The sequence below is a fragment of the Muntiacus reevesi genome, chromosome 1 (assembly GCF_963930625.1).
Source record: "Muntiacus reevesi chromosome 1, mMunRee1.1, whole genome shotgun sequence".
NCBI classification, from domain to species: Eukaryota; Metazoa; Chordata; class Mammalia; order Artiodactyla; family Cervidae; genus Muntiacus; species Muntiacus reevesi.
Window position 1 is genome coordinate 36,103,916 of NC_089249.1, and position 123,078 is coordinate 36,226,993.

The 123,078-nt window shown below is 37.8% G+C and overlaps 2 protein-coding genes across 2 annotated transcripts; one reads left to right on the forward strand and one right to left on the reverse strand.

The window, feature by feature from the left end:
- Nucleotides 1-75,294: 75,294 nt before the first annotated feature.
- CAPZA3 (capping actin protein of muscle Z-line subunit alpha 3) lies at nt 75,295-76,194 on the reverse strand. The gene has a single exon (XM_065921974.1). The coding sequence runs from the start codon at nt 76,192-76,194 to the stop codon at nt 75,295-75,297; it is 900 nt and encodes a 299-aa protein (XP_065778046.1).
- A 1,924-nt stretch (nt 76,195-78,118) lies between these two features.
- Nucleotides 78,119-121,485, forward strand: PLCZ1 (phospholipase C zeta 1). Its single transcript, XM_065921985.1, has 12 exons — nt 78,119-78,247; nt 88,706-88,937; nt 93,345-93,546; nt 96,362-96,506; nt 100,795-100,944; nt 101,498-101,740; nt 103,009-103,156; nt 109,016-109,132; nt 110,249-110,421; nt 115,932-116,055; nt 119,920-120,069; nt 121,400-121,485. Exons 1-12 carry the CDS (start codon nt 78,137-78,139, stop codon nt 121,483-121,485), a joined length of 1,881 nt encoding a protein of 626 aa, XP_065778057.1. The 5' UTR covers nt 78,119-78,136.
- Nucleotides 121,486-123,078: the final 1,593 nt, after the last annotated feature.

A 123,078-nucleotide genomic window follows, 5' to 3' on the forward strand; every position in this document is an offset into this window, starting at 1 on the left:
CTAACCTTTTCCAGTCCTGTGGCCACTGCTGAGTTTTCCAAATTTGCTGGCATATTGAGTGCAGCACTTTTACAGCATCATCTTTTAGGATTTGAAATAGCTCAATCCATAGGAATCCATAGGAATTTCATCACCTCCACTAGCTTTGTTCATAGTGATGTTTCCTAAGGCCCATTTGACTTTAGCATTCCAGGATGTCTGGCTCTAGGTGAATGATCACACCATCGTGATTATCTGGGACATGAAGATCTTTTCTGTACAGTTCTTCTGTGTATTCTTGCCACCTCTTAATATCTTCTGCTCCTGTTAGGTCCATACTGTTTCTGTCCTTTATTGAACCCATCTTTGCTTGAAATGTTCCCTTGGTATCTCTGATTTTCTTGAAGAGATCTCTAGTCTTTTCCATTCTGTTGTTTTTCTCTATTTCTTTGTGTTGATTGCAGAGGAAGGCTTTCTTATCTCTCCTTGATCTTCTTTGAAACTCTGCATTCAAATGGGTATATCTTTCCTATTCTCCTTTGCCTTTCGCATCTCTTCTTTTCACAGCTATTTGTAAGGCCTCCTCAGACAGTCATTTTGCCTTTTTGCATTTCTTTTTCTTGGGGATAGTCTTGATCCCTGCCTCCTGTACATCGTCACGAAACCCCATCCATAGTTCTTCAGGTACTCTATCAGATCTAATTCCTTGAATCTATTTGTCACTTCCACTGTATAATTGTAACGGATTTGATTTAGGTCATACCTGAATAGTCTAGTGGTTTTCCCTACTTCCTTCTTTTAAGTCTGAATTTGGCAATAAGGAGTTGATGATCTGAGCCACAGTCAGCTCCTGGTCTTGTTTTTGCTGACTGATAGAGCTTCTCCATCCTTGGCTGCAAAGAATATAATCAATCTGATTTTGGTATTGACCATCTGGTAATGTCCACGTGTAGTCTTCTCTTGTGTTGTTGGAAGAGGGTGTTTGCTATGACCAGTATGTTCTCTTGGCATAACTCTATTAGCCTTTGCCCTGCTTCATTCTGTACTCCAAGGCCAAATTTGCCTGTTACTCCAGGTATCTCCTGACTTCCTACTTTTGCATTCCAGTCCTCTATAATGTAAAGGACATCTTTTTTGGGTGTTAGTTCTAGAAAGTCTTGTAGGTCTTCATAGAACCATTCAACTTCAACTTCTTCAGCATTACTGGTCGGGACACAGACTTGGATTACTCTGATATTAAATGGTTTGCCTTGGAAATGAACAGAGATCCTTCTATCATTTTTGAGATTGCATCCAAGTACTGCATTTTGGACTCTCTTGTTTACTATGGACTATAGGGCACCAACAGAAAAAGAGGAATACCTGTGACAGTGCTTTGTACTTCCACCAAAACATTTAGTGGTTTTCCATTACATTAGATTAGACAAAATTTATTCCTTAGATAACATTATTAGATAAAAATCAAACCACTTGTTTTTGCATTGAAGACTTCCATAACTGATCTCAATCCACATTTTCAGGAATATTTCTTACTTTATGCTCATCTGTGCTTCTGGATATTTATCATTCCCAGCATGAGTTGTAATTTAATACTTCCTCTGCTTCCACCATTAATTTAAATATAATTTAGCTAAGTAAACATTCATTGATTACCTACTATGTATAAGTTGAAATGTTTTGTAGATACTAGTATTCCTTGCTGGTCAAGTCTTATTGGTTATTGAGTTTCTTAGAGCAAATGGTGAGAATTCAGCTAGTGAAAGATACTGACTTCATCTTAAACATTTATTTGTGTATTTATAGAAAAGCTTTTTATTTTGCTTTGGGGTATAGCAGATTAACAATATTGTCATAGTTTCAGGTGCACAACAAAGGGATTCAGGCATACATATACATGTATCCATTGTTTACTAAACTCCACTCCCATCCAGGCTGCCACATTACATTTAGCAGAGTTTCATATGTTTTACAGTAGGACTTGTTGGTTATAAGAGACTCAAGGTTGGAATGTAGAGGATTAACATATGTGGATTTGGTCAGTAATTCCTGTCTTCGTGATGGCAGCAAAAAGCCTATGTGTGATATGCATGAGTGCTAACTCATATGTTATATGACTTCAGTTTGGTCATATTTTATACAGTCATGTGTTATACAGTAGGACTTGTTGGTTATCCATTTAAAATATAGCAGTGTGTACATGTCCATCCCAAACTCCCTAACTATCCTTTACCCCCATCCTTCCCCCCTGACTGCCGGCAACCGTAAGTTTGTTCTCTAAGTCTGTGAATCTCTTTCTATTTTGTAAGTTCATTTTTATCATTTCTTTTTAGATTCCACATGAAAGGAATGTCATACGATACTTCTCCTTCTCTAACTTCACTAGTTCGACAGTCTCTCGGTGCATCTATTTGAGTATTTTTGAGTTCAGATAGTGATAGGAGAGTCTCTAGCCCACAGCAAGTCTCTGTATTCAATGGATGTTTAGTAACTGCTTGTTGAATTAAATATTATTCATGTCAGTGGTATGAGCTTTGGAGCAGATTTCAGGTGAGTAGGGTGAGTTTATTTTTAGACACACTGAGATAGAGGCATCATGAAAACGTGGGATAGGAACTAAAGAGAGATCTCATTTAAAGACATCGCTTGAAGCAGCAGTCACAAAGATGTGGTAGTTGATGCCAAGGGAGTAAGGTCCCTGAGGGAAAAAGCAAAGGAAGAGGAAAGACAGAGCTGAGAAAGCTTTAGGGAATGCAGGCATTTCATGCCTGTTTGCTGGAGTGGGATAATTCAGACGCTGTGGAGTAGACAAGCTTAAGCAGGAAACGGGCAAGGTGGCAGAGAAGGGAGGGCCTGGTGAAAGGCTTGAACATTTATTTAATGACTATTATATGTCCGATAAGGATTAATTGGCAATTTACATAACTTGCCTCATTTAACCATAATAATATTTCTCATGAAATAGTATTATTCTCCTTTTATAGGTGAGCAAGATTACACCCAGACAATTTGGTAGGTTTTCTCATGCTGATATGGCTGGGAAATGGTATAGCTGGGTTAAATATTAAGCAGTGTGAGGGCATGGTGTTTCGTGTCTGTCTTTACCATTGATCTCCCAGAACCTAGTTTAGTCCCTGGCACAGACTGTGTATTCTGTAAACACTTATTGATTGCATTAAATCAAATTTAGGTTCATTTGACTTCAAGGCCCATGGTCTTTGCACAGTACCTCATTGAATGATCACAGAAACCAAGGAAGGTGAAAGTTTGAATATAAAAGCAAACATTAAATCATGTAGAAATGTTGAGTCATCACAAAGACTTAGAAAAATGCATTGAATTTTTCAGCATGGAAAGTAGTCATCAGCAGCTTTTAAAAGAGCATTATTCTATAGAGGAGACCTGGAAACCAGAAGGTAATAGGCTGGAAAATGCCTTGCCCCAGTAAACACTGGGATTTCACACTGATCCCTACACATAGCAGCAGCACGCCAGTGCTCTTAAGATAACTGCAGCTTACCAGCCTATTTCTATCTCCTCATCTTGGTGGGAGTTAGATTCCAGCCAACTGTGCTCCTCCCAGCTTCTGGGCTCACGTGCTGAGTCCCAGGAGCAGACTCACTGATGCTCCCTCATGAGGCCTGAGAGCTTCCCCACCCCCACGGAAGTTGTGACTCCAAGCACAGTCTTAGAAACACTCAGAAAGTCCATCTCCTATCTCTATTTTTCATTTTTTAAAACACTTTTGATGTGGTGGAGGGATTCAGGAATTGTTTCTAATGAGCTATTTTAAAGTTATTTTTAAATTAATTAATTTACTTTTAAGACATTTTATTTTGTGTTGGCATGTAGCCGGTTAAAGGTGCTGTGACAGTTTCAGGTGGACAACACAGTGACTCAGCCCTACATATACGTGATCCATTCTCCCCCAAACCCCCCTTCCATCCAGACTGCTGCATCGCGCTGATCAGAGCTCCCTGTGCTGTATGGTAGGACCTTGTTGGTTATCCATTTTAAATAAATCAGTGTGTACAAGACGATCTCCAGTGAACTATTTTTAAAATTCTGTAAGTGGTCCGGGCTTCCCTGGTGGCTCCGTGGTAAAGAATTCCCCTGCCACTGCAAGACATCAATCCCTGGGTCAGGAAGATCCCCTGGAGGAAGAAATGGCAACCTACTGCAGTATTCTTTGCCTGAGAAATCCCATGGACAGGGGAGCCTGGCAGATGACAGTCCATGGGGTCGCAAAAGTGTTGGACACAATTTAATGACCAAACAACAATAACGACAAATAAATGGTCTAGCACCTCCTTTGGCATGTAACATCTATTGTGTTGGTGTTTCCATTGAAACTTACAACTTAACATCCTGTTATATCAGCAAATATTTGGAATACAGTGTAATGTGTATTATATAAGAGGTATGAAAAGGCATGGGGCAAAGGAAAGAGTGATCAGATCTCCCCTGGCGTTGGGGATATGATCAGGCAGGACTTCACAGGAAATGTGATGTTTGAGTTGGGTTTTGAAGGATGGCTGCATGTGGGTGGCATAGGGCTTTGACAGTGGCTGGCAAATAGTGTTCTTCTTGCATCTTTCCCTCACTGGCCTCCTTCCAAACTCTTTTGGTTCAGGTGATAAACTACATGTGCATAGCATTGCATTTTTTGAGATAACTTTGTCCTTTTCTTCCCCTTTAAGTTTATATAAGAAATGGTTCTGCTGCTGCTGGTATGCTCACATGCAATAGATGGAAAATAAAAAGAAAAATGACTTAAAACACAGAGAAAGCAAAATTAGATTTTGTAAAAAGGCTGGAGAAGCCAGAGAAGAAAGCTTTTTATGAACCAGTTATGGGAAGGGTGACTATTAAAGAAACGGGGTTACTATCTAGAATGTCATTTTGCCTACTGAATTGCTTTATATAGGCAAGTTGAATCATAGACATAATTTAATGTGTTGAAATAAATTCTCACAGATTGAACCAAGTAGATAGGATTAATGTTAACATGGTAATAGAATAATATTTTAAGTCAAATTTCAGACCGTGCAGATAGAAGGAAAGACCTCCCTGGTGACTCAGTGGTAAAGAATCTACCCGCAATGCAGGAGACCATCTGCAATGCTAGAGATGTAGCTTCGATCCCTGGACCAGGAAGATCCCCTGGAGAAGGAAATGGCAAGCCACTCCAGTATTCTTGCCTAGGAAACCTTATGGACAAAGGAACCTGGTGGGCTGCAGTCCACGGGGTCACAGGAGTCAGACACGACTTAGTGACTGAACCACCAGATAGAAGAAAAAGAGTATTGAGGATACTTGTCATTCGGTGATCACAAAGAAGTTCTTTCTGAGGTGATTGAGGGTGGGGAGAGAATCAGGGTCATGGAGTGTAGACCTGCATGCAAAGTCCAGTTGTGCTACTTTCTGTGTCTTGACTTCAGGAAAACTTCTCCTTTGAAACTTCAGTTTTCTCATGTCTAAAATGCAAATGATGACATCTTTGATGTTAGTTATATGAATTACATGAGTTCAGTTACCTGCAGTACCTTACATAGTGTCGGACCAAAGTAGCTGCTCAGTTACTATTGGTTAATTTCTCCCTTTTCTTTTCTTCTCCATCCTTCCCCTGTTTATCTCCTCGTGTTTTCCTTGCCTCTTCTCTTACTATGATAAAATGGGGATGAGAAGCTATGGTATATTTAAGGAAAGTCTTGGTAATTGTTAGAGTCAAGAATTGAGAGTCAGGACTTATATAAAAGAGTGATGACATGGTAGATATCATGTTGAAGATTATCACTCTCATCTTACATATAAGGGAACTAAGCTTTGGGGAGATTAAATAATTTGCCAAGTTTACTCCGCAATACAAGTCAGATCTGGGACTTTATCCTTCCATCTTTTTGACTCTAAAGAGCAAGCCCCTAATCACAGTTCACCCTATTGACTGATGGTAAGCTCGCCGTGAACTTGACTAAATTCCTCAGTTCTCATTTCACCTGCTGCCTTAAGCCGAAACTCCCCCAGCCTGTGCTTGAATAGCAAGGCTCTTTTCTTTTCTTTTTCTTGTTGTTGTTGTATTGACCTTACATTTATCCTTATTAAATTCCATCTTGTCAGGTTTGGCCCATCTCTCTAGCCTGTCAAGATCTCTTTGGCTCACAATACTGGCATACTGTCATCCAACCTATTCCTTATCCTTCCAAGTTTTGTATCCTCTGCAAATATAATACACATATATTTTCTGTCTTCATTCAAGTCATTGATAAAATTGTTGAACAAGACAGGGTGTAGAGGCCACAGACTGTGACATCATTTCATTAATCAGTATCCTCAAGAAATGACTTTCAGTTCGCTTCAAGCCCGTCCAGTGGTATTAGCTTTCAATCATATTGTCTCTTTCACAAGGGTATTAAAGAAGGCTTTCTCAAGCCTTTTGGCCTTGGTAGTGTAGATACATGATGTCTTCTGCGTTTTCCTGATGTGTAAGTGAAGTAACCCTGTCAAAAGGGGAACTCTTCAGTTTTCAACATAGTATGCATTACATATTGTTTGCTAAAATATCTCCTTTCAAAAGAGGATCAAATTCTAATACTTTTTTTTTTTACAGCTGCCTAGTTAAAATAGAACTTAAATCTGCAGCTCCTGATTGTAACTGTCTTTGTACAAAGGTTCTCACTTATGCCTTTTCTAAATACCATAGGCTCATAGTTCATTCTCTTCGGCATGAAGTTAAATATATATACCTTCTATTAATTTTTATAATTCACCTATTCTCAATAGGGTGTGCTTAAAGCTTCTTATTTTCCCTAGATAAAGGATTTGAAGGTCATTCCCAGGAAGCTGACAAAAGTCACAAAATTCTATATTAAAAGTAACTGACACAAAGAATGGTGCAAGGCAAAATAAAAAATATTTAAAATCTGAAGTCTATGTAATTGTGTTTTCATTATAACAGGAATATTAAGAAGTGATGCTGTGATGATGGAGGGGGAGACTGTCCCACAAAGATCAACGTCCCCCCACAAAGCCCAATCATTAGACAGTGATCTGCCAATAAAAACAGCTCTGGGAGATCTCAGGAGTCCACTTATGAAACTTCAAGAGCACAGGAGCACAAAACCGCTGGGAGTAAGAACAAACAAAGGGAAGGAAGAGCAGCTTCAGTTTTGCCTTGCACCATCCCATTCCCCAGACGCCAGTGCTCTGTGCAGAGAGGGAACTTCCAGCTAGAGAGGGTTCCCCTGGCCTGGAGAGAGAGAGTAGGGTGAGCCACTGGCTTCTCCAGCCTTTCAGAGACCACGTGAAAGACCTGCTTGAGTTTCATCTCAGCAGAGACCAGCAGAGCTGGTGACATCTAGGAGCAAGGAAGAAAGGCTGTCAGCCATGCAGCAGGAGTTCTGGGGTTCCCAGTGACCTTTCCTGCAGAGGGAACCCCAGCAGCTTCAGCCGCTAAAGAAACCAGCAACCAGCACAGCCACTGCAGACCCTTTGCAGATTTTCCTGGGCTTTGTCCTACAGCTTTTTTGTGTGTGTTCACAGGTGGCTAGCATAAGGTGTCAGCCTAGACCCCTGCAACTGACCGCCACCCCCACCATGAGATACAACTGACATATAACATTTTGCCATTTTAACGTCTAAAATGTGATGATTTGATAAATGTATATATTGCCAAACAATTACCACAATTATGTTAGTTAACACTTCAGCTCAAATGATTGCCATTTTTTTGGTTGCTGTCATGCGGAGAACATTTAAGGTGTATTCTCTTAGCAACTTTTTTTTTAAAGTTTTTTTTTTTTTAATGTGGACCATTTTTTAAGAAGTCTTAATTGAATTTATTGCAATATTGCTTCTGTTTTAAGTTTTTGTTGATTGCAAGCATCTGGAATCTTACCTCCCTAAACAGGAATTGATCTTGCACCCCCCTGCATTGGAAGGCAAAGTCTTTTTTTTTTTTGACTCCTACAATCTTTATTATTATTAATATTTTTAGTTCTTAACTTTTAAATAATTGTAGATTCAAAGGAAGTTCAAAGATAATACAGAGAGGTCCTGAGTACCCTTCTTGGACATTAGCGGATTCTTATAACCATCACTGCAATCAAGATTCATAACTATTCCAGCACAGCCAGAAGCCCCTCACCTCCATGTACCCCTTTATAGCCACACCCACTCCCTCCTGTCTCAACATTCTTTTTTCTTAAATTTTAATTAGAAGCTAATTACTTTACAATATTGTAGTGGTTTTTGCCATACATTGACATGAATCAGCCATGGATTTACATGTGTTTAAAGAATATTTTTAAAGGAATTTTTATGTGCAATACCTTGCTTGACTTTATCTGTTTCATGAAATATTTTTATAGCATTTTAAAGCAATATTAGCACCCAGGAAAATATGGAATAAGCACTTACAAAATTCTGAAATTTGCTGTAACCTATTGGGACTTCCTGGTGGCTTAGTGGTAGAATCTGCCTGCCAGTGCCGGAGATGTGAGCTCGATCCCTGGGTCAGGAAGATCCCTTGGAGAAGGAAATGGCACTCCAGTATTCCTGCCTGGGAAACCTCATGGACAGAAGAGTCTGGTGGACTACAATCCATGGGGCCATAAAAAAATCATGATTTTTTATGACATGATTTAGTGACTCAAAAACAATAATATATACATTGCACATATGTGTATGTGTATACATCACATTCATTTTATTCATTTAGGTTGTTTCCATGTCTTGGCCATGAGTATGGAGTTCAGATATCTGGCCAACTTTTACTTAGGGAGTAATGTGTGAGGAATCTCTGGCTCATTACATTAGGTAGAATCCTATGAATCTGCCATTTTTAAAGTCAAATAGTTGAATATTGGCAATCTCATATAGTTTTCACTAATAATTATTTGAAATCTGAGAGAGAAAATTTATTGAAGCAATTTCTTTGCAACTGGTTAATAGCAGGAAGCAACTAGTTTGTGGATGGATTTCTGAGGTAACAGAACCGTTACCGTCCTGCAGCTTATTCCTCTAATTGACACAGAATAAATCTCCCATGTTATGAAGAGGAATGAATGCTCATATGATGCCAGAGAAGAAAATATGCAGCATTCGAATGCCAAAATAGAATCTTTATAGTGATGAAACAAACAATAAATGAGGTGCTCGCCAAAGTGAATAATCACTGTTGAAAAAAAAGTGAAGCCAGCGCAGTGTTTTGCTTTTGAAGACAATGAACAGATGGCCTGTTCTCATAATTAGAATGAAGCTGGATCACTTATTTGAGTTAGTGACTGTGATTCATTGGTCTTACATCACATGTTGGGAAACAAGATTAGTTATAGGAATGTTTGGATGGCTTCCTTGTCAGCTTCTTTTGACTACACTTGAAATATTTAAAAACCTGACATAAAACAAGTGAGATGGAAATATTGGATGAGTTATGTTGCATTCATTTATAGAACCTGATATTGATCCCAACCATGATTTTGTAGGCAACATAGAGTGAGACAGGCCACATGGTTGTAAACCTTAGCATAAATTTATATTATAAAAAGTCGATGCCATTTCCAAAATAGCACTTTGTCCTTGAAATATCTTTTTGTACTTTCTTTTTCTTAACCTATTAAGTGGACCCTTTCTTTCAGTTAAATGCATCTTGAAATCTCATCTCTTTCTGTTTGGATCATAATGCTTTGCTCCATCTTTCTTCAGTTTTGAAATTCACTGGATGTATGCCTTGCTTTTCATGTGTGTTTTACTTAGAACTTTTTATTCTGTTGCTATTTATGGACCTTTGTCACTTTATCATCCTATCTCTATATGCGTAACTATAGTAGCGTACATGAACCAAATGAAATATGGTGTGTGAATCACTTTTTGAATTGTGAGATAACATGTAAATGGTTATTGTTAGCCTATGTCTATTGAATTATAAAATCCCACAGGGTGGTGGTAAGCTGTGTTTATGAAATTCTTTATCACTATACAAGGCCAATGATGGTGTTGACATGTGTTAGGATGTATTGATGGTGTTTTGAAAGGAGGAAGAATCAGAACCAGCAAAACTTTTATGTGTTCTTGGTTCAGTCTGAGCTCAAAAGATAAGAAGTATGAGTTATTGTACAGTTCTAAAAATTGTTCAGAATCATTGTGTTAAGAGCTTTGAGTTCTTTGTCAGGGATCTCCCAGTGCTTAGTGCAATAGAAGTTAATGACTTTGTTAATAAATGACTGAAATGTAACTGTTTAGTAGATGAAGGTTATTTCTGAGCATTATCTATTTGTTACTTACCAATAGCTTTTTTCTCTTTCTTTTCTTCCCTGCCCTCCTTCCAAAGACATATCTTGTCTATTTAGAATTTTAGTAGCTATTTAGAACCTTAATTTTTAGTACATTTTATCTTTTGATTTGATCTACTTGAGTTAGTAGTCAATTAACATAGACACATGAGAAGGTAACCATTTACTAAATGAAGAAACATAATGAGTTAACTTACCCCAAATTATAATTAACATCTGTGGCACTGTAAACCTCTCTTTTCTCTCTCTCTCTCCCTATATATATATATACACACATACACACACACACACACACACACACACAATGTGTGTGTGCATGTGCATATACATACACATATATAAGTACATGGTGAAGGAAATGGCAACCCACTCCAGTATTCTTGCCTGGGAAATCCCATGGACAGAAGAGCCTGATGGGCTACAGTCCATGGGTTGCAAAGAGTCAGATACAACTTGGTGACTAAACTACCATATATAAGAATGCTAGAAAATTTTGTTTCTTTATAGTGTTCAAGGTTTACTCATTCTTATTACCTACTGAACCAAACTTTTTCTACATTTGCACTTCTCCAGTATTTAGCCTTTAAAGGAAGACTGTGTTGATGTATTTTTCAAGAATTTAGCTGTGAATATTTGAGAAGATAGACTATATATGTATGTGATCTTCAGTTATAATATTACACATATTTAAGGTAGCGACTAACAATAATAGAGTCAAAATGGTTTTTTAGCTGTCATACCACTGTAAAATGAGAGGCAGTAATTTCTAAAGCAGTTTGAGATGGCTCAGATTGGTAATTTTTCACAGTAGTGCTATCATTTGTATTCTAGGAAGAAATTTAATTTATTTTTATACTAAAGTGTAACAGCCACTTTCCCCTACATTTTATTTTAAAATGCTTTTCTACTATAAATTCTCAGAAATTATAGAAATAAAATGCAAACCAGTATAATCACACACCAAACTAAAATAGCGCATCATGTTTTATTTATAACTAGCTACTAAGTATAATGCAGAGAATAAAAATAAAGGAAAACTCATGTGCACCAAGTTCTGTAGCTAATGTGTGCAAAAGTCCTGTGTCTGTGTCCTGGGAGATGAAAGAGACTTTGAATTTAACTACAACAAACTTAGAGCTTAATTCTTCCTTTCTTCTGCCGAAAACAATTTAGAGATCAAAGAATGTAATGACAAAACAAATGATTTCTCCTGTATCCAGTCCTGAAAACACTTGACCCTGGCCAGTTAGAAATAGGATCATATTTGCTTTAGCCTTAGGAATAAGACCAATTTATCTACATTTTTGCAACTCTAGTCCCTGTCATTAGGAAACTTATGTAGGACATTTGCACATGTTCATCTATCTTTCCTTCTTTTTGTACTTGGGTAATTGCTAGTCATCCTTCTCATTTCAATACAAGAATGAGTTTCTTGGGAAAGCTGTTTCTGAGTATGTCACATTTCCTTGTAAGCTCTTACATTACCATATCCTCATATTATAGCAGTTATCAAAAGTTGATAACTTCTATAACTTCTTTGTGGTTATTTGATTGTCTTTCCTGCCCCCATTCCAACTGTAATCTTTGATATTAAGGAGTGCTTTTGTTTTTGCTAATGATTTCTTTCTGTCCCTGAGTATAGAGGTCAATTCACTTTGGGGCATTAAATACACAGCAGTTGAATGAATGAATGAGTATAATAAATTGTACTCAATAAACTTATAGGAGATAACATAAAAGAAGAAGAGAAAATAAGTGAAATAATGTTCACTTAATAGTAGGGAATGATGGGATGAGTGGTAAAATATTATCCTCAAGTTGAGGGTTAGTGCAAATAAATCTTTATGTCCCAGTGCAGTTCACTACATTGCTTAATTTGAAGTAACCTGAACGATAACTGTAATGAGTATAACCCATTCTAGCAAGGTTTTTTTTTTTTAATAGCCTTTGCAGGCCTAATTACAGCATAAGGTTCTTTGTCATGGTTTTATGGAACCCAATTAAAGAAAGCTATTGGAATGACAACCATTGCTAAGTTTTGTCTACTCTTAATTTCTTTAATCTATTGTTTCTTAGCCGAAGAACATACAGGACATGAAGAAAAGAAACTGTAGAAGAAGCTAGTTATTATACACCTCCACATTACTTTCTTAGATAACTTAGGAAGTGATGGTCTATCATTCTAATGACTTACCCAAAGAATTACTTACTTTATTTTAAAAAATTTTGTTTATTTATTTGGCTAAATCAGATCCTAGTTGCAGCACATGGAATCTTTGTGGCATGCGGGATCTTCCGTGGTGGTGCAAGGGTTTCTCTTGTTGTGGCTCAAGTGTTTAGCAGCCCCACAGCCTGTGGGATCTTAGTTCCCTGACCAGGGGTTGAACCTGTATCCCCTGTATTGAAAGGTGATTCTTAACCTCTGGGCCACGAGGTAACTCCCCAAAGAGTTCTTTGAAATACTCCAGCTAATATGGCAAGAGACTAGAAATAAGAAAGTTCAAATTTGATATCTTAATTCTACTGCATATAAATGGTCTTTGTTTTGGCTGTTTTATTAGAGGTCTTTGACATGGTCAAGCTTGACATAAGGCTGATCCCTGTAATAAGCAAGACATGTTCCTGATTCACCCTTGCTATTTACTTTCATGTATGTTCTATGTGTAGGCAATTCCAACCCTATTACCCCCCCTCCCAGAAGTTATTAGGAAAAATATTTGTATTGATGAATGACACCAGTAATTCTGATGTAAAAATCTATGCTATGAAACACAGAAGTAGCCTCAAACAAATTCTGTTGGTGGTTTGTGCTATTTGTTTTACTGCCTCCTGTGTTTCCATCTTTCAACACTTTTTTTTTTTCTTTCTTCATTAAGCAGGCTCAGAAACCAACTCCCTGGTGTTTTTACAACTATGGATAATGCAGACAGAATGTCTCTCTCCAGAGAACCATCAAAATCTGCTAAGGTGCTGTTGACAGTCTTCTTTATCCGCTGCAACATAATAAGCTTTGTCCTTAAAAAAGGTTCTGCTTAGACCTAGTTAGCTCAGTTGGCTAGGTTACTAATGAGGCCAGGATCAAGGCATAGAACCTTAGCAAAGTTAATCAGCTTTGTATCATTCTGTAGTCATCCACTGTTCCCAAACCTTATACAGTTGTTTTATAAATTTGTGCTGTCATTCACAACAGGAACCTAGCAAGAGAGGAAATGGATCAGGAATAATTTACCACTACTGGTAAATAAACAGCACCCCCCCAGAAAACAAAACAAAACATAACAAAACAGAAAACAAGCAAACAAGCAAAAGTTAACTAATAATGATTTTGTATATGAAGTTCAACATATCATTACTATGGTAAATTATTTTTCTAAAAACTTGTGATTTTTCTCATGGATCATTTGTCTATTGACTTCTCCCACTCTCTGATTCTCTTTTATACACAGATGCTCAAACTTTACTTGGGAATGATTGCCACATTAACAAATGTAGAAGAGTGCTCCACATTCAATAGTCTGTGTTTCCTCAAGTTTCGAGTGCCAGAAAGAACCAAAAGAAATTTGCTTGTTTTTAAACTTGCATTGTCTTCTGATTTTAAAAGCAAATAGTTTCTGGTCTTACATTTAGGTCTTTAACCCATTTTGAGTATATCTCTGTGTATGGTGTTAGGAGGTATTCTAATTTCATTCTTTTACATGTAGCTGTCCAGTTTTCCCAGCACAATTTACTGAAGAGGCTGTTTTTGCCCCATTGTATATTCTTGCCTCCTTTGTCAAAAATAAGGTACCCATAGATGCTTGGGCTTATTTCTGGGCTTTCTATCTTGTTCCATTTGTCTATATTTCTGTTTTTGTACCAGTACCATACTGTCTTGATGACTGTAGCTTTGTAGTATAATCTGAAGTCAGGAAGGTTGATTCCTCCAGTTCCATTCTTCTTTCTCAAGACTGCTTTGGCTATTCTGGTTCTTTTGTGTTTCCATATGAACTGTGAAATTTTTGTTCTAAGTTCTGTGAAAAATGCCATTGGTAATTTGATTGGGATTGCATTGAATTTGTAGACTGTGTTGGTAGTATAGTCATTTTCACTATAGTCATTGATTCTTCCTACCCTGGAACATGGAATATTTCTCCATTTTTTGTGTTGTCTTTGATTTTTTTCATCAGTGTCTTTCTGTGTACAGTTCTTTTGTCTCCTTAGGTAAGTTTATTCCTAGATATTTAATTCTTTTTATTGCAATGGTGAATGGGGTTGATTCCTTAATTTCTCTTTCTGATTTTTCATTGTTAGTATATAGAAATGCAAATGATTTCTGTGTATTGATTTTGTGGCCTGCAACTTTGCTAAATTCACTGATTAGCTCTGGTAATTTTCTTGTTACAATCTTTAGGGTTTTCTATGTACAGTATCATGTCATCTGCAAACAGTGAAAGCTTTACTTCTTCTTTTCCGATCTGGATTCCTTTTACTTCTTTTTCTTCTCTGCTTGCTGAGCTAGGACTTCCAGAACTATGTTGAATAAGAGTGGTGAAAGTGGAAACCCTTGTCTTGTTCCTGATCTTAGGGGGAAAAATGGTACTGAAGAATTTATTTACAGGGTAACAGTGGGGAAACAGACATAGAGAATAGACTTATGGACATGGGGAGAGGGGAGGAGAGGGTGAGATGTGTGGAAAGAGTAACATGGAAACTTACATTACCATATGTAAAATAGATAGCCAACAGGAATTTGCTGTATGGGTCAGGAAACTCAAACAGGGGCTCTGGATCAACCTAGAGGGGTAGGATGGGGAGGGAAATGGGAGGGAGGTTCTGAAAGGGAGGGGATATATGTATACCTATGGTTGATTCATGTTGAAGTTTGACAGAAAACAGCAAAATTTTGTAAAGCAATTGTCCTTCAATAAAAAACAAATAAATTTTAAAAAGCAGATAGTAATTATATTATTGAATTGCAACAGAATACATAGTTCCAGATATTAATTGTGAGTAGACACATAAACATTTTTCTTTGACTTTTGACTTGTCTTCTCAGCATTTCTCTGTGCTTTATTTTCAACTACCTTCTGGCTATTTCCAACTAGATGTCCTAATCATCAGTGAGAAGAATGTTTGAGAAAGATGATGAACACAGAATCACAATGTATAAAAATCCTATCTGGTCACTGCAGTATCTTGTAAAGTCTCCAAGAGAAATATGCACACAAAGAAAATGTATACTCCTATCAGTGACTGGGGATCTGTATGAAACCCCAGTATAGCTCCCTGCTGGAAGTGGAGGATGCCTTTTACTTTTAAAATAGCAGAGTTGGCCAAATCCCTTCATTCTGGCCCAAGGTGTGCATTGGTAGGTAGCCAAAAGTCATTTCCCAATTATATAGAAATATGGAGCTAAGTGAGTATCATAGAAACTGTTCTGAAACCAGTGAAACTTAAAGACTTCAGCAGCAGAAATTATAAAGTTGATCCATATGGGTAAAACTCTATAACCTAGGACACATGTGACTGTATATGAAAATCATCATAAATAATGCAATGAGATAAAGTCAGCAGACCAAACAAATGTGAATATTCATACCTGAGGGGAATAAGACCTATCTAAGAAAAGCTCTGAAAGAAGTATGTCTAAAATGTGCAGTTATCTTTTGAGAAATAAGGTAATTGACAAAATAAGAATACTTCATTGAATAACAACAGGCAGATTGAAAATAACCCTCCAAACATTATAGAAGTAGAAAATGAAGTTATTGAAATAAAATATTTATATATGAATTAGCAGTAGACTCAACAAGATTAAAGAAAGAATTATTTAATTGGACAACAGCTCTGAGGAAATTATCCAGAATATAGTATAGTGAGATAAAAATAGGAAATATTTAAGAGAAATTTAAAGATGTGAAAGATAGATCTAAAAGATTCAACATGTGTACACCCATGGCTGATTCATGTCAATGTATTTATCTAATATAATTAAAAAAAAGAAAAAATATGCAATGCATAAGAGAAAATAAAGAAGTGAATTAAAAGACATAATAGCCAAAAATTCTTAAAATTGAGGAAAGATTTGAGCAGTCAGAAAAAGCACACAATTGTGAGAAAGATAAAATAAATCCAGAGTTAGTTTATTCTTTCATTCATTTAGCAAAAAAAAATTTTTTTTGAATACCTGTTATGTACCAGATACTGTTTGGGGCCCAGTGAATTGATCGCAGCAGGCATACTTTATGCCTTCATGGGGCTGACTCTGTAGTGTGGGGCACTTGTATACAAATCTCAGGTGCAGGAGAGAGGAGGTATCCAGCATAACTGGGAAACAGCAAGGATCCATTGTAGCTGGAATGGAGAAATGTCATTTGGTGAATGAAAAAGCAAGGTGCAGAGTGGAGAACATATTTGCAATATGTTTTTCCAATGAAAAGCCTGTTGTCCTATGTGTGTGTGTGTGTGTGTGTGTGTGTGTGTGTGTGTGTGTGTGTGTAAGCTGGAGAAGGAAATGACAACCTACTTCAGTATTTTTTTGCCTGGGAAATCCCAAGGGCGAAGAGCCTGGTGGGTTTGCAAAGAGTCTGACATGACTGAGTGACCAAACAACAATATATATATAAACACAGTAGTAAGGAAAAGGCAGAAAACAATTGAAAAGGACAAAAATATTTGAACCAGCTTTCAGAAAGTAAACATTCAAAAGGCTTGTGAATGTATGAAAAAATGCTCAACTCTATTAATCATTAGGGATTATATGAATCCTTAATTGCATATGGAATTTGAAACCACATTGTGATGCCATATTACATCTAGAAGATGACAAAAAAAAAAAAGAGATGATACCATTTAGTGGTGAGGATATGGAGCAACAGAATTCTCATACATTGCTGGTGGGAATGCACATTGGTTAAAAACCAGTTTGCAAAGCTGGGAGTACCTAATAAAGTTGTAATCATATTCCATGGCCCTGTAAGTATAGCTGTATAATCAGCTGAAGTCCTTTTTGGCTGCTCTAACACAATACTACAGACTATGTAGTTTGCAAAACAGAGAAATTTGTTTCTTATAGTCCTGGGCATTGAAAGTATGAGATAAGGGTGATAGCATTCCAATATGAGGGCCCTTGTTGGGTCTCAGACTTGTCATTGGATCCCCACGTGGTGAAAGGGGCAAGGGACCTTTCTGGGGTCTTTTATAAAAGCACTGATCCCACTCATGAGAGTTTCACTTTCATGACATAGGCACCACACAAAGGCCTATCTTCTAATATTATCACACTGAAGATTTCAACGTACAAACTGGGAGTAGGGGCACAAAAGTTCAGACCAGAGTGAATGTATACCTTTGATTACCATAGTATATGTATAGGAATGTTCATGGTATCCTATTTGTAGCAGCTAAAATAAAAAACTAACCAAGATGTGGTAGAATTAATAGAAATGTATTCTTTGTTTGTACAGTGGAATACTATGCAGCAGTGGAAATGACTGAACTACTGCTACATGAAATAACACATGTGTATCTCACAACTGTAATGTTGAGTATGCTAAGCCAGATACAAAAGGGTACAATTGATACTACATAGAATATGTTCCTAACTATGTGTAGTTCAGCAAAATACTTCTGTTGTTTAAATCACTCTGTTAAGATTCGTGAAAACTGAAGTATAATACAAGTTCTGGATCTCCTCTGTTTATAACCCAATAAGAAAGGGAACGCTTTTTGTTTTCCATGCTTAGTCTGCTCTAGAGAATTCTCACTTAGCCAAAATGAATTTGAAATTTTAGTTTCTACCAGTACCAAAGCTTGCTTTTTAATCAAGTCTTAAATTTTTCTTGGTTTTACTGGTCATCTTCAGAACTTTCAGGGGAAGTCATAATGCTTGATGTATAAATGTGATGGGCTTGTTTTGAGAGGAGAGGTTTGTTTTCTTTAGACAGTAGAGATGCTTTAAACTGAAGGGAAACTAGTTTTCTTTCCATTTCCTTTCCTATGGTATATGTTTCCCTGGTGGCTCAGCTGGTGAAGAGTCTGCCTGCAATGTGGGAGACCTGGGTTCAATCCCTGGGTTGGGAAGATCCTCTGGAGAAGGGAATAGCTACCCACTCCAGTATTCTGGCCTGAAGAATTCCATGGACTATTCCATGGGGTTACGAAGAGTCAGACAAAAGAGTAGTTTTCTTTCCATTTCCTTTCCTATGGTATATAAGTCAGAGTAGCTTGTTGGCAAAACATGCTGTTCAGTGTGGAGGTAGGGGATGGAGAGTGAGATTTTCAATTTGGTTATGAAAACACTCCCTTCTAAACAAGTTAGGATGTTTTCTTTTATAAGGGGAGGTAAAATTTTTTTTAATTAGCTGGTAAATTACTTCATACAGAACTGAAAACCAAGAAAATCCTTAGGCCAATCCCCGAATACACATGGTGGAGCAGTTATGAAGAGTCTAAGGAGATTTGATGGTACTAATTATTTTTGAAATTTTCAGAGACTTGAGACTCTTTTGATCAGGGTGGGGGGACTTGTCTTAATTTTATAGTATAATAATTTTATTTTATAAAAAATTTAATACCAACCCCCATAAATATAGTTGCATACTTAAAAGTGCTATAAAAACCAACTAAATGATAGTAGTGTTTATTCCTTTTTTTTTTTTTTAACTCTTTCCCCACATATTTCTGCTTGTTTGTGGGAAAGGTCAAGTAGGAGTGAGATTGAAGGGGAGTGTGTGTTTAACCTTGTTTGGTGTCTTGTTTTATTCTTTGCTTTTCTACAACCTGTGATCTGCAAGCTGGATTTTTTAGCCTCCATAAAAGAAGTGGTAGGCTTGGTAGTAATATGACTGGACTATGAAATGAATTAGTGTACTGGAAGCTACCTTAATTTGGTTTATGGTAACAGGGCATTCACTGGCAAAATAATTGGTTTTATTTGCAAGCCTTTAATGAGGGAACTTACAAGAGGAGCAAAGAGACTTTGCTTTTCCCTGAGTCATATAATTTTTAGTCTGTGTCTTCATGACAATCAATGTCGAATTATTTCAGTTTATCTGAGTATAGTGCTTATCAGTTCCAGATCATTAATTCAGTTCCCATTTGGGCCAGTTTGGCTTTGTTCTGTTCCTTGGCTACACGTTAGCTCTGAACTGTCATTTCATAAGTGGGTGCTGTTGATCACTGAAGGCAGAACCAGAGATTATGAATGAATAAACTCAAATCCATCACCATTTTCAGAAAGGAACTCAAAACACAGGTTCACCATGGCAAATTAGTGTCATCTTCTGTATACAAAAGGAAATAATGACTTTTGTTGATATTTAATATCTACACACCATCCAACCCCATGGACTGTAGCCTATCAGGTTCCTCCATCCATGGAATTTTCCAGGCAAGAGTACTGGAGTGGGTTGCCATTTCCTTCTCCAGGGATCTTCCCCACCCAGGGATTGAACCCGGGTCTCCTGCATTGTAGGCAGACGCTTTTAACGTCTGAGCTACCAGGGAGGCCTATCCTGAAATTAAGCTCACAGCAACTCATTGAGGTAGACTTTTATCTCACTTATGGGAAAATGAGACTTAATGAGGTTAAATATGGCCAGAGGGGAGGATGATATGCTTTGAATTCAGATAAAGTTGAGTTTGGGCTTTCCAGGTGGCTCAGTGGTTAATAATCCGCTTCTAACGCAGGAGACGCGGCAGGAGCCATGGGTTTGATCCCTGGGTCAGGAAGATATTCTCGAGGAACAGATGGCAACACACTCCAGTATTCTTGTCTGGGAAATCCTGTAGACGGAAGTGCCTGGTAGGCTACAGTCCTTGGAGTTACAAAGAGTCAGACACAACTTAGTGACTGAACATGCAAAGTTGAGTTTGAAATCTAGCTTTGATAACATATAAATGTGAAGTGGGAAAACTTATCTATTTTCTTACTAAGATAGGATTGAAGTATGTGCCTTGCATTATCAAGGTTAAAAGAGATGATGCATACAAATCACTTACCACTAAGCCTGGCATGTGTTATCTTTATGAAGGGATCTGCCTGGGATTACACAATTCATGGCAGAACTAGGGCTTGCTTGCACATGGATCCTCTGACTCTAAGTTGAGTGCCCTCCCTTCTGTATGACAGCTGAGATTATGTGAAATGAAGGGTAGAGGTGGGAAGTCACTGTCACTTTCCTCTATGTAGCGGTTCCCAAACCTGCCTGTGCATTTAAGAGAGACAGTTGAGGAGTATGATTAAGTGCTTCCTTATGATTTCCATGTCATCCTTGACCCATGACTGTCCAGCTACAGACTGTGTTTCCCAATCAAATGACTAAGTTCTCACTGAGCGGTTGAGAGACAGTGTTATGGGCAACTTCTACCCTGCTGCTGATAAAGAAACCATTTGGCTTGAATGTTTACTCTTCACCTTCCCAAAGCTGAAAAGCGAATATGACAGTGACCTCACTTTGACTCAAGAGTCAAGGCAAGACTTCAGCCATTAAGTTTGCAAAAAGCGTCTTTAATACAGTTAATATTTTATAACTATAAATGGAATGTAGCCTTTAAAAATCTGTGAATCACTGTGTTGTACAACTGGAACTTACAAATATTGTACATCAGCTCTACTTTGATAAAAAAAAAATTGCTTCTTGTTTGTAAGCTGGTTATATGGATAAGCAAGAAGGAAGAAAACTGGGGTCTTTAGTGATTAGATGGAGCCCAGCTACTCTGCCTATCTGGGTGACTCATTGTCAGGACTGTTAAGAAAGAAATACATGTCTATCTTAAATTATGTTGCTGTATTTTGGGGTGGGAGATGCTCTTTGCTTCAGAAGTTTAGTCTTTAAGCTACTTAGGAGGCTTTGAAAATGTAAACAGTCAAACTCTATGAGACTTTATTTATTTATTTTTTCATTTATTTTTATTAGTTGGAGGCTAATTACTTTACAATATTGTAGTGGGTTTTGTCATACATTGACATGAATCAGCCATGGATTTACATGTGTTCCCCATCCCGATCTCCCCTCCCGCCTCCCTCTCTACCCAGTCCCTCTGTGTCTTCCCAGTGCACCAGGCCCGAGCACTTGTCTCATGCATCCAGCCTGGGCTGGTGATCTGTTTCACCCTAGATAATATACATGTTTCAATGCTGTTCTCTCGAAACATCCCACCCTTGCCTTCTCCCACAGAGTCCAAAAGCCTGTTCTGTACATCTGTGTCTCTTTTTCTGTTTTGCGTATAGGGTTATCGTTACCATCTTTCTAAATTCCATATATATGTCTATGAGACTTTAAAAATCACAATCTCTGTGAGTGAGCTCAGGAGTCAATGTTAGTAAACTGTACTGATAGCTAGGCTTGAGAACCACTGTTCTGTGTAACAGAAGACCCTTTCTCTGAAAGTCTTCACTTTTTGTAGAACAAGAAAGATTGGGAGGAAAGGGTGGGAGGAAGGAAACTAGAGAGAAGAATAAGGAACATGAACAGAGAGAAGCTAAGACAAGACTGGAGTTTCCTAATGTTTCTCATGGTTTTCATACTTTTGGATCCAATCCCTTTTCAAGACTGACTTAGCATTCCTTCTTTTGATATGGTTGTGTGTGTATGTTAATTTCCTCAGTTGTGTCTGGCTCCTTATGGCCCCATGGACTGTAGCCCACCAGTCTCCTCTGTCTATGAGATTCTCCAGGGAAGAATACTGGAGTGGGCTGACATGTCCTCCTCCAGGTGATATTCCTGACCCAGGGATCGAACCTGCGTCTCTTGCATCTTGTGTATTGGGTAAGTGGATTCTTTACCGCTAGTGCCATCTGGAAATCCCCCTTGAGAGAGGTGCATATCCTTAAAGCTGTGAAAAGAAAAAATATTTGTTATTTAAGAGTTTTCCCTGCCTTCCAAGGAGGTGGGTACTTCACTGCATTGGTGAAACACAACAGGCTGGGGAGCTAGAGACCTCAGTTGTTCTGCATAAGAACAGGGACTTCAGTTTCAGTCCTAGAGCTGTGCTGGAAATGCTGGGACAGCAGAACTTGTAGTTCAGAAGAGAGAGACTGCTTCATTGGGAGAGAACATTTGGGGAGATGATGGAAGTTTGACCATGCAGTATGGAGTAGAAGCCCTCTTTTCAACCTCCCCACAAAACTTTCAACAACACATCTTTTTGTGTGTGTAGCTAGTATGTTGATGAGCTGGATATATCTTTTTAAAAAAATTATTTATTTCTGATTTTTTTGGGGGGGGCTGCATCAGGTCTTCACTCCTGTGTGCGAGCTTTCCCTAGTAGCAGTGAGCGGGGACTACTTTCTAGTTATGGTGTTTGGGTTTCTCATTGCAGTGGCTTCTCTTGTTGAGGAGCATGGGGTCTGGGCATATGGGCTTCAGTAGTTAAGTTGTGTGGACTCAGCTGTGGCTCATGGGCCCTCGAGTACAGGCTGTGAAGTTGTGGTACATGGGATTCATTGCCCTGCAGCATGTGGGATCTTCCTGGACCAGGGATCGAACCTGTGTCCCTGGCACTGACTGGTAGATTCTTAACCACAGGGCCACTGGGGAAGTCTGAGCTGGATATATCATGATGTCCAGGGTTTTTCCAAGTACTACATTCAGCTTCCAGGTTGATATGAAATGAGATGAATATTCTTTCTATGGGATCTAACCAGTATCACTTAAAATAGTTGATTTTTGTAATTAGCAACCAAAAAAAAAAAAAAAAAGAAAAAACACCCCACCAGTTAGGACTATTTGTTCTATGTAGACGACTTTCCCTGGTGGCTCAGATGGTAAAGCGTCTGCCTCCAGTGCAGGAAACCCGGGTTCAATCCCTGGGTCAGGAAGATCTCCTGGAGAAGGAAATGGCAACCCACTCCAGTACTCTTGCCTGAAAAATCCCATGGACGGAGGAGCCTGGTAGGCTACAGTCCATGGGGTCGCAAAGAGTCAGACATGACTAAGTGACTTGGCTTCACGTTAGAGGGCTTCCCAGGTGGTGCCAGTGGTAAAAGACTCTGCCGGCCGGTGTAGGTGATGCCAGAGACATGGGTTTGACCCCTGAGTCAGGAAGATCCCCTGGAGTGGGAAATGGCAGCCCACTCCAGTGTTCTTGCCTGGAGAATCCCATGGACTGAGGCGCCTGGTGGGCTACAGTCCGGAGGGTTGCAGAGGGTCCGGTATGAGAGCACACGTGCACTGCACTGCACTATTCGGTATAGACACAAACTTAGTCCTTCTGTGTAATCCTCATGCTAACTTCTATATACCTGTTCAGTTTTTGACACCTTGTGCTTTTCAATAATGGCCCTTGAATGTTTATTCCCTCTATACCTGATGCTTATATGTGAGATATCAAATTGAGTTTGGGAAGATGAAAATGATGCCAGCACTGTCAGTAGTCATCTTTATCTTCCTGTTTTCGACTGCTGCTCATATGATGAACAGCCTCGTTTCACTCTGTAACAGCTGCATTTTATTGATGTGGCTTGTTATGTTTGTAAAGAGTCCATAGGTTACAAGTCGGCTTAAGTGCAGAGTGTTCTGATTAATGATCATCTTCAAAATGACAAGTGATAAAGCACTTGAGGATTCTGGGAGTGAAGAGACAACCTTGCAGCATTATTGGAGGCTCCTGAATTTCCAGTGACTGTAAAAATATCTCTTTAGAGATGGGCTAACACCCACATCCTCTAAGAAATTAAAATTTTGGATGCACACCTCTGTCTTTTTGTTGCCAAGTACGCTTTAGTCAGATAAAAGGCAGAGTGTGTGCCTGGTATTTGATCACTTTAGAAGACTTTATAGTGTAACATGGGCTTCTCAGGTGGTGCAGTGGTAAAGAATCTGCCTGCCAATGTAGGAGATGCTGGAGACTTGGGTTCATGCCCTGGGTAGAGAAGATTCCCCTGGAGAAGGAAATGGCAACCCACTACAGTATTTTTGCCTGGAAAAATCCATGGACAGAGGAGCCTGGTGGGCTATAGTCCACGGGATTGCAAAAAGTCAGACATGACTGAACACAACAACAGCAACAACAATAGTGTAACACACTACTGTTTTTATCATTTGCATTTAGATTATAAACTAATAAAATTGAGGATTTCCTTTTGTAATCAAAAGACAGGATGTTCAGAATTTCAGGGCTATCCCAGAAACACCATTAGAGAAACTGTGCTGGGAGGGTTGATTTATTTGTGATCTGTTTCGCTGTTCTTCTTTTGCTTGGCTTTGTTTTTATAACTTTTCAGAATAAGAGAGTGATTGCATCTACTGCTGTAGCATTTTCTCAGAACACCCATATGGGGCATATTTTAGATGAAACAGAGTCTCTGGTTGGCAGTAGCTCCCTTTCATTTCACTCTATTATTAAGAGTCATTTCTCAAACTGTTTTTTAAATTTACATCTGGAATAGAAAAATAGAGGACTCTAAAGATGTCTTTGAAAATTAATTCTTTAGTAAGTCTTCTCACCGTCTAGGGAATTGAAACTTAGCTGCAGATTTTCTTTAAGTGAGCTCTCTGGATGCAGAGCAGGATTCGGTTAGTGGGTAAGAGGAAGGGTGTATTGAAAACAGGGGAATATTAGTGATGGCAATCAGCACGCATTAAATGGTGAATTTTTTTTGTTAAATGAGCTCTGAATCAGAAGTCATAATCACTCAGTCACCTGCTGGGTTCACTTGCCCTTCAGAAATGAGGACATCTCAAAGTGTAGAGCATTTTAATAGAATAGCACCAGAGAAGCTTGTTATATAGAATTTTATTTGACAGGCTGGAACTTGTTTCCAATATTCTTTTTTCCGAATTACATGAAAAACTGTATCCCACGGGTGCATTGTGAAAGGATAAATGGTAGATGACATCAAAATAAAGCAAAGTGACCTTTTTTCCTCCATTTCTTTACAGATATTATCTTCCTGTGGCTGTGACTACCAGATTCCATGATAAGGCAATTAAATAGTTCATGTAATAGTCTTTCTCCAATGACAGCCTAGGACAGTAAAAGGATGCAAATAGATGTACCATTTGAGCATGTAGTTCCATAGAATAAACTTGATAGAGGCATTACAGTGAAAATAGTAAGGCATTGCCACCAGTCTTTTTTCCTTTGTAAAGACCTCCATACAAATTGACTTTCCAATTTTGTCTTCTACCAGCATTAATGTGGCTATTATTCATTTTTATCTTTGTTGAAGATTTTGGACACATTTACTATTTCTGATAAGAGAGAGGGTTCATGATCCTGCTGACTTTAAGTCCATGTTCATGAATATATAAAACTGACCCTTCATACATACACAATTTGACCTACAGTTCACAAAAGCAAAGCAGACTGAATTGGATGGGAAATGATGAGGACCCCTGTTTCACAATCTATTCTTTGTCTAGTTGGTAACAGCATGTATCATGATGATATCCAAATAGTCCATTTTAGGGGCCCCTGTGTCCTCCAAACATTATCCAGCCTTATTTCTCTAGCTGTGTGTTCTCAGCAATATTTCCTCCATCCCTTTCATGAGTCTCATACATCAGATCTTACACTTTCATAATTCTTACTGTATCACTTTGTTAATTGTAGAAAATTTTGAAAAGATGAAAATAAGAATCCCATGACTCTGTATCCAGACATAACTAATATTAACATCTCAGTTTCTTTTCTTTTTTTCTACCTTCCACTCCTCTTTCTGTTGTTTCCCCCCCCTTCCTACTTTCCCTGTCAGATTAAATCAAATTATAAAGAGGACAGTCTTCCTATAATCCTTTAAGGCAGAAGCCCCTAACCTTTTTGTTACCAAGGGCCAGTTTCATGGAAGACAATTTTTCCCTGCTCAGGTGGGAGATGGTTTCAAGATGATTTAAGCACATTGCATTTATTGTGCACTTTATTTCTATTATTATTACCACATTAGCACCCCCTCAGACTCAGGACTTCAGGCATTAAGTCCTGGAGGTTGGGGACCCCTCCTTTAGAGAATTCATCATTTGGAAGTAGAATCTCTACCAGGCTATTTTGGTCCATTAGTTCCTCAGATAGGTAGTGGATGTAGACATACAAAAATATTTCCCCATGTTTAGGATCCTGCTTATGAGCCCTCTCATATAGAGAGAGCCTTTTCATAGAGTCTTATCTGTAACATGTAACATCAGCATTAGAGGCTGTATTGAAGTTGCTGCTGTTATGAGAGAGTATCTTAGCTGGCTTAAGTGAAGGCTCAGCGTATGGAGAGGAGAGTGCCAATGTTTATTTTATTTTTTCATTTCCAGCCTTGTTAAGAGCCACACAAGGGATATGAGCTAATTATGAATAATGTAGTAATAAAATGCCAGGTTCTTAGGTCAGGCAGGCTTGGCCATGATGACCTTAGAGAAATCTTTCATATTATCCAAGCTTCTATGTCCTCATCTAAACAATATAGACAATAATAGGGTCGCTTGTAGGGTTCTTGTGAGCATCCCTCTCTCTCTCATCTGCTCCCCTGTTATAATGTGTGTGTGTGTGTGTGTGTGTGTGTGTGTTCAGTTGTCTGACTCTTTGTGACCCCATGGACTGTGGCCCACCAGGCTTCTCGGTCCATGGGATTTCTCAGGCAATGATACTGGAGTAGGTTGCCATTTCCTCTTCCAGGGATCTTCCTGACCCAAGGATCGAACCCACATCTCTTGAGTTTCCTGCATTGGCAGGCAGATTCTTTACCCCTGTGCCACCTGGCAGTCCTCAGTAATTACAGGCCCCAATATTCATGTCCTTGTGTGATCTCTGCCTGCCCTGATCCTGGACTTGACTCTGTGGTTTTTCTTTGACTATGAAACTTGCTTGGTTAACGGGACATTAGCAATCATGACACAAAGCACCGTCCAGTGGGGCTGGTTTCTTCTGCAAATGGATCACTATGAAGAATCCTGTTACCCTATTGATGACGTGGGGTCCAATCAACAGCCAACACCAACTGTCAGATATATGTGTAAAGACATCTTGGATTATCTAGTCTCAGCTAAATTGTTAATTAAGTCCAGGAAAGATCTGCAGAAGAATCACACCAAATGGTAAATTAAGTGGTAATTGTTTTATGTTACTGAGTTTTGGGGTTGTTTTTAATGGAGTGATAGACAACTGACATAACACCCTTTGTGTATGACTTTGTATTTTCTTTTACTAAAAGGCAGAGCTTATTTTACCATCTCTTGATTCTGAGTTTGGTCGTAGGACTTGCTTTGGGCAATGGGATACTAAGCAGAAATGATGCAGGTAGAAGCTTGTAAAAGCACTTTCCTTTTTGGTTTTCTTGCTTGCTTCTCTGCCTTTGCCTTGAGAAAGCCTGGCTTGGTAGAGAAGAGACTCAGTTCAGAATTGCTCAGTTTTAACTGAGGCTGTTTAAGATCAGTGACTGGGTGGCAACTGTCAGATGTGTGAGTGAGCTCAGCTAAGGCCAGAATTGCTAAGCCCAAATTTCCAGCCTTCATTGATGACTCACAGGCTTGTGACCAAAGGAATGCCTATTGTTTTAAGCTGCTAGTCTTAGGGTAATTTGTTGTGCAGCGTTATTATGAATAGATAACTAATGCATCCCCCTTGCCTAAATGTTGTGCATTCACAGCAGCTGCTAAAACATTGTCTCATCTATCCAGATCTTTCCATGTGATTCTCTCAGTGCCCTAATTTTCTCAGTGTGTATTCTATCCTCTTTCCTCAAGCCCATCTTGTTGACTCAGGTCTGGACTCTATTTTTTGGTCCTGTTCCCAAAAGACCTCTAATATAACCTCAGACCTGATGAGCCTCATAACTCTGAGAATATAATGCAACTTCTACATTTATGATAAAACTCAGGATTTTTGAATAATTGATAGATCAAAATCACATTCGTTGAGACTGACCCAATCAATTCTGATGCTCAAGGCTTAGTTTTACTTTTCCTGGATAGCTGGTTCACTGCAGCTGTCCCTCTAATAGAAACACAAAAATGGAACATTCCTCCCCATTTTGATATTTGGTTATGAATTCTACATGCAAATCCTCACTACTTTTCAATCTGCTATAGAAGCTTTCCAGGGCAGAGAAACAATCTACCAAGGACATGGAAAACCCAGTGCTTTGGACTCCTGGAGTAAACTCAGATGCTGAGTCCTGTGCATGCTCAGGCTTCCCAGGCGGCGTGGTGGTAAAGAATCCACCTGCCAGTGCAGGAGATGCAGGTTTGATCCCTGGGTCAAGAAGATCCACTGGAGAAGGAAATGGAAACCCACTCTGCTATTCTTGCCCAGGAAATCGCATGAACGGAGGAGCCTGGCGGGCTACAGTCCATGGGGTTGGGATAGGCTGAGCACACCTGCACTCATGTGCACAATCACTTAATCCTTCAGCCATATCACTCCCACAGCACTTTCAGGACTCCTGTGGAGATGGTGCTGTCTGGAAATTTCTCTACTCGTGGTGTTGGTGTTGCCTGTATTAGTACAGAGGCCCTTAGACCAATTGGAAGACCCACAGCTCCCTCCAAAGTCTCCAGGTGATCTAGTTATTAAGAAAGACACACAAGTTTGAACTACTCCAAGCATGGCTGATCAGTCTCTTCTAAAAATTAATTCTTGTTTCTAAAATATAATGGATATGCATTGAAATGAGGTTAAACACTAATATCCAGTCTGTAATTTTGTCAGTAAACTCTGTCATTTTAGTAAATTCATATAATGCTATTTGATTCTGGTTTCCACTCAGAACATTCATTCTTGAACCACATTTTCAACTTAAACTGTTGTTTCAATCTCAGCAAGATCTTTCCAATGCACGCTCTGGTTTACCACAGTCATTCTAAGAATCACAATGACTCAGATCTGCTTGAGTGTGAGACCTTTCATATACTTTTTCAGCAGACTATTAGGCATATTGAAAATGAGCTCAGAAAAGTAAGATTTTGAAGTGGCTTCAGCAACCTAGGGAACTTTCCTTAGTCTTAATTTCTTCATCTCTAAAATGGGATTAGTAGTACATTAGGAATACTATTGTAATAGTAATGTACAATCATGATGTTGTTATGAGAATTAGATCATCTCTAAAGCACTTTAGCACCATGACTAGCATGTGATACCTCTATACATGTTCACTGTAATTATTAAATGGAGCTGTGAAAAAGCGTCTATTGTTTTAGCCATAGTTCATAGTTTAGGAGATGATGAACATGACTGAAAGCCATATTTAACCCAAATGACATGACAGATTCTCACTTAATTCATTTCTTGAGTAGGTGTTTATTGCACACATACCATATACTGGGAACACTACATGGATCCTGCCCTCATCAAGCATACATTTAAAGGGATAGATAGGTACTAAACACATATTGTTGTTATCTATTCCATGTTATCATGTCCAACTCTTTTGTAATCCCGTGAACTGTAGCCCACCAGGCTCCTCTGTCCATGGAATTTCCCAAGCAAGAATGCTGGAGTGGGTTGTCATTTCCATCTCCAGGGGATCTTCCCCACTGAGAGATTGAGTCTGCATCCTTAATTCTTTAAGGTACAGGTAACATGTTATTAAAATAGGCCTGATTATTATTCACTTTACAAAGAAATACTCTATTACAATTCTCATAACAAAATGTAAGTTTGGTTTCATCATAAACAGTATTGAAAGGAACTATAAGGTTAAAAGTGTAGGACACTGATACTGCAGTGTCCTCCAGACGTTTTAAAGAATCTTGCTCTGATTCCTGCCAACACAGTATACTTTATGGATGGTGTTTAATGACCCAGAAATAGCAGGATTTAAAAAATATATATATATATATATATTTATTTATTTATATATTGGGCTTCCCTGTGGCTCAGCTGGTAAAGAATCTACCTGCAATGTGGGAGACCTGGGTTCGATCCCTGGGTTGGGAAGGTCCTCTGGAGAAGGGAAAAGCTACCCACTCCAGTACTCTGGCCTGGAGAATCCCATGGACCTTATAGTCCGTGGGGTCACAAAGAGTCGGACACAATTGAGTGACTTTCACTTTCACTTTTCAGCGTGCTGTTCATTATTTAAGGTGAACTGATACGTTAGAAAAGGATATTTTGTTTTGCCTAAACGGTGGGGTTTGTACTAAGTGCAATGTAACTGTAATTTTCTACTGATTATTCCATATTGTACTAACTTCTTTGTCTTTTAGGACTGACCTTAATTTAGCATTGGCTGCTTAAGCCACTTCCCTTACAAGAAGTCTGTGTGTATGTATGTGTGTGTGTGTGTGTGTGTGTGTGTGTGTGTGTGTGTGTGTGTGTTAGTTGCTCAGTCGTGTCTGACTCTTTGCCACCCCACTGACTAGCTCCTCTGTCCATGGAATTCTGGCGAGAATACTGGAGTGGGTTGCCATTGCCTTCTCCAGGGGATCTTCCCAAGCCAGGGATCGAGCCTGGGTCTCTGCATTGTGGGCAAATTCTTTATCCTCTGAGCCACCAGAGTCTGAGGAATCAGTAAATAAACACTTAAATGGACTAAGGGAGTAGCTTCTTTAAAGAAGTCCTTTTGAAATTCAAATAATCATCCCCTAATGTTGTATAAGGGTTTTTCAGAGGGAAGCTGGCTCTTGTGCTAGCTGTATTCTGTTGCATGTGGTAAGATTTCTTCAAAAGATAATGTGAACACATGTTTTAAAGTATACTGCATGGTTTTAAGTAAGTAGTATGTAGAGGGAAAAATAATGAAATCTGAAGAAGTGAACTCAGAGACTTTAATAATGCTGAAGGGTTTCTAATGAGATGTCAATTTATAGCATGTCAGTTTAACAAGAGAGAGAACAAGTCTGCGGGGGAAAAGAAAAAAATCAAATCGACGTAAACAAGAAGAAAGAGCACGAGGTTCCCCAACAGGGTGAGTTGAATATTTTTTAAATGTCGAGTAAAAGCAAGAAGGTAGGTTTTCCTAAGGTATTCTTGAATCTCTTTTCTTAATAACTTTGCCTCTCCTCTCCCAAGGGGGCTGCACCTTATATACTCATATTAAATGTCAAGTATTGCAACAAACGGTGATGTTCTTTCATTACTCTTGTCACCGATTTCTGCTGAGCATATAGAAGGCTCCTCTGATTAGAAATTGACAGAGAAGCTCAACGGGGTTTCTTTTGAACAGAGTAGTTGAAGTAGTTGAAGATTTTTATGCATGACATTATAACTCCTAATAGTTGCCAAGCAGAAAAAACATCCTCTTTTGTAACTTAAAAATGTGTTTGGTCATGTATTCAAATATGACATATATTCAGATTCTGAGTGATCAGACTAAAATCTCTTTAATTAGTATTGCATTTAATATTTAAACCCATTAGAACTTGAGTAGAATTTGTATCCTACTGTTGTATGAAAATTGTGTAAATCTTAATTATGTTGACTTGGTTCATAGTGCTTTTCAGGCCTATTTTATTCTACTTTTCTATATGTTTATTCTATTAATTTTTGAGAGTTTGATGTTGTAACTCTAACTAAAGATCTCAATTGATCTACTTAAAAATAATTGTAATATATAATGGAACTATATGTAACTTTGTTCTGGATTTTCCAAGTCTCCTTAAATGTGTTATCATATTTACATAATTAAAAAATGTTAAAACCTATTAACTCAGATGCTTACAGGATCAAATGTCCTTTCTGGTTATCTTTGGAGGTGCCATTTCTTTCATGTTACTTTAGAAGATTCACAGCATCATAACATCTCACAACTGGAAGGACCTCCAACCCTGTTTTGCTTGGCTCAAATTAGTGGCAGAGCTCCTGCTAGAACTAAGTCTACCACATCCATCTCCCATGATCTTTCTGCAGTAACGCTACTCCATGTCCAACGATACTTAATTTTAATACAAATATCCTCCAGTGGAGATATAGACTATCATTTATCTTATTATTTTCTTAATGGATACAAGGATTGAAGTTTTTTTGGCTCTGCCTTTTACCAGCTGTGAAACTTAATCAAGTTTTTAATCTCCAATCTTTAGTTTTTCTCACTAAAATTATCAAGAAATTAGATTAATTTTTTTAAGGTCTCTTCAAATATCCAGCTTCTGATTTTTTTTTTAATTGAGGATAATTGCTTTACAATGTCATGTTGGTTTCTGCCATATAACAGTGTGAATCTGCCATAATTATATATCCTTCTTGAGTCTCCTTCCCCACTTCCTTCCCACCCATCTAGGTTGTCACAGCGTGCCAGGCTGGCTGTCTGTGTTACATAGCAGTTTCCTACTAGCTATCTATTTTACACATGATAATGTAGATATATCAATGCTACTTCCTCAATTTGTCCTGTCCTCTCCTTCCTCCTCTATGTCCGAAAGTCTGTTCTCTATGTCTGTATTTCCATTCCTTTCCTGCAAATAGGTTTATCAGTATTATTTTTCTAGATTCCATATATATAATATATATATATATATATATTATATATAAGTAAGTAAAAATATATATAAGTAAGTAAAAGTCGCTCAGTTGTGTCCAACTCTTTGTGACTCGAGTCCATGGAATTCTCTAGGCCAGAATTCTGAAGTGGGTTGTCTTTCCGTTCTCCAGGGGGATCTATCTTCCCAGCGCAGGGATCCAACCCAGATCTCCTACATTGCAGGCATATTCTTAACCGGCTGAGCCACAAGGGAAATTGCAATGAACATTGAGATCAGATGCTGATTTTATGCTGTGTTTTCCACTACCAAACATTTCACAGCGAATTTGCTGCAGTCCATGGGGTTGTGAAGAGGTGACTGAACAACATGGATTTATCAGATTTATCAGAGATATCAGTGTGTGATGAAGAAGTCAGTCTTCATAACTCACAGAGTGGGTCAAATCTCTAATGCCAAAATGATCCATAGTGATTCCTTTGGGCAAAAACCCTGGACGTTTATAGATGTTCAGTGTCTTTGGGGACAGTTAGGATAACCTCTTCTACCTATTTGCTGACATGTGACCAGTCTTATCTCTCCTGTTCAGTAGCATTAGGGTTTCTCCTGCTACCTGAGTGTCACAAACACCCTATTGCCCAGTTGACGTCACGACAGTGGGAGGGGAAAGTTTGTAATTCAAATGCATTAAGGAGCCGGGTTGAGTTGGTCCCCAGGCTCTAGTGTGTGCATACTTTGCTTCTCATTCTCTGACATTTATTTTTAATATGTGAGTCTTGATTGTAATTCTGAGTCTGTGGTCTTCCTCCCTGCCCCCAGCCAACATGTGTAAGTGCTTTCAGAAAAGGAAAGGCATGATTTTTGTCTTTGAGAACAGCAAGCCTAAATTGTTATAGCTTGTAGAGAAGTATGATGTTGCAGTTTAACTCTTTTTGTCAAAAGGAGAAGGACATTGACAACATTCAATCCCATAAAGGAAGGAAAGCCACCAAGTTCTGACATTTGGTGAGGACAGGGAGCAGACAAAAGGGAGTGAAATTTTAGGGAGAAATAATATGGGTTTTTTGAACATTTAGAAAAATTTATTTTACTGAGGTACAGTTGATTTAGGGGAAAATAATGTTGAAAAAGTGATTGCCTAAGTAGGCAAGTACCATCCAAACATTTGTAGTGCTAGTTGATTTCTCCATTCTTATAAATGAAGAACCAGGTTCAAGGAAGTTAAGTAATTTATCCCAAGTCACATAATTAGTGATTAGCAGCAGATCCAGGTTTTAAATTCATGTCCACGTAATTTCACAAGATGTTACTTTCTGATTCTTTATCCATATCCCTTGATGCCAGATGTATTTTGAATATAAGAATTTAGAAGGTAATGCAGTGCAAATATCATGTGTTATATAAACAGTCCCAGCAAGGTCTAAGGCTCCCTGTAATCAAAACAGATTCATATGCTGGCAGAAAAGCATGAATATTCACCTACGGTGGGATAAATGAAGTCTATAAATAGCCTCATACCAGTTCAGGTCAGATTTTGCAGCCAGATAATTCAGGTCAGTTCAGTTTTGTGGCCAAAAAAACTGGGCTTTAGAACTTTCTGAATATCACAGCTGGGGACTTAAGGATTGTGGACTTGATTACCAGCCTGCCTGAGTCTATTGAGGGAGTTCTGAGTGGGCCCTGGGTTTTCTGATTGAGGAAATAGTCTTTATGTCAGGCTTCTGAGCAGTCCCATCAGAACTGGTGGTCAGTGATCAGAGTCAGGGGCTGTGACTGTCTCTCTGGGGGGGTGCCAGACCCAGGGGTTCTGACTAAGCAGCCAAATCCAAGGGTAGTTAGCGCCAGGAATTGCACAATACCAGGAGAACCTCTGTTGGCCATGTTTGTGCTGCCCCTTGAGCCTTTCTCCAGGTGGCTCAGTGGTACAGAATTCGCCTCCCAACACAGGAGACTTTGGTTTGATCCCTTTGAGGATCCTTGGAAGATCCCCTGGAGAAGGAAATGGCAACTCCCTCCAGTACTCTTGCCTGGGGAGTCCCATGGACAGAGGACCCTAGTGGGCCATAGCCATGGGGTCTCAAAGAGTCAAACATGACTGAGCATGCACACATGAAACTTTTTCATGCCAGAAGTTTCTAGAGTGAACTTTTTCAGTGATATCACATATTTTATATTTGGGAAGTCATTGAAAAATAGTGGACTTGTTCTGTATAGATTCATATTGCAGTCAAATTCAATGAAGCATAGATTATTTGAAGAGTGATGGATATTCATCATTAATGAGCTAAAGCTGCGTTATGGTAAGGTTATTTGAAAATAAAGGCAGATGAGAAGTGGAAGTGACAGTGTTTTTTTTCCTCCACAGGTTAGGCTTCTGAGACAGGGAAAAGCTAACATGTACCTGAAATCTTTCAAAAACTAATATATAATCATTTTTTTCCCACATAGTATTTAAAATAGAACTGACTTTGTTGTTGTTCTTTAGCCCTCTTGGTTCCACATCTTAACATGAGATAATCATTAATAATTTCAAAATTGTGATTGAATATGAAGTAACTGTTATGAGAACATTAAGAATTCATGCCATGCCAGTAGTCAGCATTGCGGAGGTACATTGTGTTGTATCCAAAATAAATTTGACCTTGGTGCTCCACATGCATTAATCACTTTCTTCTGGGCACAATAGCAGAACACTAACTGGATATGAATAATGGATGCCAAAATTTGAGATTAATTTTTAGCATACTAGGCTTTGTATGAACACAAAATGAGGTTAAATTAGGATTCTGGTTGTATCTCAACTGTTCAAATTGCCAGATATTTTAAATTTATTAGGCTTGGAGGTTTTTCCCCTGCCATTAACTAAGTAACTGCTACAATAAAGATAGACAGTATCCTGTAGATGTAATGTCCTTCCCTTATCTCTATAATCAAATTCATATTGACCAGCTGAGATGATAAAAACTGCGCCAGATTCCAACAAAGCACCAAGGATAAAACAGTACATCCATTCAATGATAGGTGAGAGTAAATTTCTGTAGATAAGAATCATTAAAGACATATCTAACCTGATTGTAAAATTTTAAAATCAAATTAGGCTTTTCCCATAAATTGACTAAAAAGTATTAATGTATGTACTAAGTGTTAGTACTATCTTCTGACTGAAAAAAGGTCTCTAACTTAAAAACTAGAAACCAAGACACTGGTCTTTACCTATATACTTTGATTTAATTTAAACTTAGATGTACTCAAGATTAGTCAATTAATTTTGTTTAATAAACCTGAATAGTCCCAAATATAGAATCTAAACTACCTCAAAGTGAAAGTTGCTCAGTCATGTCCGACTCTTTGCAACCCCGTGGACTATACAGTCTGTGGAATTCTCCAGGCCAGAATACTGGAGTGAGTAGCCTTTCCCTTCTCCAGGGGATCTTCCCAACCCAGGGATCAAACCCAGGTCTCCCACATTGCAGGTGGATTCTTTACCAGCTGAGCCACCAGGGAAGCCCAAAATAATTCCCTTCTCCAGGGAATCTTCCTAACCCAGGGATTGAACCCAGGTCTCCCACATTGCTGGTGGATTCTTTACCAGCTGAGCCACAAGGGAAGCCCAAGAATATCAACTGAGCTATGAGAGAAGCCCAAGTGTTCTATAAATTATCTCCAGCGGTTTTTTCATCTGCCTGAAAATTGTAGAATGAGGTAGTGTTCGCTGCTCAGTCGTGTGACTCTTTGCTACTTCCTGGACTGTAGCCTGGCCAGGCTCTTCTGAGAAGATTCCCTGCTCCAGGAGATCTTCCCAACCTAGGGGTCTAACCTGGGTCTCTTGCCCTGAAGGCAGATCCTCTCCTGTCTGAGCCACCAGGGAAGTCCTGGCAAAGAGATATGAGTATAAATAAGTGAGTAAAAACCAAAGAGCTAAGTCTGTTTCTGTGACTGAAAACAAATGCATCCCTATTTCTTTTGCATTTGGAGTAATATTCAGCAGTTCAGTTATTATTGGGGCACAACTTTTACTACTGAAGAGAAGTTTGATTATGCAGACACACTCAAAGGATGTTTACACATAAATATATTTTGTTCCTGTTACCAAGATATCTATTTTTAAAATCTTCTTAAAGTTCTTTTTGGCTGGATCTTCATTCTTTATGGGAGTTATTTCTGCTAAAATAAAACCATCATGAGATAAATCTTCAATAATAAATAAATAAGCAACTAAATATTGTATTTTGCTTTAAAATTAAAGCCTAGAGATAGCTACAAATTGTTTTTTAATTAGGTGATGTTTCAGTTTTCTCAAATACATTTAATCCTGGAGGAAGAGTATTCCCTGAGGATGGTTTCAGTATGGTGCTGCTAGCTAGTGTTTATGCAAGTCTAAATAGAAGTTGTTTTTTCTTAATCATTGTGGAAAGAGAGTAGTATGTGTTCCAGTGTTGCTTCAAATTTGGGACTACACATCATGATTTTTATGCCACACATTAAATTCCATGTAGTAAGTTAAATATTGACATTTCCTAATTTAATTATTCAAAAATAATAAAGAATTTAGTACCTGATAATATTTCTGGTGAGCACGTTGTTCTTTCTTGGAAGGGAACAGTTGTGGTAAGGGTATTTTATTGGTATCATTAGCAGATGAAACACAATTATAATCCTTTTTTTTGAGATGATATGCTATACAGAATGGGAAAATTAATGTAGCAGCAGAGGCTGAGCTATCAAGCGTACCTGATACATGGCTGTTTTATTTGCTTTTATTAAAATGTAGTTGATATATCTTCTTATGCTAGTTTCAGGTGTACTACAGATGATTTGATATTTGCATACATTATGAAAGGAACACCATGGTAAGTCTAGTACCCGTCTGTCCCTGGACAAAATTATTACAGTATTGTTGCCCATATTCCTTATGCTGGATATTACATCTCCATGGCTTAATCTTCTTCACCTACTTCACACACCCCCTCCCAAATCCCCTTACCCTGTGGTAACTTTATGTTTATTCTCTGTGCTTATGTCTGTTTTCATTTTGTTTTGTTCTTTAGATTCCACGTATAAGTAAAATCATATGGTATTTGTCTTTTTCTGTCTGACTTATTTATCATAATACCCTCTAGTACTAATGCATTCTAACTACCTTGTATTTTTATTCCTCCCTCCAGTATTTTTTTAATGTTATATTTTACATCTTTTTGTTTTGTGTTACTATACATGATTTTACTACATTTGCTTTTTAACTTTCCTTCTAGCTTTCAAAGTGGTTGATCACTACATTTATTATACATTTGCCTTTACATGTGACATTTTTCCTTTTATAATTTTCATATATCTAGTTGTGGCTTTTTCTTTTCCACTTCAAGGAGCCCCTTTAACATTTCTTTGTAAAGCTTGTTTAGTGGTGTTAAGTATAATTTTTAGCTTTTGTTCCTCTGTAAAACTCATGATCTCTCCTTCAAATCTGAATGATAAGCTTGCTGGGTAGAGTGTTTTTGCTTCTACATTTTCCCCTTCCATCAGCTTGCATATACTGTGCCGCTCTCTTCTGACCTGCAGAGTTTCAGCTGAAAAGTCATCTGATAGTTCTGTGGGAGTTCCCCTGTATGTAACTGGTTGCTTATCTCTTGCTGTCTTTGTGATCCTCTCTTTATATTTAATGTTTGCTACTTTAATTTTAATGTGCCTTGGTGTGGACCTCTTTGGATTCATCTTGTTAAGGACTCTCTGTGCTTCTTGGACTTGTATGTCTGTTTCCTTCCCCAGGTTAGGGAAATTTGCAGCTGTTTATTTCTTCAAACAAGTTCATTGACACTTTTTCTGTCTCTTCTTCTTCTGACATCCATATAGTGCAAATGCTTGATGTTGCCCCAGATGTCTCATAAACTGTTGAGAGATTTCCACTTACTCTGCCTTCCAGATCACTGATCAGTTCCTCTGTATCATTAGTAATCTACTGTTGATTCCTTCTAGTGTATCATTTATTTAAGTTATTTTATTATCCACCTCAGTTTAGTTCTTCTTTATATTTTTCTGACTCTGTTGAAATTCTCACTGTGTATATCTATTCTTCTTCTGAGTTCCCTGATCATCTTTAGGATGATTGCCTTGAAACCTTTATCAGGTAGATTACGTATCTTCACTTCTTTTAACTTTTCTTCTCAAGTTTTGTTTTGTTCTACCATTTGGGACATATTCTTCTCTCTCCCAATTTTGTCCAATTCTCTGTGATTATGTCTCTGTATGAGGTAGATTGGCTCCATGTCCTGAGTTTGTCGTCTCCTTTTATAGAAGGTAGCCTCTGGGGCTGAGCAGTATGCTCCCGTCTGGTCACCAGAGCTCCGTGTTCTAGGGGTGCCTATATATGGGCTGTGTGCCCCCTCCCTTATGGTGGAGCTGACTGTTGTGGACAGGCTGATAGATGGGGCTGGGCCCTGGCCAGGTTGGCTGTGACGCTGTGCCTCGTGTGGTGAGTGCAGGCCTACTGGAAGCAGGGTCGGCTTCCCTCATGGCTGCCTGCACGTCCTGGGCTGGTGCTGGCTCACTGGAAGGCGGGAGATCACCTGCTACAAAATAGGATAAAGTACACTCCGGATCCATCCAGATGAGACCAGAATACTGCAGTCCATGAGCGTAAGCAAACTGGTGTTTGCCAGAGTGCAGCATCCACAGTTCTGTCAGGAGAACCAAAGAATCGAAAAAATATTTATTCAGCGTAAGCTTCTCTGTCAGCTGAGCTTAAATAAAAGAATTGTCTGTGTTCAAGTAGAAAGAGATGTGGGGTTGGCTAGATTCAGGGATGTATTCCTTGGGTCATTAAATTGAAAAAATAAATGGGCTCAATTGTGACAATCATGCCATGGGTAAATACATTCCAGAATCTAGTCTCATTCCCAGTTATAACGTTCAAACCCAGACCCTTATAATAGAATGCTAAGAAGGTTGTAGCATGATTTAAATTACATAGAATTTAAGTTACTTTCTGAGTTTTTTTTTCTGATCGCTCCTCATGGCATGCAGGATCTCAGTTTCCTGCCCAGGGATTGAACCTGTGCGCTCTGCAGGGGACGTGTGCAGTCTTAACCACTGGACAGTTTGCTTTCCAATGTTCCTATCCAACTAACACGGTGAACCTCATATGTACTCAAACACATTTATTTTTTCAATCAATACATACTTTTTAAACACAAACTATGTGTTCTGTTCTGTTCTAGAAACAGTTCCCACCCTCAGGGATCTTACATGAGCCATGGGGGAAGGTTATATAAATAAAAAAAGAAGTACATATATAGTATATTAAATTCTATGAAGGAAGTCCATAAGGAATATAAACCAGTTCTATGAAGGAATGTAAAGTAAGTTCTGTGAAAGAATATAAAGCAGTATGGAGGACAGGGAATGGACATAGGCATGGTGATGGTAGAATTTTATACGAAGTGGCCGAGAAGGATCTCTTTCATGGAGTAACCCCTGTGGCTATCTGGGGGAAGGGCAGTCAGCTAGCAGGGACAAGTGTTAAAGTCCCAGGATAGAGGCGTATTTTTAGTGTCTGAAACCAAAGACCAGTGTGGCAGATTGAAAACTGGGGAAGAATAGTAGGGTAAGAGTTCAGAGAGATAACAGAAAGCCAGATTATGTGGTTCATTGTAAGGATTTAGGAAGACATTTTGAATGATTTGGGAAACCACTGGAGGACTTTGGGAAAATGAGTGACCTCATCTAATTTGTGTTTCAGAATGATCAGTTGTATATGTATGAAAAGCCTATAGCTACTATCATATTTAATTGTGAAGACTAAATGCTATCCCCCTAAGCTCAAGAACAAGGCAGAGATGTCTGCTGTAGTCATTTCTAGTTAACATACTGGAAGGCCACACTAATACAGTTAAGTCAAGGAAAAGAAATAGAAGGCTCAAGACTGGAAACAAAGGATCAAAATTATTTATTTTCTGATGACTTTTTTTTTAAATGGAGAAAATCCTAAGGAATCTAACAACTACTAGAATGAATAAGTAAATTTAGCAAAGCTAAATTGACCTAGTTTAACTAGGTCGATATATGTAAATATATTATGTTTTTATATACTAGCAACAGAAAATTGGAAAGTGAAATAAAATATAATTTATAATAATGTAAAATACTTAGTGATAAATATAATAAAAGTTATAAAACCTCTATGCAGAAAATTACAAAATGTTGTTTGAATGACATTAAAGAAGACAAATAAATTGGAGAGGTATATCACATTCAGGGATTATAAGACAATATTAACAAAGCAGGTCTCCATGAAGCAACAGCCAATTTGGTGAAATTAGGACTTGAATTAAAAAAAAAACAAATCCCCATTTAGTAAGCCATGGCACTTGGGAAATGTCCCTGGGATTTACAGATCCCTGGGTAATAGTCCTTAGTTAGATTTTTTCTTTCCAGAATGAAAAACAAAAGGTTTACAATTATTTATAGGAAGTGATAAGTTTTACAAAACTCTGGTCTTTAACAAGCATACAGTATTGAACTCCATTACAAAGACCAGTACCTAGGAAGGTTTTCCTTTTGAAACTCAAATCAATGTATTTGAAGTAGAACCAAAAATAATTTTTTTTCTCTTTTACTGAAGTTGAACTTTAGAGTACCCCATGTTAAAAAGGCAATTTTCTAACTTCTTCAAATTATAGTTCTATTAATCTGTGGCATATTCCTTCTTAGTCTACTACTTGCTTAAAAGTCTGGGATTCTTAGGTCAATACTTAATGTAGCAGTCAGATTTTATGTGTGGCTACTGCACACCTAGTATATCAGGGGCGATAATACACAATTTGTGGGTTTTATTGGTTCTCATTGAGAATCATTGTACATCTGTGGGATTTGAGGGATCAGTAGAGAAGCTAGAAACTGCTAACATGTGGTACCTTTAACCTGCTTCTCATTACTTCTGTGCATCCTCCCTGTTTCAATTTATAGTTTCATCTTCTAGTTCCACTTTTGGATGCGTCTGATGCCTATGCTTGCTAGGGAAGACAAAAAGATAATCTTTTAAAAGTAATTATTTATTCATATTTGGCTATACTGGGTCTTTGCTGCAGCACACGGGGCTCTTCATTGCTGCGTGAGGGCTTTCTCTAGTTGCAGAGAGTGAGGGCTACTCCCTTGTGGTGGCAGGCTTCTGACTGTGGTGTCTTCTCTTGTGAGAAAGCACCAGCTCTAGCGTGCACGGGCTCAGTAGTTGTGCTGCATGGGCTTAGTTACCCTGCGGCATGTGGGATCTTAGTTCCTGGACTAGGACTTGAACCTGTGTCCCCTGCATTGGCAGGTGGATTTGTAACCACTGGGCCACCCGGGAAATTCCCCCCAAAGATAATTTTTGTTTAATGTGCGGACCACATGAGTTTGCTAGTTAATTATTGCCAAAATAAAACTTATTTTCTTTTCTAAAACTAAGATTACTTATTTGTTTGGTATCTATTTCCTAACTTTTAACTGAGCAACAAATAGCAATCCCATGGCTCAGTCAGTAAAGAATCAGCCTGCAATGTGGGAGACCTGGGTTCAATCCCTGGGTTGGGCAGATCTCCTGGAGGAGGGCATGGCAACCCACTCCAGTATTCTTGCCTGGAGAATTCCCAAGGACAGAGGAGTGTGGTGGGCTGCAGATGTGGTTGTAAAGAGTCAGACATGACTGAGCAATTAAGCACACACAGCGTAAAACCAACCGACTGCTTATTTTGTTATATTTTGGCTAGTAGTTTATCCTGGAAGGAATCTGAGGAAACAGCGTCATTCAAATCTAAGCATTCTGAGATCGCATGGTTGTGAGTTTGTTTTGTCAAGGCAGGATTCTGGTTTGAATTGCCTTTGTCATTTTTCTGGCTGAAAGTATCTTGATCATACTCTTTAGAAGAGAACTTTAAAACTTCTTCATTTATTTTTGTCCTGGAGGATATTCAGAGTAATTTTCTGAGAAGAATTCTGGCTCTGCCCAAGGGTGTTCCCTCTGCTCAGAGCAAAGGTAATATAAGTGAGGCTTTTGATTCATATCTTTTTTTTTTTTTTTTTGCAAGGAACAGAAACCCACTCAGATTAGCTATTGTCAAAGGGGTTTATTGTAAAGTTAGGGATGTTATATTAGTTTGCCATGGCTACCATAACAAAGTACCACAAATTGGGAGCTTTCCTGCTGATCCAGTGGTTAAGACTCCACGCTTCCAATGCAGGGGGCACAGGTTTGATTCCTGAATGGGGAATTAAGATCCACATGCCATGTAGCATGACTAAAAATAAAAAAAAAATTAATTAAAATAATTTTTATAAAGGTGCCACAAACTGAGGGCTTCCCTAGTAGCTCAGTGGTAAAGAATCCACTTGCAGTGCAGGAGCTGCAGGTGACATTGGGTCGATCCCTGGGTTGGGAACATCCCCTGGAGGTGAGCATGCTCCAGTACTCTTGCCTGGAGAATCCCATAGACAGAGGAGCCTGGTGGGCTACAATCCATGGAGTCTCAAAGAGTCGGACATGACTGAAGCGACTTAGCACATAACATAAGTTGAATGACTGAAACAGTAAGAATTTGTGGCCGCATGGTTCTGGAAGCTAGAAATCTGAAGACAGGTTCTCTTCATGGTTGGTTCCTTCTGAAGCCTGTGAGGAAGAATCTGTTCCCTGTCTCTTCCCTAATTTCTGGTGGTTTGCTGGCAAGCGTTGGTATTCTTGGTCTGCGGTAGCATCACCTACTGCTTTTATCTTCACATGATATTCTCCCTTTGTGTGTGTGTGTGTGTGTGTGTGTGTGTGTGTCCAGATGCTCTCATTTTATAATGACATGATTATATTGAAATAGGGGCCCACTCTACTTCAGTATGGGCTTTCCTGGTGGCTCAGAGGGTAAAGAATCCGCCTGCAATGCAGGAGACATAGGAGATGAGGTTTCGATCCCTGAGTTGGGAAGATCCCCTGGAGGAGGAAATGGCCACCCACTCCAGTATTCTTGCCTAGAGAATCCCATGGACAGAGAAGCCTGGAGGGCTACAGTCCACTGGGTCGCAAAGACTTGTATGTGACTGAGCGACTAAGAACACACACATACACATGTTGACTATAGACAAATACTTCTTTTATCCTTGATTTCCTTGTCTATAAAGAGATTAGAATAGAATTTATCTCATAGGATTAGCAATTAAGCAGAAACATGAAACAAAAGCCCTTTCCATAATAACCACCACATAGTAAGCAATAAATGCTATTTATTACTTTATTAATTTATTAAATATAATAGCTATGGAGTATTGACATCTTTTCTACATTAACACTCCCAACCAGAATCCTAATATATTGCTACAACTCTTCTTGTCTGTTTCTGTTATGCTATTAAAAAAAAAAACTCTTATGACCTAAATTAAATGAATTGTCTAGTCTTTAAATATGTTGACCTCTATTATCAGTGAAACTGATTCTGTTTCTGAATTATTCTAATCAGGTATCATTTTTGCAAAGAGATGCAATTAAGTTTAGTGGATTTATCGCATAGTTTGGAGCCTTGCTGGGTTATTGTCTCCGGTAATAGCTTGATTCGTTTTTTTCCTTTTGGCTTTCTGGATATGTATTCATGCCATCTGCAGATATGGTTCATTTATATCATCATTTTAAGGTTTGTACACTGATTTCTTTTCCTGCTTGGATAGTAATTGCCAATATTATTAATACATGAATTGCGAGTCTTATTAATATACTCAGTAGAAGTGCTAAAAGAAAGACATTCATTGTCTTTTTTTATTTAAAAAAATAACTCTGATGAATTTGTATTAAATATATAAACACATTACTTGAAATGGACGTACTCTTTGGTGGTTAAGGAATTCCCCATGACTTTAGCCTTAGACTTAAAATTTAGAACAAATATTGGATTTTGTCACATGTATTCTTGGCATTTACTGAGAAGCTTAGAAGATTTTAGTTTTTTCCTGCCTTTGTTAATGTGAAGAGCCATGTTGATTATTTTGTTTGTGGTCCATCAATTTAAAATCCCAGGATAAATCACTGAGAGTTTTTATAATACTTAGATGTTTGTGTATCAATTAAGAGTTGAAATTGGCTTAATAAACCTTTCTTTGGTATTTCCTTTTTAGATTTTGGAATCCAACAGTTTTTACCTGATAGAATTATTTGACCTAGTTTTAATTTTGAATATTTCTGGACAGTTATTGTTATCTGTATTTATAGTTTTGAAAAATTTATATGTTTTGTTAATACAGTGAATCTGTCACTATGGGGTACTCTTATATTTTTGTCCATTGATTATATTAATGTGGGTCTTTATTATGTTTCTCTGAATATGTGCTATTTTTGTAAATAGTTATCAGTGCTATTTGTCTTCTAGTTGAATGTTTTAGTTGAGAATATTTGTCACAGGTTAAATAATCTTTTAATATAGAATTTATTAACATTTTAAAAACGAAGTCCAGTGGTTGATCAGTGTTGTTAGGTTTTATTCTGTTGCTTAATGAGCTATGAACAAACAGGGTAGAATGGAAAAGCCAGACCCACATTGATCAGAAATCTTACATGGTACCAAGCTTCACAAGTTAGATCAAGGCCATAGGCAGTTAAAAGACTCAGATGCAACAGAGAGAGATCCTTCCTGTGTCCAGCGTGCCCCTCTGACCAGGAGCAGATAGGTCTCTTTGTGATGTTGACAGGAGCACATGGTGGAAACATTTCAGTTATGAAGCATCTCTATTTTTATAGCCTGGGTGAATAGCCTACATTGACATTCTCTAAGGAGCCATGCCCCTGTCATCTTTGATTCTATTTACTCTAGGTAATCTTTAGCCAGAGATTTCCTCTTCAAGTCATTTCAGAAATAAGTTGTCTCCTTTCTAGCAATTATCTCTAGTCTTTTTACTGGGAGATCCAGGTTGACAAGGGGGTCACCTGCTTTTTCCCTTGGGGATCTCTTCACCCCATGAAAGAAAGCCAGTTGCCTTATCTACTCTGTCCCAGTTAATTATTGTTTCTAATGATCGATGTTTACTGATTTTTGTCTTATTTTTCCCAAGCACGCTTGTTTCTGATGTTAGTTGCGTCATTTCTCTTTCCCACCTTTATTTGGCTTAATAATCTGTTTCTTTCCCAAGTCTTAGGTGGCTGGTATCCAATAACATTTATATTCAGAAATGTGTATTTCCTTTAAAGTATTAATTTGGTAATGTCTTATGATTTTGAATGTTTTTAACTGTTTTTATCATTCAAGTCTTTTGATATCTTATCTTTCCCTTAAATAAGATTTTGAAATGTTGGATTGACCAGAAAGTTCACTTGAGTTTTTCCTAAAAACCCAAATTAACTTTTTGTCTAACCCAGTAGTATTTTTAATTTCTTTATTATTGGGTAACTTAATTTTTGTCTAATTTTGCTATGAATATTGCAAATGTAACACAAATTTCTGCTTTTTGATATCTTTCATGTAAATACTTGAGCTTCAGAATAGCATGTATTTACAGTGTCTCCAAACATTTACAAGCTCTTCAAATGTGCCAAGTATTGCTAAAATGGGAGCAGTATCCTTGAATGCTATTTTCTTTTATTTTTTAAGGATTTTGCTATTGTATCATTTCTCTGGCATCATCATCTTTGTTTTCTACTACATTTGCATTTCCTTCCTACTAGATTTACAGTATCTCTCATCTTAAAATGGGACAGGGGGAATTTGAGGGACTTGGTATATATGTCTTAATTCCTAAAACCTGTATATCTGTTACCTTACTTGACCAAAGGGACTTTGCAGATACTCATGCGCGCTCAGTCACTCCAGTTGTATCCAACTCTTTGTGACCCCACGGACTGCCCATCAAGTTCCTCTGTCCATGGGATTCTCCAGGCAAGAATACTGGAGTGGGTTGCCCAGCCCTCCTCCAGGGAATCTTTCCTACCCAGGGATCGAACTCAGGTCTCCTGCTTCTCCTGCATCACAGGCAGATTCTTTACCACTGAGCCACCGAGGAAGCCCCTTGCAGGTGTGATTAAGTATCTAAAAGTGGAGAGATTATCCTGGGTTATCTGGTGGGCTCAGTGTAATCATAAGGGTCCTTATAAGAGGGAATTAGGAGGGGTCAAAGCCAGAGGAGATATGATGATGGAGCAATGATATCAATTTGCGAGCCAAGGAAAGCAGGTGGCCTCTGGAAAAGGCTAGGAAATAGGTTCTTTCATAGAGCCTTTAGAAGAAAACTTGTGAGCCTGCTTTAGACATCTGACCTCTAGAATTGTAAGACAATAAGTGTTTGTTGTTTTATGGAAACAGGGTTGTGATAATTCGTTACAGCAGCAATAGGAAACTAATACACTTGGAATATTTTACTCCCAATTAAAGAGTGCTGTTTTATGTCCCATCCTGGTAGCCATCTCTGTGCAATTAAGTTCCAATATCTTTGCCCTTGTAGCCACCTGATGTAAGGCTAACTGCCTTCTGATATCGTTTTATCAATCACCGTTCTGTTGTCATGCGTATGTAGATAAAATGTTAGGAAACTGCTCTGTAGTCATAAAGAAATGATTCAGAGACTATAACCAAACTTTCAGGTTGCTAATATTTTTGAATCTAGGTGTAACTTAGATAAGCAATGGCTTGTTGTCATTTTTAAATTTAAGGTCAGTTTTGCTTTACAGGAAAACAGCTTCCGTATTTATAATTTTTTGCTTCATTCAATTGTGTTTTTCATCGTAAGTATTTAATATGCCATATTTTGACTTCCTCTTTTTATTTACGTGATACCTCAATGCATATTAAGCTTCTCAAACACTGCGTGTTTTACACCATTTTGGGGAGATTTCAGGGTAAAACATTAATTTTAGAATATACATCCTTATTGCCAAAATTCCCACTGCAATGATCATTTAAAAAATTTTCTGATTTCATATAAAGAGATAAAAATCAAATTGTCCTCAGAATTTTTTTCCTATGGAAGTGACTATTATAAGATATTGGAGGAAACTTACAAACTTCTGGGTGAAAACTGTTTGAAATAGATAATATTATAACCAGGCAAATTTTTTTCCATTTATTTTTATTAGTTGGAAGCTAATTACTTTACAATATTGTAGTGGTTTTTGTCATACATTGACATGAATCATCCATGGAGTTACATGTATTCCCCATCCCGATCCCCCCTCCCACCTCCCTCTCCACCCGATTCCTCTGGGTCTTCCCAGTGCACCAGGCCCGAGCACTTGTCTCCTGCATCCCACCTGGACTGGTGATCTGTTTCACCATAGATAATATACATGTTTCGATGCTGTTCTCTCAAAACATCCCACCCTCGCCTTCTCCCACAGAGTTGAAAATTCTGTTCCGTACATCTGTGTCTCTTTTTCTGTTTTGCATATAGGTTATTGTTACCATCTTTCTAAATTCCATATACATGCGTTAGTATACTGTATTGGTCTTTATCTTTCTGGCTTACTTCACTCTGTATAATGGGCTCCAGTTTCATTCATCTCATTAGAACTGATTCAAATGAATTCTTTCTAATGGCTGAGTAATATTCCATGGTGTATATGTACCACAGCTTCCTTATCCATTCGTATGCTGATGGGCATCTAGGTTGCTTCCATGTCCTGGCTATTATAAACAGTGCTGCGATGAACATTGGGGTGCACGTGTCTCTTTCAGATCTGGTTTCCTCGGTGTGTATGCCCAAGAGTGGGATTGCTGGGTCGTATGGCAGTTCTATTTCCAGTTTTTTAAGAAATTGCCACACTGTTCTCCATAGCGGCTGTACTAGTTTGCATTCCCACCAACAGTGTAAGAGGGTTCCCTTTTCTCCACACCCTGTCCAGTATTTATTGCTTGTAGACTTTTGCATAGCAGTCGTGAAGACACAGAAAATCCTTCCTGCACATGCAAGGGAAAATGAAAGATAAGTCAAAGACAAGATCTTTGCTATGATGAAATAGCAATTGAAAAAAACTAGTGGCCACTGAACCCAAATTATTTCTTTGTCTACTCATTCACTTGACAGATATTTACTGAATAATTATTATGTCTTGATTACTGTTCTAGATGCAAGAGACAGTTGTCAGTCAAACATGCCCTGGAGGTAGGACAGGAGTGAAGGGAGTATTATCATTCTAAATATGATAGTTAGAGCTGAGAAGATGATGTTTGAATAAAAGCATGAAGAAGGTGTAGACCAAGATAAGTTTTAATAGTTATTTAAATACAATAAAAATCAGGAAATTCCCTGGCAATCCAGTGGTTAGGACTTCATCTTCCATTGTAGGGTGTGTCGGTTCAACCCTTAATTGGGGAACTAAGATCCCACATGCCTCGAGGCCAAAAAATCAGAACATAGACAACAGAACCAATATTGTAACAAGTTCAATAGAAACTTTAAAAATGGTCCACATCAAAAAAATAATCTTAAAAAAATTAAATCCACTGTTTCTCTTTTTAAGTTATAATTTATACGATTAGACAAAATATTAAGTGTCAGAGAAATTTAGTGTAGTAGCTAGATGTTTAGGCTTTAACTCCAGAGTTTTTGAGTTCAGAGTCCAGATTCACCACACACAAATTCTGTGACCTGTGACCTCCTCAGCCACACAGTTTTTCTACCTGTAATTTTGGAAAGGAGCAATATTCATAGGGTTGGGGTAAGGATGAAATGAATTAATATAAGGGGGACCGGGATGGGGAATACGTGTAACTCTATGGCTGATTCATATCAATGTATGACAAAACCCACTGGAAAAAAAAAAAAAAAGTACGTAAGACACAGGAAAAAAAAAAAGTGCTTAAAATAGACTGGCACATGGTAAGTACTCAGTAAACGTTAGCTATTATTATTGTGATCATTATTATTATCCCATCAAGACTACATGGGTTGGAAAGAGATGTAGATCAAGATTAGGAACCCTTGTTATAATAGCTATAAATGGATTACAACCTTTAAAAATTGTGAGTCACTATGTTGTACCCCTGAAATTTATGTAATACTGTATATCAACTATACCCCAAGTTAGAAAAGAGTAGGAACCCTTGCTGTCCATAAAAGGAAGTAAAATAATATTGCTCTATTATCAAATTTGGTAGGTTATTTAATATGAAAGTAAAAGTGTTAGTCACTCAGTTGTGTCCGACTCTTTGCAATCCCGTGGACTGTAGCCTCAGACTCCTCTGTCCATGGACTTCTCCAGGCAGTAATACTGGAATGGATAGCCTTTCCTCTCTCCAGGAGATCTTCCCAACCCAGGGACCAAATCTGGGTCTCCCACATTGTGAGCAGATTCTTTATCATCTAAGCTACCACGGAAGGTCTAATTTAATATAGATAATTGCAAAACTTCGAGATTCAAAAGTAGAACAAGTAATTCTTTCTCTTTAGAATTTTTTGAGAGAATAAAAACAAATATTAGCAGGATAATGAAGAAAATTATGAATAGAATGGATGGAATAAGTGTACTAAAACCAAAGCAAAGTTAACAATTATGACATTTAATGTAAATAGGTGAGACCTCATATTAATCAATAAATTCCATTAAATTCCATCTGATGGCTTTTTAAAAATTTTTTGCAAAGGGGAAGCTTTACTTTAGAGCATACTATTATAAAATGAAACAGGATCAAAGAGATCTTTATTAGGCAAAAATGTTTAAAATTTTTAAAAGAGAAGGTAGCATTATTCATATCAAACAGAAATAAAGAGAAGAGAGTTTAAACAAGACAATTATTTTTTTAAAAGTCAGCTACTTAATAATGTTCAAAGTTACAATACCAAATTGGGATAAACTTGAAGCAATAACATTTTGCAATTTATAGACCAAGATCTCTTAGAAGTACAAAATGAAATCTACAAAAATACAGTGGAAAATTTTAGTACTTCTTCATATATTTATACTACAGCAAGAAGACAGAAAACACATTATAATACTCGAATAATATGGTTATTAATTTTGAACTAATAGTTTAGTATCCAATTTTATAAGTGACAAACAGAAAATATTTTGAAATTTTCAAATGTCAAGGGAGCATTTATTAACATTAAATCTTAACTAGCTCAATGCCCTGCCCGCTCCTGGAAAAAAACTCAATAAATTTTAAAAGTAGAACATATACAGAGATTGTTGCAATCAATTTGGAACATAATTTAGGATCTCTTTCCAGGTTGAAGATGTGCATAACCCGTCATTAGATGGTTACAGTCTTAAGTACCCTACAAAAATTCTTCCTCATGTGCGCAAAAAGATCCACACAGAAATGTTTCTGATACCAATTTTCATCCTCCCAAAAAACTGGAGTGAATTTAACTGTCCATCTATAGAAGAAAAGATGCATGTGCTATGGATTATACATGCAATATAAAGTTCTATAAAGAGTTCAGATGAATAACCTATGAACCTAAGCAACCATGGGTGGATCTAAGAAATGCAAAATTTAGTAAAAAGGAGCCAGTTTTAAAAGGATACAGTATGATACCTATTTGTATAGACTGCAAACATATAACAATATATTTTGTAAATGTGAACACAGAAAGTACGTCATAAAATTAAAAAAAAAAAGAAACCACAAATATTAAGTGCAATATTAATGGTTACATTCTGTCTGGAAGGTAGGGACTGTGTGGACCACTTTCTTTGGTTACCTAAAATAAAATTTGAATTAATAACAATTTTTATAAAAATTCTTTAATCACTTGAATATTTGAAACATTCTTATAAATTGCCATAGGGTCAAAGAGCAAATTGGCTTCCCAGGTGGCTCAGTGGTAAAGAATCTTCCTGCAATGCAGGAGACACCAGAGATGTGGGTTCAGTCTGGAGAATCCCAGGCAAAAACTCCTCTTCCATACAGAGGAGTCTGGCAGGCTACAGTCTGTAAGGTTGCTAAGAGTCAGACATGACTGAGCAACTGAGCACTCATGCAAAGAACAAATGAAAATTCAGCAGTTTAGCAAAGAAAAAATAAAGTCATAAAAACTTACATGATTTGGCCAAAAATACATTCAGAACTAAACACTTTGACATGTTTTGAAAATTTAAAAAAGGAAAGAAATGAATCAAGCATTCAATTCAAAAAGAGGGGAATAAAATAAAAAATTAATTTAAGGAATCCAAGTGGAAAGAGATTTATATATTTGTTGTTGTTCAGTTGCTCAGTCGTGTCAGACTCTGCAACCCCATGGACTGCAGCACACCAGGCTTCTGTGTCCTTCACTCTCTCTCGGAGTTTGCTCAGACGCATGTCCATTGAGTTGGTGATGCCATCCAACCATCTCACCTTCTATTGTCCCCTTCTCCTCCTGCCTTAAATTTTCCCCAGCATCAGGGTCTTTTCCAGTAAGTTGGCTCTTCACATTAGGTGGCCAAAGTATTGGAGTTTCAGCTTCAGCATTAGTCCTTCCAATGAATATTTAGGGTTGATTTCCTTTAGGATTGACTGGTTTGATCTCCTTGCTGTTCAAGGGACGCTCAAGAGTCTTCTCGAGAACCAGTTTGAAAGCATCAATTCTTCGGCGCTTAGCCTTCTTTATGGTCCCAACTCTCACATCTGTACATTACTAACGGAAAAACAGCAGCTTTGACTATATGAACCTTTGTCAGCAAGGAGATGTCTCTGCTTTTTAATACACTGTCCAGGTTTTTTCTATAAAATACATAATTAAAAATAGGAGAGAAATTGAAAAGGAATGACTACAACTAGGATTTTCAAATAAGTCAAATCGGTGGAAAACCTACAAAAAAATATACAAATTCATTTTGAAATGAGAGGATTTAATTATAAATGAAGAATAGATAAAATTGTAGGAGAATTTATGCTTATTAGAGCTTTTTAAAAGACTATTTAACTCAAGATGTAGAAAACTTTTCTAACATAATCATTAGAAAAAAATTTAGAAACACTCCAGTTATCTAAATTATATACTCCAGAGTCAGAGTCTTTATAAATCATCTATTTAAAATTTCAAGGAAGAGTTCCTTTTAGAAGTCTATTTTTCACTCCAGAGCATTGAAAACCTGTGCTGTGTGTCCTTCATATGCCTCTCTGGGTTACCTCCCCATCTCTACCCTACCCTCTGTAACAGACCGCTTCATCAAAAAACTCCATGTCCTCTGATTTTACCCTGGGCTTAGCCAAATGGGAAACCCAGCAGGAGGCAGGAAGGAGGGAGGAGAGGGAGGGTGTCGTGTTTATTCCCTTGGCTCCCTTCCCAAGTGTTACCTGTTTGAGAACCCAGTTGAAAGTCACAAGGTGAGCATTTTCAAGTTATTCTCTCATTTCAGGTCTGGTATCTACTTCTGCCTGTGAACTAGGTGTGTTAGATCTTTTCCATCAGATCTAAGTGTTAGCAGTCCTAATGAACTGTGGTTTAGTTTATGGTTTCTCTACTTCCTGCTCACCTCTCTGTACATTGTAACTTTATTAATCTTTGGAATTATCTTAATTTCGCCATATGGTATTTGTTTCTTCCTGGTGCTCTGATGGAAACAATAAGTAAATCTTTTAATAAAGTATCACGTATTTTACTAAAACCTGAAATAGATACTGCACAAAAGAATTACAGACTAGTTTCACCCTTCATTAAGAAGGAAATTCTAAATGAGATATTAAATTGAAATGCTCTATCATGGTATAAAACACTTCACCATGAGTAAGTAGTTTGTATTTTAAAAATACAAGGATGGTTTGATATTAATCCATTTATTTCATATCAATGAAATAAATAAGGAAAAATAATATTGACAAATATTCAAAAGGTATTTAATAAAATCTATTGTATTCATAATAAAAGTAATCAAATACTTTAAAATTAATTAATAAAAAATTATCTCAAACTAAGAGTTATGTATAAAAAAAGACCTTTTCTTATTATTAAATTATTTTTTGCACCATATTATTTGACAGTATTAGATGTCAGTGTAGTTAGAAAAGAAACAGTAAATGTCAGAATATTTTGAAAGATTGAGACCAATTTTCATTGTTTACTGATGACATAATTTTTTAAAAGTTACCATCCCAGAATTAAGAAATCTCACTGAAGTGACTGAATTCAAGAACAGTGTACAAAACAATAATTATTAATTATATAATGACCTTTTAAATGAAATAGCAAAGAATTTCATTCACAATTGCAGTATAACAAATTATACTAGTAGGAATTAAGAAATGTAAAGAAATATAAAGAAAACCATAATATTTTACTGCTGTATATGTAAGAATTCTTGAATGGATGGAGGGACATATAACACTCAATGAGAAGAGTATCATTTCAGTTCAGTCACTGTCATGTCCAACTCTTTGAGGCCCCATGGTCTGCAGCACGCCAGGCCTCCCTGTCCATCACCAACTCCCAGAGCTTGTTCAAACTCATGTCCATCAAGTTGGTGATGCCATCCAGCTATCTCATTCTCTGTCGTCCCCTTCTCCTCCTGCCTTCAATCTTTCCCAGCGTCAGTATCTTTTCTAATGAGTCAGTTCTTTGCATCAGGTCACCAAAGTATTGGAGCTTTAGCTTCAGCATCAATCCTTCCACTGAATATTCAGGGCTGATTTCCGATAGGATGGACTGGTTTGATCTCCTTGCTGTCCAAGGGACTCTCAAGAGTCTTCTCCAACACCACATTCAAAAGCATCAGTTCTTCGGTGCTCAGCTTTCTTTATGGTCCAACTCTCACATCCATATATGACTATTGGAAAAACCATAGCTTTGACTAGACAGACCTTTGTTGGCAAAGTAATGTCTCTGCTTTTTAATATGCTGTCTAGGTTTTGTGATAGCTTTTCTTCCAAGGAGCAAGCGTCTTTTAATTTCATGACTGCAGTCCCCATCTGCAGCATTTTTGGAGCCCAAGAAAATAAAGTCTCTCATTGTTTCCATTGTTTCCCCATCTATTTGCCATGAAGTGATGGGACCAGATGCCATGATCTTCGTTTTTTGATTGTTGAGTTTTTAGCCAACTTTTTCATTTTCCTCTTTCATTTTCATCAAGAGGCTCTTCAGTTCCTCCTCACTTTCTGCCATAAGGGTGGTGTCATCTGCGTATCTGAAGTTATTGATATTTCTCCTGGCAATCTTGACTCTAGCTTGTGCTTCATCCAGCCTGGCATTTTGCATGGTGTACTCTGCATATATTGTGATACGATTATTGAGAAGAATGTATTTTGATATAATTAACATCGTGGGTTTGGAGTCAAAGTGGCCCAGGCTTGGATTCTGGTTCCTCCACTTAGTAGCTGCCTAGAATTTCCAAGATCCAGTTACGCTCTCTGTAATTTGGGAATAGCAATGATACTTCCTAGGGTTCTTGTCAGTATGTGCCTTTATGCTCTGTCACTTCAGTTGTGTCTGACTCTGCCACCGTGTGAACTGTAGCCCCAGGCTCCTCTGTCCGTGAGATTCTCAGGGCAAGCACACTGGAGAAGGAGTGCTCCTCCAAGGGTCCTTCCCTACCCAAGGATTGGACCCGCATCTCCTGCGGCTCTTACATTGCTGGTAGTTTCTTTACTGCTGAGCTGCTGGGGAAGCCCAGGTTTAACACACTTACAGTTAAATTAGAGAGTAATTTTTAGGAGCAACTTGACAAAAATTCTGATGCTAATCTAGAGGAAAAGATAATGAGGTAAGAATGGTCAAAACCCTTTTTGACAAAGAAAAGCTATGTCTTAAAGTGACATGTTTAAAAAATATGGAATAAGGACTTAATGGAAGAAAAACAGAAAAATGGAAACATGCACAAATACATGTGAGCATTTACTGTCTCATAAAGGGTGACCACCAGTTAATGGAATAGACAGGAATATTCACCCAAGTGGCATCAGCTGTTGGCAGAGAAAAAAAAAATCATTTTAGTAACAATTTCACACAAATTGGCAAAATAACATCCAGATAGTTTTAAAAGTTTAAAGATGCATCGTCACACCATCAAATCATAGGGGAAAATATGTGTAATTTGAATTTAAATTCTTATTGAAGTGTGTGCTGCTGCATGTTGAATAATAAGTGTACTTTAACTTTATTGGTCGATTATTTAGGTTCTCCAGGTCTTAAGAAAAAACCCTTCTTTATCTTTAGAAAGCAAATTTGTTTGCTTGGGCACTTATTGTAATTCCTTGTTACATTTTTAAATTTAAATTTTAAATTTGGATACATTCCACTCCAAATTTTCTATAATAGCTGCATATTCACATGTAAAGTCACTTTAGTATTTTGTGTTTTAGATCAGGTACCCCCATTTTTCCAGGCAGATAATAAGATTCGACTGTGATTCACATATAAACTGTTTTCATAAGGACTTACAGACTATGTACTCATGTAAAACACAAGTTTGGTTAATTAGAGGATTTTTTCCCATCTCTTTATCTCACAGACTTTAAAATTGGACTTTATAATTGTTTTTCTCCCATTCTTAGACTACTTAGTTAACGATGGTCCTTTTTCTTCCCCATAAAGAGACTCTCTCATAAGCATTAAACAAGAGGGTTTTTCCTCCCTTAAGGAAATGGTCTGCTGTTTCTTTCACACTTTGTAGGTTGGGTGCATTTTCTACAGAGCAATTAGGTCTTCCTACAAAGCTTTGCTAGGATGTAACAGTCCGTTTCTCTATCCAGAATGCTCCATTTCCCTCTCACTAAGGCTTTCATTTTCCTGGTTCTGAGGTGAAGTTCATAGCCTTTGCCCTTTTAATTCTTAAAGTGGCAGAAGCTTAAGGACAGACCAAAGAGTAGCATCTGACACTTTCATTTCTGCCATAAAGTGATTAATGAAATGCTTGACCAAAAATATAACTATAATGCATGGGGCACTATATGGGTCATGGTCCTATTGAACTCGGTACTAGTCAAAATACATCAATTGTGTTTATGTGATATTTGACTTTGGTTACCTTTGGTTTGTAGGAAACTTGAAAAGTTGCAATGTCAGTGGAAGAAATGAGGATAATGAAGTGTTTAAAGAGCATAGAACCCTAAGTAAAAAGGATAAAAACAGAGCTTCTGAGGTTTCAGTTCAGTTGCTCAGTTGTGTCTGACTCTTTGCGGCCCCATGAAACGCAGCATACCAGGCCTCCCTGTCCGTCACCAACTCCCGGAGTTTACCCAAACTCATGTCCATTGAGTCGGTGATGCCACCTAACCATCTCATCCTCTGTCGTCCCCTTTTCCTCCTGCCTTCAATCTTTCCCGACATCAGGGTCTTTTCAAATGAGTCAGTTCTTTGCATCAGGTGGCCAAAATATTGGAGTTTCAGCTTCAGCATCAGTCCTTCCAATGAACACCCAGGACTGATTTCCTTTAGGATGAACTGGTTGGATCTCCTTGCAGTCCAAGGGACCCTCCAGAGTCTTCTCCAACACCACAGTTCAAAAGCATCAATTCTTCTGCACTCAGTTTTCTTTATAGTCCAACTCTCACCTCCATAAATGACTACTGGAAAAACCATAGCCTTGACTAGACGGACCTTGGTTGACAAAGTAATGTCTTTGTTTTTAATATGCTGTCTAGGTTGGTCATAACTTTCCTTCCAAGGAGTAAGTGTCTTTTAATTTCATGGCTGCAATCACCATCTGCAGTGATTTTGGAGCCCCCCAAAATAAAGTCAGTCAGTGTTTCTACTGTTTCCCCATCTATTTGCCATGAAGTGATGGGACCGGATGCCATGATCTTAGTTTTCTGAATGTTGAGCTTTAAGCCAACTTTTTCACTCTCCTCTTTCACTTTTATCAAGAGGCTCTTTAGTTCTTCTTTGCTTTCTGCCATAAGGGTGGTGTCATCTGCATATCTGAGGTTATTGATATTTCTCCCAGCAGTCTTGATTCCAGCTTGTGCTTCATCCAGCCCAGCGTTTCTCATGATGTACTCTGCCTATAAGTTAAATAAGCAGGGTGACAATATACAGCCTTGACGTACTCCTTTCCCTATTTGGAACCAGTCTGTTGTTCCATGTCTAGTTCTAACTGTTGCTTCCTGACCTGCATACAGGTTTCTCAAGAGCCAGGTCAGATGGTCTGGTATTCCCACCTCTTTCAGAATTTTCCACAATTTATTGTGATCCACACAATTTTCTGGGGGTTTAATCAGCAACAAAGTCCTTGGGCCCTATCCACAAGGTTTCCTTCTTCTCCACATGACAAAGTTTCCTCTTGAATAGTAGTGTAGACACTTCAATAGCCCTCCTTTATGGAGAACACAGAGTAAATCCACGGGAAAATTGGATTAAAATGAGCATCAACTTTATAGGCTGAATTACTCGAAATTGCCAATTTTGCACCTCCAAAATGGTCAGAGATCAACAATTTCATGTCGTTCCTCCTGATAGAGAGATTGTGTGGGGTTAGGAGCGTCCTTTTTCTGATCTTTGTGTCTGTCCATTAAACGTTGAGGCCAGCCTAGTTGCTTGTAGGAAAAGGAGAATTGCAAAAACCTCGTATCCTTCATTAAAAAAATCATAGTAGTGAGTCTGCTGTAATGTTCATGAGTATAATAAACTTTCTTTATTTGACTTGTAATAAATTGAGAACTTTTCACAGTAGGAAATATTTTAAACCCTTAGGGAATGTTTTCCATGTGTTTCTGAATACAGAAACAGATCCTAATAATATTCAATACTAAAAAAAAATCTGTATATATGCATTTTACTTTGTATATAATTTAATCAATTTTATAGCAGAACATTTGCAATTAAGAAATATCCAAAGCATCTTCAAAAATACCGATGTTTGTATTAATATCAATGGTTGGGTTCTTTCAAATGTGTCTCTTTAGGAAGATTTTTGTTTTTTCTATTTTACTTTTTTTAAAATTTAAGTATAATTGACTTACAATATTATGTTAGTTTCAGGTATACAACATAGTGATTCAGTATTTTTATACATCTTGAATTGAAATCTGTTTTAAATAGATTAAGTAATGCAAACTAAATTCCACAGGATAAAGTAGCATCTAGTTTCATGAAAAGTCTACAGGTTAGAACAGTTAATGTTGTTGATATGGCTTCAAACCAGCCTTTTGATGAAGAGAAAATTGTTGACAGAAATTGTAATATGCTTAAATGAAAATGAACTTCAAATAGAATCTTAATCATTAAAATAACTGGACTGAAAAAGACTGTTAGCTGAAACAGTAGTTAATTTTTCGGAAAGTACCATGGAATAAATTTACATTCACAAGTTAGGCAGACAAAATAATAGCACCAAATATATGAAGCTCTCTTGGTTTCAATGTATTACTTTCCGAACATGTAGATAGATGAGCAGGAAGGTGACTTTAATATAGATGCACTTGAGGCTTTAATTCATTAGTAATCCAAGAAGGAATAATAAATACTTCAAATAAGCTGCACTTTTCATATCTGCTCTCTAATGAAATTTTAATTAACTATAGAACCAATTATAAGATTTTGTATAAAATGTTGCAAGATTAATTTTTAAAATGGAAATTGAAGCACTCAAGCAGTTTTCCTACTAGGCCTCATTTAGAAAGATGTTCCTTCCGTTTTATCATAATAAATATGAATATGTAAGTATTTAGGTTTGAAACACAAGCCTCTTTTTTATTTGTATGATATATAAATATATAGTCTCGATATATATATATATATGATAATTTGGGAGTACTTCCTTGTTAATTCAGTGGTTGAGACTTTGATGGACCTAGAGATTATGATAGTGAGTAAAATAAGTCAGACAAATGTCTTGTGATATCACTTATATGTGAAATCTGAAAAAATGGTACAAGTGAACCTATTTACAAAACATAGATAGGGTCCCAGATGTAGAAAACAAACATGATTACCAAGGAAGAAAGGGGAGAGGGATAACTTGGGAAATTGGGATTGACATTTGCACACTACTGCATGTAAAATAAATAACCTATAGGAACCTACTGTATAGCACAGGGAAGTCTACTCAGTACTCCATAATGACCTATATGGGAATATAATTGAAAAAACAATGGATTGTATGCATATGTATAATTGATTGACTTTGCTATACATCAGAAAATAATACATTGTAAATCAAGTGTACTCCAATAAAAATTAATTTAAAAAAAGAGAGAGTGAGAGAGAGCACAGTCCCTTTATGAGCAGAGGTCTTGAACTGACAAATCTTTAAAATCCTCAAGATGATTTTGGGAAACTATATATATAATTGTACATTTACAAGTTACCCTTAAGATTTTTCATAAAAAGCTTAAATTGTTCCATATAATTTGATTCACAGATATTTACATCTTGAAATAAAATATTACACACCAAAAAAAAATATTTAAAAAAAGTTTAAAAAGTATAAAATGATGTATCACATAATTTAGATAATTTAGATAAATTTTTAGCCGAAGAGGGACTTTCTTCTGCTTTGAGACCCTAACTGAATTAATGGCTTTGTTTACATGGCAGTCAGTGAAATACTCAAAATTAAGGAAACAGTTTTGTTCAAAAACAGTTTTGTTCAGTCTCTCAGTCATGTCTGACTCTTTGCGACCCCTTGACCTGCAGCACGCGACGCTTCCCTGTCCTTCACCATCTCCCAGAATTCGCTCAAACTCATGTCCATTGAATCGGTGGTGCCGTCCAACCATCTCATCCTGTCATCCCCTTCTTCTCTTGCCTTCAGTCCTTCCCAGCATCAGGGTCATTTCCATTGTGTCGGCTCTTCGAATCAGGTGGTCAAAGTATTGGAGCTTCAGCTTCAGCATCAGTCCTTCCAATGAATATTCAGGGTTGATTTCCTTTGGGATTGACCAGTTTGATCTCCTTGAAGCAGACAGCAATCTAAAGAATTTTCCAATAAAGTGCCTTTTACTCTCCTATCATAAATAGTACGTTTTAAACAGATACTGCTTGTACTGGTTTTTCAGTTCTACAGTGGGACAGTTTACTTTCCTGGAGTTCTCCCAAATGATTGAACAGTGAAGATACTCCCTCTGCTCTGCTCCAGTGGCCTCACCTTTACCCCATCCCCCACTCCATCGCATCCCTATCTTAGGAAGCAAGCTCTGTGAAATGGACTGGTCATTTCTTACCTGGAAGTGAGAGGACCCTTTTTATTTACACCTGAGATGATTGACAGTAATGATGGCCCTCAGTTGCAACTTTTTCTTTTTTGTTTGTGACATAAAGAAGTGAAATCTTTCTATTCTTTCATAGGAATACTATGAAGAAGCAAGTGTGCAGAATCACTTGTGGCATAGAGTAGGGCATGAACCCTTTGCAAGTTATCTCATGCTTTTTTTCATTTCCTTATTATTAGTTTTCTATTTCTAGTAGTCTGAAACTAGATTCCACAAGCTTCAGGACAGTCTTCCAACTGGGCTGTTTGTACCTTTGGGGGTTTGTGAAGAAAGTTAAACAAATTATATTCTGGATTGTCAATTTCCGTAAATACTTTTCCTAAAATGTATCTACTGAGAACTCTCCTGCATGATCAAGCAGATTCTCTGTTGCCACCTGTCTTTTCTTAATAGTTTTACCTCCACTCTGTAAAACAAAGGCACATCCCTGGCTCAAATCTTGCTATGGGACATTTTCCCTGGGTATAAAAAGTTCTAGAGCAATAAGCAGAAAGACATTTGAATATTGCTTGAGGGTTGTTATATTCTGAATTCAGGTAAGTTGTGGAGCTGGATGATGGGAGACTTTGCCTCTTCTGTTGCCTCCAGTGTTGCAGACACATGCATTGATCTGGAGAGAACGTCCTGAGAACAGGTTTTCCACTTAAAGGTAACTGATTCTTTTCAGCCATTTCCGATAGTCATCCTCAAGTCATGCCATTAGCTCAAAATGAAGAACCAAAGGATTAAAATTCTTTCATCTCTAACTGGAAATCATTTTAACATTATCAAATTTCCTAAGATATAGGATGATAACTGTAAATGGACATTTTATATGATTTCTTTCAGATTGGAGTTCATTATTTGCTAATGTAGTTAAACTTACTTTCTCAAGTCATTTCATAAAATATTTATTCTGATTTCAGTCAGCCTAATCTTTCTCGTCTATAAAATATTTAATATTTTCTGCTTTCTGTTAGCAAGAAATACAACTGTGTGCTTTGGACTAGGTAATTTTTAGCACTGCATATCATTTCTTTCATAAAATACATAGGGCATTTTTATTTTGGATTTATTATATCTTAAACACAGTTCTTATTTAATTATATACTAAAAGCTGAACATCAGAGTTTAAAACATACAAGTTACATATCTGCCAAAGCAGTACTGTGCTGATACACTCCACAATTCACAAATAACTTATAATTTTACATACAACAGTCTTGCAAATGAAGAAACAAAGATAGCATTTTATTATGCTTTTGACTTTATTAGAATATGTATAAATTAAATTAAATATGAAAAGTTTTAGTCTTAATGATTGCTTTTAGTAATTTGTGCTACAAGGCCTGGTTTCTAATTTGTTTCACAGTGATTTTTATATTTCTGAAACTATGTATTAACACTTTTTTTGAAAGTAAAAACTCGAAGTTCAGTGTTTTTCTGTTGTGGGTTAGTTTTGCTAATTAGGTTGTATGGTGAAGGTTTTCCACTAATTACAGGCACTAACTCTGAATCTCCTAGACCTTCATAAGATGAAAACTGACAGTTAAAAAGATTTTTACCTTATCAAAGGTGTACTGAATTTAATACTTTGTTTTCCTCCTCCCTGTCTAAGAATATTGGATAAATAAAATGCCTCTAAGTGACAGAGTTGCAGGCACAAGGCAAGTCATTGGCTGAGTCTTGGTAAAGCCTTTGTGCTCTTCCAAGAAACTGAGAGTGTCAGGGCCTAGAATGGTAAAGTGAAAGTGTCAGTCACTCAGTCGTGTCAGACTCTTTGTGATCCCATGGATTGTAGCCTGCAAAGCTCCTCTGTCCATGGGATTCTCTAGGCAAGAATACTGGAGCTGGTTGCCATGCCCTCTTCCAGGGGATCTTCTCAACTCAGGGATTGAACCCAGATCTCCCCCATTGCAAGTCGACTCTTTACCATCTGCACCACCAGGGATACCCATTATAATAAAGCCCTTTGCAAATAAGTTGGTTTCTAATTTTTTGCTTTCAATACAGTAAAAGGGCTACCTAACAAGTTTGTGAATTGATATATCATTAGCAATAATTTTTGATAATAGATTATAGTGTAATTTTTAGTATATAATTCAGAAGAATTTAAAGAACAGTGTGACATTGCTATCAGAAAACTTGTTATTCCTGTCCACTTACTTATCTGATAGTTTGCTCATTTCTTATATCTATGAAATAAGAAGAAAAATATATTTGATGCTGAATCCTTTCTCTCGTTAGCAATTAATAATATTTATTCATAGATATATAAATTCAGTGAAGATCAGTTAGCTTGAGCCATACATTATAGGGTATATCTTCAATAAGTTTTATATTTAATAACCAATCACCAAATTTTTAATATATTTATGTTGTGCTGAATAAATGTTTATAGGAGAAAAAACTATTTTTAAACTAAGGCTCTATAGGCAATGGAAAAAATTACATACAGATTTTTGAGCAAAAATGTATTATATTTTCTAGCATAAAAGACTTACTTCTAGTAAAAACCTTTCCAGCATAAAGATACATGACATTAGCATAAAATATGTTGCTGAAATGAAATAGAAAAGTTCAAAGAGATAAAGGAACTATATAAAATAAAGTGTTCACTTATTTTTTAGATAGATAAATCTAGGATATTTAGATTCTGTTGGCTGCTTTTTAAAACCTGATATAAAAAGAAAAAAACTTGATATGTGGATTTTATTTCAAGATGTAAATATTTACAATATGCCTGAATTACCTGAAATAATTTAAGCTTTTTATGAAAAATCTTAAGGGTAACTTATAAATGTACAAATAGATGTGCAGTTCCCAAAATTATTTTGAGGACTTTAAGGATGTGTCAGGTGAAGACCTCTGCTCATCAAGGGACCAGGCTCTGTCTCTCTTTCTCTTTTCTTTAAGTTACTTTTTATTGGCGTACAGTTGATATACAATGTGGTGTGATTTTCTGCTGTAGGAAAATGAATCAGTTATGCACATACATATATCCATTCTTTTTTAGAGTCTATTCTCATATAGGTCTCTGCAGAGTACTGAGTAGTACTGAGTTCCCTGTGCTACACAGTAGGTTCTTGTAAGTGATCTATTTTGTATATAGTAGTGTGGGTATGGCAATCCCGACCTCCCCATTTATCCTTCGCCCCTTTCCCCCTTCACAATTCTAAGTTTGTTTTCTACATCTGTGACTCTATTTCTGTTTTGTAAATAGGTTTGTTTGTACCATTATTTTTTACATTTCACATATAAACGATATCATATGAAATTTGTCTGACTTAGTGACAATCTCTAGATCCATTGTTGATTGTTTACTGCTGAGCAATCAGGGAAAAATCAACCTGCCAAAGCAGGAGACGAAAGAGATGTGGTTTTGATCCTTTGCTCCGAAAGATCCACTGGAGGAGGAAATGGCAACCCGCTTCAGTATTCTTGCCTGGGAAATTCCATGGACAGAGGAGCCTGGCGGCTAGAGTCCATGGGGTCACAAAGAGTTGGCCATGACTGAGCACACACTCCCACACACCTAATAGCCTTGACATTAGTTGTAATGGATTTTTGAGCACATATATAATATTTTATGTCAGAATTATAAAGCTCACTCTATATGAATAGAAATTCTTAACTCCTTGAAGATATGCCTCAACTTCTTATGTAAAGTGATAACTTTTCAACCTATGCTCAATTTTCTATGGTTTGTGGAATGTTAGTAAGTTTTACTTCAAAGAGGATCCCCCAAATAAACATATTTGTTCAGTGAATATTTATTCCCTACCACGTGTCAGGTATTATTTAGGTGCTAAGGATGTTCTGGTAAATAAACAAGGTTGCTACCGCCATAGGGTTGGTATTCTAATGTAGGAAATCAGAATTTAAAAAATTTTAGTGGTGATGAGTGCTTCCCAGGTGGTGCCAGTGTAAAGAACCCATCTGCCAATGCAGGAGATGTAAAGAGATGGTGGTTGGATCCCTGGGTCAGGAAGATCCCCTGGAGAAGGACATGGCAATCTACTCTAGTATTCTTGCCTGGAAAACCCCATGGACAGAGGGGCCTGGTGGGATACAGTCCATGGGGTCACCAACAGTTGGACAGAGCTGAAGCAACTGGGCATGCAAGCACCCACTATGAAATAAATAAAGCTGGTGATGCGGGGAGAACTGGGAAGGACCAGTGCTCTAGAGGAACTCAGATAGAAGATACTTGAGCTGAGGTTTGACGAAGGAAGAGAGTTAATCATAAGAGCTGAAGGGTATGTTTTCAGGCAGAGGAAATTCCAAGTACACAGTGCCTCATGTCAGCAAGGGTTTGGCAGGGAAAAGGCAGAGGACGGAGCCTAGTGGACAAAAGAGTGGTGGGCAAGGAGTAGTGGTTGATAATGTTTGAGAGTGAGGTTCTAGCTAAAGGTCAAAAGGCTCTGCAGGCCTATTTATGAAGACTGTACTTTAAGAACATTTAACTCATTGGTATGCAGGGAATCAAGTTATATTTTTGAAAGCTTATTTTGGCTTCACTATTGGAACAGTTAGGGGTCTTAAGAGGGATCGGGTAGAGAGGGAGGTGGAAGGGGGGATCGGGATGGGGAATATGTATAAATCCATGGCTGATTCATGTCAATGTATGACAAAAACCACCACAATATTGTAAAGTAATTAGCCTTCAACTAATAAAAATAAATGGAAAAAAAAAAGAGTGGATGCAGAGATGTCAATTGGGAGGCACTTGCATTACTCCTGAGAGGCACAATGTGGCTACAGTCTACAGTAAGAGCAGCTGTGGTAGAGAGAAGTAAATCGATATTTTTTGAGAGGATAAACTCATAGACCTTGCAGATAGGTTAGATGTGGATGGTGAGGGGGAAAAGGAGGGATCAAAAATGATTCCAGAAAATACTCAACTAAAAAAAGTTTTTAGCAGCAGACTACCTCTGAGCCTTTAATGTAGATCGAGACTCTCTAAGCAGGTGCATGTGCAGCGTATTCAAACTTCGTATGGGATCTCAGGCACATCCTTTGTCCCTGCATTTTCAGCATCATCTCTTGATGCTTTGAAAATTAAAATATTTAGTAGAGAAGTTATCTATTTAAAGGAAACAATTTATTTTCTCCCTTCAATGTATTCATTCATTTGACTGTCCATTTACACATTCCACAAATATGTTAGGATGAGTTGAGAAGTTAGCATTGACATGCTTTACCCTATCATGTGTAAAATAGATAATTATCAGGAAGCAGCTATATAATCAGGAATCCCAGCCTGGTGCTCTGTGACAACCTAGAGGGATGGGATGGGATGGGAGAGGGAGGCTCAAGAGGGAGCGAATATATACATAAAATTTGACTGGTTCACATTTTTGTATGACAGAAACCAACACAACATTGTAAAGCAATTGTCTTCAAAAAAAAAAAAAAATCTACTAAACACTTATTATATTCCACACTCTTTAATGGACTCACCAAAGTAAGTAAGTCCTTTTTCTTGAGGCATATATCTATAAAGACCTTTTTTATTTTTTTTTTAAATAAAGACCTATTTTTTGAAGGTTAATTTAAAAGAAGGAATTGAGTGATGGGAATGTAAAAAGGAAGCAGGGTTAGTAATAAGTCCATGAAAATATTTTGCTGAAGAATTTTGGAGTTAAATAAATTTGCAGGAACATAAGAGAGGATATTGGGATTTTAGTCTCTTAAAATGGAGGAAGATGAGACACATATGGATGAGTTGGGCCAGGTCAGATTGTTCTGCAAAGTCCAGAAAGGTTTGATATGAGGTCTTCTTGGGTGAATGAATACAGTGTGACTATGGGTGTTGGTAGCTGGTTAGAAGTACCTCCCAACACCAACACAATATTATAAAGCAGTTTTCCTCCAATTAAAAAATAAAAGTACATCCTAGGCCAAGTGAAGTCAATGCAGCTTAACTCAAATTTTCTAGTCAAATTCACTATGAATAGATGTGTACTGAGAGTCAATGGCCAATAAAGTGTATTGAATGGTTCCATGTGACTGTAAATAGCCACTGTCATCATATTTTCTTCTGTATCATGAGGTATTATTATTAGAAATCATGGCACACTGCAGGAATGTCTAGAAATTTTGAAAAGATAAGTTTGACCAATGAATTTCAGTGCTAGACTTGGTGAATTTAATGCCAGACCAATACCTCAGACCCTTCTTGAACTTTGGGCATTTGTTATGCTATAATAATAGTTTGGCAAAAGAGTCTTGGTGTTTCTCTTTTTTTGTTATTTTCTAATAAATTTGAAAAGACCCTGATGTTGGGAAAGATTGAAGGCAGGAAGAGAAGGGGACGACAGAGGACGAGATGGTTAGATGGCATCACTGACTCAGTGGACATGAGTTTGGGTAGACTCTGGGAGTTGGTGATGGACAGGGAGGCCTGGCATGCTGCGGTTCATGGGGTCGCAAAGAGTCGGACATGACTGCGCGACTGAACTGAACTGAATACATTTGAAGGCATTTGAGCTGTTGAAGATTGTTTAATCCAAGAAAAAGGTATAAAAAGAAGTACTGAAGTGAACATAGTAAATATCTTTTGGGAACATTGGGATACTGTTCAGGTATCTCTACTAAAAAAATATGATGTTTATGGAATCTTCACCTTACTTCATTGTCTCTTGCCTTGACTATCTCTGAACTGAGGGCTGTATTTGCATGCTGTTAGGGTCACAGATCACATTCCTGGGGAATAAAAAAAAAGAATCTGTCCAATTAGTAAATCCTTTTTACACCATAAATTCTTTTCTATTCATATGAGTTTGGAGCACAGACATGGTGCTTGCAAAGTGCAGGTACTTTACATATTCTAAAATAAGAATAAAACGTGACTAGGGAAATAAGAACAGCATGATAAGCATTATATTTATGTAATAAAATTAATTCAGGAAAGCTGTTGCATTTATAACCTAGAAGAGGTTGTCCTTTTCAGGGGAGTTAAAATGGACTGAAGTATATAGAAAAATTATTTGAAATCCTTCCAAACAAATCTTTCATGTAGCTTTACGAAGTATATTTTTTTGTTCAAAATAATGACATTTTAAAATGAACAAAAGGATCAATTTTGACCTTGAATTAATGGTAACACAGGTTGTAAAGCAGGAAAGAATCATATTCTTGAAGAGGAGAGAGGCAGGAAAGAAGAAAAACTTAATTCTGAAGTTGCTGGCTTTGACACACTATAAGTGGGACTTCTAGGTAATATTGGAAGGTAGAAGTGAGGCGCAGTCAATTTGATTGGGGTCATTTCTAAGATTATTTAGTAGATGTCTTGTTTTTGTTTGTAGAACATAGGTGGCCAGGGTTGGAGGGATGGTGGGATGGAGTTTGGATCAAGGAGTTGCTGTGTCAAGACAGGATGTTCTTGAAGGTCAGGTCTAACTGAGAGATGTGTTCATGGAAAGCTACCCTGGGAGATGTGGTCAAGGTTGTATCTTAGTGCTTAGCAACAAGTTCAATAATAAAATAAAACTGAAAAAATAAGCAACAAGTTTGAAAGCCAAGAGCAAAGAGAAGACACATATACTATAAAAAATACTGTTTTGAAGAGCTACTTTAATCATAGGGGTGGATTGTGAGTATCCTATACTGTTGTAGCTGAATATTATGATGAATATTGTGAAGAAAAGCGTGGTTGCTGAAAACCTTGGTGCATGAGGGTGATCATGTAAGAGGAAGAGAATGGAGGTTTAAAGTTTGGAGGATGCCTGTGTCTGACTGAGTGTGGGGTACAGTGGAAGAGGAAAAACGAAAAGACTTAGAGGAGGAGGAGAGTAGGATGCAGTTAGAACTGAGGAAAGAAAAGCTTTTCAGGATAAAGAAATAGTCAAGTTCCCATGATGATGACTGAGGGGAGGTCACTGGAATGAAGAACGATGATATTGAAAACTTGCAAGAATGCATTTTCAGTATACTCCTGGACCAGAAGCCACAGAGTTAAGGGCAGGAGTTTTGAAGTGTGACGTACCTAAATTGGAATCCCAGTTCTGTTACTTACCAGCTGTGTCAATTTGGCCAAATTTCTTAAGAATATTCCTAGTTTTCTAAAGTGTAAAAAATAATTCCCTGTTGTATGATTCTTATAAGAATTCAATGAGGCAGGCGAAATTGCTTGCTAGAATGCCTAGAATATAGCACAGTCTTAATTAAACCTATTCCTTTAAGAAAATAATAAATGGTAAGGAAACAGGAAAAAAGCTAAGAATAGGATAATCTTTTGAAAAGTTTCATAGTGAAAGGACCTGAGAAATTCATAGGGAAGTTTTTCTTTTTTTTTTTTTTTTAAGGATAATTGGAACTGAGTATGTTTGCTTATGGGCTTCCCTGGTGGCTCAGATGGTAAAGAATCTGCCTGCAATGCAAGAGACCTGGGTTCAGTCCCTGGGTCAGGAAGATCCCCTGGAGAAGGGATGGCTACCCACTCCAATATTGTCTGGAGAATCCCATGGACAGAGGAGCCTGGTAAGCTACAGTTCATGGGATCACAAAGAATTGGACATGAATGAGCGTCTAACACATACGCACATTTGCTTATAGAGGAGAGAAACTAAGAGAGGGTAGAGAATGTGAAAAGTCAAGAAAAGAAAATAACCGATGAATCAAGAGCCTGGATGACAAAAGATCAAGGATTTAGGATCAGGTGCACAAGAAGAATGGGCCTCAAAGGGAACGTACCTGACTTCGGTGAATCTTAGGAAGGAGAAGGAAATAAGTATGTTTTTAAGTGCAGAGAAGAGAAGCTGTCGGAGCTCTTTTCGAAAGCATGTGTCTTGCTAGTAAAGGAACAAAGTTGTTTATTTAGTGTAGGAATGATGTAGCATTAGAAAAAAAATACTGTGCATCACTTTTGGAGAACTTGATTTTCTTAAACATGTTGGAGGAAACAATCTCTCTCCATTGGGAGTGGGAAAAGAGCAAAGGTCTTCATCAGAGCTTGAGGCAGCTTCAGAAAGCAATCAACTGCCTTAGTATGAAGAGGCCCAGTGTCAGTCTTGGTAATAGGCAGAGGAATGCATAGCTCCTAAAGGGACAGCAGTGATTCACAGTTTACAAAATAAACCTTAAGCCCAATGAAGTCTACCATGCTTCATGTATCTATTATCCTGCTTTGTTCATTCTTTCATTCATTGTGTACCTATCTTAAGACAGATAATTATAAACTAGATACTTGGGATAAACAAGGTCCATGTTCTTATGGAGCTAACAGTCCAGCTGGAAATAGGGTTGAGAAGGAGAAAATACTAGACTATTAAGAAAAATATCACACTGAGTCTTCAGAATCTGAAGCATTTTGTGTGTCTGTGTGCATATGCCTGTATGCATGCATGCTAAATCGCTTCAGTCATGTCCGACTCTTTGCGGCCCAACTTGGGGATTGAACCCGCATCTCTTACATCTCCTGCATTGACAGGCAGTTTCTTTACTACTAGTGCCACCTGGGAAACCCATGTATATGCCTAGGCATAAGTACCTGTGTTTGTATCCATATCCAGATTTAAATGCAAATGTGTTTGTGTATGTGTGTGATAAATATTCAGAGAAGAGGTAGTAATGTAGATTTTCCTGACTATGCCAGCCCTCATAAAAAGAAAATAACTGCTAAATAATATCACTGTGGGCATGCTTTTAGGTACAGGGCAGCATAAGTTAGAAGGAGTACAGAATGAAGCAAGGCAAAAGCTAATAGAGTTTTGCCAAGAGAATGCATTGGTCATAGCAAACATCCTCTTCCAACAACACAAGAGAAGACTTTACACATGGACATCACCAGATGATCAATACCAAAATCAGACTGATTATATTCTTTGCAGCCAAAGATGGAGAAGCTCTATACAGTCAGCAAAAACAAGACTGGGAGCTGACTGTGGCTCAGATCATGAACTCTTTATTGCTAAATTCAGGCTTAAAAGAAGGAAGTAGGGAAAACCACTAGACCATTCAGATATGATCCAAATCAAATCCCTTACGATTATACAGTGGAAGTGACAAACAGATTCAAGTGATTAGATCTGATAGACGGAGTACCTGAAGAACTTTGATGAAGGTTCGTGACATTGTACAAGAGGCTGGGATCAAGACCATGCCCAAGAAAAAGAAATGCAAAAAGGCAAAATGGTTTTCCTAGGAGGCCTTACAAATAGCTAAGAAAAGAAGAGGAGTCAAAAACAAAGGAGAAAAGGAAAGATATATCCATCTGAATGCAGAGTTCCAAAGAATAGAAAGGAAAGATAAGAAAGCCTTACCTAGAGCGCTCACCTAGAGCCAGACATCCTGGAGTTTGATGTCGAATGGGCCTTAGGAAACATCACTAAAAACAAAGCTGGTGGAGGTGATGGAATTTCAGTTGAGCTATTTCAAATCCTAAAAGATGATGCTGTGAAAGCGCTGCACTCAATATGCCAGCAAATCTGGAAAATTCAGCAGTGGCCACAGGACTGGAAAAAGTTAGTTTTCATTCCAATCCCAAAGAAAGGCAATGCTAAAGAATGCTCAACTACCACACAGTTGCACTCATCTCACACGCGAGTAAAGTAATGCTCAAAATTCTCCAAGTCAGTCTTCAATAGTACGTAAACTGTGAACTTCCAGATGTTCAAGCTGGTTTTAGAAAAGGCAGAGGAACCAGAGATTCAACATCCATTGGATCATTGAAAAAGCAAGAGAGTTCCAGAAAAACATCTGCTTCTGCTTTCGTGACTATGCCAAAGCCTTTGATTGTATGGATCACAGCAAACTGTGGAAAATTCTTAAAGAGATGGGAATATCAGATCACCTGACCTGCCTCTTGAGAAATCTGTGTGCAGGTCAGGAGGCAACAGTTAAAACTGGGCATGGAACAACAGACTGTTTCCAAATAGGGAAAGGAGTACATCAAGGCTGTATATTGTTACCTTGCTTTATTAAATTATATGCAGAGTACATCATGAGAAGTGCTGGACTGGATGAAGCACAAGCTGGAATCAAGACTGCCGGGAGAAATATCAGTAACCTCAGATATGCAGATGACACCATCCTTATGGCAGAAAGTGAAAAAGAACTAAAGAGCCTCTTGATGAACGTGAAAGAGAAGAGTGAAAAAGTTGGCTTAATCTCAACATTCAGAAAACTAAGATCATGGCATCTAGTCCCAACACTTCATGGCCAATAGATGGGGAAACAGTGAGAGACTTTATTTTCTTGGGCTCCAAAATCATTGCAGATGGTGACTGCAGCCATGAAATTAAAAGACGCTTACTCCTTGGAAGAAAAGTCATGACCAACCTAAACAGCATATTAAAAAGCAGAGACATTACTTTGCCAACAAAGGTCTGTCTAGACAAAGCTATAGTTTTTCCAGTAGTCATGTATGAATATGAGAGTTGAACTATAAAGAATTCTGAGCACCTAAGAATTGATGCTTTTGAACTGTGGTGTTGGAGAAGACTCTTGAGAATCCCTTGGACTGCAAGGAGATCCAACCAGTCCATCCTAAAGAAATCAGTCCTAGGTGTTCATTGGAAGGACTGATGCTGAAGCTGAAACTCAATACCTTGGCCACCTGATGCAAAGAGCTGACTCATAGGAAAAGACCCTGATGCTGGGAAAGATTGAAGGTGGGAGGAGAAGGGGATGACAGAGGATGAGATGGTTGGATTGGATCACAGACTCAATGGACATGAGTTTGTGTAAACTCCAGAAGTTGGTAATGGACCGGGAGGCCTGGCGTGCTGCAGTCCATGGGGTCTTAAAAGAGTCAGACACCACTGAGCGACTGAACTGAACTAAACTGAGCATAAGTTAGTGAAATACCTTTTATGCTTCTTTTACTTTAAAGTAGGTTGCCTTTCAAAGAAAAAATTTGATATTCAGTATTGCCAAGATTTTGGCGAGGTCTCTTATGCTACCAATGGGAGTATAAATTGTTAAATCTGTCTGGAAAGCCATTTGGCAATATGTACTAAGAACATTAATATGTTCATATTTTTTCAATATGTGATTTTATGGAATTTATCTTAAGGGAAATAATGTAGAATGTGGGCAAAGCTTTATACACAGAGATACTATAGCCTAATTAATAACAGAAATGAAATGCTAAAAATTTAAATTATGTATCAGTAGAGAAATGGTTGTCTTGTTATTGCAGATGAAAATATGAGTATCATGTAAATAATTAAGATTATTTGCTCAAGTAGTTTTAATGACATGGGACAATATCATACAGGAAATTATATAAAAAGAACAGGGTACAAATTTTTATATGCTGTGTATCCTTAATATTTAAAGCAATTCCATAAAATTGTATGCAAGGAAATAGGCCAATATGCTTTACACTTTCAGCATTTTTATGATTTGTACATGTGACTTTTATGTTCAGAAATAGCAGTAAATATGATTTTAATACCGTGTGTTAATAGGTATCTAGTGGGAAGCTGCTCTGTAGCACAGGGAGCTCAGCTTGGTGCTCTGTGATGACGTGGGTGGGGGATGGGGGGTGGGGAGAGGCTCAAGAGGGAGGGGATATGCGCATACATAAAATAAAAATAACAACCCCTGTGTTAGAGTGGGCACTAAATGCTTCTGTGATTGTCCCATGAAACATTAAGTCTTAGGATGGACTGATCTGGAATATCAACACTTCCATATATAACCGTAGTATCAAGTCAGACTTTTGTGAGAGAATTTGTCAGATGGGTATATTTTAGTGCAGTGAGAGTACTCTTCCTTGCTGCTTCTCTTTAGTTTTTTTCCTTACATTTTTAACATGGCAAATGAAGGCAGTCAGATGTCTTTGGCCTGTGTGTGGTGAATCCAGTGAAGAAGTAGAAGTAGCCTTCAATGGACAGTAGTTGTGTAGGAAATGATTTCAATTAAGTAAATGGAATGCAGAGATGTGTTACTTTAAGAGGAGAGCAATATATCTTAAAATGTGATCCTCCCTTGTATGGGAATCATCACTATATTTGCTCAAGATGTAGATTTGCTGACCTACTAAGTCAGTCTGAGGATGGGTACTGGGAAGTTGTCTTAAAGATATACCCTGGGTCACTCTCCTGAGATTCTCTAAGATCTACTATCAATTAATAGAGGTATGAAATTTAGATGTTTTTGCAGAGAACCTTAAACATTGACTCCATTGTTCATTAAATAGAATTTGACCTTTTTTTTTTTTTTCATTTACATGGATCCTAACTGTAAAGCACTTTGCTTACCACATAAGTTGGATGTGGGGCTGGGACCCAGGTACTGCTCAACTGCAATCTTAGTAGAGAGGTTTAGACTTGGAATTCTTGAGGAACAGACAAAGTGGTCAGTAACATTGCTGGGACAAGCGATAGGGGACTGCTTGGCTAGAAAACAGCGACCCATCAGTTCTAGTTCCCTTGGGAGTGGTTTCCTTTGGGTGGAATGCTTACCTGAGTCATTGCAGAGTGGAGTTCACAACTTTTAATGAAATGGGCTTCCACGGAGAGCTGCAATGCTTTAGAGCAGTGGAGTCTAACCTTTTTGGCACCAGGGACCAGTTTCATTGAAGAGTTTTTTCACAGACCAGGGATGGGAGGTGGTTTCAGGATGATTCGAGCACATTGCATTTATTATGCACTTTATTTCTATTATTATTACATCAGCTTCACCTCAGATCATCAGACATTAGATCCTGGAGATTGGGGACCCTGCTCTAGAGGTTAAGAGTGCTGGGGGTCAGTAACACTCATCACTCACTATGTGCCTGGATGAATTAAGTGACTCAATTTTTAGATTCTTCTCATATTAAATGGGGTTAGCACTAGTAGCAACTTAATGACAAAAAATTTGTTGTAAATCATCTAGCACAGGGTTCAGCATGAAATTCTCATATAAATGACTTCACAAGAGCTAGACTATATAAGCTTGGAAGTCAAGCTTTTCTACTTGATTCTTTGAAGAAAAGTCTGGAGATTAGAGTAATTCCAGATTCTTGTGAGGAGTTGGAGTGTGGGTGAGGGGGAGTGGCCATGGGTCCAGTAGCCCTTCATATGAGCTGGATTTTTGATGTTTGTTGGTTTCATGGACCATCCAACCCTAATGGCACTGATTGAAATCTACCCCCTTGTTGTTGAGTTGAGTTAGGTGACTTATCATTTGCAGAATGACTCTTGTTTGCTTGCCTTCTCCAGTTACAAAGAAAGTCAAAGTCATTCCTACACACACTCACACAGCCTTAACCCTGGCCACCTATATTAATACTTCTGGGGTGCCACGTTCTACAAAGCCATTTTAGGTTCTAATAAATGTTTCTGATTTTATGATTGCCACTACTGTGAAACACATTACCATCACCCTTTCCTTGAGTTACTGGTAAATATTCCTTGAATAAAATGATTTGGAAGACTTGTCCCTAATTTAAACTTGCATCTGGAATTCCTTGGCAGTCCAGTGGTCAGGACTCTGCTTTCAACTGCTGAAGGCTCGGGTTCAGTCCTAGGCTGGGGAACTAAGTTCCTACAAACTGATGTGCTCCCCGCCCCAAAAAAAAGTAAAACCAAAAATTGCCCCCAAATTTACATCTGCCAAGTGATGGACATATCTAGTGGCTTCTCAACTTTAGGAGAAAAACCTCAGTGCCTCCCCCCGCCCCCGCCCCTGCCCCCGGAAACACAACTGAATCAGATCAAGACAGTTACCAGGAGCAATCCTTTATATTATCCAGTTGCATAGCACACTTCTTGAATAAATGACATACCCTAATTTAGGATACATCACCAGATTCAAGTCAGAGAGAATCCTCTGCCAGTCAATGTGAGTACGGGTCACTGGAAGATCTCTTCGCAGAATTCTTCTCAGAGCTTCATTCGATAACTCCTGTAGTTCTTCTAACAGTGAAGTTTGAAATTTATTCTCTTGCTCTTCCACAAGCCTTGCGAAACTTAGAGCCAGTTGAGCTTGGTTCACCACCTCCAAGCTTTCTTTCAGGTCCTTGGAGATTTCGACATGTAGGTTGACACACCTGAAGTAGTGAGCTTGCACAAAAATTCTCCCTGTTACCTGGGTTAGGAATGGATTGACTTGGAAAATCCATTTTGATTTCCAAAGGCCATTCCAGTAGTCTGCTGTTTCATAGCTGTGGTCTTCAATACAGGCGATCAAGAACTCCTTACTTTTCACTGTTTTTCTCAGCACGTTGCAGTTGCCCTTCGGGTAGTGGTCGTTCACGTACAGCTTCAAGGCGCACAGAACTACAGTCCTCAGGTACTCCGTCTCATTCCGGATGATTCCATGACTCTGGATGTCCTTTAACTGGTTTTGAAGCAGGTCAAATTTGAAAGAAAGTTTGCTCTGATAGTCAAAAAACCTGTAGTCGCCCACGACATTGTGGTGAGACAGGAGGACAGCATTCCCATCAATGCTGAGTGGGACAGAATATTTTTGGCAGTGTTGGTGGCCCGCACACTCCCCTTGATGGTGCATGAGTTTTTCATCACGGATAAGCAGACAGAGATCATCAAAGGCATTTACAAATTCCCCTGGAGGAGCCTGTATCAATAGTCTGCGAATTACTTTTTCTTTCTCTTTCCTACTCAGAGTGCTACGTGACATGTTTGGTTGCGGCAGAAGCAGAGCTTCTGGAATAGACAGTGTTCAGAGGATGAGAGAACATTCCATGGGGCACCTTTCCCATCAAGGTGTTAAACATTCAAGCTTAAGATTACCATGTCTGACCATGCCAAAAACAGGTTGTCTGGCCAGCTCTGAGTCTCCTGGTGAAGTCATAAAGGAGCTTGCTCTGTGAAGTATGGAACTTTCGATGAGATCACAATGGGCGTCTGAACCCAAAGGAAAACATGACAGTCACCTGACAGCGTGGTGCCCAGCCAACCAGCTATACGAATTTTGAAGATTTTTTAAGAACTTAGCCTCCAGAACAGCCTTCTTCATAAAGTGGTGTGTCTCTGTGTTTATCGCATAGGTGGTCATAGATCTAAGAGAAGCAACCCAGAGTTTCTAGGGAGTATTTGGAAGCTCTTTGATCCTTTGGGGACCACAATGGCAGGGATTTGTAATCAGGCCCTCAGAGTAACTGTCCCCAACCCAGTGGAAGCATGTTATCCTGAAAGGTTTTAGGGGTTTAAACAAAAGAGTAAAAATAAAATGAGAGACGATGACTGTTCATGGGAAAATGCCAGACTGCAAGGGTTGCCTCTCTTATAAACATTGTGGATTTGGAAATGGTCAGAACATAAGCCAGAAGCCAGAAAAATTTTAAGGGCAGTGAAGTGCAGAGACCACAAACCTCCATACGGTCTCCGGGGGATTTAAGTGTTGTGCTAACTGCAAAGAACAAAGGCAACAAACCACTGTGTTTTCTGCTTTCTTTCTAGAAAAGGGGCAGTGGCAACAGCGGATGAGTTTCAAGGAATCCCTTCCTTGCCAAGGGGCAGAGTTAATTATATTTGGAACCCGTGACAACTCATAATGGGGAGAAGCTTCTAAGTGAGGAGAAACGAAACTTCAGGTCATGAAAATATGGAGAACAAATATCCACTCAGAAGTCCTTTCTGTTCCTCTTTCCTTTCTCTTGATTTATCCCCTTTGAAGACTCCTGAGCTTGTTTCTCTCATTTAAGAGAGAAACTGCTTCCTTCTTTATCCATCCTGAGTTTTTTTTTTTTTTTTTAATTAACTTCCCTAGCTTTTTCTTATAACATGAGCTTTGCCATATTAAGTCACAGCCATTAAATTGAAGGGCTTCCCATTAGTTCTAACAATCTGAAAATGAGTGTATTGTTGAACAATTTTTACTGATACTTTTCATGATTTTATAGACTGTCAAATCTTATTTTTTCAATTTGAAGTATCCTAAATTTTGCTGTTTCTCTGTAGATAAAGCAAGCTTGATTATTTTTGTTTTCTTCTTCATACTAATTAGACACTCACCATGGCATTTGAGAAAAAAAAACACAACTCTTTCTGATGGTCCTTAAAATGTTGCTTTTGGAAGCATGTGAGTAGCTGGACATTTGGTTAGTATAATGGTAATAATTGTATCAGACATGGTTACTATTTATTGAACTCTCAGTAACAGAAACTATGTTAAATGATATATTATGAGCTCATTTAATGCCCCTCCCTTACTGAAGTATTAATTTGACCACTTTTCAGATGAGGAAACTAACACTGAGAGAGATCAAGTGATAGAAAGATCTTGATGTTCATGTCTTCAGAAAATAGACTATATTTCCGAAGTAATAGCTGGATTTCTCAAATGTTAATTTTTATTCTTTTCCTACAATTCTTATTTTATTATGGCTTTTCATACCTTTAGCACTGAATAGTACCTACTTAAATTTGTTTTAAATATTATTTACCATAAAGTTATTTTCTTACTTAATTATGAGATAGACTATCCTCTGAAAAGAAAAAGAAAAACATTGAATTGAAGAGAGACAAAATATTCTTTAGTCATTTTAAGTACTTAATGAGTTTCTGTGAGAATTTCCTTAACGTGTTTTTTTGGTGTGTCTCCTACATGGTTTTTGTTGATGGTTCGAGATGACTTCAAAGGTGGAAAAATTACCCTAGAAAAAGCTCTGAAATTACTTGAAAAATTAGATATACAGTGCAACACTATACACGTGAAATATATTTTTAAGGTGAGATAATATCCGTCCCCTGCATATCCCACCCTAGGAAGGACTTAATCCAATATAGGGAAATGTGGTTAGCTACTTGTATATTTTCTGCAGAAAATACATATGAAAGATTAGTCTTTTAGAAATTAAAACAATTAATTATGCTAGATATATTTATAATCAAAATGGAAAGAATTTAGGTAAGAGGAAAAATGAGTTGTTGATAAAATTTGAAATAATACCAGGTTATCTGCTTAGAACAATCTGCTGAGAATACACAGATGTTCACATCAGATTAGGATTTGTCATCTGATTAGATCAAATCATATAAATGGTGAAATGGTAACTGGATTGGATGTTAGTGATTTATAGAAATCGTGGGCAATCTTGAGAAAAATCCTATTTTACTCATTTTCAAGGAATTATACTGTAAGCTCCTCTGGAGAAGGGAAAGGCTACCAACTCCAGTATTCTGGCCTGGAGAATTCCAAGGACTGTATAGTCCATGGGGTTGCAAAGAGTTGGACACGACTGACTTTCACTTCCCTTTGTTTAAAGAAGAATTAGTAGGAAGGGAACCTGGCTCAGTTCTGTCACTAGAGGATGAATGGAAAGATCATGAAAAAAAAAAAAAAGCTGCATGTTAGAGCTGAGTTTTTTTTACTAGAAGATGGTAAATTTCTTGGTGAATCAGGGAAGAATACTAGACTGGCCAACCCAGATAGTTAGGAAGGTAGACATCCTGAGTATGATTTTGTTTCTTGGAACTGGGCAGCCAGATAATACAATCTATGGTGAAATTGTTACCAACCAACTTAAACTGGGAAGCCTGTGCTACTTTGAAAGTGAAAGTTTTAGTCGCTCAGTCTTGTCCAACTCTTTGCAACCCCATCGACTGTAATCCTCCAGTTTCCTCTGTCTGTGGGATTCTCCAGGCAAGAATTCTGGAGTGGGTAGCCATGTCCTTCTCCAGGGGATCTTCCTGACCCAGGGATCAAACCCAGGCCTTCTGCATTGCAGGCAGATTGTTTACCAACTGAGCCACCAGGGAAGCCGCTGGTGTTACTTCACATGTGGGCTAACCAGGGAGCCTGGTAGAGTTCCAGGAATGCTTGCAGAGGCAGGTTCCAGTTCAGAGAAAAAAGACAGCTTGGTACTCCCAAAATACCAGTTGCCAGGGTATCACCATTTTGCTGCCATTTCTCCCAGCCCTGTTCCCAAAGTGATATGAAGAGGGCCTGGTGACATGTGCCCATACAGTGGATGTATTACCTAGAGGGACCTCCAGCTTAAGAAACCCAGAGCTTTTATTACCGGCAATAAGGCTGTCTGATCTTTGCCCCGGAGGGTGTCGTTATTAATATTATTATCCTGGACAGTAAACAAACCTGTTTTTTCCTCTGGAATGTAGTACTATCTCTTCATCATGTAAATATCCTTGAAGAGCTAGCCCTGAAGAAAGGCGATTGGTGACCCTGCTCAGAAAATAAGCAGAAACACAGGAGCAAGCATTTCTCTCAGTCAGATTTAGTCCTCAGGTTTACTAACCAAAAAAGGAGGTTCAGAAAAGAAAAACTGAACTCCTCCGGAGATTGCTGTAAAAGACAAAGAATTCAGAGTTGCTTTTATGGGTCCAAGTAGCTCGTGCTGCCATAAGCGATAAGAATTTTGATTAATTTCTAATACCACACCTGAAAAACACAAATTTCTCTGAAAGGCCGTTACACATAGAATTTCCCCCCCAGTGGTATTGCCCGAAGGGAGAAACAGCTATGTGCTCTCTGGTTTAATAAAATTCACATTCAACACAATATAGCGGTAGTAATATGTTAAATCTGTATTTAATGTGAAATACAGTAAATCTTAGTGATTTTCAAGTTGCTCTGAATTAGCTGCAAGATAGAGATAGGTCTCTGAAATGCACTTGAGTAAAATGCAAGCTGTATCGAAAAGCATTATGTAGAGTGTTCAAGAGGTATAACAATTAAATAAATAGCTCATTCATTGAAATTTATGATTATTTGGACATAGCCAGGCTGAAGGTCTATTTTGTTTAGCAAAACTCTTTTAAAGTAGCTATGGTAACAGTGTTAATTATAAAAATTAGAGGAGCAGAGATTCCTTAGAATACTTCAAAAACCCCTTTAAAATGACCTCAGATACTTTAGAAGCATCAATTATATATAAACAAGGGTGATGATTATGGTAAACCATTAACTTCTATTTAAATAATTCTCCTAATAGAAAATACTTTGTTGCCTTAGGTGAAATTGCTGTATATGGATTAAACATTGATTAAGTAGTATGCCTAGGGAAAGTATATTGGTTAACTGAATTTTCTAGATAGCTTAAGATTAAGCTTAAACATCCAACTCTTTTGCTTTAACTTACATTGCTGATCTCTCCACTCGGCAATGATACACCTATTAGCCAGAGCAAACAAAATGAATCACAGTGAATTTTTTTTTTTTTGGTGTCCACACAAACACAAAGGCTCTCAGTGTCTCAGCACTGTTGTCGTTAGCAAGCTTTTTGGGTGTAGAGATTCTTCAGTCTGTTAGAACCTAATTGTGCAGTACTTGATTGACAAGTCAGAAATCTCCGAGCAAATGTCTTAATCTGCAGAATGGGGCTACTAATATATTTATTTTGCAGGATGGTTCTAAATATTAAATGTTATCATTTGTGAATGTACCTAGTATCAGGCGCGGCATAAAGTAGGCACCAAGTAAATTTTAGTTGAAGCTACATCATGATTGTTCAAAAAAATAGAGAAAATTACATTATATTTATTGATTTCCTCAGTGTTAATAGTTGACATAAATTCTGACATGAATTTACTTTCTGACAAGGTGAAATTTTATTATAAAATTTGAGTAAAGCATGTATAACTTCATGACCCTGGCAAAATATTCTAAGCTTCTTTTTCCCCAAATTAATTACTGAGTCTTGACTTGAGCAGTAGTTCTCTAAGTTTTTAAAAAAATCCCTTTATTAAATTAAAAAAATATTTTTAATCATTTTTTTTAATTTGTAGCAGGAAAGATCCCCTGGAGGAGGGTATGGCAACCCACTTCAGTATTCTTGCCTGGAGAATCCCCATGGACAGATTAGCCTGGAGGGCTGCAGTTCACGGGATCACAAAGGGTCTGACACAACTGATAGGCTAAGCATAGCATAACACAGCTCAGGCTGATTTTAGGAAATATCGTCTGTCATTTCAATACACATAGCCAGTCTTAGATTACAGTCTTCACTGTTGGCTGAATATGAAGTAGTATCCTTTTCAATTGCAAGAACTTATGTTTCTCTATATTTGCCACGGTTCTGCTGAACCCAGAAACACAAGCCCCACTGGCTATTGGAGCCAGTGTGTCCTCTGGACAAGCGGTGTGACCTCTGGACAAGGAGTGTATCCTCTGCACAGCAGCTTGTGTGCCCAAGCTCACTTCTTCAGGCTAGACTCCAAGATATGCACAAAGGCCTTCTTCAGGAAAGACTGAGTCTTAGGTACCTCTGATCATTGTGTCTGCATTAGGGCTTCCCAGGTGGTGCTAGTGGTAAAAAACCTGCCTGCCAGTGCTGGAGACCTAAGAGATGCAGCTCCAATCCCTGAAGATCCCCTGGAGGAGGGCATGGCATCCCACTCCAGTGTTCTTGCCTGGAGAATCCCGTGGACAGAGGAGCCTGGCAGGCTACAGTGAATGGGCTCACAAAGAGTCAGAGAAGACTGAAGTGACTTAGCATGCATAGCATGCATGCATGCATTAGGGACAGAAGGAAACAGAGAATAAGAAAAGGGGAAAGAACAAGTTGCTTGCTAGTTTAAACTAGTATATCAGTTCAGTTCAGTCACTCAGTCATGTCCAAATCTTTAAGACCCCATGGACAGCAGCACACCAGGCTCGCTGTCCATCATCAACTCCTGGAGCTTACTCAAACCCATGTCCATTGAGTTGGTGATGCCATCCAACCATCTCATCCCCTGTTGTCTCCTTCTCCTCCCACCTTCCGTCTTTCCCAGCATCAGGGTCTTTTCAGATGAGTCAGTTCTTCACATCAGGTGGCCAAAATATTGGAGTTCCAGCTTCAGCATCAGTTCTTCCAATGAATATTCAGGGTTGATTTCCTTTAGGACGGACTGGTTGGATCTCCTCGCAGTTCAAGAGACTCTCAAGAGTCTTCTCCGATACCACAGTTCAAAAGCATCAATTATTTGGTGTTCAGCTCTCTTTATAGTCCAACTCTTTGACTAGACAGACCTTTGTTGGTAAAGTAATGTCTCTGCTTTTTAATAAGCTGTCTATGTTGGTCATAACTTTTCTTCCAAGGAGCATAAGTTTTCTTCCTTGGAAGAAAAGTTATGTCAGAGTTTGAGGGAAAAGTTGCAAGTCATAAGATTTCTTAGACTATATTTTGAATACATTGTTTTTGGGGTAATCTCAGATAGAATTTTAAAATACTACATTTTATGTTAGAAGTTGTGGCTTTGATAGCTCAGCTTTCTCATCAGATAGATCAGCTTTCTTATAATATCATTTATTAAGTAAACTTTCATCTTTTTACTAGCAAACTGAGCAGTGGAAATGGTAACAACGTGAAAGACCTTAATTCTGTTTTCTAAAGTGTACTATCAGAATGAGTAACAATAGAATCATTTTAATATGTTCTTTATCCTCCTGGATTCAATCATTCATTTAAACGTAGGATCACTAGGCTCCTAATTTAGGGTGTGCTCAGTTATGTCTGACTCTTTGCACCCCCATGTGGCCCCTTGGACCATAGCCTGCCAGGTTCCCCTGTCCATGGAATTTCCCAGACAAGAATACTGGAGAGGGTTCCCATTTCCATCTTCCAGTAATAGGCTTTGGGAATAAAGAAAGAATAAAGTATGTACTTTCATTGGGGCCATAGGTTTAAGGTAAAATACATATTTTATCTTTTTCTTAAATTAAAAAAATTATTCAAACCTTTCATTTTTATTTTATTTATTTATTTAGTTATTATTGACTGTACTGCATGACGTGTGGGTTTAGTTCTCTTACTAGGGATCAAATCCTGGCTCCCTGCATTAGAAGCATGGTGTCTTAGCCACTAGCCTGCCATGGAAGTCCCTGAAAGATATATTTTAAAATTATACACAAATTGTTTAGGAAAGTTCTTTTTGTAATGCCTTGCAAAGAATAACCACTTAATGAACTTTTATGTTTTTGTAAACTGGAGAAAGATGATTTCATTACTCTTTTTTTTTTAAGTTGTAAACTGTAAATGATTAATATGTAACATTTTGAAAAGCTGTAGTATTCCCTGCGGTGGGCCCTGAGATTTTGCATATTTCCTGTAATATATTTTAAAAGACATCTTTTCCTGCTGTCCCTAGTTTTAGGGAGATATTTAGTTCCTTTTTCCAATTAAATTTAGTTCCTTTTTCCAATTAAATTTCATCAGAATCATCAAGTTCTGAAGGCCTCAGTCAGACACTCTTATACATTCTAAGTGTTAGTCACTCAGTCACGTTCACTTCTTTGTGATCCCATGGACTGTAGCCTGCCAAGCTCCTCTGTCCATGGAACTCTCCAGACAAGAATACTGGAGTGGGTTGCCATTTCTTCCTTCAGGGGATCTTCCTGACCCTGGGATTGAACCCAGGTCTCCTTCATTACAGGGAAATTATTTACCATCTGAGCCAACAGGGAAGCCCTATATGTACTAAGGCTATAGGAAACAAGTGACAGACTTTGCATCTGAGACAATTCTAGAAGGGATGTGTAAAGGTTTTATTCCGGTATAATAAACCTCAGTAGAGAAGCAGGAATAGAATCTTCTAGGAATCCTAGGTAGGCCTCTCTGACATGACCTGAGGAGGAGACACAGAGGGACATAGGGAAGACTTCGAGAGAAGGACATTTTTTTGAAGATTAGTAGAAATTCATGCTCATGCACAATCACTCGGTTATGTCTGACTCTTTGTGACCCCATGGACTGCAGTACATTGGGCTTCTCTGTCCATGGAATTTTCCAGGCAAGAATACTGGAGTGGGTTGCCATTTCCTACTCCAGAGGCTCTTCCCAACCAACTTAAATAAAAAAGAAAACAATATTCCAGACAGAAGAAACAGTGTTTACAATAGCAAGAGGTGGCTTGGTATTTATATTGTAACTGATTCAGAGCACGGTACAGTGTGAAGTGCATGGAAGAGGTGGTGGTGGTGGGCGGGGTACAAAAACCATGTCTTTGAGGGTCTTGGAGGCCAATAGTTTGGATTTTGTCTTGAAAACAGAGGAGAAACACTGAGAAATTTAAGAGAGTTAGAGAGATCAGACTTGTATTTGACATTAATTTATTTCTGCAAATATACTCTTGTCAACCGAATCAATACATGCAACCTAAAAGTTGAGAGTTATGTTCTGTTTGATGGAAAGTTTTAGGATTTTGACCCTGGGAGGTAGCATCTAAAGTAATCCTGGAAGAATTGCTCTGATGAGGCAAGGGGGACCCAGGTTACATAGAAATTTCACAAAAGGTAGGTAGTCTGAATGTCAAAAGATCATTGTAAATAAAAGAAAACCAGATGTCAGTGAAAGTGAAATTGCTCAGTCGTGTCCAACTCTTTGCGACGCCATGGTCTGTAGCCTGCCAGGCTCCTCCATCCATGGGACTTTCTTAGGCAAGAATACTGGAGTGGGTTGCCATTTCCTTCTCCAGGAGATCTTCCTAACCCAGGGATCGAACCCGGGTCTCCCGCATTGCAGGCAGACGCTTTACCATCTGAGCCCAGATACCAGTAGTTTAGTGCTTTTCTAAGTATAGAAAGATGTAAGAGTCTAGGCTCACTGAAATCATTCCTTTGATATGCACCTCAGCTATCTGGGGTCATTAGTCTGTGTTTTCATATCCTCCTCAGGGTTCAACATGGGGAGTGGCTGCAGTCTGATGGCAGGTGTTCTTTCCTTCCTGAGTTCCCTCAGGGCTCACCAGCTCACATTGAAAGAATGTGAGGGTGAAAGTCGTTCAGTCCTGCCCGACTCTTTGCGACCCCATGGACTTTACAGTCCGTGAGATTCTCCAGGCCAGAATACTGGAATGGGTAGCCTTTCCATTCTCCAGGGGATCTTCTCAACCCAGGGATCAAACCCAGTTCTCCCGCATTGCAGGAGGATTCTTTACCAGCTGAGCCACAAGGGAAGCCCAAGAATACTGGAGTGGGTAGCCTATCCCTTCTCCAGTGGATCTTCCTGACCCAGGAATTGAACCGGGGTTTCCTGCATTACAGGTGATTCTTTACCAACTGAGCTATCCGGGACGCCCCCCGCCAGCTCACATTGGAGGGTTGCAATCACTGATGATGTCCTTTGTTTATTGATATGGCAGGAAATATTCCATTTCTTACTTTGAGTATGGGCAATAATGTATTGTTTTTTCTTTCCTTCTTTGGAGTTAGTTCAAGTCCTGGGACTGGTGACAGTTGACATGTAAAGCTTTTGATCTTCAGTTTTATCCTACAGGGAAGATATTGATACATTGATACCCTATATGAATATTGAGGCTGCTGTTAAGAGGCTCAGTACTCAGATTTGAACCTTCCTTGCTTACCGCTTTTCTTCTTCCCCCTTTTCTTTTGCTGACACTGTGTTCCCCAGGCCTCATCTTTCTTCTCCTTATTACTTACGCTTTGTGCTTTCCTTTTCCTTCTTTACCAAAATTATAACTTCCCATCTCCAATGATAGGTTTCCCTGGTAGCTCAGCTGGTAAAATATCTGCCTGCAGAGTAAGAGACCCCAGTTCGATTCCTGGGTCAGGAAGATCCCCTGCAGAAGGAAAAGGCAACCCACTCCAGTATTTTTACTTTAAAAATCCCATGGATAGAGGAACCTGGTGAGTGATAGTCTATGAGGTTGCAAAAGAGTTGGACATGACTGAGCACACATAAGTACCTCACGGGATGGTGTATGTCAACACCACAGACAGGACGAGGTTTGAGGCAAATCTAGATGGTTCAGGACGTCCTCAGTTTTGAAGAATCTCTAGCATTAATTCCTCAGCCTGAAATTGGGCAAATCTTTCTGCGCAGAGAGCTACTTATGGGCTGCAATTCTCCTGAGGAATAGGGTTTGCTTCTTTACTTAAACTGGGCAGCCCAGGCCACCAGGTTTTTTTGGTTTTTTAAATTTGTATTGAGGTATGGTTGCTTTAAAATGGTGTATTAGTTTCTACTCTACAGCAAAGGGAATGAGCGATAAGTACACATATATCCCCTCTTTCAGATTTCCTTCTCCCTGTAGGTTCATCACAGAGCACGAAACAGTTCCTGCTCTATACAGTATGTTCTCAGTCGCCTCCCTGTCCATCACCAACTCCCGGAGTTTACTCAAACTCATGTCCATTGAGTCAGTGATGCCATCCAACCATCTCATCCTCTGTCATCCCCTTCTCCTGCCTTCAATCTTTCCCAGCATCAGGGTCCTTTCCAATGAGTCAGCTCTTCGCATCAGGTGGCCAAAGTACTGGACTTTCAGCTTCAACATCAGTCCTTCCAATGAATATTCAGGACTGATTTCCTTTAGGATGCACTGGTTGGATCTCCTTGCAGTCCAAGGGACTCTCAAGAGTCTTCTCCAACACCACAGTTCAAAAGCATCAATTCTTCGGCACTCAGCTTTCTTTACAGTCCAACTCTCACATCCATACATGACCACTGGAAAAACCAGAGCCTTGACTAGGTTGACAAAGTAATGTCTCTGCTTTTTAATATGCTGTTTAGGTTGGTCATAACTTTTCTTCCAAGGATCAAGTGTCTTAATTTCATGGTTGCAGTCACCATCTGCAGTGATTTTGGAGCCCAAAAAAAGTCTGTCATTGTTTTCACTGTTTCTCCATCTATTTGCCATAAAGTGTTGGGACCAGAGGCCATGATCTTAGCTTCCTGAATGTTGATTTTTAAGCCAACTTTTTCACTCTCCTCTTTCACTTTCATCAAGAGGCTCTTTAGCTCCTCTTCACTTTCTGCCATAAATGTAGTGTCATCTGCATATCTGAGGTTATTGATATTTCTCCTGGCAATCTTGATTCCAGCTTGTACTTCTCCAGCCTAGCGTTTCTCATGATGTACACTGCATAGAAGTTAAATAAGCAGGGTGACAATATACAGCCTTGACGTACTCATTTTCCTATTTGGAACCAGTCTGTTGTTCCATGTCCAGTTCTAACTGTTGCTTCCTGACCTGCATACAGGTTTCTCAAGAGGCAGGTCAGGTGGTCTGGTATTCCCATCTCTTTAAGTATTTTCCACAGTTTGTTGTGATCCACACAGTCAAATGCTTTGGCATAGTCAATAAAGTAGAATTAGATGTTTTTGTGGAACTCTCTTGCTTTTTCTGTGATCCACCGGATGTTGGCAATTTGATCTCTGGTTCCTCTGCCTTTTCTAAGTTCATCTAGAACATTTGGAAGTTCACAGTTCACGTACTATTGAAGCCTGGCTTGGAGAGTTTTGAGTATTACTTTGCTAGCGTGTGAAATGAGTGCAATTGTGCAGTAGTTTGATCATTCTTTAGCATTGCCTTTCTTTGGGATTGGAATGAAAACTGATCTTTTCCAGTCCTGTGGCCACTGCTGAGTTTTCCAAATTTGCTGGCATATTGAGTGCAGCACTTTCACAGCATTATCTTTTAGGATTTGAAATAGCTCAACTGGAATTCCATCACCTCCACTAGCTTTGTTCGTAGTAATGCTTCCTAAGACCCACTCGACTTCACGCTCCAGGATGTCTGGCTCTAGGCGAGTGATCATATCATCATGATCATCTGGGTCATGAAGATCTTTTTTGTACAGTTCTTCTGTGTATTCTTGCCACCTCTTCTTACTATCTTCTGCTTCTGTTAGGTCCATACCCTTTCTGTCCTTTATTGTACCTATCTTTGCATAAAATGTTCCCTTGGCAGTATCTATAATTTTCTTGAAGATATCTCTACTCCTTTGCATTCTATTGTTTTCCTCTATTTCTTTGTATTGATAACTGAGAATGGCTTTCTTATCTCTCCTTGCTGTTCTTTGGAACTCTGCATTCAAATGGGTATATTTTCTCATTAGTTATCTATTTTATACATTAAAAAGGAATGGAATTGGGTCATTTGTAGAGATGTGGTTGGACCTGGAGATTGTCATACAGAGTAAAGTAAGTCAGAAAGAGAAAAACAAATATCGTATATTAACACATATATGTGGAATCCAATCTATTTGCAAAGCAGAAGTAGTAAAAGAGAATCAGGCCACCAGGTTTTAAGTGGTAATTATCCACTAGTCATTCCCAAACTCTGGCATCATTTCATGCAGTTTTATATATTTATCTACAATAAGAATCCAATGTAACTTCTTTTCAGGATAAGTTGGTATATATGTTACACAACTACTCTAACACTTTTGTTTTGTGTATTTTTTACATTTGAAATGTGAGCCCACCAGTAAATTTTTTTAGTAGGATAATGACAGGCTGCAACAAGGAAGAATCACCATAGAAGAATTTAGAACAATTTATCGAATTATTACATACAGAGAAGAAATTATTGAGATTTTCAACACGTATTCTGAAAACCGGAAAATTCTTTTAGAAAAGAACCTGATCCAATTTTTGATGCGAGAGCAGTATACACTTGACTTCAGTGAAAGTATTGCTTCTGAGATCATTCAGAAGTATGAGCCTATTGAAGAAGGTATGATTGTACTTCAGAGTTTTAAATATTTGTATGTAAACTGGTTTTTATTAATAGCAGTTATCAAATTCAAACTTGATTGGGTCAGATTTCTTCTGGGTAATAATATATATTGACAGTTTTAATTTTGTAACTTAAAGACAGTGTACATACCTTTTAGAAAGCTATGTTGTGTAACCACGACTTTCTTTCATTGTCCAGTTCCTTCCTTTTAATTGTTTCTGTACCTCTCAGGTGTTCAGAGATGAACTTAGGCAGGGAAAACAAGATGAGGAACCTATTATTATAAATACCATAATGGAAGAAAGGGTCCTGATAATCATTAATAAGATAAAAACCCAGGTGTAGGTAGTTTTCCATTTTTATATATTATTGACAAAATATAGAATATTAAACTAGCTAAATGAAAACAGTTCTAGGAAAGAGATAAAGCATTGTAAAAGCACTCATTTCTCTGTTGTTTACACATAATTGTCTACAACATTTCATAAACATTAAAACATTTTTGCTTTTCTTTCATTTTCCTATGCAATCATCTGGTTTAAGTCCAATGATCATTTTGGCTAGTGATCTCTTGTATAGTTTTTGATCTTTGTTTCATCTTTAGTGGGTAAAACACTTTGATTTTTCCATTTATACTTATTTTTAAATAAAATAATAAAGACATAATATAATATAATATTCATATAGTTGCAGAAAAAGCACCATTAAAGCATGCTATTTAACGCTACAGAGATTAATAGAATAGCTCAGAATATTTATTTAACAAGGGCTATGTGAAAGTGCAGGACTTCTCAGGAGGGACTAGTGGTAAAGAACTCACCTGCCAATGCAGGAGACATGGGATGTGAGTTCAATACCTGGGTCGGGAAGATCCCCTGGAGTAGAGTGTGGCAACCCACTCTGGTATTCTTGCCTGGAGAATCCCATGGACAGAAGAGTCTGGCAGTCTCCAGTTCACAGGGTTGCAAAGAGTCAAAGAAGATGAAGCGACTTAGCAGGCACGCATGCATGTGAAAGCCTGAGTTCCGCCTTTGCAAACTGGTTTATGGCTACCAGTGCTTAACATATGATGATATGGGTTCTAAGAAAACGAAACATTCCTTCATGGACTCATACTTCCTGATTTACTGAAGTATTTATCTGTGGCAACCAAGCATTTTTCTAGGAGCTGAGGATACAGTGGAGAATGAGGCAAACTAAGTTATATTCCTGATAAGGGTTGGAAGGAGACTGACAATAAATAATTAAACATACAGATAGATAGTTTTAGAGAGTACTATGTACTGTGAAAAAAAAATAAAATAGAGAGTAGACAACCCACAAGGTCTAGCTCAGGTGAGTGTTTAGGAGAGTCCTTCATGGGGAATGTAACATTTGAGCTGAGGCAAAAATGATGAGAAAGAATTAGTCATGTGACAAAACGGAAGAAGGGTCTGAGATCTAGGCAAGGGAAGTGTTGGCCCTGAGGTGGAGAAGCAAGGCACAGGAAGAGGACAGTGTGGTTTGAACCTGGAGAGATAGGCAGGGATCAAATCATGTTGGTCTCGTTGGTCATAAGCTAGATTTTGGCTCATGACTCAGTTGCACATAAAGACTTTGGATGCTTCTGAGCATCGTTGTGGTAAGACTGAAGATAGTGCTAGTAAGAGTTTGATCTCCACTAAAACTTGCAAGTTTGCAGGAAGATAAAGAGCTTGTATCAGAATGTAAAACAAGTACGTCTCTAGGCACATCTGATGAGTCCAGATGCTGAGTCTTTACTTTCAATTACAAAGACTTTCCCTAAGAAAGTAGTGAATTGATTTATGGTTTGGTTCAAGCTCTTTATATCATTGCCACCTGGAAACACCCAGTTCACAGACATGCACTTTATGGCCCTGTTCCAGTGAAGATTTTTAAAACACTGACTTTGGAATTGTTACCCTTAGGTGGTAAATTAAATGATTGTTGTTTAGTCGGTAAATTGTGTCTGACTCTTTTGAGACCCCATGGACTGTAGCCCGCCAGGCACCTTTGTTCATGGGATTTCCCAGGCAAGAATACTGGAGTGGGTTGCATTTCCTCCTCCAGGGCATCTGTCCAACCAGGGATCGAACCCAGGTCTCCTGCACTGCAGGAGGATTGTTTACGGTTTAAGCTACCAGGGAAGCCCAACTTAAAAGGTGCAAAGGCATAGTGGAATGTCGCCACTGACATTTTGGAATTGTGTTTACATTTTAACTATGATATGATACTGTATCCATTTCTTCTTTTGAGTCTTCCTCTGCTTCCATTTGATCTTGCCTGGTAGGTCAGACAGTAAAGCGTCTGCCTACAATGTGGGAGACCCGGGTTCCATCCCTGGGTCGGGAAGATCCCCTGGAGAAGGAAATGGCAACCCACTCCACTATTCTTGCCTGGAAAATCCCATGGACTGAGGATCCTGGAAGGCTACAGTCCCTGGGGTCGCAAAGAGTCGGACACGACTGAGTGACTTCACTTTCACTTTCTACTTCCATTCAGACAGTTTTGCACACAGGCACGACCACTCATTTCATTTACATGGCTATTGATCACTTCAGAGACTTATTGGGGCCAATTTGAATTATGAACTTATAGCCCCAAATGCTGCTAGGTTTCTCAAGCTTGTCCCACAGTGATATGTGACATGTACCAAATGAGGAGAACCTCACTTTATTTTAAATATAAAAATCCATCAGATTAACTATCATCTCATTCTGGTAGTTTTTAAGGGCATAACATGAGTTCATTTTTTATTCCACTACCAAAGATATTTACTTAGTTAATAGTTCAAAGAGCTATAAACCAATCACTGGTAATTGCACTGGGAAAAAGAATAAATTCATGCAAATCATTACAATTACGATATATGAAGCATTTGCCCCGTACACTTGCATGTTTCTAATTTGCATAGCTTTGAAATAGAGAGTTTAGTTTGCATCACTAAAAACATTTTATGTATTTTCTTCTAGCTTTTATTTTTTTAAAGTAAGATTGTAATAGCATTTTGAATGCTGGCTTTTTGTTTTTATGATGTCATAAACATTTACTTAATGTCACTATGTATTTTTTTCTGATACATTATTTGTAATGTCTGCTTAGTATTGTATCATATTTTAAGACTTAATTTCTTTCCTCCCCTCCGCCCATTTATTTTACTTTTATAAATAATGCTAGTGTGAGCATTCTTGCATATCAAGCTTTGTCTGAGTCTCTATTTCTGTAGTTTAAATTCCCAGAAATAAAATTCTTTGCCAAGAACCACTCACTAAAGTGAATACTCACACCAACTTTTAATATGAGGCAAACTGGGTTATCAGCAACAAAAGCAACGGTAACTAACCTTTATAGATCTAATATACAGCGCTAGTATGCATGAATGGATGTTATGATTGCCATCATTCCTAAGACAGGGAGAGGTTAACAGGCTCGTCATATAACAAATAAATGAATTTAACCCAAGCTGTCTCATTCCAGAGCCAGTGTTCTGCTTAAATAGATAATTTTGGTATATATGATACTGTGAAAAAAAGTTCACAGATCATTTGCTAAAGATAATAATATGCAAATGACTCAGTAATTCGATTCATAGGAATGCACCCAATAGAAACATGTACATATTTGCACCAAAAGATATATACTGGTTATTTATAGCAGTATAGTTTTGTAAATAGCCCCAAACTGGAAATTATCTAAATGCTCATCAAGAATAGAATTGATAAATTGTGGTATATTCACACAATGGAGAGCTATACAAAAAATAGGAATAAAAAATATATGTGTGCCACTATAAGAATAAATCTTACAAACAATGTTGAGTAAAACAAACCAGTCACAAAAAATATGTATTGTGTGAGTTCATTTATGTAAAACACAAATACTAAAGAAAACGAATCTATGCTTCTAGAAGCCATACCATTGAATATACTTGGCAGTTGGGGATTGGGGTATGGAGGAAAACTAGAAAGTTAGCAGGCGGCAGTCTTCTGGGGTGCTATTGTGTTCTGTTCTTTGACCTTGGTGTTGGTTACATGGATGGTTAGCTTGTGGAAATTCATGAATCTATGACACATGTCCTTTTCTTGTATATATTTTAATTATTTAAAAAAATTTTTAAACAGCAGGTCCTTGTTGGCTATCTATTTTAAATATAGTGGTTTTGTATATATTTTTTAAACATTAAAAAAACAACAGAGATGATTAAGTACTATTTAGTCTACTTAAATGTTGATATGAAAGAACTAAAAATAAAAACCTTAGAAAAATTTGTTTCCAAAGAAACTTGAATATTTTAGTATTAATTCTAAATGAATACTTTAGAAACATGCTCTGCTACTAAGTTTAAAGTGAAATGTAATTTTTATACTACTTATGATATTTCTGCATTCTTTTTATTTTTTATAGTTAAACAAGCACACCAGATGTCATTTGAAGGTTTTAGAAGATACATGGATTCATCTGAATGTCTGATATTTAATAATGAGTATGGTCATGTTTACCAAGATATGACTCATCCATTGACTGATTATTTTATTTCAAGTTCACATAATACGTACTTGATATCTGACCAATTATGGGGACCAAGTGACCTTTGGGGATATGTAAGGTATTTCTGTTGATTTTTGAATCCATTGCATTTTTAACATGTTTGAAAGTTCTTAGTGGTTTCTACCCCAGTAGGCTGTAATTCACAGTAAAGTAAGGCAGTGCATGTTAAAAAAATCAAGGGTAGAGAAATTTTGATTGGTGCATATCTTGAATATCCAACCTTTGGGTAGTTGTATACTTTATTCAATGTATTGTTATCATGCATGTATGCATGCATGCTAAGTCGCTTCAGTCATGTCCGACGCTGTGTGACGCTATGGACCGCAGCCCGCCAGGCTCCTCTGTCCATGGGATTCTCCAGGCAAGAATACTAGAGTGCATTGCCATGCCCTCCTCTAGGGGGTCTTCCTGACCCAGGAATCGAACCTGTGTCTCATACATCTCCTGCATAGGCAGGTGGGTTCTTCACCATCGGTGCCACCTGGGAAGCCCTTCTAATCCTGTCTACCAACCTCCTCTCTCTGGTTATTGGCCCTTTGAAGTTTCCTGAACAATTTGGATATTTTGTGTAGGAAAAATGTGAAGACTTTAAAAATCTTATTTAGCTATTCAGAGCATCCTGTACTTTAAAGAAAAAATATGGTCAAAATTAATTCTCAGATATCTCCATGCCAAAAGAAAAACAGTAGCATTTATAGATAATAATACATATGTTTATATGTCAGCAGACTTAACATAGATTAAAGGAAGTCTATGTTGCACCTTTAATTTTGTTTTCTACGATGTATCATATACTGTTCATACCAATTTAGCCTTCAGTTTTAGTTTAGTCAGTCCACTGAAGATACAGTGGTGAGCAAGATTTTCGAAGTGGTTACACTCGTTCGTTCATGAGAACAGACAGATAATAAAGAGGGAAACAAATCAGTATTTCCAGGGACTGAATCAAATGAACCAGGGTAATGTGATAGAAGGTAACTGTGGGGTAAGCGATGCTCCTTTTAACTGAAGGTTCAGGAAAGGCTTCTCAAGAGAGTATAGCTGTGGTCTGAGTGATAATAAAGAAGAAGTTTCAGATCTAGTAGGAAGGGAAGAAGTAATAATGCTTGGCATGTTTACAAGAGAGAAAGACAGCAAGTGTGGGTGTAAATGAGTGAATGGAGAAGGAAGAGAGGTGAATTAGAGGAAACAGGCAAGTTTATGAGGGTCTTGGAGACCATTGAAGGGAGAATGAATTTAATCTGGTTGCATAGGGAAGTCCTTGGAGGGGTTTTCCTTAGGAAAATGTCATAATTTAATTTATTCTTTACTGTTGAGGAAAGCCCAATGGTGAAAGTGTAGAGGTAGGAGATGCTTTGGGAAAATACTGTCGCAGTCCAGGGATGATGGTGATCTAGATGGCTAATTCATGAGGCAGCGGTTGAGACACATGGTTGAGTTTGAAATATTTTAGGGAGACAGAGCCAACAAGGTGATTTATCAGGCAATCTGAGGAGAGGTATGAGGGAAAGGGGTATCAGGATTTGGGGCCTGATAACCTAGAATGTGATGACATTATGGGCAGAGATGGTGGAGTCATTGCAGGGTGTGATTCAAAAGCAAAAGTTCCGTGATGTCCATGTTCTGTTTGAGATATTGATTAGTTATCAAAGGGCTAGGCTAGGTAGTCAGTTGGGTATATGTATCTGGGGTTTAGAAGAAGTATCTAGGTTGGAAAAATAATCTTGGAAGCCCTTGGCATATATATGCCATTCAAAGCTATGTGATTGAGTGATATTACTTAGGAAAAATCATAGAAAAGATATCTTATAACCCCATGATAACATCAAACTTACAAGTTAATATTGCTTTTATAATTTAAGATCTAAGTAAATACATAAATCCACAAATTCAGAAATATACCCACTTAAAATCCTGTAAGGATAAGTCCATTCATAGCTCTACAGGAATTTCTATTCATACCTCATTATATTTTTTTGAGAGAAAATACACCTTTTCAACAGGTTGATTTAGAAATATAGAAATTTAATTTTGAATTCTGAGAAAATGTTCTACCCCTGTGAAAATTTACAGTTAAGTTTAATTATATTTCTTCCTCTATTTCCTTACCCACTTATGAGAGATACAATTTGATACAAGTTTTTCAAAATTTCTCTACTTGTGAGAGGTGGTGTAGAGTGATGTTTGCCTATTAATATTTAAGTTTCTGGTGCTGATCTTTCCTTCCAGTCCCTCATTTGTTAACTACAAATGTGTATAACATTTTTTATGTTGCAGTTTCCTCCTCTTTAAAAGAGAAAAACCAATATTAACTGCATTAAAGATTTTAATTCATGAAACCCCCCTTAGATTCATTTAAGTGGAGAATTTCTTTATTGAGTGAGAAATTTTTCATGATTCATTCCCATGTTTCATTATTCACTCATTTCAGTCAGTGTGAGATAGTGAAAAGTGGCCTCCACACCACCACGGAAAGAGAGAGAGCTTTCTCTTACGAGCTTCTGAGTAAAGGGTTTGGCATGACCCAGTGCAATCCCCTCATTTTTTGCTGGACACCAAACCATGTAGCTAAAATAAGCAGCTAAAGGTTGGCTTGATCATGGATAGAATTAAACCTATCTAGAGATGTAGCCAGAAGCAATATTTTTAAGGTTCTCTTCCATGGAAAAAAATTTTTCTATAAAACCACAGAGGGTTTTGATCTACTAGTAGGCAATAAAACCCAGGTAGTATATGGTTAAAAGTGAAAGTGAAAGTCACTCAGTTGTGTCCGACTCTTTGAGACCCCATGGACTATACAGTCCATGGAATATGGTTAAAGGTATAACCTATAATCCAGGAGTGACAATTTTATTTTGTTTAAATTTTACTAGTGCCCTTGTGAAAGGATGCCGCTGTCTGGAAATTGACTGCTGGGATGGATCACAAAATGAACCTGTTGTATACCATGGCTATACATTCACCAGCAAGCTTCTGTTTAAAACTGTTATCCAAGCGATACACAAATACGCATTCCTAGTATGTGCATGCCTTTGTTAAGTCACAGTTATTTAAACATGAGATAATTTAATTGTTTCAAAATCCTATAATGCTTGGCCTTAGTTTAGATCAGTGACATTTCATCTGCCTGTCGGTTATGATCCATTAGTTGGCAGCAAAATCCATGTAGTATGTATCACTATGTGTGTGTGCTCAGTCATATCTGATTCTTTATGACCCCATGGATTGTAGCCCATCAGGCTCCTCTGTCGGTGGGATTTTCCAGGCAAGAATGCTGGAGTGGGTTACCATTTCCTTCTCCAGGGAGTATATCATTAAAGATAGATTTATTAAAACAGATCTCAGGTAGGAAGGTACATGTAGTTTCATGGAACTTTTTGTTTAATTATGTAATTATATTATATGTGTGTATATGTATGCATGCATGTGTATTGTGTCATAATGTAAGTTATATTTCTTACCACGAGTTATGGCCAAAAAGTTTGAGAAATACTGTTCTATTTAATAGTAACTATTTTACCAACATTCAGATATTTTACTTTCAAGACACAAATGTCAAAAATGTATTATCTCAACTTTTGGCATATTTTATACTATGATGGCAATTATTTATACAGAAAAGAATGTTTAAAAGTTTACTTTAGATTTCAAAATTGTTATTAAATTTATTAAGTTAACGATTCAAAGATCTAACTCTTTCTTTCTAAAGCTTCTAATTCAGTTTAAAAATACTCATCTGTAAATTGAACAGATTTTAATATTCACTGAATTTTGAACAATACTTGATCCCATTGACAAGCTTGGTTAATTGAACACCTTCAGACATTTTAAACTGTGTTTTTAAACTTAGTATATTTGATTTCTTTCTTAAATACTTCAGTTGTAGTGTAATTGAAGAGACTTAACAAAATCTAAGTAAGGTCTGTTTAATAAATTAAACTTACAAAGTTGAAAAACCTAAAGTTCTCTTAGCTTGGTCAATGTATTATCTGTAAACAGAACCCTAACTTAAAATCACATACTTAGATTAATTGTTCCATTATATTTTGGAGTATAAAATACTAAATATTCATAAAATATTTTAAAATTTATCATAATATAAAACCTTTATATATGGCATTGATTTTCTTAAACATCTAATTTCTGATGTTTAAATTTATCCAAACTTCTCCTTTGAATTTTACACCAATGTAGACAACTTCCTATTTGGCATTTCCACTTGCATGTTTAATAGCTTTGGTTAACATGTTTCAGCTTGAGCTCCAGATCATAACCCTCTTTTTCCTAGTCCCACTTGGCCTATGGTCTTTTCCATCTCAGTTAATGACAACTGTGTTTGGCCTAAATCTTTATTGTCCGCTTTAATGTTCCCTTCTTTTCTCTCTAAATCCTCTATATGTTCTTCAGCAAATCCTCCTGGCTCTAATTTCAAAATGTACACTGAATTTAATCCCTTTCCCCATTCTCACTGTCACTCTCCTGGCCAACAGGCATCACCTCTGACTTGCATTATTGCAATGGCTTCTTATCCAGGGTCTCTGCTTCTCTCCCTCCTCTTCTGAAGTTTCATCTTAATATAGCAGAGTGAATTTTTGATAAGTCCAATCATGGCATTCCCCTTTTCAAACTCTTTAATTCCACTCAAAGTAGAAGTTAAGGTCTGTACCATGACTCACAAGGCCCTACATGACCTGCTTACCATCACCTCCTTGATGTCTTCTCCTCCTCTCTCCCTTGTTCATGTGGCCATTTTGACCTCCTTACCTCTTTTCAGACCCATCTCAAAGCCTTTGCACTTGCTATTCGCTTCATCTGAAATACTCTTCCCAAATATTTTTGTACCAAACTCTCCCACTTCATTCAGGATGGATAACTGAAGGAATAAAAGGAAATAGAGACAGTCTGAAAATTCAAAGGCCTTGCAAGGATAGACAGACATCTACAACTTTTAAGACTCCAAAGAGCACGTGATGGAATGAAGAAAAAAGAAAGGCCTTGAACAGACTCAGTGAAACTTCTCAGTTGGACACAGTGACACAGTTTTGCAGCAAAGATTAGACTGAAGTTTAGACTTTCTACTCAACATAGTTGCCATTAACTTGGGGATAAGAGAGCAATGAAATAAAAATACACTGGATATCTATGGCCCAGAAAGAACTTTGAGTATAGGTTCCAGCACATGTGACTTACTAGAAACAAATGTATATGAAATTGTGGTTTTTGAAGGCATTAGATTGCCAAAAACAGAAGCTAAGTCTGTCTTGCTAGGGGAACCTTAAAACCACGCTTAGTCAGAAAGTGAACTGCAAAAGTTGTTTAGCTTTAAGAAAAGCCAGCTCCTCAGTTCACACTTCAGATATGGCCAAGGAGGATAAAGACAAGATGATCTTCCCAGAGGATGGAACAAAGACCACAGACAGCAGTGAGCTCTTCCCAGTGAGTGAGGTCAGGGCCTAATTGAGAAATCCATTTGCTAGGTCTTCACTTTGCCTAAACTCAAAATCACTTATATTTGGGAAAAAGAAATTTACACTCTTCTCTTAATATTAGACTTAAGTTTATATATGTATAAATGAAAATGAAAGCATCAGTTGCTCAGTTGTATCCAACTCTTTGTGACCCCGTGGACTGTAGCCCAGCAGGCTCCTCTGTCCATGGAATTCTCCAGGCAAGAATACTGGAATGGGTTGCCATTCCTTTCTCCAGGGAATCTTCCTGACCCAGGGATTGAACTTGGGTCTCCACAGGCAGATTCTTTACTGTCTGAGCCACTAGGGAAGCCATATATATATATATGTGGGTATTTGCAAGAAGATCATTTTGTAGGCTGAATAAGAGCCCCAAAGATACTAGATTCTAATTCCTGGAACCTGTAAATGTTACTTTATTTGTTAAAAGGATCTTTGCAGACGTGATAAGTTAAGAATCTTAAGATGAGACACCATCCTGAGTTATCTGGATGGGTCCTAAATGCCAGTATCATATCCTTATTCATGGGAGGCAGAGGGAGATTTGACACACAAGAGAGGAAGAGGCAGTGCGAAGATGAGGGGCAGACACTGGAGTGATACGACCACAAGCCAAGAAATGTTGGCCACCACCAGACGCTTGAAGAGGCAGGGAAGATCTCCCGTAGAACCTGCTGACATCTTCATTTTAGCCTGTGAAACTGATTTCAAAATCTTGGCCTCCACAACTGTGAAAAGATAAATACCTGTTGTTTCATGCAACCTAATTTATGGTAATTTGTTACAGCAGCCATAAGAAATTAATAAGCTCAGACTTAATATGATATGTTATATGCAATATGACATATGACATATCTATCAAAGGTCTGTAATCATTCAGCAGACCTTGCAATTCCTTTTCTTGTTACTGTAAATTGGCAAATGTGCCCTGAAAATTATATGTGGAAAGAAGGAAAATAATTTTGAATAAGATATCCAAATGAGTGATATTCACTATTTTGTGACAAATTTAAAAGTTACAGTGGTGGAAAATACCTTTGTAGAGTCACTTTTAACCCACTCCAGTATTCTTGCCTAGAGATCTCCATGGACAGAGGAGCCTGGTGGGCTACAGTTCACAGGGTCACAAAGAATAGACACGACTGAAGTGACTTAGCATGCACACGCGCGCGCGCGCACACACACACACACACACACACACACACACACACAGTCGCTTTTACTTACTAGATATTCTTTCTTATTTAAAACCTGGAAATATCTTTATCTTTGTTTCTAATTATAATGCAGTGAATTTTGATTATAGAATTTAAAATAGAAAAAAGTAGAAAATTAACATTTTGTCTAACATATCTAAATGTTAAAGTTTTTCCTAAAAATATCAAAACTATATATGTACTTTATAAAGTAAAAATGTAGAATCTTACTTTTTGGCAACTTGTTTTTCCTCTTAAGACTAGATCATAGATACCTTATTTCTATAGCAGTATATATAGCTCTACTTCCTTTGTGACAGATCTTTATCATTCCTTTATATGACTATGCTATTATTTATTTTAAAACATGGGGAGTTTTAACAAATTTATTTAAACTGTTGGGAGTTTCAGTTTTTTCCCCTATATTTTAAGTACAACTGGGACTAATTTACCTTTATGTACAGATTTAATGTTCCCTGTTTTGTCAGACTCAAAAGTATTTTCAGTTTAAAGAATAGATAATTATTTTGCTAAGGTACTGAACATTAGATGTTAGTTTTAAAATCAATTAAGTACTCATCTTAATTGCATTAAAGTTATTGAGGAGTTTTGATTAACTGTGGTAATGGTTAATTTTTTTAGGCATCTGAGTACCCAGTGGTGCTGTCTTTAGAAAATCACTGCTCCCCTTCCCAACAAGAAGTGATGGCCGACAGTTTGCTCGCTACTTTTGGGGATGCCTTGCTGTCATATACGCTTGATAATTTTTCAGACAGACTACCTTCACCAGAGGTAATATTTTTTCTGAGAAGCTCAGGCTAAGAAAAAGCCTGCTGCTGTTATATTGGCCAATGAAACCGAGCTGGAGATTAATGAAAAATGCTTAGTTTTAATTATAGTGGTGTATCTTTGCAATGTTCCTAGGAAATAGCCCGTGAGCATTTAGGTGAATATATTTTGATAAAAAGGATAGTCTAGTGTAGTGTTAGTTGCTCAGTCATGTCTGACTCTTTGCAACCCTATGGACTGCAGCCCGCCAGGCTCCTCTGTCCATGGGATTCTCCAGGTAAGAATACTGGAGTGGATAGCCATTCCCTTCTGCAGGGAATCTGCCTGAACCAGGATTCAAACCTAGGTCTCCTGCATTGCAGGCAGATTCTTTACCTCTGAGCCACCAGGTAGATCCCTTTGTTTCTATTAGGTTTTTAGGAATATGGAAAAAGGGGCTACCTATATTACTACTGTGGGTAAATTGAAAATATGATGAAAGGCTTTTCAATGACCATGACAAGTGCAAATTTACCTGTACATGTATAATTGTATCTCTTTCAAATTGTTTCTGTAGGCATTAAAATTCAAAATATTAGTTAGAAACAAGAAAATAGGAACCTTACGGGAAACCCTTGAAAGGAGAGGTTCTGATGTGCATGGTCAGGTGGAGGAATATGAAGAAGAGGAGGAGGTGGAAGAAGAGGAGGATGGAAGTGGTGCCAAAGAACCAGAACCAGTGGGTGATTTTCGAGATGATTTGGAAAAGGAAGAACAGTCGAAACGGGTGGTCAGAATCCCACTCTTCAGGAAAAAGAAGGTGAGGCAACGTTTTGTGAAAATCTTACAAGTGATTGAAAAGTTGTTTTATTTTTTTGTTAGTTGAGAATTTTTAAAACTTTTTGGAGGAAAACGTCTTTTTCCTACTTGTAATCACTTTAGTTTATCATTTAAAATTTATTTGGGAAAAATTAGCAGTGGAAAAGAAATTTTAGAAGTTGTTATCTCTTTCCCCGTGTTAGCTGTTCGTAAATTCTTTTTCTCTACAGTCAACAAATATTAGACCTTCTTATATATTAGACGTTGTGCAGTGTATAAAAGATAATGTCTCTGCCCTGAAGGAGAGCTTACTGTCAGAGACAAGAAAATCACTGTTTATATTATATAGTATTTTAAGTATACAAGTTAGCATGACAAAGGAAGGTATACAAGGTTGCAAGCAATACAAAACTAATTCAGCTGGTTTAAATAAAATGTGAATTAATTCAGCTGGTCCATAGAAATGAAACATTCAGGAAAGGGAATCTAATTACAGGAATGATTGGTTAAAGCATATTAAGCAAAGTCCACAGAATTTTCTTTCTGCCAACTTTGGCCCCACTTTCCTGATATGGGTCCTAGCCTTTGCAAAGCTTCAGTTTTACAAGCTTTTAGATTCAAATCTGAAAGTCCTGTCTATCTTTCAGCTGCCCAAGCCAACTCCTTTTGGATCATAGTAGTAGGCTGGCTGTGATCCAAGCATGCACACATGCCTAAATTGGTTTCTGTTGCCCGGGGAATGCACTCTGCTTAGCCACGCCCACTTCACATGATTGACACTTAAGCACATGGATTGAGCATGGTCGGGCAATGTTTTCCTGGAAAAAAAAAAAAACACCCACTTTGGAAGAGGCTAACAGAAGTGCAGAGAGTATAGATTTGGGGCTGGAAAAGTGTACAATAGTGTACTATACAGAAGTTATTCCAAAATGTTAGATCACATTGGAAATAGTCTAAAATTCCTGAACTTGTAAAATTCAGTAGACTAAACTAAGACCTTTGGGAAAAGGAAATAGAAATAGTTGTCATCTTCAGTACTTACTGCATGAATTGGGATTTTAGGTTTAGATTGCCTGGTAAGTAACATCAAATGCTATTATTATAGAACGTATTTACATTGACCCAATTCAAATAGTTTTTGAGGGTATAATCTTATGAAAAAACTAAAATCATTGATTTGAGAGCGTATTTTCCTTATTGGAAAAAGAATTTTTCAAATGATTAGTGCAAAATTGTGAAATTATTTTTTTTTTTCTTTGCACCACAAAGATAAAAATATCTATGGCCCTATCTGATCTTGTTATTTATACTAAAGTTGAGAAGTTCAAAAGTTTTCATCATTCAAATCTATATCAACAATTTAATGAAAGCAACTCTATTGGGGAATCCCAAGCCCGAAAACTTACAAAGTTGGCAGGTAAATTCTTATAATTCAAATAGATGAAGTGTTTAAACAAGTTATATTCACTTTTAAGATGTCAAAAGTGGTCAACAATGTTCATAAAACTATGTTTGAATACAATTTCAATGTATTTAACAGATTTTAAAAAGGGTTATGTGCCTCAGGTCACTTTGCATTTTATTTCACAGAACGGAATCATTAATTTACTTCTCTAAGTCATGAAAGTTCGCTTGAGAATGTCCAGTATAGACACTTTGTTGGGAGGGACTGTGGTGAGCAGTTTATATGAGAGTAGAGAGTGACAAGATTGCAGAGGTAGGCAAAGCTAAATTACAAGAAACTTGAGCTCTGTAAGTGAGCAGAAGATTGAAATCTCAGGAGTTACATGACCCCTTTTATGTTTCTGAAAGATGCCTCTGTTAGCAGCATAAGAGTGATGCTGGCTGTAGGGAGGAGATGATAAAGGATTGTTGTTGTTCAGTCACCCATTTGTGTCGGACTCTTTTGAGACCCCATGGACTGCAGCATGCCAGGCCTCCCTACCCCTCACCATCTCCCGAAGTTTGCCCAAATTTACGTCCACTGCACTGGTGATCCCATCCAGCCATCTCATCCTCTGATGCCCTCTTCTTCTGCCCTCAGTCTTTCTCAGCATCAGGCGCTTTTCCAATGAGTCAGCTGTTCACGTCAGATGACCAAAATACTGGAGCTTCAGCTTCAGCATCAGTCCTTCCAGCGAGTATTCAGGGTTGACTTCCCTTAAGATTGATTGGCTTATGGCAGCGAAATTGAAGCCAGGGTGAAGTTTGTGGACATCTATGAATGAGTGAATGCCGAGTCACTCAGTTGTGTCAGACTCTTTGCTACTGCAGCCTTCCAGGTTCCTCTTTCCGTGGAATCTTACAGCCAAGAATACTGGAGTGGGATCCTACTCCACGGGATCTTCCCAAGCCAGGGATCAAACCTGTGTCTCTTGTGTCTCCTGCGTTGGTAGGATTCTTTACCACTAGCAGAAGTGGGCATCTATGAGGTAGAGATAATAGAGTGGAAGCTGCATCTCTAAAGTGAAGAAGAAGGTAAAAATGGTACTCAGACCAGGCTGCCTGATAGCTGTGTGCCTACAGAGGAGCCATTTGTCTCTGAATCTTGTTTTCATTGTCTCCAGACTCTAAATCTGAGGTGGGTTACTCTATGTGGTACAGCCCGAGATATGGCTGTCAGGCCTGGGTAAAAGAATGGGAAGTGGACTCTGCCTTGTTCTCAGACTTACATGGTGGGGAACATCATCAACTTGGAGCTTCCTTGGGGGCTCAGTGGTAGAGAACACAGCTGCCAAAGCAGGAGACTCAGGTTTGATCCCTGCATCAGGAAAATTCCCTGGAGAAGAAAATGGCAACCCACTCCAGTTCTTTCCTGGAAAATCCCATGGACAGAGGAGCCTGGTGGCTACAGTCCATGGGGTCACAAAAGAGTCAGACACGACTTAGTGACTAAACAGCAGTTATCAACTTAAAAACGAATGGTCTGTTGGTAGGGGAAATCTTTTCTCTCTTACCCCTCTTGAGTTCTTGTGACTGGACTAGTAATAAAATTGATGCCAGACATATTGACAGGAGAAAAAGAAACAAAACTCAATTCATAGAAATGGGACCCTAAGAAGTGACCAAAGTAGGTAGCTTTTATGCCTTCCAGACGAAGAAACAAATGTATAAAAAACTGACAGGAAATTAGTGAAGAGTCTAAACAGTTTGAGCTTGGGGTAGTAATGAAATAAGGCACCAGGTTTATTTTTATAGGTTTCTCGGCTCTGAATTCCCTATCATTGGTGGAAAGGATGTCCTACCTTCGGATATAGGGAGTGTACCTTTCACATGAGAGATTTATTTACTGTTTTGAAAGAAAAAGAAAAGAGGGAGAGTGTCCCTCTTGCACTGGCCATTGCTTAACTTTAATCCAAAATAATCAAGTTTGGATTTTGAGGCAGCCTATGCTGGGCCTCCACAGTCAATGAGAATAAGGTGACTTGCCATATCCTTTTTAAAAACTGCAATCTACTATCTTATGTAGAAGCAGAAAAATCAGCACCTGCAAACCTGCAAAAAAAAAAAAAAAAAAAAAACTTGAGGAAAGCTCCTGGCTATTTGGAAATGCAGATTCTAATATATATGGTGGTTAACCTCATTGGGCTGGCCACTGGTGCTTTAGGGTTTTGAGGCATGCTTTAACTCATCTCCTCAAAATGCCTATTAGAAACATGCTGGATATTTTAGGACTTTTTGGTTTTTGTTGTAAACTGAGGTTTGTGACCAAAAATCTATTCAGTAGCTCTACATGGCAGTTAAAAGAACAGAATAGTATGAAATGGAATATAATAAAATGGAATGGAATAGAACTAAATAATAGAGTACAGAAGAGTATATTGTATGCAGGAAACATAAGAATTATTTTATAAAACAGTTGTGTGTGTATCTGTGTGGTGTTGGATTGTGATATAAAGTATATTTTTACCGTGAAATATTGTGAATGGAGTTTGAATTTGACCTCTTTACTACAGTCCATTTCAAACTATTGGATTGTTTTGTTGTTGTTCCTGTGGTTGGGACTTCTGGGCACAGCAAAAATGGTTATAATTCTCTCATTCTCATTGTATTAAACACTTGCTCAGCATTTGAAAATGGACTGAGTTGAGTCATAAAAGGTAGCATCACCATTTCTTTGGAAAGAGTATAGAGCACTTTTCTTGAACTAAAAGTCAGTTCAGTTTAGTTCAGTCACTTAGTCGTGTCCAACTCTTTGTGACCACCCTGGACTGCAGCACACCAGGCCTCCCTGCCCATCACCAACTCCCAGAGCTTGCTCAAACTCATATTCATCAAGTTGGTGATGCCATCCAACCTTCTCATCCTCTGTTGTCCCCTTCTCCTCCTGCCTTCAGTCTTTCTCTGCATTAGGGTCTTTTCCAGTGAGTCAATTCTTCGCATCAGGTGGCCAAAGAATGGGAGTTTCAGCTTCAGCATCAGTCCTTCCGATGAATATTCAGAGTTGATTTACTTAAGGATTGACTGGTTGGATCTCCTTGCAGTCCAAGGGACTCTCGAGAGTCTTCTCCAACACCACGGTTCAAAAGCATCAATTCTTGGTGCTCAGCTTTCTATATAGTCCAACTCTCACATCCGTACATGACTACTGGAAAAACTATAGCTTTGTCTAGACGGACCTTTGTTGGCAAAGTAATGTCTCTGCTTTTTAATATGTTGTCTAGATTGGTCATAGCTTTTCTTCCAAGGAGCAAACGTCTTTTAATTTCATGGTTGCAGTCACCATCTGCAGTGATTTTGGAGCCCAAGAAAATAATGTCTTTCACTGTTTCCATTGTTTCCCCATCTATTTGCCATGAAGTGATGAGACATGATGCCATGATCTTCGTTTTCTCAGTGTTGAGTTTTAAGCTAACTTTTTCGCTCTCCTCTTTCACTTTCATCAAGAGGCTCTTTAGTTCTTCTTTGCTTTCTGCCATAAGGGTGGTGTCATCTGCATATCTGAGGTTACTGATATTTCTCCTGGCAATCTTGATTCCAGCTTATGCTTCATCCAGTCCAGCATTTCTCCTGATGTACTCTGCATGTAAGTTAAATAAGCAGGGTGACAATATACAGCCTTGACATACTCCTTTCCCAGTTTGTAATCAGTCTGTTGTTCCATGTCTGGTTCTAACTGTTGCTTCTTGACCTGCATACAGATTTCACAGGAGACAGGTAAGGTGGTCTAGTATTCCCATCTCTTTCAGAATTTTCCACAGTTTGTTGTGATCCAGACAGTCAGAGGCTCTGGCGTAGTTAATAAAGCAGAATTAGATGTTTTTCTGATATCCTCTTGCTTTTACGATGATCCAGCAGATGTTGGCAATTTGATCTCTGATTCCTCTGCCTTTTCTAAATCCAATTCGAACATCTGGAGTTTCACGGTTCACATACTGTTGAAGCCTGGCTTGAAGAGTTTTGAGCATTACTTTGCTAGTGTGTGAGATGAATGCAACTGTATGGTAGTTTGAGCAATCTTTGGCATTGCCTTTCCTTGAGACTGGAATGAAAACTGACTTTTTCCAGTCCTGTGGCCACTGCTGAGTTTTCCAGATTTGCTGGCATATTGAGTGCAGCACTTTCACAGCATCCTCTTTCAGGATTTGAAATAGCTCAACTGGAATTCCATCACTTCTACTAGCTTTGTTTGATAATTCCTAAGGCCACTAGAGTTCGTGTTCCAGGATGCCTGACTCTAGTATATAATTAATGATTGGTCAAAGATGTACTGCAAGGAGGTACATCATTCTTAAAATATAATAAACATCATTAATTTTATTATAAGGAAAAATCAAAAACAAGTTTTCATATATATGAATTCTTTTCATTCATCTAAAAATAATATCATAGGTGAATATTATTGAAGTGGAATGATTTTCATGTTTTCTTAGTAAGTCGAAAACGGAAGTTTTTAAAACAGAGTAAACAATAAGATTCAATTGAAGCATAAGTATATACCTATGTCAGAAGAATGGAAATATATATACCAAGAAGTTATCAGGGTTATTAATAGAACGATGAGATTATATGTTGTTTTCTTATATTTTCTATTTGATTTTCTCATTTATCTAAAATAGACATAAATTGCATTTGTGAAAACATAGCATGTTTAATTTCTAAGTCTCAGAAGTAACAAAATCAGGTTAAGGATATTTAGTGATCATTCACGTTTATCACTTTGTAGATGAAAAAAGTTAAGACCCAGAAAAGTCCATGTTTTATCGAAAGGTAGACATCTAATGTAGGACTATATAAGAAATCATAACAGTTGAACACACAAAACACATTTATACATGAGTAGCTTCAAAATGAACTTTTCCTCAAGGAGAGTATAGCTTCTAGAAATGAATTAATTAAATTAACTATAATTATTACTATTAACTTCAGTAACTAATTTTTTATCTGACCATGCTTCTTAGGAAAAGAATAGCATTTAGGATGAGAGTGGCAATGATTCTGCTCAAACCTGACTAGCAAATAGAGTGGGTGTAGGCAATAACCATTTCTTCCACGACTCTCACCGTATTAGCCTAAATAGATGTGGGAAGAGGATCTACATAGTGAAAGAATAAAAACGTTGGAGAAATATGAAATCTGTGTTCAAAAATTTGAGGGGTATCCAGTGGTGGTTTTTGTTTAGTCACTAAGTCGTGTCCGGCTCTTTGTGACCCCATGGGATCCCATGACTTCCTCTGTCCATGGGATTTCCCGGGCAAGAACACTAGAGTGGGTTGCCATTTCCTCTTCCAGGAGGTTTTCCCAATCTAAGGATTGAACCAGCGTCTCTTACATTGGCAGGCAGACTCTGTACCCTGAGTCACCTGGGTCAAACACATACCTACACACAGTCTGTTTCAGTTTCTTTACAATTCCTATACATATTCTTTAAGTGTCTACATATATTTTTTACACATTTATATTTATTCTATTTAAATCACTTAAGATTTAAAGCTAATTTACACCATTTACCATTATGGATGGTATTTTATTTTGGAATTTTATATGCTCTATGTCAAAGTGAAATTAACTTGAATGTGAGAAAAAGAAACATGTTATCCAGTTGTTTCTTTCTTCAAGTGGATGATTACATAAAATTGTAAAATAAATTATTATTAACTTTTCCATAACAGTTGAATTACACCATGAAACAAAAGTATGAGTTTATTTCGATTTCCATGAATTGCAAATACTTTTGCCAAGACAGTAGACATCAAAATTGTAGAATTAAATAAATATATATACATAGTAGTTTATTTGAAATATTTTGCAATATTTTAATAAATTTGTTTTTCAGCCAGGGAATTTATTCTTCACACCAGGAAGTTCATTACCAGAATATATCCCAAAGCAATAAGAGCTGACTCTTCTAATTTTAATCCTCAAGAATTTTGGAATGTAGGTTGTCAAATGGGTATGTTATATAGAATATTGAGGTTTGGGGTTTTTTTGTTTGTTTGTTTTTTTTGCAAAAGTAAGGCAAAATAAGCTCATTTTGTGAACTAATAAAATATTCATGAAAAGAGCTTCCTTTGAAAAATTTTTGACCCTGGATGTTTTGGAGTCAAGCAATGATGAATCACTGACTTCCAGAGTTGAGTTTATTCTTAAATGGGTTGCATAGGATAAATCTAGGTAAGGGTATAGACATGGAGGTTAAACTCATGAAGAGTTTGCATGGGAAGTGTCGGAAGGGGAAAAGGAAACTGAAAATGAACGTAAGAGGACAGTGAAGATCAAGTGCTTTGCATGAAAGATTTGATAAGGGCCTCTTCAAATCAAGTGACCTGTGTTTTTTGTACTTTAATCACTTCTGAATTCATAGTACTGAAAAATGAGTAATGAGCTCTGTTACTTTATCCTTGTCAGACCCTCCTTATTCCAAACTGATCAACTGGTATGCCTCTGGGACTAACCAGTTAGAAAGTGCCAAGTGTTAACTCTTCTGTTACTGAACTGTGGCAAGGCCCATAGGTTTGTAGAGAGGGAACAGTTGGGACCAGGATGGTAGGGTGGGCAGTGGGGGGCAGATGGTGGTACTGAATACCACTGGTATCTGTTTATCAGGCTATATGCAGTTGTCTGTATATTTTAACAACAATTATCGCTCTACCTGTTCCTCGCTTTCTCCTCAAATGATAACAGTACCCCTTTAGACTTGAAAGTTTATGATACATTGGTGTCAACTCTTCCAGCATTTAATGTAGTGATTTTCTTTATTCTCATATTTCCTGAATGTTATCTGACATGTACATTGCTGTTCTATAATCTGTGCTATGTGCCAGTTTGGTTTTTTAACTCAAAAGCTGTAGAATAATTTACAGATTAAGGTTTGAAACTCACCTTCATCTGTTAATGTAGACATGGCAACAGCAAATGTTTAAACATCATGAGTCATTTGGTGAACACTTGCTGTTAAAATGTTCAAAGATATATAATCCATGATTAAGTTTCACTCAACTGTTTAACTATGTTTCTTTAGATATCCCCTCATTTACTGACAAAGTCAAAGTACTCTTTTCCCTTACAGTGGCCTTAAATTTCCAGACCCCTGGTCTCCCTATGGATCTTCAAAATGGGAAATTTTTGGATAATGGTTGTTCTGGATATATTTTAAAACCACGCTTTCTAAGAGATAAAAAAACAAAGTTTAATCCACATAAAGTACCAATAGACAGTAATCCACTCACACTTACAATAAGGGTAAGATTACTTTTACCTTTTTTTCAGTTATGATATAAGCTAGATAGTACCCATTAATATTTTTAGTTCCACTGATTTTCCTTAATACCTTTTAAATTTCTGTTAATCTTTTCAGGTACTGTAGGTGGATGGTATTGCAGCATCTTGCCATATCTTTTTGTTGCCTTTTTGCATGAATGAAAAAATTCAAAAAGTTGCATTGTTCTAATTAGAAGAACATGTCTAGTTGTTCTAGGGACTAGCTGGGATGAAACAGGAACTTTTTCAAGACCCCTTCCTAATCCACACAAATCTCATTGATGTACTTCTGTGTGTTTCCTCTATCCTTTTTCAATATGCCTCCAAGCAATTCTTTCTCACTTTCATTTGTGGGTTCCTCTTTTGTTGTTATTTAGTCACTAAATCATGTCTAACTGTTTTGCAGCCTCATGGACTGTAGCCCACCAGGCTTATGTGTCCATCAGATTTCCCAGACAAGAATACTCGGGCAGGTTTCCATTACCTTTTCCAGGGCATCTTCGCAACCCAGGGATTGCACCCACATCTCCTGATTTGACAGGTGTTTTCTTTTTTTTTTTTTTTTGACAGGTGTTTTCTTTACCACTTGGAGAAGGAAAGGGCCACCCACTCCAGTACCCTTGCCTGGAAAATCCCATGAACGGAGGAGCCTGGTAGGCTACAGCCCATGGGATCACAAAGAGTTGGACACGACTGAGCGACTTCACTTTCACTTTCTTTCCTTACTACTGAGCCACCTGGGAAGCCCCTGCATGCTTATTCGCTCAGTTGTGTCTAACTCTTTTTGACCCCATGTACTGGAGCCTGCGAGGCTCCTCTGTCTACGGGATTCTCCAGGCAAGAGTACTAGAATGGGTAGCCATTCTCTTCTCCAGGGTAGCCCCTACGTGCCCCTAAAATATTCATGTTGCCTAAGGCTTTTTCTCAATCCTCATCTCAAACTAAACATTCTCTTTGTGTTCTTTTATACACTTTCATGGTTTCAAACACAAACATTTTCACATTGCTAATCTGACTTCATTTTTTGATTCTAAAGGCTTATTTTTAATAGCCCACCTAGCATCCTTACCAGTGTTCTGTCAGGCTTAAAATATTAAAGCTAAACATCCCTTCCTAGTTAAATTGCTTCTATTTTATTTAAATCTCAGTGAATTGAGTCAAATTCATTTATTCAGTTGACTCAGGTCATAAAATTGGGAGCTATTCTTCTCTTCCACATCTCCTTCACATCCCATGTCTTATCAATCTCTAACTTCTGTAGATCTTATTTTAACTGTGTTTCTTATTCATTGCCTTGATCTGATGTCATTTGCTACTGTCCTTTTTTTTTAAAAGAATTTGTTACCTGTCATCACCTCTGTTCCTTTGGCTTCCTAAGGGGTTTTTAGGTAGCCTGTCTCAGTCATCCTGATCATCTTCTACAAGTCAACAAGAGAGATTTTGCTGAGGCTAATCTGATCATGTCTACTTAATATTTACTTGTGTCTCCGGATTGTTTTCTTAGTCTGACTTTGTCCCACTCCTCTAGCCTCATCTCCCACCACTTCCAGCCTTTAACCCATTCTAAAACCATATGGAAGCCTTTTTTTTCGTCCACAATGGCACCTCTAGGCACTGCATATGCTATTTCCTTTGACTGGACTACTACTTCCATTCTTCATCTGCCTGTTGCATTCTGACTCATTATTTTCAAGACTTTCAGAGTCACTTCTTTTTGGAAACCTTTGCCTGTGCTGAGTTGCATTTCTTTTGAAGTTTTCTTCTGTTGTTCCATGACACCCTATGTTGTTGTTTAGTCACTCAGTTGTGTCCAACTCTTTGGCAATTCAGTGGACTGTAGCCGACCAGGCTCCTCCCTCCATGGAATTTCCCAGGTAATAATATTGGAGTGGGTTACCATTTCCTTTTCTGGGAGGTCTTCCTGGCCAAGAAATCGAACCCACATTTCCTGCATTGGTAGGCAGATTCTTACCACTGAACCACCAAGGAAGCCCATAAAATGATACACATGCATGCATTATGGCACTTACCACACTGTAAGTTATAATTATTTACTTGTTATACTTGTCTTTCTCTCCCCACTTGTCTGAGGGCCCTTGAAAAATAAGGACTATGTTTTCTTCAATCCTTCTTCACAGTAACTGACACAAAGTATTTGCTTAATACATGTACGTTAATTTGAAAAAGCGAAGCTGGAAAATAGCTGGTATGCACAAATGTTTATAAATGCCACCTATTTATACTCCAAAAGGGGCTTAAGTGTCATGATGTGAAAGAGGTAGGGTTAATGATTTTCCTAGGAAGCTGTTCTCAGAGCCACATGGGTCTTCCCCTCTTCTTTTGATTGTTCTAGGGAGCTTTGTGATTACTTGCACAAATTGTGGACAGCATGATTTGAGAATCAGAAGACCCAGTTATGCCATTATTTTTCTTAGGTCCTTGATAAAGTCATTCAGCATTTCTGGTTTACTCTTTGTCATCTGTAAACAGAAAACTTTGGATTAAATTGGTTATTTTAAAGCTTATAAAAACTATGGAATCATTTCCTAAGTTTAAAATCTCCTGAGTAAGACCACCAAATGAAAGCAAGAGCTATCTGATTGACCACTAAGGGTCGTCTGCCTGACATCCATTCTCTGCAGTGGCGCCTGAAAGGGCTTTGTGAATTGGAGTGTACAAATAATTTGAAAAATAAATCTCTAAATTTTATTTCAGTGCTCATATTCAATTATCACTATTACTTAGCATTTTTTTTTTTTTTTGTCATGAGTTACACCTTAATGAGTTACACCATAATGAAAAGGATTTATTGTCCGGAGGACTGATAGTCTTGCATGGGTGTTAAGTCACTGTCATGTGTGACTCTTTGGGACCCCGTGGACTGTAACCCATTAGGCTCCTCTGTCCATGGAATTCTCCAAGCAAGAATACTATAGTGGGTTGCTGGGCCAGTCCCATGCTGATCATTAAATATTTGTGCAGTCACTCTGGTTTCTAGTTGGTGCTATAATGTGTGGGTGTAGGAAAGAAAACATTACACATTGGCATTTTTTTCTTTTCTCTTCCCTCCTTTTTTCTTTTTCATAAACTTTTATTGGATATGGCCTAATTCTTTTTCTTTCTTTCATTTTTCCCTTTATTCAAACAGTTATTTATTTGTTCCTCTTTATTATAATCTTCAGAAATTGAAATCATGTCTCAATTTCTACATTAGTGATAACTCAGTTGGTAAAGAATCCGCTGGCAATGCAGGTGACCCTGCTTCGATCCCTGGGTTGGGAAGATCCCCTGGAGAAGGTAAAGGCTGCCCACTTCAGTATTCTGGCCTAGAGAATTCCATGGACCGTATAGTCCATGGGGTCCCAAAGAGTTGGACAGGACTGAGCAACTTTCACTTTCACACTTTATAAATTAGTACACTTCAAACGCTGTTCTTTTTTATTTAGACTTTGTTCCTTTGGTTCAGTTCAGTTGCTCAGTTGTGTCCAGCTATTTGCGACCCCATGGACTGTAGCACACAAGCCTCCCTGTCCATCACCAACTCTCAGAGTCTACCCAAACCCATGTCCAATCAGTCAGTTCTTCACAACAGGTGGCCAAAGTATTGGAGTTTCAGCTTTAGCATCAGTCCTTCCAATGAATATTCAGGACTGATTTCCTTTAGGATGGACTGGTTGGATCTCCTTGCTGTCCAAGGGACTCTCAAGAGTCTTCTCTAACACCACAGTTCAAAAGCGTCAATTCTTTGGTGCTCAGCTTTCTTTATAGTCCAACTCTCACATCCATACATGACTACTGGAAAAACCATAGCTTTGTCTAGATGGACCTTTTTTGGCAAAGTAATGTTTCTGCTTTTTCATATGCTGTCTAGGTTGGTCATAACTTTTCTTCCCAGGGGCAAACGTCTTTAATTTCATGGCTACAGTCACCATCTGCAGTGATTCGGGAGCCCAAGAAAATTAAGTCTCTCACTGTTTCCCCATCTATTTGCCATGAAATGATGGGACCAGATGCCATGATCTTCGTTTTCTGAATGTTGACTTTTAAGCCAACTTTTTCACTCTCCTCTTTCACTTTCATCAAGAGGCTCTTTAGTTCCTCTTCACATTCTGCCATAAGGGTGGTGTCGTCTGCATATCTGAGGTTACTGATATTTTTCTCAGCAATCTTGATTCCAGCTTGTGCTTCATCCAGTCCAGCATTTCTCCTGATGTACTCTGCATATAAGTTAAATAAGCAGGGTAACAGTATATAGCCTTGATGTACTCCTTTCCCTATTTGGAAACAGTCTGTTGTTCCATGTCCAGTTCTAACTGTTGCTTCCTGATCTGCATGCAGGTTTCTCAAGAGGCAGGTCAGGTGGTCTGGTATTCCCATCTCTTTCAGAATTTTCCACAGTTTATTGTGATCCACGCAGTCAAAGCCTTTGGCATAGTCAATAAAGGAGAAGTAGATGTTTTTCTGGAACTCTCTTGCTTTTTCGATGATTCAGCGGATGTTGGCAATTTGATCTCCGGTTCTTCTGCCTTTTCTAAAACCAGCTTGAACATCCAGAAGTTCATGGTTCATGTACAGTTGAAGCCTGGCTTGGAGAATTTTGCACATTACTTTACTGGCGTGTGAGATGGGTGCAGTTTTGCGGTAGTTTGAGCATTCTTTGGCATTGCCTTTCTTTGGGATTGGAATGAAAACTGACCTTTTCCAGTCCTGTGGCCTCTGCTGAGTTTTCCAGATTTTCTGGCATATTGAGTGCAGCACTTTAACAACATTATTTCTTTTTTCCTTAAATTAAAACAAATCTGTACTTAAAGCAGTTACCTTGAATAATAGAAGATGAAATAAAATTATTATTAATTACTTTGTTAAACATTTTCTGCTATTCAATCCCTAAGATATGCATATATGAAATAGTTGGTATTTCAAACTCAGGTGACTTATGATAATATAGGCAACAATGGGTAAGTTAAAAATTCATGATAATTTATCCAAACATATAAATTATATTGTCAGAGAATGCTATCATAGGAAATTATGTGGTGCTTTTTTGTACATTTCAGAAGTAACATTTATAGTTTCCATTTTTTCTGTTGTTTTTAGACTATATAGATTTGAAAATAGTTCAAGTTATTGGAGTGCTCAGTCTGTATTATAGCAGAAGGGGAGTCATAATATTTTTAAACATTGCTTTATAACAATCATAACAAATGCTGTTAGAATAAAAATATATGCTCGACCATAAATATTGGAAAATGTGGATTCTACTGTAATCACATCTGGGTCAAATGGAATAATTTGGTAATCTTCTTTTGATAGTTAAGTTTAAATTTAACTCATAAAGGACTAAAATTTAAGACTTGCACTGTTTTCTATGTTCAGTTTTTTGGTGGGACTTGACTTATTTCATCATAATTTTTGGAGAACATTTTATTTTGAAAGTAAGCTGTGATACAGTTTGTTCTGCTGAATTCTTACATTTACTTATTTTTGTGCAGCTTATCAGTGGTATCCAGTTGCCTCCCAGTTATCAAAACAAAGCTGATACCCTAGTGATTGTAGAAATATTTGGGGTTCCAAATGATCAAATGAAGCAGCAGAGTCGTGTAATTAAAAAAAATGGTGAGCTCCTAATATATTTTATTGATCAGTCTATTAGATTTCATGTTGGAAAGCTTAAAAATTATGTATTGATAGAGTCTTGATACATATTTATTTTTCATAAGGCAAACCTTTTGCATTACGTTCAAGATGACCAAATTATTATATGCAGCAAAAACAATTTGATAATGACTTAATGTTGGTTAGGTATAGTTTCAATTACAGATACAAAAATGTATCTGGCCTGAAGAAGTAGTGTTTTTTCCATTTTTACTTCCTTTTTATGTTTCCTTGTTTAATTGATTAAGAGAGGTATTTTGATGGCCTCAAACCTATCTAACTGTTAGCTTCTGTATAAAATTAAGAGCTTAAGATTTCTCTGATATGGTGTGTTGCATAGTTTTACTTGACAGTTTGAATTATTTTAGATCAAAGGTCTGTGGCTTCTGACTCAGTATGCCATGGAAACCTACTCATAACAGTATTTGGACTCATAATTCAGTCATTTTTGTCAGAAGGGAAATGTAGGAATCAAAGAAGTGACTTTGGTGAGATTTTGAGTGTGCCAACACCTCATGACAGTTTGCATAATACAGTACTAACACTCCTATTTATTCTCTGAAGTTGAAATCATTAAGAACATTACAAAAGTATAGATTCTTGGGGTTGACTGTTAATCAGATAGTCAGAATAACTCAGGAAGAGAACTTGCAGCTGATCCTTTGAGAGTAGAATCTTCTTTGAGTGAATATTTTCAAAATATAGTGGACTTCATTTCAGAGTTTAGAAATATGCTCCAGGTTGAATGGCATGGGCAGAGAAGCAGGTGAAGTTTGAGCTATCTTTTTCTTCTTTGGTGATAATTCCCTCAAAAATCCAATGTTTGCCTCCTCCCACCCCCACATATTCCTCTACCTCAGCCCCTAGGAACAAAGGAGAGAAAAAAGATTTGGAAAGTTTTATTACCTCATCCTGTGTTATCATCGGGAAGGGATATTAGTAGTAACTCACTGCCTTATTTGGCTCCCCTGAGTTGAAATGGCAGTGTCAAGAAATGGTAAGTGCTAATATCAGGAGGCTTCTAGTAATCTATCCCTTGTTTTCTCCATCCCCCTTACTTGAGTCTTCATGACTAAATGCACAGAACATTAATTTATTCCATGCACCCCTTATGTAATACTATGTAATACTATGGTTTTAGCTCCCATTAGAAATTTTATTGCATCCCTGGTTTTATGGGAATATACCTACAAAAATTCAGTTTGGTTCACCAGACACTACTGAGCCTATCATGGTAAAAGCCTGATTCTAAGTATCAGAAAACTTAAAGCCTCTATTAACTGCATTCTTATGTAAGCCCCAACTAATTCTATTATAGATCATTTATAGTTCAGTATGGAATATGAGATGTGAGTGAAATTGTTATGAAAGACTCATTCGTGCTTTAAAAAAAGTACAAAGAATTGTAGGGAAGGGGCAAATTTGAAGATGGCTCTTGGCAAATGAGTAGAATTTTTTTATAGAGATTGAGGATAAGGGAATTTTCTTTCTTTCTCTTTTCTCCATTTTTGGCCACACTTTGAGACTTGTGGGATCTTAGTTCTCTGACCAGGGATTGAACCCAGGAGATGGCAGAGAAAGTGCTGAATCCTAACCACTAGGATTCCTAGTGGTTCCCTAGTTCCTCTAGAGAATTCCCTAGGATAACGGAATATGTGTGCTAAAACATGGAGGAAACAAAATTCAAACATGTTAGCAGAAAGTACAAAAGTTCAAGTACAGTATACTTAAGAAAGATTAGTTGTGAAATAAAATGAGAGATTTACTTTGGGGATGGCTGTGGAAAATCGTGAAAGCTGTGACACAATATTAGAAACTTTCTTTTCTGTATAAAATGAATAAAATTAAAACTTTTAAGCAGGGATATAAAGCACTAAGAACTGAGTGTTAACAGAGATCATTTCTACAGAGTGGAGAGGAAGAAGTGTGAGAGAGAGAGATGAGAAATACAGGAGAGAGTCAGGATGTGGTTTCACAGTGATACGATGCAGAAGTCAAGTCTCAAAGAAGGGCTGCACCATCAGAAAAGGAATGGAGGATGCACGTGAGGAAGACCGGCAGGACTGAAAGTGTCCATAGCCGGACAAGAAGGGTGCTGAGATCGCCTAGCTACTAGGGTGATGGTAGTGTATTGAAAGACATGAGAGTCTGGGAGGAAAGCAGTCATGTTTGCGTACAATGAGGAAGTGATTTTTAAGAAATATTTTTTCCTTTGGTTGCATCAGGCGTTAGTTGCAGCATGGAGCATCCTCACTGCGTCATGTGGGATCTTTCCTTGTGGTGCTGGACTCTGTAGTCATGGCGCAGGCTCTGGGATGTACAGGCTTCAGGAGCTGTAGCACTTGGTCTTTCTAGTTGTGGTGGGTAGGCTTTGCTGCTGCAAAGCATGTGGGATCTTAGTTCCCTGAACAGGGATTGAACCTGGGTCTCCTGTATTACAAGGTGGATTCTTAACCACTGGACCACTGGGGAAGTCCCGTGATTTTTAACTATATTTGTAACTATCAAATTAGGTTTTTTTTTCTTCTTCACTTTGACAACTAAAAGGACTTTCACATATATATATATATATATATATATATATGTATGATTTTGTGTGTATATGAAAGAGAGAGTGTGGTCAAGCAGGGTTAGAAGACAGAGAATAGGTTAGTATAAGAATTTTGTGCAGACATTTTGCAGTGCCTATAGAGATTTCACTCTTAAACCTGTTTCCTGTACTTCACTGAATTATTTCTCTATTAGGACAAGGTAAGATGGTCATTATTTCAATGTGAGTCAATTCGTTTAATATTTTCACTATCATTGACTGCATTCTGAATTCCTGCCTAGTAAATGTGCACTTGTGACCACAGATACACTGTAGAAAGCATAGATATGGTATAATTAGTCACGGATGCTTCAATATATGCTGAAACATGATACAAAGGACAAATCTATTGAGGTAGTAGGTGTAGCATTGCCTTTGTATATGAAAAACACTGCATTATTTTTCCCTGAACTTTTTTTTAATTAAAATAAGAGCATTTATTTGATCTGGATGAGAATTTCTTGGTTCCATTCAATTGTGCTTAATTTTTATCTGATTTGGGTCACATTGTGATGTAATTTGGATTTCTTGTTTGGCAGGATACTCATTTGGGATGATCTGTTTTGCTAGGGACATAGATTACTCATCAATTTTGGATTTGAAAATAAGCATTTAATCAAAAGAAGGATCAAGCGCTGACTTTAGAGCAAACATTAGTGAGCTCTCAGTCCAACCACTGTCTGTAGAGCTCTTCCCATAATATGTCCTGATCTAGAAAAAGGCTGTTATGTAACTTCCTGTTGTCTCAAGTTCTTTGCTGATAAAATGCTTGGACACAGCAGTCATATTGTATAATAGTCACATGTTTCTGCTGTGAAGTCAGAAACCATTTGTTTGATTTCCTGCCCCACTGCTTAATGGCTATTTCTTGAAGGCTATTTCATACACACACAAAAATGGCTATTTTTTGAAGGTTATGAAACATCTTTGTGACTCAGTTTCCCATCTGTAAATGTGGATAGAGATAACCCTGGTGTGAGGATTAAGTGAGATCATCTCCTTAAAGTTTTTAGAATATTGCCCGGCACTTGTAAACACCTAATAAGTATTATTATTGCCATTATTATTTCTTTCTCATTGGATGCATTAAAGATTTAAGTCCTCTAAACCATCAGCTTTCATTATTACTATTAAAGTGTTAAAAATAAGAATTTTTAGAGAACAGATATTAAGCATTTTCCCCTAGGAACAATATTTGACTTTTTTAAAATTCTATTTCTTCCTTTATATTTCAGCTTTTAATCCAAGATGGAATGAAACATTCACATTTGTTATTCAGGTGCCAGAATTAGCATTGATTCGTTTTGTTGCTGAAAATCAGGGTTTCATAGCTGGAAATGAATTTCTTGGACAATATACTTTACCAGTTCTATGCATGAACAGAGGTAATATTCTGAAAAGTAAGATGACTGTGCTAATATGTATAATTTGATTTTAACAAAGAGACTCTTTGATATACCAAATAGCTTTCTTCATGACAGTCAGATATGTAAAGGAAGAAATATATATATATATAGTTATATATATATATAATTGTTATATATATATAATTATATAGCTATATCTATATATATAGAGCGATATAGTTCTTCCTATATAATTGTTATATATATATTATATATATATAGTTATATCTATATATATAGATATAGTTCTTCCTATATAATTGTTATATATATATAAAATATATAGAGAGAGTTATATCTATATATATATAGATAGATAGACTTCTTCCTAGTGGAATTATAGAAGTATGTTCTGATACAGAAGGTGGGATTGGGGACTGGGAATGCTAGGAAGACTAATTAGACAAACGACTTATATGAAAATTTCTCTGCGTGGATTATAGCTCTTTTGTTTCAGTTAAGAGTAGGCATGACTATCATGAAGGAATGAAGGAGGGGAACCATTCAGAAGGGAGAAGCAGTGACTCTTTTTTTCCACCTGAGAAGAGACAGGGAGCCCAAGACTCTTATCTTGACTCTTTTCAGAGCTGCCTTGCAGTCACCTTTCTGGGGTGATTTACAGTGTGCTCCCAATTTTATCCTTATATTTACTTTTCTAGTACCATCTGAGACGTACCTAGGAAACAGACTTTCTGAAGCAGAAGGGTGATGGCTAATTTTGGAGATGCTGCATTTTCAGGGTGGGAGAAGTATGGACTGTGTGGTGCTTATTATGAAGTTGGGGTAGAAATTTCAAATATTTTATTTTGGAGGAAAATGAATATACATGATGGAATATAGCTGCATAGTCCTACTTTTTATATGTGCTTTATTATTTCATGCTGGGAAAGATTGAAGGCAAAAGGAGAAGGGGGAAGCAGAGGATGAGATGGTTAGACAGCATCACCAACTCAATGGACATGAATTTCTGGCACAACAGATAGCATGAGACTTGACATGACATAGCCAATTTATATCTACCCCAAGTATGAGATTCAGGAGAATGCAGTGCATTTTTATAGTGATAGCAGTGGAAAATACTCTGGGCATCCCTGTAGCCCAACTCATGGGTATGAATTTGAGCAAACTCCAGGAGATAGTGGTGGACACAGGAGCCTGGCATGCTGTATAGTCCATGGGGTTGTGAAGAGTCAGACACGAGTTAGCGACTGAACAACAAACAAAGTATGTTATTTCTCAGGAGCCTTATGGGAGCCCCTGATGACCAACGTATTTTTATTGTGTTAATCAGATGTGATTCCTTTTGCAGGTTACCGTCGTGTTCCTCTGTTTTCCAAACTGGGTGAGAGTCTTGAGCCCGCTTCCCTTTTTATTTATGTTTGGTACATCAGATAGCCACTCATGGTATTTGACATAGCATTAGCTTACACATTGCAATAAAACAGTCTAGAATGAATGTCTAGATATTTTTTCTTTTAACGTAAAGAAAAATAATTATTTTGAAGGTCTGAGCAAATTCACTTTTAAATATGCAAACTAGAGTAGTGGAAACAAAAGCTTCAGCGGGTCCCGACTCAGTGTGACATCCTTGTCAGCCAATTTCTCTTGCCCCTCTGCTCCTGAGGCTGCTCTTTCAACTTGCTTGTATCATGTTTAATTAGTAGCATTTACAAGTTTCTAAAATATGTCTGAGTGAATAAGATATGTTGGCAAATATTTGGAGGTATAAAAGAAATGTGAAATCTAAGAGTGTTTTAACTTCTAGACACCCACTAGTGCATATTGTAGTGGGAAGGAATTGGATTCCAGGTACTTAGGTGCCCTTTTACATCCTGGAGGGTAATTAGCTCTTACACTCTCAGACTAGTTCTCAGATGCTGTGCCCTGTAATTATATAGACGTTTTTATGAGTGCATATGATTTTGATTTGCATTCAAACTGCCTTCCAGACTCTGTATCTCTACAGTGGCTTACATGCTCAGATCTCAGAATGAATTTGCATTGTGTCTGAATCTGCTTCCCTTGTGGCTCAGCTAGTAAACAATCTGCCTGCAATGTGGGAGACCTGGGTTTGATCCCTGGGTTGGGAAGATCCCCTGGAGAAGGGAAAGACTACCCACTCCAGTATTCTGGCCTGGAGAATTCCATGGATCATATGGAGTCGCAAAGAGTCGGATGCAACTGAGTGACTTTCACTTCCCTTATGAATGTGCACTAAATGTACACTAAAGTTCGTCTCTTGGTCAGATTCGAAATTCCTGTGCTATTTCATTTACTGGACTTTTCACCATCAGCAGGGTTTTGCTTTACTAAATGTCATATGTAGAAGAATATGGTTCAGTATTAACTGTTTTTCAAAAAACCAAGCGTCCTAATACTGATTCTACCACATTGTTGCATGGCAGTGAGGTAAAATCACACAGTAAAATTTTTGACAACACAGAGGGCCATTATAAGTATTTGTTGAAATTAAATCTGACTTTATAATTAAAACACCAAAAATGACTCTTTGTTTATGATTGTTAATGCATTATCACTTGATAGCCAGAAAAATACACAAAAAAGTCAATCTACCATGTTTTCCTACTATCATGGTTTAGCCTCAGAACTAAATATTTAAAATAAATATGCCACTGGGAATTGAAATACCCAGCCCATAAGGCGTCGGGTATCCCAGATTGCTCAGTGTATAATCGTCCAGCTCCTCCTTCTTGGGCTGTCAGGAGTTAAGACCAAGAGACAGTCTTCCCACTGGTCTTCCCCAGCGGCGCGGAGCCTGCAGTGCAGGGGACTCCAGAGATGTGGGTTCGATCCTTGGGGTGGGAAGATCCCCTCGAGTAGGAAAGCACTGGAAAAACTCCTGGACTGAGGAGCCTGGCAGGCTATAGCCTGTGGACTCACATAAGAATTGGGCACAGCTGAGCGCATGAGCACAGTCTTCCTAGGGGGGAAATGAACAGCCAATTCTCACCGGAATGCTTCTCTTTT

Coding starts and splice junctions, on each gene's coding strand:
- PLCZ1 (XM_065921985.1), top strand. CDS start 78,137: ATGGTTCGAGATGACTTCAAAGGTGGAAAAATTACCCTAGAAAAAGCT. Junction 116,056..119,919: donor TCGTGTAATTAAAAAAAATG/GTGAGCTCCTAA, acceptor TTTATATTTCAG/CTTTTAATCCAAGATGGAAT. Junction 120,070..121,399: donor AGTTCTATGCATGAACAGAG/GTAATATTCTGA, acceptor TTCCTTTTGCAG/GTTACCGTCGTGTTCCTCTG.
- CAPZA3 (XM_065921974.1), bottom strand. CDS start 76,194: ATGTCACGTAGCACTCTGAGTAGGAAAGAGAAAGAAAAAGTAATTCGC.